The sequence below is a fragment of the Talpa occidentalis genome, unplaced genomic scaffold, assembly GCF_014898055.3.
Source record: "Talpa occidentalis isolate TD23 unplaced genomic scaffold, MPIMG_talOcc4v2.1 talOcc4.15, whole genome shotgun sequence".
In the NCBI taxonomy this organism is placed as follows: Eukaryota; Metazoa; Chordata; class Mammalia; order Eulipotyphla; family Talpidae; genus Talpa; species Talpa occidentalis.
In genome coordinates this window covers 76,254,213-76,398,391 of record NW_023601543.1, presented here as the reverse complement: position 1 = coordinate 76,398,391, position 144,179 = coordinate 76,254,213, and the positions used below count along the sequence as shown (strand labels likewise).

The 144,179-nt window shown below is 41.0% G+C and overlaps 5 protein-coding genes across 10 annotated transcripts; 3 read left to right on the top strand and 2 right to left on the bottom strand.

Moving 5' to 3' along the window:
• Window positions 1-6,963: 6,963 nt before the first annotated feature.
• On the bottom strand, window positions 6,964-7,371 carry LOC119246775 (acyl-CoA-binding protein). The gene has a single exon (XM_037513114.2). It carries the CDS (start codon window positions 7,331-7,333, stop codon window positions 7,070-7,072), a length of 264 nt encoding a protein of 87 aa, XP_037369011.1. The 5' UTR covers window positions 7,334-7,371; the 3' UTR covers window positions 6,964-7,069.
• A 1,094-nt stretch (window positions 7,372-8,465) lies between these two features.
• Window positions 8,466-8,555, top strand: LOC129145893 (uncharacterized). The gene has a single exon (XM_054695813.1). It carries the CDS (start codon window positions 8,466-8,468, stop codon window positions 8,553-8,555), a length of 90 nt encoding a protein of 29 aa, XP_054551788.1.
• SAT1 (spermidine/spermine N1-acetyltransferase 1) lies at window positions 8,540-11,357 on the top strand. The gene is made up of 6 exons (XM_037512608.2): window positions 8,540-8,605; window positions 8,843-8,894; window positions 8,985-9,068; window positions 10,488-10,589; window positions 10,676-10,716; window positions 10,837-11,357. Exons 1-6 carry the CDS (start codon window positions 8,540-8,542, stop codon window positions 11,005-11,007), a joined length of 516 nt encoding a protein of 171 aa, XP_037368505.1. The 3' UTR covers window positions 11,008-11,357.
• A 34,690-nt stretch (window positions 11,358-46,047) lies between these two features.
• APOO (apolipoprotein O) lies at window positions 46,048-97,603 on the bottom strand. Of its 2 annotated transcripts, none has more exons than XM_037512606.2 (9): window positions 97,374-97,603; window positions 74,529-74,636; window positions 72,939-73,058; window positions 70,330-70,384; window positions 67,369-67,464; window positions 61,593-61,684; window positions 59,718-59,798; window positions 49,285-49,350; window positions 46,048-46,298 (listed from the first exon to the last, which is right to left on the bottom strand). In XM_037512606.2, exons 1-8 carry the CDS (start codon window positions 97,380-97,382, stop codon window positions 49,315-49,317), a joined length of 597 nt encoding a protein of 198 aa, XP_037368503.1. In that variant the 5' UTR covers window positions 97,383-97,603; the 3' UTR covers window positions 46,048-46,298; window positions 49,285-49,314. The 2 variants fall into 2 exon arrangements, with proteins under 2 accessions (XP_037368503.1, XP_037368502.1); XM_037512605.2 differs by lacking the exon at window positions 97,374-97,603 and adding an exon at window positions 94,359-94,534.
• Window positions 97,182-121,410, top strand: CUNHXorf58 (chromosome unknown CXorf58 homolog). Of its 5 annotated transcripts, none has more exons than XM_037512603.2 (9): window positions 97,192-97,312; window positions 100,346-100,481; window positions 101,861-101,960; window positions 104,532-104,626; window positions 105,341-105,452; window positions 111,749-111,880; window positions 118,052-118,281; window positions 120,424-120,595; window positions 121,119-121,410. In XM_037512603.2, exons 1-9 carry the CDS (start codon window positions 97,219-97,221, stop codon window positions 121,257-121,259), a joined length of 1,212 nt encoding a protein of 403 aa, XP_037368500.1. In that variant the 5' UTR covers window positions 97,192-97,218; the 3' UTR covers window positions 121,260-121,410. The 5 variants fall into 5 exon arrangements, with proteins under 5 accessions (XP_054551785.1, XP_037368500.1, XP_054551786.1 ...); XM_054695811.1 differs by lacking the exon at window positions 97,192-97,312 and adding an exon at window positions 97,838-97,890; XM_054695812.1 differs by lacking the exon at window positions 97,192-97,312 and adding an exon at window positions 98,461-98,518.
• Window positions 121,411-144,179: the final 22,769 nt, after the last annotated feature.

Genomic DNA, 144,179 nt, shown 5'->3' with positions numbered 1-144,179 from the left:
TGGTTTTGCCAGATAAAGAAGTTCTAGAGCTCTGTTACACAACAATATGCACAGAGTTAAACAACTAACTGTTCTGTACACTTAATACGGTTAAGATGGCAAATGTTATCTAATGAGTTTTTTCACATTAAAGAAAGAATCCCTTAGGATTCTGGTGGCCTAAGGGTTAAGTCTCAGCACTATCACAGCCAAGTCCTGAGTTCGATCCCTGGCCAGAGAGGTGACCCACATGGCGCAGCAGACTCCCCCCAGCCGCCCTGTCTCGCCTGCTGCTCCCCTCAGCAGTATATTTCAGTAGATCCGCCGGCTCTGCTCCCCACTCTGTCTCTGGTGAATCTTCTCACCCCTGTACCTCTGGCCTACAGCTCAGTTCTTCTATGCAAAAGTAAATAAAAATTTTTTAAAAAGATTAGCTTATACACCACTCTAAAGACTCTTCTTGCTGGCTTGATGAAGTAACCAGCCATACTGGGTAAGCACTGCAGGCAGCCTCCACCAACAGTCAGCCAGAAGCCAAGGCCCTCAGTCTAGGAAATGAATTTTGCCAACAACCCCCTGACAACTTGAGCGAGCTTGCAAGTGGACTCTTCCTTGACCAGGCGCCCACATGAGAATGCAACCTGGCTGACCCCTCGAGCAGAGGAGCCATCCCAGCCATGCCTGGATCCCATCCTGCAGAAGCTGCAATAATAAATGTGTGTAATTTAAGCCACTAAGTTTGTGGCAGTTTGTTCATGACAATAAATAATACAAATGGAACAGCACAGAACAACTTGTTTTCAAACCACTGCCTTGCTGTTGTGAAACCTCAAAATAAAAACAGTTCTATGGCCCTTGGTCCAGGAAGAACAGTCTTAAGTCACAGACATTCAGAGGCGCAGAATATGTCCACGTGTTTGCCTAAAAAATCACTCAGTCACTATGTCTGGTTTCCAGAGGGGAATCGCTACAGGTTTAGGACAACTGCCAGTGTGTTCCCAAAGAGCTCTAGATGGGAAGGAAAGAGACATGATCACAGCTCTGAAATTTCAGTCAGAGGATGTCTATGGTCTCTTGCACCATAAATGTGTATGATTCTGAGTAAGAGTCCCGTGGAATACTAGCCTGGGAGAGCAAATAGGGTTCATCTTAGAAATAGACTGAATGGCTTGGAACGACTCCTTATAACCAGGGAATGCCTCTGCCCCAGTCACCTGAACAACCTTTCATTCTTACATTTGTTGCAGGCATTCTTTGCACTCAGGTTCAGAGATGAGAACAGCTGGGCACGTCCACGGGAATTTAAACACAATCACCCCAATTCCTGCATATTGCCAAACAGTGTTTATGCCCCCAGCCTCCCTCCCTGACCAAGAAGCCTCTTACCCACGTTCTGTGATGAGTAGAGACTTTCCAACCACTTGTTCCCTTTCTCCTCATGAGCGCGGGCCGAGGGGTGTGTGACACGGTCTGAAGTAGGCCGAGTGGTGATGGGAAGAAATCGGGCCATCCCAGCTGTGGCTGTGCAGAGCAGGAAACTCAAATGTGGTCCGTGTTCTCCGGCAGGTCAAAGTCATTGTCTCAGATCTGCACATCTCCCTCGGCAGGCCAGCAGAGAGCAGGGGATTTTCTTAAGGCCAATGAGAAGGACTCCGGCTCGGAGGGCTTGGGTCATAATATTGAGCAAGGAGGTGGCAGGCTCAGTTTGGCAACCCTCTCCCCTCAAGAGAACCATCTAATTGGGGGTAGGGGGGGAAATAATTTTTCTAAAACAGAAAATACTGTTCTGGGAGACAAATCACTGTCCTTTACAAGCACTGACGTTTTCTCTCATTCAATATGTACTTCAGACCATATCACAAGCTCCTGGGTCCTGTGGTATTGTGCTTCCTGCGGCGAGCAGTCAACTCCCCTATTGCCAAAGTTCGTTACAGCTGGATACCTTCATGTCCAAATGAAAATCCTCATTAATACCTTATTCATTACTCACCAGTCCCTTTTAATTGCAATAATGTAATACATTTATAAAGACACATCTTAGATTTCTGATGGTCCACCCCTAGAAAGGAAAAGGCTTTCTATTTCCTAAAGCATAATTTCTCAAAAAAAAAAAAAAAATCTTGGCCCAAACCAAGTTGTGCATTCTCAATGGGGTTGTCACCCACGTGTAGCAAGAAAAGCACACTCTGAGAAAGACCCAAGTTCTAATCCATGCCAAGAATTACAACCTGTGGAACACACATGTTATCAAAATTTAGATAACTCAAGAGAGAGTGAGCACATCTGGAGAGTCATCCCAAATCTACACTTTCCGGGCCTCCCTGGTGGCACAAGGGGTTAAGCACCACACTATGAAGCAATCCGCAGCCTCTGCAGCACAAGTTCGATCCCCAGCAGGGTAGGAAGAAATTCACATGGCGCAGCAGACCCCTCCTGTCTTGCCCGCTGCTCCCCTCAGCAGTGTATTTCGGTCAGTCTGCCCCCACTCTGTTCCCCACTCTGTCTCTGGTGAATCCTCTCACCCCCCGCATCTCGGGCCTGTACCCCAGCTCTTGTATGCATAAATAAATAAATCTTTTTAGGGGAGCGGGAGGGGAGGGATTGGGGTCAGAATGGGGGGGATTGCAATTGTATGGGGAATATAAAAATAAAATTTATTAATTAAAAAAAAATCTACACTTTTCTATAATGAGGACCGGAGTTTAGAGTGTTTCCCTGGCTCCAGGTTAACAATGATGTCTCAGGGGCCTTCCTGGTGGCCTTCCAGGGTTAAGTCTCAGCTCCATCCTGAGTAGCCTGAGTTTGATTTGCAGCCAGGGAGGTGACCCACATGGCACCGCAGACCTCTCCTGACTTGCCTGCTGCTCCCCTCAGCAGTCTATTTTAGTGGATGTGCCTGTTCTTCTCCCCACTCTGTTTCTGCTGAATCCTCTCATCCCCACCTCTGGCCTACACCCCAGTTCTTGTATGCATAAATAAATAGTTACCACAATGATGTCTAGTGGCTTCACTTCTAGGAGAAACAGCCCAAAACTTGGGTGGAAAAATGTTGATTAAAGCATTATTTATCACTGAACAAAACCTAAATCTTTAACAAGTGAAGGGTAAATACGCTGCACATACGAGAACTGTAAGGAACCATTTTTTAAAATTTCCGTTTACTTAATGACCCTGGAAAAAAGACTAATGTTAATAGTAAAAATGCTAAGAATCACACCAGATCCTGTGTTGAGCACTTTATATTCCCTCATTTAGTCCTCACAATTAACCATATGAAAGGCATTATTAATATTTCCTCATTACAGATGAAGAAAGGATGACTTAGTGAGGTTAAGTAATTTGACAGTTACATACATGGTGGATGTCTAATTTCAACTGTAGTAATAAGAAGCCACGACACCTTATTGCAGCATACAACTTATAGATATGACATGATACCGATTTGTTATTACACACATACACACACATGCTATTTAAAATATTTCAAAACAGGTACAACAAAGCACAGAAGCGTCAGAATGGAGACTACAACCCATCAGAATGGAAACCAGATATAAACAACCAAAACGGCCATCTGATTTCAGTTAGCTCTTGCTGTGTAACAAACTACCCTCAAATTTAGTGGCTTAAAACAACCGTTTTATTGGTTCATGATTCTGAGGCTTGGTAATATGGGCTGGGATCAGCTAAGAGGTTCTTCACCTGGTCTTACCAAGGGTCACTGGTGTTGCTGTGAACACTTGTCAGCTGGATGGGACTGGATAGTCCAAGATGTTCTCACCATCCTGGCTGTCATCTGCACTCCCTCCTCAGGAGGACTTTCATTCTCCAGGAGGTCAGCTCTAGCCTCTTCACATGGGGACAGCAGAGCTCAAAGAGGGCATTAGCAGAAGCCTGGGGTCCCATGAGGTCTTGCCCAGAAACTGTACACCACCACTTCCACTATATTCTATTGATCAAGGCAAGTCACAAAGCCGATCCAGGTTCAGGATGTGAGGAACAGATTCTACCTTTTGAAGGTAGGAGCTGTAAAGACTTTGCGGCCATTTTAATCCACTACACTGTATATACCAACAGCCCCACATAGATGGGGACATTTAAAAAGACTGGAAGGAAACCAACCCATTAACAGAGATTATTTTTATTATCTTTTCATATTTCTGCATTTCTCCAAATCCCTAAGCAGTATGCATTCCTTTTATAAAGAGAAAAAAACCAACTATAACCACTTCCATAAGTTTAACAGGGCAGGTAGGACAGCTTCACTCTGGCACAGAATTCCTTCTTTTCTAACTCTACCACTTCCTAGCTTTGACAACTTTGTGACCCCGCCGAGACTCCTTTTCTGGTTGTAAAGACGAAGCTAACATTAACTCTTTCACAAGACAGTTTCAAGGATCAAATGAGACAATGAATGTAAAACACCCACAGTCTATCCCCACCACCTCCTCACCGCCCCCCCCCCCCAGGCCAGACCTCCTCAGTCACAGGAATTCTCTTTCTCACAATTTACTAAATTCTGGTTTAGGACATGTCATATACGTCTCTAAAAGTAAGCTGTATGCCCTGAGGGCTGGATTCAAACTTTAGTCATTCTAAAGGATTATAAATAACTTCCAAGTATCAAGGACAAGATTCAGTAAGTACTTGTTGATTTACTGACTCATCAGCTACATAAAAGCTTTTTTCAAAAGCTAGGCAATTAATCCCCTTTTTATGCAGTTTTATATGTAATTCCAGTATCAAGAGGGGGGAATGTCGTCATCCACTGCATCCATTTATTCACCACAGTGGAAAAGCCTAATGTGATTCACCGCCACGAAGAAAACTCAAATTTCTTAGACTTAACCATTCACACACGCACAAACACCACTCCTATCCGGCTTGTTTTACAATTGGCTCTCATGATGGCCAAATAAAGCATCAGAGCACAAAACTTAAGCTGGAAAAAGACAAGAGTGAAAATGTATGCTGCATCTGTGTTGAAACAATCATTATTCTAAAAAGCTCAACCCAAATTGAAAATGGCCTTGTTTTTTTTTAAAAAGATTTATTTATTTACGCATACAAGAACTGGGGTATAGGCGAGAGGTGTGGGGGGTGAGAGGATCCACCAGAGACAGAGTGGGGAGCAGAACAGGCAGATTGACTGAAATACACTGCTGAGGGGAACAGTGGGTGAGACAGGAGAGGTCTGCTGTGCCATGTGGGTAGCTCCCTGACTGGGGATCAAACCCTTGCTGCAGTGGCTGCGGACAGCTTCCTAGGTTGCATCTTAACCCCTTGCGCCACCAGGGAGGCCCAGAAAATGGCCCTGTTTTTGCTTCAACAGGACGGCTGGCATGGGTGCTTAGTCATGAAGGTCTAATTTACGGTTATCAGTAAATTGGTAACTAGGTTTCCTAAGTCCTTGGTCTGCTAGACAGAAGCAGGGGACATAAGGGCGTGTCAATGGCCATTTATGCGCCGTAGTGTCAGGAGAGACACTACCTGCAGCAGCTTAGGCAGATGAGAAGCAATGCTTCTTAAAAAGATCTTTGAGAAAGGCATTTCATAAACTCCCACAGTGACTCACCCTGCATGACATCCCCAGAGGGTGGGAAGGGCCAGAGAACCTACTTTTGCTTTCTTTTGCACACACGGGATATTGCTAAGGCAGAGAATCCCTCCTTGGATGGCAGAGCATCATCTGTGGATGGTCCAGCCTCTCCCTTTACAGCCTGAGAGGGCCACAGGCCCCTTTTATGCTTTTTCTTTTTTTTTTTTAAGGGGAAATATTCTTTTTTTTTTAATTAATTAATTTATTTATTTATACAAGCACTGGGTACAGTCAGAAGCGCGGGAGGGTAAGAGAATTCACTAGAGCCAGAGCGGGGAGCAGAGCAGGCAGAAGGACCGAAGTACACTGCTGAGGGGAGCAGTGGGCGGGTACAGTCAAAAGCGTGGGAGGGTGAGAGAATTCACAAGAGCTAGAGCGGAGAGCAGAACAGGCAGAAGGAGTACACTGCTGAGGGGAGCAGCGGGAGGCAGGAGAGGTCTGCACACCATGTGGGACCCTTACCCGGCGGCCGGGGATCAAACCGGCACTGCAGAGGCTGCGGGCAGCTTCACAACCCAGCGCTCAACCGCTGCGCCACCGGGGAGGCCCCCCTTTTTTGCTTTTTCTAAGACTCATCGGGGAACCCAGGCAGGGCAGTTGAAGCAGACCCATCGGGAGGGTTCCTGGGGGAAGAAGAGGTATCAAAAAACCCTGTATGTCCCAAAGGCTTGAATACTTGGTCCAGGGGGCAGTGTCCAGGGTACAATTCTGGAACAACAATCCCTAATCTAACTGCTGGGAAACATTCTGCTCTCAGAACATTTAAAAATTACTGAAGAATCCAAAAAGTTTACCTTTGAAAACTCTAAAAAACCTAAGAATGCACAAGAACACTGCTTGAGTGACCAGAACAATGATGGCATCACACATACTATAAACTTCTAATTATTTCAAAATTAAAAGTTTGGAAAAAGGGGGGGGGGAAGCAGCACAGAAAATGGAGCAAGCATAGACCACAACTTTCAACAGCAATGAAGCCAGAGGGTAGATATTCTCAACACACTGAAAGGACATAACTTACACCCTCCAATTCTATAAGAAGTGAAATAAATCCTTCAAGAATTTTAAGTAACCTACATTGAGATTTCACATACACAAAGGTTTTTTTTTTTTCCTCCAGAGCCTGAGGAATTCATCCAAACTGCTTCACGTTTTAAAAATGTTTTAAGAATCATGTTTTTAAAAATACATTTATGAAGTGTTTTTGACAGTAAAGAAAGAGTATATAAGGAATGTAATCATAGTATCTTACTTTGAATGTTGAGTGTATTTATTTACTACAGATATACCTTGCTGTATAAAGCAACATGTGCAAAAACGAATGACTATAATAAAAGTTCATTGTTAAAATGAGAATTTTAAAATTAATTTAGAGACCTATTTTATTTATTCATTTATTTTTTCATTATTTCACTTTATCCACAGTATTAGAAAAGCAAGGCATTGTAAAAGTTTAGGTGAAATGTGTGGCTGGCAGCCCAATCAAGTCCCTTATATTCCATATTTTCCCTTCAGTTCTTCTACTTTGGCGATGTAAGCTTTCATGGCATTGTCCTTGGAAGTCCCTTTCAGTCCATTCCAGGCATCCCACTTGGCTTTGCCTTTGAAGTCCATCATTCCAGGCCGTTCTGTATTTACATCGCCCACAGTTGCTTGTTTGTAGTGGCTATAGATAAATAGCATCTCTTCATCTGTTGGCTTGGTCTTGAGGTTCTTAACTTCCTCAGCAGCTTTCTCAAACTCAGCCTGAGACATGCCGGCTGGATTGCAACAATTCCAGGAGACCTGCGCGGGGGCCTATTTTAGACAAGCCAAACAAAATTTTACAAATGGAGATCCTCACGAAAGAAAATGATGAAGTGTGTACCTCAGACAGAAGGAAAGTGTTTCCACAAGAAAGGTCAGAGGATTAGACAGGATTAGAATTTAAAGGGGGGGCGGGGAGAGGAAGGATTAGGGTCCAAATAAGGGGGGGTGCAATTGTGTGGGGAATATAACCAAAATGAAAATGCATACATTGTGCAAAAATGAAGAATGATGTAAGAATTATATAAAATAAAATATTAAAAATAAAATAAAATTGTAAGATAATGAAAAAAAAGAATTTAAGGAGGTAGAACGAAAATATGTTAACACCACAAATTACAATGGGGGTGGGAGTATTGAGGAACCCAAATATCGATAGCTTACCTTAGGAAATTCTAGCAAACACAAGACCCTGTAAGCTCACGTTCCTTTAGTCATCAGAGGGATGATTTCATTACACATCTGCTCGCCTCTGGAAAAATCCAGCAACAGTGAGAAAGGAAAATGACGTCTTACTATTATTAGGAAAGTAGTTTTGACACAGACTCCCTGAAAGAATCATTGAGAGTCCCAGAGCCCCAGGGACCACACTTTGAAAACCGCTGCTCTCTAACCCTTCTTCCCCTTCACCCAAGACCAGGTCTTCTTAGTGTCCTGTCCAGCTGGGCCGAGAAAGAAACGGCCGCTTCTCTGGCCAGGGTCCCCGGGGGAACTCTTTTCCCTTTTTGGCAAAAGCAGGGAGTCCACGGAGGGGCCTCGGGACGGTGCGGCCGGGCGCCGCTAGGGGGCGCCGCTAGAGAACGCAGCCGCGAGCCGCGCCGCCCACGCCCCGGAGAGCCGGGTTCTCACGGACTCCCGGAAGAGGGGGCGGCACCCGGAAGAGGGCGAGGTCGCGCCTGATTGGACGAAGTGCTGCGCTTCACGGACGGGGCGGGGCTTCTTCACGCTAAAAGCAGAGCCCGGCAGTCCCCGGCTCACGCAGCCCTAGTGGCCAGGTCCGCGGAAGCTTTCCAGTTGCACGCCGAGGTTCGCTAGGTCATGGTGCCAGCCTGACTGAGAAGAGGACGCTCCCGGGAGACGAATGAGGAACCACCTCCTCCTACTGTTCAAGTACAGGGGCCTGGTCCGCAAAGGGAAGAGAAGCAAAAGACGAAAATGGCTAAATTCGTGATCCGCCCGGCCACCGCTGGCGACTGCAGTGACATCCTGCGCCTGATCAAGGTAGCCGGAGGCCCGGGCTCCTCCTGGAGCAGGGGGGGGGGGGTGCGACTCCGTCTCCCAGAGCGTTCGGGTCTCGGGCAAGTTCGTCTTTCTCCGCCCGCCGCCCCCAGCCTTGGCCGGGCCGGGACCCCGCGAAGGCATCGCCACCCCGCCCCGCCTACCCCGTTCCCTCTGGGTGGGCCTGGGCCTCACTCCGTTTTCTGCTTCTCTCCCTCTCTTCTATGTGCGTCGCCCCAGGAACTGGCTAAATATGAATACATGGAAGAGCGAGTACTATTAACAGAAAAAGGTAACGCAACGGTGGGGGGCTGGGGGATGAGCGGCCGGTGCCTGTCGCCTTCACCCAGGCCAACACTGTCCCTGCTGCCCCTTCTTGCAGATCTGCTAGAGGATGGTTTTGGAGAGCACCCCTGCTACCACTGCCTGGTTGCAGAAGTACCCAAGGAACATCGGGCTGCGGAAGGTAACCGCCCTCTTCCAGAAGCCAGAGACCGAGTGTTGTGCAAAACGTAGTGGCCGCTGTGTAGAACACTGACACACAGGCCCAAGTTACTTACTGAGCAGATGGCCAGAAATAAGAGCCAGCCAGTGTCCAAACAACTGAGGGGGAAAAATAGATATGCTGCAGTTACTAGGGCAGGTTAAAAGAGCCCTTTAAATAAGGGGCAGAGTGCTGTGGAGACCTGGAAGAATGTAAGCTGTTTAAGTGGCAGAGTGCTATGGAGACCCGGAAGCTAGGTATAATGTCATTGATTGTAAATCAGTTTCATAAATGGTTTTTGTTTGACACTAACGTAACCTTTTTTGTAATTGTGTTAAATCACATTTTTTTCTTTAATTTGTCCCAATCTTCAGGTTACAGTCTCTAGCTTCGCCATGTACATGGCCCTTCCGTGTACATGGATGGGCGGGGAGGTAACTAAAAGATCCTTTACACAATAAAGTAGATGATCATGATAAATGAGGTAAGGTCCTATTATCACACACTTAAAACACGGTAGATCAGAAACTCCATTGTACTCGCTTCCTGTCTGTTTGCAAAGGAATATAAAATGGCTCAAAAGTTTAATTTGAAACCTCTGCCTCCATTTGGAATTAATAGACTCCCCATAGGTGGGAGTCAGATGCTCTTTTTCTCCCTTTTTTGCTGGTCCCCGTTGAATGGTCAGAAGACAGAGTAAAAAGGGGAAGTTTGGGTGGTTGTTTAAGGTTTTTTCTAAAGTCTGTTCCCCAAGATGGAGGCAACGAGTGGAAAACATAAGGGATGAAAGGCTTTTTAGAGGCATGTGGTGGTTACATAATATCTTTGGGTACCTCTGCTTCTTCTGACTTAAAAACTGGGGAGAGTAAATTGAGAATGTATGAATTGGAAGGCAAGTTCTGAAATTAAACGCTGCATTTTTGGCCTCATATTCTGACCTTAAGGAAGCAAAGTTTCTAAACTAAAAATATTTACTATTCTGAACTGCCGTGTCAACCTTATTCCCAAATCACCATACCAGCCTATGAATAGGATGTAAATAATGTGTGTGTTTAGTTTAAGACCATACCCGTTTTCGCTGTGGCAAGTAATGAAAGCATCCTCACCTCCCAAGTGTGAGATCCAGCAGATTGCAGAGTGGCCAGTCCACAGTTTTAGCCTGGCTTCAGCTATCTCTAATGTGTGCTTTTTTGCAAATACATGTTCTGAGAACAGCAAGGTCGTGCAACAGCGGCCTAGACTGCACTGGCATAAAAGTGGAGAGACAGTCGTTCACTGGCTACTTATTTCTTTAACACATGCATGTACATTTTAAAAAACCTAAGATAGTCTTCTGATTTTGCAGCTACAACTTTTATGGACTGGTTTTCATCCATAGCTCATGTGATACTCTTTTTACAGGACACAGCATTGTTGGTTTTGCCATGTACTACTTTACCTACGATCCGTGGATTGGCAAACTGTTGTATCTTGAGGACTTCTTCGTGATGAGTGATTATAGAGGTTTGTTGAGTTCAGGGGGGACAGCCCTAAATCAGCACTTCAATTCCTTCAAATGACTTTTTAATTGGTGCTTTTCTTTCTTTTAGGCTTTGGCATAGGATCAGAAATTCTGAAGAACCTAAGCCAGGTATGTCTTAGATTTTGACTTCTGAACTTGCAAAAGTCACTGGATTATTTTAATGAGTGCTTCAAGTTTGGGTCCTGGAAAGCAGGTGAAATGTTCACTGCTTACTCTCCCTTATAACAGGTGGCCATGAAGTGTCGATGCAGCAGAATGCACTTCTTGGTAGCAGAATGGAATGAATCATCAATCAACTTCTATAAAAGAAGAGGGGCTTCTGATCTGTCCAGTGAGGAGGGATGGAGACTCTTCAAGATCGACAAGGAATACTTGATAAAAATGGCAGCAGAGGAGTGAGGAGTGCTGGTGTAGACATGACAGCTTCCATTCTATTTTAAAATAAATTCTCAACTTATCTTGCTTTCTATCCTATTTGTAGTGAAATAATAGAATGAGCACCCATTCCAAAGCTTTATTACCAGTGGCGTTGTTGCATGTTTGAAATGGGATCTGTTAAAGGTAGTAATCTCGAGTGTGGTTTGGAGTCAGATTTCTCCTTGAACATCTTTTGATAAACAAGGTGGTGTGATCTCAATCTATATGAAAAAAACTTCATTCTTGTGAGTCATTTAAATGTGTACAATGTACACACTGGTACTTAGAGTTGCTGTTTTGATTCTTTTTTAATAAACTACCCTTTGATTTAATTGTTTCGTGTAAGCATTTTTATTGATCTTTTATTCCTTAGGCATTTTTCCTGCTGTTTGTGAATTAAAATGGCCAAGAAACATAACTTGATAACTTGACAACTGTTCAAAAACAGTTGTTAACCCAATATAAAGTATTTTTAGGGTTGTTAGCTGTGCTGTGCTAAGGCCCATTCTCAAAATCTGGAAAGAAGTCTGTTGAATTCCAAGGTGTTATACATAGCAACATGTTAAATAGGACATTACACTGATGACACTACATTTAATCTTACAATTTTCAACTCATTAAACCAAAAACCAGAATGAGTAAACTTTGTTATCAAGTAAAAGGTGGGATTCTAAAACTTTGGAAATTGAACAGGGGGGAGACAACAATAACCTCCTCTCACACAAAATAGTATTCAGAAAGGAAAGTGACACTTTCCTAATTTGGCAGGAGCAAAAGCCCCACCTTTTTTAGAGAAAATAAGCAAACAAAAGAGGCTGGAGTTGGACATAGGTACCAAGGGAAGCTAACATCCTGCTAATTAGCATCCAAGTTAGCATTTAGGAGTATGTGATTATTATGTTAACATAATGAACTTCTATAAAGAAACAATATGAGTGCTTAAAAATATGGGGTGGGGAAAGCCAGAAGTAAACAAAAGGACAGGGTACCACCACAGGGCTTTGGTGGAGGGTGAGTGAAGCATGTGCACATCAGGAGGTATGACGTTTGCCTCTAAAATTAGTTATGTCAGTGATTGGCAAATCAATAAGTAATTTGAGTAAAAAGGGAAGTAAACAAAAGGTTTCTTTTGCACTAAAAATAAAGCTCAGGAGAGGTATAAGGAAGCAATAGTTTTAGCTGTGAGAACTCCTTTCATCACTCACTACATTGACCTAAATTCCTAAGCCCACTAATTCCCTTGACAATGAAAACAGTAGTTGACAATAACCACTGTAGTGATCTCCAAGAATAATGTTTTCCAAAAGTCATCGGATACCAACTATACTCCATATCTTCTGTGTTCTCCAGGAAATAAGTCCTGGGCTCCTTAGTCAAGGGGATTTTCCCCTACAGCCTTTTGTTTCAGTGTCTGTTAAGGTGTCCTACATGAGTAGAAAGCCATATAAATAATTGTGATTCGGTATTGTATTTAGTACAAGTGAGCATTGGATTTACTGGTGGTGCAGAGAGCATGCCATGAAAACAGGCTTACAGCATCCTGCTCAGATGGCAAGTGATTTCTACAAAAGAAAGGCTGGCAAACATAAAAAGGGTTAACTAAACACAAGGAGTCTTGTGGGGAAAGAAGACATTTTGAAAACTGTGTTTTGGAAAGAGCCTCTTTGAGGAAAACAATGACATGCTGACTGTGGTTAAATATGTGAATAATTAGAAGAACCAAGCAAGTTACACTATAACGCTTTGTTTTCTCATCCTCCTTAGAGCTTACTTAGCCCTAAAGGCCCATTGTTGTCACCACACAAGTTTTTATGAAGTGTTTGAATCCACTTAAAGAAGTCCCTTAAGTTTAAAATTTAGAAGCTGAAACACCACAGCAGCAGCCCACTGAATGTTCAACTCAATTACAAAGACACCACTTTAAAAAGTGAACTGTAGAAGAAATTTGCAAAAGATGAAATCAACGAGCAAGTAAGAAAACATGTTATAGGGAAATTCTGTGGAAGGAAATAATAAACGATGATAAATCTGGAAAAGAAAAAAATCCATGTAATCAGCACCTCTGTGAAGATAAGTTTAAAACGACTCTTATTAAAATATTATACCTGACATAACCACTTGGGAAGAACAGTATTTCCGGCCTAAGGATCTGCCAATTATCACATAAGCATATTTTGGGGATTTCCCTGTATGGTTTAAAAATAACATGTTTGCTAAGATTATGTCCCTTGAAAGACTTATAAAATCAGTATTTTTTATACTATTAAAATAGGAAGTAGCTGGGTTTGTCCACATGCAGGTTTATAACATCCTGCTACATATCTGATTACTGGCCCATGGTAGTGCTGAGATCCATGAGTGCCCAAAGCAGAGCCCCAGATCATTCTACAGGGCAGGTTTTCCAGGGCAAGAAAGTAGAGGATTTTTGCAGAAATGTAGAAGCAACAATCTAGAAGGCACCCAATGATTTATTAATGCTCTGGAACCATCTACCCCATTCTGTGAGTCACCTCTCCACTGGGTCCCTCAATAGGAGGGCCTCAATAGGACAGCACCTATCATGGTCTGGTGACAGTTCCTTGTGGCAAGTGGCTGTTCGCCAGCAACTGCCAGACCTGGCCACGCTCTGGGAATCCCATCTCCCTGCCTGGCAGGCTTAGCTTCCGCTGAAAGTCCACAGGTGGCCATGTCTGCTCCTAGAATTCTGTTTGCTTCACTGGCCTCATCTTTGTTTTCTTGCTTCATCCTATCTTCCTGAGAATTATCACCTTAAGGTGAACCTGTGCTTGAGTCTCATCCCTCCTCTTTGTGTTGCCAATCTGGGCTTCAAGCCAGTCAGCTGTTACCCACAGCTCTGACAGACAGACCCACACCCTTTTTTGAGCCCCCCCCTCCCCGCACCCAGCAAGGCCCTCCCACTGTAAGGTTTAGTAAGTAGTTACCTGGAACTAGGCATTACCTGCAAGGCTTTGCACACGTTATTATCTAATTCTCACAAACACCCTATGAGGTAGGACCATTATTAGTTTCTCTTTATAACGAGGAATGAAAACTCAGAGAGGTTAAGTGGCCAAGGCTGCACAAGTAGCTCTGGGCATCGAACTCCCATCAAATTTCTCAAACCCCAGGGGGTGGGGGGGCTCACTACCATATTTTCTATAGGAATGAATGAATTTGGCATTTCTTTTTGATTATACTCCAAAGAAGTATTTTCTGGCTCATCAAAATCCATAGTTCCCAGTACAGGCTACACATTAGAATCACCTAGAAAGCTTTTAAGAAATACTAATGCCGAGCCCTGACTCCTAATCTAATTATATTTTAATGTGCATTCCAAAATGAAGCCAGGGTTGAGAGCCACTGATCTACATAAACACCTTGTAACTGAATCCCAGTTGCAACTGTGAGTACAACCATTTCTGTGTGTTTGTGTTGCTCACCTTGGCACCATGTCGTCAACAGTGAGCTCTTGCCAAGCAAAGCCATATCACACTGCATGAAGGAGAACCTTCTGGAGAGTTCGCAGAGAAAAATGGGAGAGAACTGTGTCATCCCACTGTCCTGCAGTGCTGAAAACAAAACCAAACAGGAGTTAGTACAGAGTTTCTTTGCAAACAGCAGCTTCATTTCAGCAAGACATCTCCCCTCACATTAAATCAGTGTTGTTGATTTAAATTTGTTAAGTTTGGTAGTTTTGTTTGTATTTGATTTGCAAATATATATTGGTTTCACAGTTGTATAGCAGCTGTGAAAGTAAAATGCTCACATCTGGTTATATGTCTATAATGAGTAATGTAAGAATAATTTCAATCCCCGCTTAGTACCTGTGAGAATTGATTCCTTTAAGAGGGATCCATACTTGCTTCAGAATCAAATCCTACCTGGCTTCTCCCTGACTGCATGATCACAGGCACTGAGCATCATCTCTCAGCCTTATTTTATTTGTAAAAAAAAAGGAGGGGGGCAAGGGGAAAGACTGCCAATTGAAAGACATTTTTAAAATACTGAAATAAGGGGCCTCCCTGGTGGCACAAGGGGTTAAGATGCAACCTATGAAGCTCTCCACAACCACTGCAGCATGAGTTCGATCCCCGGGCAAGGAGCTACCCATATGGTGCAGCAGACCTCTCCTGACTCGCCTGCTGCTCCCCTCAGCAGTGTATTTCAGTCAGTCTGCCTGTTCTGTTCCCCGCTCTGTCTCTGGTGAATCCTCTCATCCCACATACCTCTGGCCTGTACCCCAGTTCCTGTATGCATTAATAAATAAATCTTTAAAAAATAAAAATATTGAAATGAGGAAAATGTAGATGGAAATGTAGATGGAAACTTATGTAGGGCCTCCCCTGGTGGTGCAGGCGGTTGAGCGCAGCACTGTGAAGCTGCCCGCAGCCTCTGCAGTGGCGGCTCGATCCCAGCCGGCTGGTGAGGGTCCCACATGGCATGGCAGACCCCCTCCTGTCGCGCCCGCTGCTCCCCTCAGGAGTGCTTTCGGTCTGTCTGCCTGTTCTGTTCCCCGCTCTGTCTCCGGTGAATCCTCTCACCCTCCCGCGCATCTGGCCTGTACCCCGGTTCTTGTACAAATAAATAAATCTTAAAAAAAAAAAAAAGGAAATATGTAGTAAGCATCAATAAATATTGGTTTAGGTAAAAAAAATAAATAAATAGTAAATAAAAGAGATCCAAGCTACGCAACTTTGAGAAATGCTGCATGATCCTAATGCAGCACTGCCTGCATTTGGTTGATTTAAAAAAAGGGCCAAAGGTATCAGCACTAAAACTTCATGGGCTGGGCTCCAATGTGATCGGGTTTAAGTCTGATTCTTTTCAGCAAGAATATTTCATTGATGATTTTTTTCCATCAAGAGGCATAGCACGTCTGCTCATCTCTTTCGTGACATTAGCAGCCGTGAGTATCACCACCTAGGTCCACAGATTCATTAGGAGTTACAAAATGGTGATGTTCTATTTCTATCATTCCTTCTTCATTTATCAGCTAAAACACTTGTATAAAGAGAACTTTCCTGGGGCCTCCCCGGTGGCACAAGGGGTTAAGTCTCAGCACTATGAAGCTATCCACAGCCATTGCAGCACGAGCTCCATCCCCAGCCTGGGAGTTGACCCACAGGCCACAGCAGACCTCTCCTGTCTCCCCGCTGCTGCCCTCAGCAGTGTATTTCAATCAGTCTGCCTATTCTGCTCCCCACTCTGTCTCTGGTGAGTCCTCTCACCCCCCGCAAGAGTACCCCAGCTCTTGTATGCATAAATAAATCTTTTTAAAAAATAAAAATAATATAGAGAACTTTTCCCCACTCATGTTTCATTACCCTGAAGTACATTTCATCCAGCAAAGGCAGGATAAATGCTTGGATCGTGCTTGATTTACTAGTTTTCAAAAGAATGAATTGGCTTCCCCACATCTTTCAATTAAGTTTTTTTTCTCCCAGAGTATTATTATGAAGTCATGGACTTTAAACATTTCCTTTTGTGTTAATTTTCTTCCCTCACCTTTCTTATTGAAGCTCAGATCGCTCTAATTGTCTAGTGAGGGCTTCTTCAAGTTGATTTCAGAGTCCTTTGGACAAGACCTCAGAAGCCTTTGTTAGCTTCCTTGCTTTTAAGACGTCCCAGGTTCATCTTGTACATTTTCTACCCTAAACCAAGCATCAATGGCTAGGTAATTCTGAACTTCAGAGGTTCCCAGGGAAGCAACATTTATTGGGCACAAGCAGTACCCCCAGCTCTCAGCCCTCTGCTCTGATAATGACACAGGCCCAGCAAGAAGAGCCTTTTAAACAGGCTTCCAGCTTAGCCCAGGGACAGTTCCACCAGCTGTGGGCAGGACCGTCTACTTCCTCCTCACTGCTTATACTGCTCTTTTTCACCCAGCAAATCAATAACAACAACATAAAAGTTGGTTTCAAAACAGCTGACTCCAAAATGACAATGATCTTTGTTTGCAGAGGAACAGGGTCCAGCGGCAGCTTGGGTCTGATGGGAAGAAGTTATTTCCACTTAGAGTCAAGGGAAACAGTTAACTCCTGACTCTTCTTCACTGATGGGGATAAAAATAGACTTCATGGTTGTAGTGAAAAGTAAACTACCCCAGAGCTGCCAGGAGGACTAAGCGAGGTGCCAAGTACGCATGCGCAGGATGTACACTGCACCTGCATCCTGGGAGAGCAACCGTGTTGAAGAGCTACTATGTGCCACGTGCTGTGATTTTGCTCTTTCTTATGTCTTTGGAACAACAGTGGAGGGTATCTGAAGGGTGGCAGGATACACCACCGTCAAATATGCCATTTTTCCATAAGGATTATTTTAAGCCATAGCCATTTGAAAAACAGATACAAGAGCATTTTCTTCCTTGAAAACTCCCTTATGAAAAGATGCCCTTCCTGTACCTGGAGAAAAGAAATATTCTTCACAAGGAGTCAAAGCAGAGAGAATCCTGTACAAACAGAACTTGTTAAAATAATCTTTCTTTCTTGAGCCTCCCCACATATTTTAATTTCCCATATCTGCCTCTCTTTGTTCACCAAGAGGGCAGAGGTGACATTTTGTCTCCCCCACATAATCCAGGGGTGTGCTGGTAAATCCAGCCAGGGGTGGAAGTAGTCTTGATTTGTAGAAATTGCAGATAAACATGGTGTAAATACTTCCACCCAAGCTGATCTCAAGCTTTCCCATTGCAAAATTTCTGAATATTTAGCAATAGACTGTCCCAAGCAAGTAGCGGCCAGCTTCAGCACACCCCAGAATTAGGCCCATTTTGAAGATGAGGAAACAGAGGTGGAGAGAGGTTAAGCAATTTGAATTCACTGTGTGTGTGTGTGTGTGTGTGTGTGTGTGCACGCGCGCGCGCGCGCGCATGTGCACGTGCATACACACAGGTCTGGGCTGTCAACCTGGTCTGAGCCTCCACAAAGGTCTCTCCCATACCTCTGGCCTTTCTCAAGCAGTTAGCCACACTATTTGCCCTCGAATTGACTTCTTTATTTATGCTTCTGGCATAACAGAAATGTTGACCTCCTTAACTACCAATATCCTGGGATCATGTCCCTCTGTCTTTATACCCTCAGGCTTTGTTCCATGCATGGCACACAGTGGGCACTTAATAAATATTCATTAAATAAATGGAATAAACCAGCCTCCAATTTCGGGGGTCACTGACTCAACTCTAATGTTTTTCTTTTACCTGTAACAGGAACCCAGTTGGAGAGTCAGACTTTAATTGCAAAAAGAAAAGAAAGCTAATAATTATAGAGCACTTTCTACATTTCACTTGTTACACATGGATTATGTCACTTAAATCCTTATGTATGAGGGAGGTAGGGTGTAAGGGGTGAAGCAACTTATTGCATATTATACAACCAGAAGGCAGTGGAACTGAGATTTGATTTGAGCAGCCAGGCTCCAGATCCACCTCACAAGCCACAGCTCATTGTCTAGTTTAAGTCACCATGGTGGCCTTCAGTCATTAACACTGGTGATGCTTTGGGATGAAGGCTGTTCCTTTGTCACCTGGCAAAGGTCTTTCCTGGGCTTAGGGAAGGTGTTCAGAACAGCCCCCCCCCCAAGACGTGCCACTTTCGCATGTAGATTTTTTTTAAAGATTTATTTATTTATTTACACAAGAACTGGGGTACAGGCCAGAGGAGGCATGGGAGGGTGAGAGAATTCACCAGAGACATCTGGGAGCAGAACAGGCAGACAGACCAAAGACACTGCTGAGGAGAGCAGTGGGTGCAACAGGAGAGGTCTACTACGCCATGTGGGTATCTCCCTGGCCAGCCGGGAATCGAACCCACGCTGCAGAGGCTGTGGACAGCTTCATAGCACTGCGCTCAACCCGCTGCACCACCGGGGAGGCCTAGATTTTTTTTTAAAAAATTCATGTAACACTGGTTTGTAATGTATAGGTATCAGGTAACATGGATTATTTTAAGTCAAAGGCACTGGAGACTCTGCAGACTGGAGAGAAACTTGCCTCTTCCTTAACTACTGAGGATTTAGATGGGGGAGGAAGTCTGCTCATAATGAGAGTTATTTCCAGAAATAACTTTTTATGACTCATCTGTATGACAGGGAGAACATCTAATTACCAAACATCTGTTCTTATCGTCCTGTGACTTGCCCTCAACCCCTGGGGACCCTACCCCTTTCCTTAGCTTCACAACAGCATCATGTCTCAGTTTACCTTTGTCTTTGAACCTCTCATGCATGTGGGGCTCCCAGCACACAATGATATTAAACTTGGGTTTTTTTCTCCTGTTCACAGTTCTTATGTCAACTTACCCACTGAAAGGACCTTAAGGGTAGATGGAAGAACTTTTCCTTCCCAACATCAGGTTGGATGTGGAGGAACCAGGGGAGACAGGCTTCCTAGCAGCTGCCCCAACGCTTCTCAGCCAGCTCTGCAAGAACATTTCACTTTCCACAGCAGACCAGGTTCAAGTCCAAGCAGGTTCAGGTTCAAGTCTATTAGACCAGGTTCAAGTCCCACTTTGCTTTCTCATCCCTAAATTATATATGAATTATGTTACCAGAAATAAACAAAAAAATGGTCTAAATTTTCTACACGGGCCTCCAAGGAGTTAAGAAACAAAAATCATTTTCCAGTTTCCCTGGCTTCAAGCCCAATTCCAGGACGTGATCCAACACTAATCACCATCCAAATGCCTGTCAGCGAGACGGTCGCTATGTACTCTGGCATATAGTACTGAGGCAGTCTTGTGCAATGTTGTTAAAGCATTATGTTATAATTATACCCCGGCCTTGTTTCCTGCACATCTCGCAGATGCTTATCCACCAACGGGGTGTTAGCTGACAATCACTCTAAACAAGCCTGGACAAAAGAAATAATAGCGGTAACCCTGAGGAACTTCTGAAAAACTATCCAGCTGATGTTCGAATGTTCGGCCCATTCAATAGTCTCTTACAGGATCCCTTAGAGCAGCATTGTTACCTTTCCCTCTTCTGCCTTTGATCTTTGTGCTTTCTGGTCTTGTCCAGAACAATGTCACTTAATTCTCCTTTATCTTAAAGCATGTAGCCATAAAACAAGAAACCAACAGGGGGAAATTCCCCCACCCCAATATCACCCACCTCCCAGAGGGGCTCAAAGAGTGGTATAAGCAAGCTGTGTATGAGAAGGGCTAAGGAGGGGCTGCCCACTGTCCTCTCCTGTGGGAGGGGAAAGCAAGCTTTGTGCCAAAGACACCCAGGGTATGGACACTGTGGCCTCCAGCCAGAGCAGATGGAACTTTGGGGAAATGTTCCCACAGAAATCCAGGGAAGTGCTGTGGAGAAAGCTCCTGAGGGAAGGATCTAGGTGGTGGTGTGAATGTAGTTTACATTCCAGTCTGTGTTTTAAGAAGTTTCCAAGCAGGTTTTAATTAACCTCAGCTGAAACTTGCTAAACAAGTTTTGCAACCCAGGTTATTGTGTTAGTATTTTTCCCGGTGTATTGTCCTAGGTTTGAATTTCATGAAGTTTATTATTCTTTCAAAACACAACTCAATGGGGGAAAAGCAAAGTGTAAGTTTTAAAACCTAGGTATTTCCTGGTAATGACTTGCAGGAAAGAATGAGACCTTCACAAGATGTGGGCCAGGAAAGGAAGTAAAAAAATTTAAGTTGACATTTATAAGTGATAAGACAAAACCAAAAGTTTTTTCTTAATGTGCCTTTCTACACAATCTTTTGATTCAAATGGTAATTATTTTAGGCTTAGCTTTAAAAACCAACGCTGAGGTTTTAAATGCTCCAACCCCGAAGGGGACAAATCCAGAATAGTTTGTTTCTCTCTAGTCTACTTCATCAAGATTATCAGAGACTAAAGTACAACACGCCCCTTCGGCGACAAGCACCACTGAATAATAGTCACTCTGTTTTGGAAGGAGCCACTAAAAGCAAGCTTCGAGGAAACTTGAAAAGATGAAGGATGCCATTCCCGGGCCCTCTGTCCAAGAGCCCTTTGAATAATGCCTCGGTGTGAACTGTGAAGTCACTCTGTAGTCATTCTTCCCCAAGCATAGAGGAGTCATCTAGGCCAAGGATTTCAAACTGGGAACACATGTTGCTTGAGATAAATAATAACTTTCCAGGGAACTGAGTTTTAGGAACTTGGTTTCCAAATCTCAAATTCCATAAATACTCTCTGGAAATACTCTGCCTGACAATGTTCCTGAGGTCAAGAGGTCAGACTCACTTCCCCTGGCCCATCTTCCTCTATTTGCCCTTCTCCCACTTGACTAAAAAAAAAAAAAAAGTGTATTTTTCTTCCACCCTGAATCTTAGCAGGGTGTGCTACCTCAAAGGGTAAAATAAGAGCCTCTGGACCTCAAACCAAAGCATGATTCAGGAGTCCGCAGCTCCTGAGGGAAGAGTTCCTGGTTAAGCCAGGATCGGCAGGAAAAATAATTTTCCTCTACCCTTCTAGGTTCTTAGCTGCGACTCCTGTATAGTAAAGGACAGATTAACAGGAGAAAAACAAATAAGTTTAATAGCATGTATACTTCCTGTGTATATGGAAGAGTCCCAGGGAAACTGGCTACTCCTGGAATTGGCCCACGTCACCACTTTAAATACCATCTCCAGTGAAAGACAGAAGATACTGTTGGGGAGTCAGTTAAGGGAGCTTTTCATGCAAAGCACTATGAACAAGGCTAGGGTGTTTAAGCAGATTTAAATTCAAACCTTTTCCATTGCAAGAGTTTCCAGAGATTTAGTCATTCTCTTCTTCCTAGTAGAGAGGGAGACATCCAATTAGAGGTTTAAACGTGTCTCTTAGAAAGGGTAACTTCTCCTGTGTCTGCTTTATATTTTTTATTTTAGAAGTTGATGCATTGGATTTTTTAAAAAAGGCTATTTAAAATAACCAGCATCAAGATAATCCTTATGCCAAAAAGGCAGTTTAAGGGGGTAGCATATTACTTCTCAGATTACTGAGAAGCACAAGGCAAGATTTTATTTCAAACTCCATAAAGGAGGAGGCTCCTGAGTTTCTCTCTTGGTGAAGATGTTGGTGGTATAATAAAGGAATTACTGGTTAAAGAGTGTTAGCAGTGGAGGGGTGGGGGGTGGGGAGAGGGGCAACCCTAACTTCCACAAAGAGATTGTCTAAGCATTCTATCAGGATTACAGATTACCTCTCAGACTGCTAGTTATATCAGCCATGAAAGTTCTACCCCAGACTAGATTTGGGACAATTTTCTCTCTCAAGACCTGGAAAAAACAGAGCTTCACACAAGACACTGTGGTGACGGGTCACAGGTGATATGGGGGTGAGAGAGTTATGGGAACTATACCTGCGGGGAGAAGTCAAATATCATACAAAAATGAAAAATAATGTAAGAAAATAAGTTAAAAATTGAAAAAAAAAATAGAGCTTCAGTTACAAGACAGACAGATAGGTAGACAGGAATAGGTAACTTATTTTATCCAGGTGATAAGCTGCTTTATCTAAGCATTAGAAGTAGATGTGCAATAATTTCACATCTGCTGGAAGGGAAAAATGAAGTAAAATTTTTCTCTGAAGATTTCCATTCCCCTAATTAACTCCTACTCTTCCCCAGCTCTCAGCTAAAATATCATCTCCATCCAGGAAGCCCTCCCAGACTACCCATTCACCTGTTATTATACCTTCCACTAACACTGCCTTCATTGCACTCATCCCAGATATGACTTGCTGTTTATTTGTGACATTCTGTAAGAGTTGTCTCTCCCTCTACAGCTCAAGTTCCGTGAGGGCAAGCATAATGTCAGTTTTTAGTCACCACCGTTTGGTGAGCAGGAATAAAGCACAATTCTTTGAAAGTAAGTTTGATTTGGCCGATTTTTTTTAGGGAACATTACAACACTGTATGAGTTTCAGGTGTACAATTTCTCATCTCAGCAACAGTATATATTCTCCCACATCCACCAGCCAAATCCAGTCATCCTCCACCACCAACCTCTTCCTTTTCCCTTCTACCCCTCTGATAACCACCATTGTGTTTTCGTCTAAAGGCTTGTTTTTGTTTTGTTTGCTTACTAGCTCTTTTTTTTTTCTTTCTGTTCCACAAATGAGTGAGTCATACAGTGACTGGCTGGTTGATTTGACAGTGAGCACTGCATTTGCCATAAGGTTCTAGAACAGGTACTTTCCATGGACTGAAAGAGCTAAATGAGTTGCACCGAGATTGTGAAGCAATACAAATAGAGTTCAAGTATGTGCATAATATATACAAATCAGAAATCAGCCTCGTTGCAATGACTTAACCTATAAGTTTACAAATATAACACGTCAACCTGAAGCATATGAGGAACATTTAAGAAATTAAAATGGGCCAGGAAAAAATAAAGTAGGTGAGGTGGTACACTTAGTCAAAATCCTTTTAGGATACATGTAAGAGAAAATGTTTGCTCTAAACTGAAATAGTACATTCCCTGCATCAGTGCAGGATGCCCCCTCCTACTGTTCCTGGGCAGGCATCGGCCAGCACCTGCTCGAACACATTCAGTGTCCAGGAAACCGCTACCTGAGTGGTGGCTCAAAGCGCTATTGGAAATGCTACTAATGAGAAAGTTCAGCTCGCTGGGATTTGGAAACTGTCTCTGGTGGCTCCTTCACCCAACTGTAGCCTTCATCCCGTCACTGCAGCTGAGCTAGCCTTGCCCTCACTGAGCAGGCTTCTGATCACTCCAGGTCAGACACATCAGCTCTCCAGTCCTTCAACCACCCCTTACTCCATATACTCGGTGCCATCCTTCTTCAAAGGTCTCCATTCCCCTTCACCCATTTCCTATTCGTTCTCAGCAATCAGCTTAGCATCCCTTCCAGCACCTCCAAGCAATGTGTCCATTTTCCACACAAAGAAAGGGGGACAGCAGAGGGTAAAACATAAAGCCTGCCTTCCTATAGTTTGGCCTTTTTTCTTTTTTAAATTCTGAAGGAAGTCATCTCCAGGCACTTCCACATATTTCATTGGCTGGCATACACCGTTAGCAACCCTTAGCAGGGAGGGAGCCAGGCAATTCTATTTTGCTTTCCAGCTACTCCAGTAGAGAAAGGCATGGGTGTAAGGTCAGCTAAGTGAGAAAGAGGATCCTGCAAGAACTACAAGCTATAATTTTAAAAAGTAATTTGGAAGACTATGAGGTAAAGTCAGATAACAAAGTAGTTATTTTAAAAAAGAAACTTGGGCCTCCCCAGTGGCGCAGCAGGTTGAGCACAGCGCTGTGAAGCTGTCCGCAGCCTCTGCAGCCTCAATTCCCGGCCAGCCAGGGAGATTCCCACATGGCGCAGCAGACCTCTTCTGCCTCGCCCACTGCTCCCCTCAGCAGTGCTTTCGGTCTGTCTGCTTGTTCTGCTCCCCACTCTGTCTCTAGTGAATCCTCTCACCCTCCCGCCCCTCTAGCATGTACCCCAGTTATTGTACAAATAAAAAAAAATGCATAAATCTTTAAAAAATAAAAAAATAAACTTGTGGGCATCTCTGGTGGCACATGGGGTTAAGCACAGCACTATGAAGCCATCTGCAGCCTCTGCAGTATAAGTTCAACACCTGGCTGGCCAGGGAGCAACCCACATGGCACAACAGACCTTTCCTTCATCACCCGCTGTTCCCTCAGCAGTGTATTTTGGTCAGTCTGCCTGTTTTGTTCCCCACTCTGTCTCTGGTGAATCCTCTCACTCCCAACACCTCTGGCCTGTACCCCAGTTCTTATATGCATAAATAAATAAATCTTTTTTTTTAGATTTAGAGGGGAGCAGCAGGCGATTCAGGAGAGGTCTGCTGTGCCATGTGGGTTGCTCCCTGGTCGGCAGGGGATCAACTCATGCTGCAGAGGCTGCAGACAGCTTCATAGGTTGTGTCTTAATCTTAACCCCTTGCGCCACCAGGGAGGCCCCAATAAATATTTAAAAAATCATAAAAATAAACTTTTGATACTGTGTAAAGCTAGACAATTTTCTCATTGGGTTAAAGCAAAATTATAAGCAGTTTGCCAGAAAAATGGAGGCTCTCAAAACCCAAAAAGCAGTGGGTATATATATAGAGACTAACATGCTTTGTTCTTCAAATTTCCCAGTGGCTTCTCCTCCACTTCCAACTCTAACCACCCTGTCTCCAGTGTTAGATGGTTGTGACTCTCATGTTGTCTAATCAGCACTTAAGTCAGAAATCCTTCAAATACATTTTTAAATTGTAGATCACAGCAGTACGTGGCTTCCTTTATAAAACAATTTGATTTTTTAAGGTAACGTAATTTTAAAAACATACACAAGTGATCAGCTGACTACACTTAAGGCCATTTTCTCCTGGTGAATCAGCACGATTTCTTCATCAAGTTACAGACGTTGTCTGCTTTGTGGAATACTAGCAGTTTCATTTCCTGTTAAGAAAACAGTATCTTCAGAATTCAGAAAAGCCTTTGCCTTTACTATTTTTTACCCAAAATAAAGAAATACAAACCACATTTCTGCATAGTTGGGGGAGAGTTATCAAATATGATTTCAGGATTATTTAAATATTAGTTGTTTTGACTGGGAAAAAATAATCATTTTTGATAGTTTTTATGTGAAAGTTCTATTTTTGAAGCTGTTCTAGCTGATGCTATTGAATTCGTGCCTAACTTCTTTATGTAAAACACAGTCACACCATCATCTCCATCTACACACTTCCATGTGGACCCTCCAGAGTGCAGTCTGGTGGAGGTGCAGGGGTAAAAGCCCCAGTTCTCCAGGGTACCTTGCACACAACATCCTAACGTTTAGGAAAGATTTTTTTTTTAAAGATTCATACCCCATGCATACAAGAACAGGGTACAGGCCAGAGGTGTGTGGGGGTGAGAGGATTCACCAGAGAGTGTGGGGAGCAGAACAGGCAGATCTACTGAAATACACTGCTGAGGGGAGCAGCAGGCGAGTCAGGAGAGGTCTGCTGCGCCATGTGGGTTGCTCCCTGGCCAGCTGGGGATGGAACTTTTGCTGCAGAGGCTGCCGACAGCCCCATAGGCTGCGTCCCAACCCCCACCCTCATGCCCCCACCCCCGTGCCACTAGGGAGGCCCAGGAAAAAGATTTTCATTGTTAGTGTTTTGTTATAGGTAAAGTACAAAAGAGGGTGTGGTGAAGAGTCTAAAGGATAAGGACAAGGAGGAGAAAGAGAAAATACTTAAAAATTGAATGCCATGATTTGTAAGCAAGGGCAGAAAGGGGGTGTATGAGAGAGAAGTTGCTGAGTAAATGTGCTGCGTGGTGGGGAAGAAGGGGAAGCAACAGATTGGCCAGTTTTTGAAGTGTCAGTATGCCAGTGACGCTATAGATAGAGCAGGGGACTACATATAGGAAGGTTTGGTTTCCTTATTTTTATGGAACTGTCCAGATTTTTCGTTTTCTGTCTAGAAAGCAAAAAATCAGAATGCCAACTATTGCGGCCTGTAGTGGCTCTAGCCCTTGCCCGGCCCACTCAACCTGTTGCCTTCTTTTGTTCTTTTGCAGCAATCCTCTTCCACCTACATGTTCCTGGCATCCTGATAAGATTATCAGTCCTGATGCCCTGCCCTCCCAACCTCCTCCACCCAGGAGTTGGCTCAGGGCTGGGTGCCCCAGGTTTCACAGTTCCCACTATTTCCAGAGAGTTCACACGCTGCGCACTGTAGCCCAGGGCTGTTGGCTGCCATCTTCCTGTCCTCGGGGAAGCACCTGCTGCAAAACCTAGCTAAGGCCTGTGGGAAGCTGAGCCAAGCAGTGAGGTCAGGGCACAGGCATGGAGGTGTGAGATGTTCCTCCTTCCTGGAATTCCTCCTCATTCTCTGTCCTTGTCCTTGAACTCCCAGCTCAAACACCACCCCAGTCCAAGGGGATCCATCTCCCCTCACACTGCAGCCCCTGCTCAGAGACTGCCTCGTATTACCAACTATATCACATGGGGGAGGTCTTCCCTCACCTCGCTGAACAGCGTGGTAGCAAGCTATGTGACGGCCATTTCTCTGCACAGGCCCAGCATGTAGTACGATAACAAGTAAGACCTATGAAATTCAACTCCTTTCTGAGGATGGAACATATACTAAAACCAGAACACTTTTCGAATAAGTGATCACACGAGTTAACTTCTTACAAACAACTTTTATTTTATACAACTACAATCTCACATCTAATCAGCACAACCAACCTGTGAGGTGGATGTTCAAGTTTATGACTTTGGAATTTTGAACTGAGTTATAAATTGCAAAGAACACAAGTACCTCTAACTTCAAATTCTGCCAAGAAAATGAACTGCCATAACACCTCCACTTCATCCCCTCCCGCCAAGCAGCAAGCCAACTCGCACCATATCATTATGCCTAGTACCTCAGGGTTAAAGGACATTCAAGGACAAGGACTTACATGCTGAATAAGCAGGGACAAATGGTCCACTTGAGTTTCATCAAATACACTTCCCAAGCAACAGAATATGTGATTCAGCATAGGAAAAAAAAAAAAAACAACTACCACTCACACAGATAACACATTTGTTGAGCCTGTGGCCAACTGTAATAACTCTACTTAGGCATGAAAGGTCTCCATGGGGGGGGGGAGGAGACAAGCTAGTTGTTGGATTGGGACCTTCCAGAACTACAGCTCTGTGGCCCTTACCCTGGGCCTTTCATTTGCTTTGACTTCATTTATGCATTCAATTCCAGAGTTGCAAATAACAGGAAATGAACCACAGCACTAGCTAGTTAACATCAAAGGTAGAAGGAGACCAGGAGACAGACTGTGAAAAAAGAATTAAAAGGATAAACATTCCAGTGAGTCACAAGCATCGAATATTCACTAGAACCACAAGAAGTGAATTGTGTGGGAACTGACAAGTGGAAAAGTAAAGACCTGGAGCTCTTTGAAAAGCGTGAAAGTCACACAACTGAGAGACTAATACAGAAACATGATTTTGTAATGGAATTAATTTGGGGATATACTGACTTTCTGTACATATCTTATCCATTTGTTCTTTCTTGACTCCTTGAGTCAAGACCTGCTCTTATATTTATCAGACGATAAATATCCCAGATTAGGTGGCACTTGAACTTTGATATGAAAACTTGTGTGTTATTTTTTAGTTAAAAATGGTAAATAAATCTATGGATCCTGATGCTGAGGGGCGGGAGGGCGGTAAGCAGTAGCAAACTGCTCTGTCTCTTGGCAGTCGTTGGCAGCCTAGGGAAGTTGTGCAAAAATACTGGTGCCTGGGTCCCAACGCCCAGAGATTCGGATGCCATTGGCCTGAGTGTCTGGAGAGGGAAACGTTTTAAATCGCCCCACATGATTTAAACATGTGGTTAAAGGGCCACAACCATTGTCTTCAGAGCTGCTTAGAAAGCAAGGGAATTTCTTGAAGTAGGTGGAGTTCTCAGTCCTGATTCCATTCCCTTATTTAGCACATTCCACCCCAGGATGTGTCCTCAGTTTCTACACCAGAAATCTGGGCATTGAGTAATACCTTTAACCTTCCACCCTTTAGCTGTTGGGGAGGAAAAGTATAAAGGCAAACCTCCATGGATGACATCTGTCATGTTGGTTTTTGCTCACCTTTATCACTTAGGCTGAGTTTGGGTAAGACATTGTTCAAAATTAGACTGTTTAAGAAATGAGGCCGTGTATGTGTATGTGTGAGTGTGTGTGTGTGTTCTGACAACAAGCAGAGTAATTTAGTATAAAGCTATAACACTGCATAGCAGTGCTTGACATTAAACTTATTACAAGCACCATCTGAACAAAGCACATTAGCAGTACAAATATTTACATAATGGTATATGTGCAAGACCTGGGAATTCTGTACAATTGTATTTCAGCTGTCTAGGAGAAAAAGAAAGTTAGATCTCTAACCCCTTTTTATCTTTTGTCTGAGAATTCAATCTAGTAGGGCCTCTCAGGTGGCTCAGGGGTTAAAGTCTCAGCGCTATCAAGATATCGCCAGCTACTGCTGAGTGAGTTTGATCCCCAGCCAAGGAGCTGACCCACATATGGCACAGCAGACCTATCTTGTCTTGCCCACTGCTCCCCTCAGCAGGTTATTTCAGCAGATTCACCTGTTCTGCTCCCCACTCTGTCTCTGGTGAATCCTCTCATTGCCCCCCCACCCTGCACTCTGGCCTACACCCCTGTTCTTGGATGTATAAATAAATAAAAGTAAATCTTTAAAAGAAATAAAGAATTCAATCTAGTAAAGGAAATTGAGAGTGAGAAGCCAAAAATAGTATGAAGAAGTAGAAATCAGACTGAAAATGAATATAAAGTTTCAAGAGTCCAATATCAAAATGAAAGGCTCCCCTGCTATGATTTTGCTGTAAATTCATTTCGGTGATTTCAACTTGATATAAATTCTCTCCACCCTTTCTCAATGCCTGCCAAAAACACTGGTGTTCCTTGATGGGCACTTCTGATTTTGTAAAGAGATTAAGATTTACTTATGTCTGGGTTAAAACTGAAAGAGGGAAACAGTATGGAGTTTCCTCAAAAAGTTAAAAGTAGAATTACCACATGATCCAGCAGTCCCACTTCTGGGTATTTATCCAAAAGAATTGAAAGCTGGGTCTCAAAGAGCAATCCACGTTGCTTTGTTCAGAGTAGCACTAGTCTCAATAGCCAAGCCCATATGTCCACAGGTGGATGAATGGATACAGTCGCTGGAATGCTCTTCAGTCTTAAAAAGGAAATCTCACCTTACGCTTAACCTCAAGGACATTAAACTAAGTGAAAACAGTCGGTTGCAAAAGACAAACCTCACACAAACTGCATTTATGTGAGTTATTGAGAGAAGTCAAATTCATATGAAAAGAAAGTAGCAAGGTAGATTCCAGGAGCTGCAGGGAAGGTGAGCTGTTGTTTAATAGGCAGGTAGAAAACTTTAATTTTACAAGATGAAGAATTCTGGAGATTTCTTCACATCAATGTGACTATATTTAACACTACTGAGCTTAAAAAAATGGTTAAGAAGGTACATTTTATGTTTTCTTTTTTTTACCAAAATTTAAAACATATATCTTGATTTCAAACATCAGAAACAGAATCTGGGTAGCTTTGTTTTTTTTTTTTTTTTTGGGCATCCGGGTAACTTAAAGGAAGAAAAGTCTGGAAGACAATTTGATTGTTCACAGAATCCCTGGGAAGGCTGGAGATATAAACTTAGCCGATAAGAACAAGAGGACTGGGAACCAGGAAACTGGGTGTTCCTTTGACGTGGGAGTTTTTCGTATTCCCATGGCTGGGAAGCATCCAGTCATAAATCTCAGGTTTGCAAACATCGTTAAAAACAAAAACAAAAACAAAACACGAATGGAGGAAGGCTGAGCTAAAGGAAGTCAACGTGTTTAGGCAGCAGGTGCACTTGCTTCTAAATTAGGACGGGAACAATCATGCAATTGCAGCTATGGGACAATGAAAGCAGAGGACCCAACATACTCCAGAAAGATATTCCATTGTGATGTAAGCATTCTGATCTGAGTCTGTTCTCTTGTATTAAAAAAAAAAAAGTCTCTCTTCGGTGGGAACTAAAAACAAAATCTGATTCATATTGCATTTTTTTCTCCAACAGTTACACAAAGGGAATTAATAATGCCTACTGTGAGAATTGAAGTGGAAATCAGATCTCAGCCCAACCAGAACCACCGATGGGGACAATAGACAATAACTATGACTCTAATGAAATTCATTTCTCAGCTCAAGGCACCGCGCCGACGTTTCGCTTGCTCTATTCTTAGTACTAAATCAAACTTTTTCCCTTTCGGGGAAACAGCTCTCCTCAGTTTGGAACAATAGATATTCACACGGCATTCCACATTTTCTGGGTTCTCAGTGTTGCCTCAAATGTCATGACCTCTCTTCTCCCACAAGATGTGACTGAGATTTCCCCTACTGCAAGGGTCACAGCGGTTCGCCAAGCATGAGTGTGTAGACTGGTGAGTGGCCTAAATCTGCAGCAGGAGGCTGATAAGCGAGGGAAGCCTCGAGAGCAGTCTTACTCATCTTTTTGTCTCCAGCGCTAAGCTTGTCATTTACTGGCATTCAGGAACTGTTTGTTGAATGAAGAGTGCAAATAAATTTGGTATTTTTATAGACAACATACCAAAAGGAGCTAAAAGTTTTTCAAATAAAAGTGGGTGTTGTATTAGGACTGCTCAATAAATGCTAAGGGAATGTGTGGTTGAATAAAGTGCATTTCCTAGTGACCGTGCCTGCTATTAACCCTTTAGACTGTCGTGGTGCAGACTCTAGCTGCCCGCTAAATATCTGTGTTCCAGTTCACTCTCAAATTAAAAAAAAAAAAGTTTTCCACTAGGCTCATTGTTTCCTATCTACAAGACAACTATTTCCAGACCACATGGCAGCTAGGTCAAGTTATAGTCAACAAGTAAACTAAAGTATCGGGTGCGCGGATGTTCTGGGAAGTCTTGGAAAGGAGGTAGCATATGCTTCCTCTCCCTTCCCATTCTGCTGCTCAGAACTAGGATGTGATGACTGGAGCTCCAGCAGCTATCTTAGACCATAATGATGAGGGCCAGTGCCCAAGCATAACAGAGTAGAAAACAGAAGGCAGCCAGGGTTCCTTCTGGACTTATATCAGTCCTGGACTGCTTGCATCTATACTTCTTTTATTTAAGAAATAAACATGTGTTTTTACAGAAACATCAATTCCAAAGAACACCTGCACCCCTATGTTTATAGCAGCACTGTTTACAATAGCTAAGCTTTGGAAACAACCCAAATGCCCAAAAATAGATGACTGGATCAAGAAGATGTGGTACATATACACCATGGAATATTACTCAGCATTCAAAAAAGATAAACACATGCAGTTTGCAGCAACATGGATGGCGCTGGAAGGGATCATGCTCAGCGAAATAAGCCAAAAAGAAAAAGAAAAATACCGGATGGTCTCACTCATAGCAGGAATCTAGAAAACTTAAATAAGGGACCAGGAAAATGAATAACTATAAGAAAGTGAAAATCAAAATCAACAAAAAACTATGAACCAGAGACACTTTTAGGGGGGCAGGGGCGGGAGGGAGGGATTGGGGTCAGAATGGGGGGGGGCTGCAATTGTATGGGAATATAACAATAAAATTTATTATCTAATAAAAAAAAATAAACTTATATGTGGACTACAGAGAAACTGAAATAAAGGCCAGGAAAATGAAAAAAAAAAAAAGAAATAAACATGTGTTTTTAGCCATTATTTGTAGGGTCTCTCTGACTCACAACAGAACCCATTCTTAATGGATACAATTATGATCTCAGAAAATACAGAACTAGGGCAGAGGTCTCAGACCCTCTGCCCCCTCTCACCCTCCCCTCCTCGGACATCAAACTCAGCCTAGGAAGGGTACCACTTAGCACAGTATCACCAAGGTTTAGTTAGCCACGGTTCCCCACAAGGCTTCCCAAGTGATATTGCTTCCATGATATATATCTGCCAAGGTAGTTTCACTTGACTGGCAATCTCTCCTGACTGCTCCCAGAAGCCAGGACAATGCATGGCACTCACCAGCTGCCCCATGCCCTTACCCCTGATCCCTTCCCTTGCCCTTACTCTTCCCTCACTCCTGATGTCTTCTAGGCCTTCTGTCTCCAGATGGTACAATTATCCAACAGCCGCTTGCAATCTGGTTAAGCCAATTCACAACGAGAGAATGAAGAACCAATAGTCTTCATTTGCGGAGGGTAAGAGGTGCATATCCTACAAGAGCATCATTCAGAAGGTTATTTCAGGTGGGGTGAGAGCGGAACATGGCTGTAAAATGACTTGCACAGGTCACACAGGCTGTAAGGCACACACCCAGGACTTAAACCCAGGCCTTCTAGCTCCTGCTTCAGCTTTCTTTTCCTGAAGCCATGGGGGTCAGGCACATTGGGCACTCCACTTCAGAATCGGTGTTAGCAAGCCCAGCTCTGATGTTTACAAAACAAACCAGCCCAAACATCATCCAGGGTCACCACTCTACAAAGACCTGTAGAGGCTGAGTGTGCACCTGATGAGCTCTGCCAAGCTGGCATCCACTGGCAGGGCTGAAGTCACAGGAAGCCACAGGCACAGGAAGCACGTGAGGAGGGTCACAATGAAGATGGAGGTGTCTGGACTGCTGACCTCAATGGCCGGGTTGAAATTCATGGATTGGAAAGAGGGGTTCCAATTATGGTGGCTGCAAAACAAATAATTCCCAAACTTAGAGGTGTCAAAGCAACTATTTGTTATGCTGGTAGATTCTGTGAGTCCTAGATTCGATCAGAGCACAACAGGGACAGATTGTCGTTCCTCCACTATACCTCAGCTAGAAGACTTGAGAGCCTGTTCAGCCACAAGTCTTTGACAGTCATGTTGGCCATTCTTCAAGATGGTAGCTGGAACTCTCAGCAGAACACTCACGTGGGCTCTTCCTGTCACTGGGGCTTCCTCACAGCATGGTGGCTGGGCTCTGAGGGTGAGCATAGCAGGACAACCCGATGGAAGTCACATCACCTATAATGACCTAATGTCCAAAGTCATGTAGTGTCACTTCTGATGCAACCAATAAGGAAGAAGTCACTAAAGTTGGTCCATGTTCAAAAGGAGAATTAGACTCCACCTTTTGGTGGGAAGTGATGGCCAGGTTCTACAAGAACATTTTGTAACAGGGTGGTCCCCAGGAAAGGGGGAGGTTCCCTGCCCCTCCCAAGGGAGGGTGGAGCTGAGCAGGAAGAGGAGAAGCTGAAGAAGAGACTGAGGAAGGAGGCAGGATGGAACCTAGAGACACGTGAAGAAGCTGCGCTTGTCTTTTGGTCGTGGACAGGGTGACACAGATGTGGGTGAGACCCATGGGGAGGTGACAATGGCAGCTTTTATTTTGATGTTGATTTTGCTCTTTTCCTTCCGGGCTTGTCTGGTAGTTTCTGACCCTTTTCTGTGGGTCCCCACTGGAAGATGCTTTAGACTTGTGGCAGGCTTTGGGGCCTTGCTCTGGGCCAATCCCATATGGATGGACTTTTACCCACGAGGGGACGGGTAACTTTGGGTGCTTCATTTAGAAACTAGACTCTTTGCCTTACCTGTATTGTTTCCTAGTTTTATTAAAGTTCCTTCCCATTAAAGTCTCCTATGTTTTGTGTTGATGCGGCGGATGGCAGAACCCATTTAGAATAGGCAGGTTTGCGGGGCTTGGGCTGCCCCTCTCCCTGTCCTATAACAATTTGGAACCAGAACTACAGTTGTGGCCATATTTGATCATGGCAGATTTGGTGCTACATGCCTGAGGCTGGAATCACCTTGGTGTAGGGACTCCATTTGGGGCAATAGCTGAGACCACTAGTATTAATCAGCTATATGAATATAAAGAGTCTAGTTCTGAATCTGTTATAGGACAGGGAGAGGGGCAGCCCAAACCCCGCAAACCTGCCTATTCTAAATGGGTTCTGCCATCCGCCGCATCAACACAAAACATAGGAGACTTTAATGGGAAGGAACTTTAATAAAAACTAGGAAACAATACAGGTAAGGCAAAGAGTCTAGTTTCTAAATGAAGCACCCAAAGTTACCCATCCCCTCGTGGGTAAAACTCCATCTATATGGGGTCGGCCCAGAGCAAGGCCCCAAAGCCTGCCACAAGTCTAAAACATCTTCCAGTGGGGACCCACAGAAAAGGGTCACAAACAACCGGACAAGCCCGGAAGGAAAAGAGCAAAATCAACATCCAGATAAAGCTGCCATTGTCACCTCCCCACGGGTCTCACCCACATCTGTGTCACCCAGTCCACGACCAAAAGACAAGCGCAGTTTCTTCACATGTCTCTAGGCTCCATGCGCCTCCTCCAGGTCTCCTGGCTCCATCCTGCTTCCTTCCTCAGTCTCTTCTTCAGCTTCTCCCCTTCCTGCTCAGCTCCACCCTCCCTTGGGTGGGGCAGGGAACCTCCCCCTTTCCTGGGGACCACCCTGTTGCAGGTCAACAATCCAGTCCTTGTAATGACTAATTTCAGTAGTGACCAGGAGGTAATAGTTCATCTGTCTCATTTAGGACTGACCCATTCAGACCAAGTAAACTCTTGGGGTTCCTGAATACAATTGGGTGGAGGGGCTGAAGAGAGAGAGTGGAACACTGGACTGCCTATTAAAATGGGTATGTGGGTGTTTGAGCAATTAATTTGATTACAGGGAAGTGACACTTGTACCTCCAAGCTGGTGAAAAGGTCAAACCTGCTATAACTTTCACATGCTAATTAGTGAGCCTATCTGACCCCTCACATCAGATTAGAAATTCCAAGGACAGGCCCTTCAAAGGATTTAACATGAGAAAACAAGCCAGTTGATTGCTTGGTTAAAGCTTGGCCTTTGGAATCACACAATCCTTGATTTTAATCTCAACTCTGCCACTTCATTGTTGTGTGTGCTTAGAGAAGTTATTTGCTTGTGCCAGACTGGAGTGCCCTCATCTCAGAATTATTAAAAGAATTAAATGAGATTATTTTGCCCTGTACCTAGAGGATCCCAACAAATGTTAATTCCTTTCTTTCCTACTCAAAATTGGTGATTGACCAGGTACACTGGGACTCCCCTACACTACCCTTCTATTTCAATTTTTTATTTCCCATAAGTCCTTCTCTTCCACTCCAATTTCGAGTGCTCTACACTTCCCCCAAGCTCAGCAGGCCTGCTTCCCACAAGGGATGCCCTGAGGAGTTGGGGAGGCAAGAGGCGAGGGGCCTCAGGACTGAAAGAGAAAGGAGCTGGGATACCATGGGGAGCAAAGGAGGCCGAGTTACTAGACTTAAGTTAAAAACTTTTCATTCACTCATGAAGCAAATAGTGATTGCACCTCACATTAAACAATTCCCCTTCCCTCCAGCACCGGGCAAGCACAATTCTATGTCTTCGGATTTCACTGTTTAGATACGGTGTATAAGTGGAATCATAGTTACTTGTCCCTTTGCGACTGACTTATTTCACATAGCATAATGTCCTCAACCTTCATCCATGTTGTAATATGTAACAGAATTTCCTTCCTTTAAAACAACCTTTTTGTTTTGGATTTCCTTCCTTTTTAAGACTGAGTAATATTTAATTGCATGGATGTATCACAGTTCCTTCATCCATTCAACAGTCAATGAACATTAGGGTTGCTCCCACCTTCTGGCCATTGTAAATCGTGCTGCTATGGACAGGATGGTGCAAACACATTTTAATAAACATCTTTATTGGGATGTAATTCACATGCCATACAACTCACCCATTTAAAGCAGACAATTTAAGTTTTCGTATATTCAGAGTTGTGCAACCAACACCACAATCAATTTTAGAAGATTTTCATCATCCCAAGAAGAAACCCATTAGCAGTCACCTGTCAGGTGACAGTTCTATGTGTTCAACTTGGCTAGACTACAGTCCCTAGGTGTTCAATCAAACATTGATCTAGGTGTTGCTGTTAAGGTTAATTTGTTGATGTGATTAAAGTCACATATTTCATAATCAGTTGACTTTAATCCAAGCAGACCTGATTCAGTCAGTCGAAAGGCCTTATGAATAGAACTAAGCTCCCCACCCCACCCCCACCACCCAAAGAAATTCTGCTTGTAGGCTGCACCTTAGCTGCTCCTGAGTTGCAGCCTACCCTTCAGATTTTGGACTTGCCTAGCTAATCCCCACAATCACCTAAGCCAACTCCTTGCAATAAACCTCTTGCTACATTCTCTCTCGTTTTCTCTAGTTGAACCCTGATTGATACACTCTGTTCCACCTCCAACCCTCTTTTCTGTCTCTATGAATTGCCTCTTCTGGACATTTTATATCTTTTAAAGATTTATTTATTTATGCATACAAGAACAGTGGTACAGCAGAGGTGCAGGGGGTGAGAGGATTCACCAGAGACAGAGTGGGGAGCAGAACAGGTGGAGTGACTAAAACACACTGCTGAGGGGAGCAGCAGTGGGCGAGACAGGAGAGGTCTGCTATGGATAGCTTCATAGTGCTGAGACTTAATCCCTTGCGCCACCAGGGAGGCCCCCTCTTCTGGACATTTTAAGTAACTCTTTATCCTACAATATGTGGTCTTCTGTAATTGGCTTCTTTCACTTAGCAGAATATTTTCCAAGTGTCACTGATGTAATATGTATCAGTACTGCATCCCTTTTTATTGCTGATAATCCCCTTACCTGGAAATACATTCTGTTTATCGATTCATCTGCTAATGACTTTAGGTGTTTCTACTATTTGGCTGCTGTGAATAATGATGTCATGGACATTTGTGTACAAGCTTTTGCATGGACATGTTTAATTCCTGGGTTGTATAATTTATGCTTAACATTTTGAGGAACTGCCAGACTGTTTTCTCCACACCCTCATCAACACTTGCTGTCTTTTTTATTCTGGTCATCCTAGTACATGTGAAGTAGTGTTTCACTGTGGTTTTACTTGCATTGCCCTGGTGACTAATGATTTTGAACATCTCCGCATGTGTTTATTGGTCCTGTGTATATATATTTCCTTCGAAAATGTTTGTTCCAATGCTTTGTCCAGTTTTAATTGGTCATTTTTTATTATTGAGTTCTAAAAGTTCTTTTGTTATCTGGATACAATCTTTTATCAGGTATATGACTTGCAAACATCTTTCCACACTCAGTGGGTTGTCTTTTTCATTTTCCTGTATCATTTACAGCACAAAAGATTTTAGATTTTGAGGTAGTCCAATCTGTCTACTCTGCTGCAAGCGTTCTCGGTATTCCATTTGGGAAACCACTAACACAAGGTTGCAATTACCCCTTTACCAAGATTTACTGCTATGTTGTCTTCTGAGAGTTTTAGAATACTAGTTCTTGCACTTAGGTCTATGGGCCCACATAATCTTTTAGAAGTCTTACCTATTTGGGGTCTCCCGGGTGGTGCGGCGGGTTAAGCGCAGTGCTGGAAGCTGTCCGCAGCCTCTGCAGCACGGGTTGGATTCCCGGCCAGCCAAGGAGATACCTACATGGCACGGCAGACCTCTCTTGTCCCACCCACTGCTGCCTGAGCAGTGCTTTCAGTCTGTCTGCCTGTTCTGCTCCCTGCTCTGTCTGTGGTGAGTCGTCTCACCCACCGGCGCCTCTGGCCTGTACCCCAGCTCTTGTATAAATAAAATAAATTTAAAAAAAAAAGAACTCTTACCTATTTGGTAGAGTTTTCCCAGGAAAATATTTATGGCACCATCAAAAAACAAACACACTATTGTGTTTAAAACAGAATGTGCGATGTGTGCTCTTTGGCATTCTGATCTAGGCTGAGAACAATATTTTAAATGAGCCAGTGCTCTCTCTGTAGGACAAATAAATGCTTTCATAAGGACATCACTTTTGAATGGAGTGCAGTTTATGACCTATTTACTTATAAACCAGCCCAAACAGCCTGCTTCCATAGCGTGAAGGAAGAAAGAAAGACTCTATTGTGGGAATCAGAAAAAAAATCCAATCACTAATTTGGTCTAAACAAGGAAGCTTAGAGTTTTCTGTGGTTTTCAAAAACTACTTTCTCTTAGCTTGAGGAAGATGAACAAATGGTTTTTAATGTCTTGTGACCTGGAAATACTTAACGTAAATATAATAGTCCTTTTATAATATTCCTCTAAAGCAGAGGGGAAGACGCTATAACATAAATAAAACAAATACCACTGCAACATGCTGTGTGTGTGTGGGGGGGTGTCTCTAAGATCACCCACAAGTTCAGTTATTTGTGAAAATGACTCAGAGGATTCAGCATCTAGCAGCATTTAGTTGTACTCAAGGCTTGGATTTATTACAGCAAAGGGTACACAACAGGACCAGCAAGGGAAAAAGGCAGGGGTGGAATCTAGAGAAATCCACACACATGCCTCTTACACTCTCTTGCTCCCAGGCTGGGAGGGGACACAAGGAGCATGTTCCTATCGCCAGCAGAGACTCAGCACCCCAGGTTTTTACTGAGAGCTGCTCCTGAAGGCTAACATGCCTAGCAACTACCGAAATGCCCGAGTCCCAGCACCAGGTGTTTGCTATAAGTCACGTCGTTTGCACAATATATGTGACCTGCAGACCAAGGCCTGGTGCCTTGACCTTTATCATCTTGGGGAAATTTAAAGAGGCTGAGTTTCCTTGCAGGGCCAACCCTGCAAGCAGGCCTTCCTGGGGTCTGCACATATGTGCCCAGAGGCAATGGCACTCATCAAGCTCTAACTTGAAGTTAAGGATACTTTCAAATTTGGTATATTCTGAATTTGTCAACATTTCAGTGAGTTGAAGACTATCCTATGAATTATAGAGAATAAATATATTATAACACAAAATATAACATTGTTGCATGTTAAAGCTGCTAAGAGGTTTTTAAAGGTCAGTGGCAGAACTCCTATGCAAACGGATTCTAATTTTAAATTAAAAATATCTATTCAGGGCATCCCCAGTGGCACAGTGGTTGAGTAGAGCGCTGTGAAGCTGTCTGCAGCCTCTGCAGTGCAGGTTCGATTCCTGGCCAGCCAGGGACATACCCACATGGCACAGCAGACCTCTGCTGACTCGCCTATTGCTCCCCTCAGCAGTGTTTTCAGTCTATCTGCCTGTTCTGTTCCCTTCTCTGTCTCTGGTGAATTTTCTCACCCTCTCACACCAGGGGTCTGTACCCCAATTCTTGTATAAATAAATAAATAAAATAAATCTTTTAAAAAATAAACACCTATTCATTAAAGTAGGATCTTCAAGATCTCCACTGGCAATACTCTTAGACAGATGTTTACATTCCTATTCATATGTGAATGTAATAAGATATTAAATCTTGTCAACATCAAGGAATGAGCTAGAGGGATGCATCAAGGGTGCTCTAAAAGCCCAATGTTGAGCTAAGCCTTGCTGGACATGCTGGGGACAGAAGGTGTTCCCGGGGGAAGCAATGGTCACTCAAAGAGCAGGAGTGAGATCCTAACCCAGTAACATCATCAATCAATAGCCAGTGTCCCCTGTTGTATGAGTCCCTCTGATTCCCTCCTTCCTTCTCCAAAAAAGGTAGCACATAGTAAAAAAGAAAAACCAATGCCCGGATACATTACATTCATCTTTAAGACAATATCCTTGGGTGCTTTATTGCTAAGACCAAATATACAGAACCCTATCATATATTTATTTATTTATCACAAAGATTTATTTATTTATTTATACAAGCACTGGGTACAGTCAGAGGTGTGGGAGGGTGAGAGAATTCACCAGAGCCATAGTGGGGAACAGAACAGGCAGACTGACGAAATACACTGCTGAGGGGGGCAGCGGGTGAGACAAGAGAGGTCTGCCGCATCATGTGGGACCCTCACTGGTGCCCGGGGATCGAATCAGCGCTGCAGAGACTGTGGGCAGCTTCGCAGCCCAGTGCTCAACTGCTGCGCCACCAGGAGATGCCCCCATCAGATATTTAATCTGTACAGTGTGATGACACTATCCCGTGATGACTTCGATGGTGTCCTGGACTTGTTTAATCTTTGCATCTGAATCATAAACTGCTATTTTCCCTCTGTCTGCCATAACAGACTATCCAGACCATGTACTCAATGGGAATTTAACAAATCCATGGCAGGAAAACTCACAAAGGTTGAGGCCTTTAGAGAGTCCCTTCCTCCATTTGCTGTTTTAACATTTGGAAGTCAGAGACACATGCTCTCAGGTGGGTGGCAATCAAGCAAATCACTGCCTGTGAGTACCTTCAAAGGCTCCCCATTGAAGCCAAATCATCATGCAACTTTGAACTTGAAAGAATTTCCTCAGCATCCATTTTCAGTGTATGTCAGATCAGCACTGTGGGAACACTGAGAAGAAAGATACTTGGCCCGGCCTCAAGGAGGTTAAAGTCTAATAGAGATAATGTGTGAACTAATGAGATCAGAACATGCATGAGATCATAAGAAATCTAGAAAGTGTTCTGGGAGTTCAGACAGAAAAGGTTTTCATGGGCCTCCCTGGTGGCGCAAGAGGTTAAGATTCAACCTATGAAGCTATCCGCAGCCACTGCAGCACGAGTTCAATCCCCGGCCAGCCAGGGAGCTACCCACATGGTGCAGCAGACCTCTCCTGTCTTGCCTGCTGCTCCCCTCAGCAGTGTATTTCAGTCGATCCGCCTGTTCTGTTCCCCATTCTGTCTCTGGTGAATCCTCTCACCCCCCCACACACACACCTCTGGCCTGTACCCCAGTTCTTGTATGCATGAATAAATAAATCTTTAAAAAAAAAAGAAAACGTTTTCATGTCTAGAAATTCAGTTCTCCAGAAATCTAAGAGTGATGGTGAATTCTATAGGAATACAAAGACATTGAAAAGCTTTTGCAATGGTGCAAGCTTTTCTAGAATTCAGTAACAAAAGAAGAGGTCCTGGTGTCCCAAGGAGGAAAAGCAATCACACCAACAAACTTACTAATGTCTCTTCAGGTTAGTGGGACCAAAAGGTGCAGCAGCACAAAGTGGGGAGGGGAAAACAATGCTTCGATTGCTTAAGAGGACAGAATGGAGGTATGGAAAGGAGCCACATTCTCAGCTTCACCCTCATTAAGAGGAGGCAAATGGGGTGCATGAAGCAGGGGAGATCCTCTGGTTCTGAAGAGCCTCGGTCAAGCTAATGATACACTAGGTGGTCTCTGCTTTTACCCTCATGAAATGATGGTAAAATGATGCCCCCAAACAGATGACAGCCTCCCTCTTGAGCAAGGTGGTAATTGAGGGCTTTGTTCCTGGTGAGGGGTTCAGAAAACAAATCAGAGACATGACCCACCAAAGTTGTGATACAAAGACACACCCACCATGACCTAAAACTTTTCAGAGTGGGGAGAAATCTAACACATTGCATTTATTACAGGAACACCCTGCTGGATAAATGAGATTTTTGATATTAAGTTCCCTGCTTAGAACTTGCTTTCCAATGTTTTTGCTATTTTTGCATCAATGTTAGGCGGGCCTGAGTCAAACAGTTCTGACAAGTCTGGTGGAAAAACACAACCCATTGTCTCCCTCTCCCCATCCTTTCTTTGTACACGAAATTCATCTTAAAAATTCCTTTCCTCTTATCTTCTTGGAGCGCAGGGGCAAGTAGTTTATGTATTCAGACACTACCATTATCTGAAGGCCATTCTCTAATTAAGAAGGATATGGAAGATAAATTAGATGACTGATATTTAAGAGCTGACATCTTCCCTGTAATGAACAAAAGCATACTCAAATCGGGGGCCACTGGGGCCTCCCTGGTGGCACAAGGGGTTAATACACTGCACTATGAAGCTATCTGCAGCCACTGCAGCACAAGTTTGATCCCCGGCCTTGGAGGTGATCCACATGGCGCAGCAGACCTCTCCTGTCTCGCCCGCTGCTCCCCTCAGCAGTGTATTTCAGTAGATCTGCCTGTTCTGCTCCCCACTGTCTCTAGTGAGTCCTCTCACCTCCCGCATCTCTGGCCTGCACCCCAGCTCTTTTATGCATAAAGAAAAATAAATCTTAAAAAAAAAAACAAATCTGGGGTCACTAACAAATCCTAATATTGAGTCATGTAACACTGGAAGGGCTCACTATGACATTACTTTTGAGTGTGGGAAGTAGTCTCTGAATCCTACATTTGTCTCCATCTTTGCCTTTTGCCCCGTTCTTCCGCCTGCCCCCCTACCCTCCCAAGACAGGACAGCACGAAGGGCAAGTCTCCCAAGGTATACCCGAGAGGAGAGTTTACAAATTTTACAAACATCCAGTCTGATGGCTATTTCACGGGTGGGCAGGGAGAAGAGTCATTTCCTTTCCTATTCTTTTGCCTTCAGACTCCCAGCTGAAGTCTAACAACAAAGCTCAAAATAAGGGGGGTGCAATTGTATGGGCAATATAAAAAAAATAAAAAGTAAATAAATTTAAAAAAAAAGAAGATAAAAGCCCCCAAAAATAAAAATAAATAAATAAATAAATAAATAAAAGAAGATAAAAGCCCCTAAGTGTGAAATACAGGTGACTCACTCAGTACGGCTAAGTCAACAAAATGTGGAGTAGTGAAACCCTTGCTTATGAAAACGTATTTTTTTCTCTACTCAGATAGTGACTTGGCTTTCATTTCATAAACATAAATAAGGCTGAACTTTGGTCATGTCTGGAGTTTGACCTAATTGTACCTTTAGCACTATGTGCTAGCTAATTATTGACTTGAAATTTGAACCTATCAGAAGGGAAACAAAACATCACACAGGATGTACAGGGTGAAAATGAAAACCTCAAACAAGTTTCTTTCAACTGCTGGTGAATGAAACCAGTATTTCAAATATTTACCTTTAATTAAAATTAAGCCTTAGATGACAGTTTAGTCCCAAACATATACTGCTGGTGCCTCTGACAAAAGTTTTTGGATTAGAGTAGGTGGGTGTATTGAATTAAAAAGAGAAAACTTTTACATTCATGATAAACCACTCACCTTAATATAGTAAGATGGAATACTGCTGGTCACAAAGAAAACTGTTGTGCTAATCACCGAGCCTTTCCCAAAGGATGAGTGCAAAGCGCATTCATTAAGACAGGACAATGAGAATTGTGTCCCTATTTTCTGTCCTATCATTTTTTTCTTTTGCTGAATTCAAGGGTTTTGAATTTCATCTTTACACTAATAAAAATCAGCAACACTCACTAAATGGCCTAATTTGAACTGTCAAACAAGCCACATTTTTCCATCTGTATATGTGAGCATGAGTATTTTGCGTATATTTTGAATTTTTCTAGGTCATTTGGATAGAATGTCATTGATCCCTTAGGGAAAGTGTTCTGCATCCCACAGACCACTTGTGGGCTGGCATCAGCACTGCACTTAGCACAAAAGCTGCTGAACCAGCGGCCCAGACGCTGGCTTCCCCATCGCCCTGGTGGGTGGTTGCTCAGCTGGCCCTGCTCATCTACTACGATCATTTTGATTTTGCCCCAAGGGGTGAGAAACACAAGTTTGATGAAGGCATTTGTGAGTGCACATGTCACTTTTTCCCCCTTGAAGACTAACCCTTATTTTTGATAAAGCAGTCCTTCTTAGGGATCTGTGAAATTATCACAGGACAGAGCAGAGCAGAGGAGCTTAAATCGCTGTCAGGTAGACAATGTTTCCTCCAAAGTCCCTAAAATTATTCATATAGAAGTATGCTAGTTAAATTACAGATCAATTGGATTGAGGTTCATAGTTCTATTAAAAGAAGACATGGCCATAAGAAACAGAATAAATAGTGTAAGTAGAGTATTACTTTAGGATAGAGAAAAACAGTACGAATGTACTGAGATCAGGAAAAAGGAGGGAAAGACAGAAGTTAGCACTTTGAAACGTATAAAGAGCTAGAGAATGCAAAATATTTAAATACATGAATTTGTTATTGGTTATAGTTCAGGATTCATAGGGAACACGAAGAATATGTTAAATATAAAGAGAAGGCAGCACTGGATACGAACAACCATCAAAAGAAAGATCACAATTGTCTTTTTTTTTAACTGAATCATTTCCTTATTAAAATGGTGTAATTCATCCCCAAATACTTTGACTTTCAATATAAAGTGATCCCCTTAAAGAACAATACAATAATGATAGCTTAATATTTAAAATACTTTCTTAAAATTATCTAATAAACACTTTTTAGTCAAATTTCTCTAATAGTCCCCCAGATGTATTTTCTCTCAGGAAGAGGTCAGCCATCAAGCAACAGTGTGGCATTTCACTGAATTATTACGTCTCTTAAACATGGAAAAGATCATAATTTAAAGGGCCAGTGAGTTATCCTAGTTGGGAGGTGAGTCTCCTGCTGTCTCAAATATTACCAGGAGCTGGAGCTATGACAGCCACTCCCACCTCCCCCAAGGAACTTACGAGGTTTTAAAGCAATGTTTCAACACTGACCAAAGGGTTAAAAATGGGAAGTAACACCTTACAGTTAGCAGGCACTCAAATACCTTTAGAGTAGTGATCTCTAGGGAATGCTGTGCTATGGGCCATTTCTTCAATTTCTCTAGATTAAGCAATTTCAATGATGAACTTGTAGAATCTCTATTTTCTGGAGGTGACGTAGGGAACGAAGCCAAACGAAAAGCCTGAAATAACAAGAGTATATTTATAATGAAATATTATAATTCAGGCACAGCTTTAATATATTTGGGTAATTGGTGCAGTAGCACAAAAGTATTTCAACATAAAAGGAAATAAGACTTCTGGATGACTTGGGGGATTATAAATTTGTCTCAGTTCTAACTCCTGCAACAATGCTGGCACCCTTCCTGCCTTTTGGGTTCGATCAAATGCATTTAACATTCACGGGTACTGTTCCATTTGTGTATTGCCGTCTCACCAGCTGCTATCAATTCTGGAGGTCAACCACTAGAAATTAAATTTATGCTACAAGAATTCAAAGAGGACTTTTAATTCCAAATCGGATTGAAATTTGGAAATTCTTAGTTCTCTTTGACATACTGTTCTCCCACCACCCGTGCTGGCTGGTTGACAAGTCAAAAGAGGCTCCAGCTATCTCCACCAGCACTGGATTTATGGCGTTCAATGAGCTGTGCTTCCAGGGGTAAAAGAGAACACAAAGCCTGCATACAGAGAACCAACACACACACACACAACCATACACCATTCCTCCATTATGCAGCTCCCATCAACATTCAAGAACCAGATGTGTACAAACTGGGAGGCAACACCACACAAGAAGGGATCACAGCTACTGTTTTCTCCCGCATGCCTTTTAATCACTGTTAGGCAAATTATCACTTAAAAGGTTTGTTCTTTGTGCTGGCTATCAAAGCATCTCCTCTCAGAGCAATTATTTTTGACTTTGCTGTGGGGTTTAGACTCTGAAGTATGCCAGCTCATTCTGCCTTAAGAAGCAAATGGTTTTCTTGAACACATGCATGTACACACGCACACAAACACACGCACACCCAGAGACACACACCGTAATTACTTACCACACACATAGGCACCAGAAATGCTTAAAATCTCACTCCATAATATCAAAATAGAAATATCTTTTTTGATAATATCAAAAAAGAAAGCAGGACAACTTTTTTTGTTAACTTAGAATTTTAATTATGTACATAAACAGCGACATGAGAACGAGAAGTTCTAAGGCTTGTACATTATCTTTAGGTGAAAGGATTTCAGGTTAGTCCGCTTGTAGTATGGCATACTTCAAGTTAACAAAGAGGCCTAGTGTAGATTTTCCTGAAGAAAGCCAATTTGCTACATTCAATAATGACTTCTCTGCCATTTTTTTCTGCAGAAATAGTGGTTTACTTTATGGAGTTTCCAATGTTTACCTGTAACTAAAGGAAAGAAAAGAAAAACATAAGCTGTCCTGGAAAAAAACAAAAATGACTCTAAAATTTTGCTTTTAGAAAATCATTTAGGATTTAATAGAAAAACCATGTTAAATATTTACATTAAATGACCATGAGCATCAGAGTGAGTCAGAGAAAGGTGTAATTCTTTCCATCTTACAGATGGGTAAATGAAAACTCACAAAGGCTTTGTGTCCTATCAGTACTACATTCAGATTCTCAACTGGCTAAGAATCTGGCTATCACTAAATACACAGATGATGTCCATACTAGGAAATAATTAAGTAGCTAAAGGCGCAATGAGAAGCCCATAAGTCCTGACAGGGAAAGATGTATACAGTATATTAAGTGAAAAAAGCTAGTTCATTCACTCAGTCAATATAGCACTATGAAGTATTCTTATAAGAAAACTGAACCTAAATCTGAGTAAGTCTTCAGCTCCAACTATCAATTTACGGAAATGCATATAAGAGAGGAGGCAAGAGATAAACAGAATGACACTAGATGGGCATGCTCAACCACAACCCAAACAGGCAAATTTCTAAAGTGCAAATAAATGGCAAGAGAAAAATGATGAAGAGGGGACTGTTAGAGTTTAAAAGGGACTTAAGAGACCTACCAGTCAAGTGCAATGGGCAGATCTTGTTTGGATCCTGATTTAAACAAACCAACTATAAAAAGTTATTAGTAAGCCAATCAGGGAAACCTGCATACTGTCAGATATTAAGAAATTAGTGTTAATTTCTTTAGGTGTGATATTAAAACTGCAATATATGCCCTCATGGAGCTTGCAGTATATCTGTAAAAGAACACGAGAAAAATGATCTCACTCTGTCAAAAGCCAAAAGCACGAATGTATGTATATATGCATATATATTTAAACATAGAAAGAAATCTGGAAACTATTAATAGAATAAAACCTAAGTTGTGATGCGGAAAGATGAACTCTGACCTGAATAGTTTTGAAAAATGAAACAGCTATTTATATAGTTTCACTTTATTCCACGTCCCATTTTCCCTGTAGCAAAATTCAACCATATTGACTGTAAAGCCCCTGCTTTTAGACTGCTCACCCTCTAGTCTCTCTTCTTAATAGCTCATTGGGCCCCACTCTGTCAATTCTGGGGTGGTATGTAGGCTTTTGCCTTTAAATAAACTCCCCAGGTAATTTGTTTGTATAACAAAATCTGAGCACTGTGGACTTGGGGATATGGAAGAGGAACTGGGTTTGCTTTCTGTGACTCCCAAGGCAGGATCAGGACCACTGCGTAGGAGTTACACAGAGACCCATTTTTGCTTAGTAGAAAGAAACCACTTCTTCAAAATATGAACTGTCTAAAGATAGCTGCCCTGTGGGGTAAGTGGCCTATTAGTAGAGGTGAGAAGTGAGAACACACCAGGCTTCAAGAGATTTATGCTTGAGGCTGGGGGTTGGGCCAGATGACTCCTCTCAAATGAAAGATAATAGGATTTTCCAGGTCTCCAAAAACGTGGAGATGACTTGAGAAAGAAAGACCCTCAAAATTAGAACTTTCATGAATTTTAAATAGCATCCATGATGTACAGTGAATCTAACACTGATTCTTTTTTTTTTAAAAAGATTTATTTATTTATTTACACAAGCACTGGGTACAGTCAGAAGCGCGGGAGGGTGAGAGAAGTCACCAGAGCCAGAGCGGGGAGCAGAGCAGGCAGAAGGACTGAAGTACACTGCTTAGGGGAGCAGCGGGCGGCAGGAGAGGTCTGCGTGCCATGTGGGACCCTCCTCCAGTGGCCGGGGAGCAGCCAGGGATAGAACCGGCGTTGCAGAGGCTGCGGGCAGCTTCGCAACCCAGCGCTCAACCGCTGCGCCACCGGGGAGGCCCTAACACTGATTCTTAAAAATGTCTTATTATAAGAGACAATTCACATTTAATAAGAAAACCCTGAAAGTTATAAAGATGAAAAATATTAAAATCATCCATAATCCTACCACCTCAAGATATAAATTTAAATTTTTGTTTTATTTCTTGGTCTTTTTTCCCTCTAAAAATGTATCGTACTACCCTTTTAAAAATTGTAATAACCTGAGAGGAGAAAGCATACATTGTACAAAAATGAAGAATGATATAAAATATATATTTAAAAAATATAAAAAAGGAAAATTTTTTTAAAAAAATAAAAAATTTAATAATAATTTTGCACATGCTCCCATGCAATTAAATATTGAAACATAACATTCTTCTTTATAGATCTACCAAAAATAAGCCATGTTCCTATAGTTCAATGCTTAGATTATTTTCAAATTCAAGATAATCTTCTAATTACCAGGAAATCACAAGTGATAATTTTTCATATCTACACAAATATTAATACAATAGTATTTTGTACTTAGCAGCTACTCAAACAAGTAATATTGAACAAATGAATGAAGATAAATGGTCAACTGAGTATGAGAACAGAAGAACTCTCAATGATTTTCTGACTTCCTCTGATATCCTCAATTCCTCTAGCCTCAGGTTATTCAAATCTTTAATTACACCTATGAATTCCCTATGTCGTTTATTATCTCCTCTATATAATTTTCATATATACAGTCCTACATTCCATAAATGTCCATTGAATGATTATTAGATGAATACAAGTGTGCTTACAAGAAAGGGGTGTTTGTAAAAAAAAAAAAAAAAAAACCCAACCCTAAGAAACAATGGCACCTTTTGTTTGAAAAAAAAAAAAATGGTGGACAAATCCCAACTGTCCAGCTCTAGCGTGTGAAAAAAACCCCAGGTATTTCTCAGGAACAAATGCAACTAAATAAGTCATGGCACTGAAGCCCACAAGTTCAAGAGGGAATGAAATATCATCCTAACCCTTATGTTTCCAAATCAAATTGAAATGGCCATAATTCATTCAATTAAATCAATCAAAGATGAGTCAGTTCAATTGGAGCTAACAATGTTGAAAAAACCAGAGTTTTTTTCTCATTCTTTACCTGATTAAAACGGGCATTGTATGGAGTATTCTACTTATTTCCGGATGAGTTCTTCACATTTCCTGGCTTGTAAAACAAAGTAAGATTATTAGTGCAGTTGGAAAAGTAGAGCGTCTCAATTCAGTATTTGACTGAATGCAAACATTATTACAATGCAAAGTGACCCACTTTCCCCTAAGCTGAAGGAATTACTAGGGGTCACAGCAGGAAATAAAACTCTATTAATTCTCATTATGCAGATTCGGCCAAACAGCAATTATAAAAAATCAAATCAAGAGCAAAAAGATTTTTCCTACTCCATGCCACTGCCACTGTTACTGACGGTATAGCTCCAAGAAGCTTCCTGTAGGCACTCCGCTCTGTGACCATCCACCATAGGGGCCAATTCACAAAACATGTTTACTCTAAAAGAGGATAATCAGACCACACCCATTCTGTCTGGCTGTCATCTGGGAACATATAATTAGGTCATGTCATCCATGAGAAGTTATGTAGGAAAGTTTCTAGTGGGAAAAGTCCATGTGCTAAATGTTTAAGGCCTTACTTTCTTTCCTACATGTTGTAAGACTTTAATTTTGAAAACATGCTAATAAAACCTGGCTTAAGTCAAGGGTCTGAGTGCTCATGAGGTGGCACTCTGAAAAACACTAGGCTGCAGCTGAGCAGACAATGGGGTTGTGATTCTGTGGTCTTAGTTGAGAACTGGTCTCTAAGCACAGTGATGATACAATCCCAGCTTGCCCAAGTTATCTTGGTTTATACCCATTGTCCCAGCATAATTAATAGTGTGTCTCCTTCACTCTCAAGAATATCCTTGAATGTCAACATAAATTACATGGTCACCCTATCTACACACCACATCTTGACAATGGAGTAGTGGGAAACAAGGTCATATAAGGTGACCACCCAGGGGTCTACTTGTCACACACCACCCAGATCTACTTGTCAACCACCCAGGGGTCTACTTGTCATTCTGACAGAGTTCTACAGGACTCAGAGGGGGTACACCTTATCCTCCTCCTCACAGTCACACACATAGGCATTGTCAAGGCCCAGAGGCCTTGCTGCTGCTACAAATTGCCACACACCTTCAGGGATAAGACCTTTGCAAAATGTATCCCTTGACCTAGACTGGTCAATCCCCAGTTCTAGACACATGCTGTTCATCCTTTGGATCAAGGCTTTCCTCTGTCCCCCGCACTTCAGCTTAGATGAGGACCCTTTATTCACATTCATAGCACCCGTGCACGTCCTGATTTGTGTAATTCCTTCTTTCACCTTTGACTCCTTCACTAATTTGCAAGGTTCCCAAGGGCACAATATGCTAAGTTCATAGTATTATATATTTGTTGAATAAATAAATAGAATGAGGTAAAACCTAGAACTACGATGAGTGTAAGAAAAAAATGCTACAAAAAAAAGGCTCATGAAGGAGATATAACCACATCGAACAACTGGATGTGGCATAAAAACCCTGTGGATCTCTACCTAGTTTAGATATAGTGTAGATCTGAGTGACCCTAACATGCCGCTTGCCTAGTCATTTTAGTGCAATTCTTGTCTATTCTATCTATACTCACCAGCATCTCAATCTCAAAAGTAAAAGATGTTAAATTCATAAGCTTTTTAATCTTCTGGAAAATTAAGAAAATGAGCACAAAAAAACATTCTTCTGGTTGGGGAAAACAAGTCTGTTGCTAGGAAAATTTTCTTATCTGGTTACGTATCACTTATAGTATAACAAAACCTAACAGTCGAATAGCTCACTAAAGAAATATTGAGGGCCTCCCCTGGTGGCACAGCAGTTGAGTGCCGGGCTGTGAAGCTGCCCACAGCCTCTGCAGTGCTGGTTCGATCCCTGGCCACCGGTGAGGGTCCCACATGGCGCACAGACCTCTCCTGTTGCGCCCACTGCTCCCCTCAGCAGTGTATTTCGTCACTCTGCCTGTTCTGTTCCCCGCTCTGGCTCTGGTGAATCCTCTCACCCTCCCGCGCTTCTGACTGTACCCAGTGCTTGTATAAATAAATAAATAAATAAATAAATCTTTAAAAAAAAAAAAAAGAAAGAAATATTGAACCCATGCACAGTATTACAAATCAGATCTCTCTTGGTAGGAACTACCATGAGCTCAGAAAAAAACAACATTCTGACTTCAAAAGGCAGTTCACAATTTACCATAAGCCAGAAAATCCTTTTTATTTTCATATAGTTATATTTAATATTTTGTGAATCATTTATCCCACAATCTAATTTTAACAAGTATCTGATTGTTTAGTAATATATTTTATCAAACTCAACATCTAAAATATCAACTATCATTTCAACATATGGTCTGTAGAAAACGCAATCAATATAAAAACGAGAGCACTTACATTCTTTTTATTTGTAGCTTGTCTTCTAAATCTGGTATGAATTTATACTAAGAGAATACCTGAATTCAGACTAACTACATTTCAAGTACTCAAAAGCAAATGGCTATGGTATTGGACAGCACAGGACTAGAGAAATAAGCTATACAATTCTGATGGTTAGTTTTCTGTGTCAATTTGGCTACGCATTGTAGAAAATTTATTTTCTAACCATGCCCACAAACATGAATGATAATTTCTATTAGAAAATAGATGCATTTATTTTAATCATAATAATAATAGAACCTGCCTTACAGACTCTTCCTGAGCAGAGTTTAGCTCCAGGGTCATGCTCACAGTAAGCGCTTGTTAAATATTACCTGTCCTACGTAGCAGGACACTTAACTTTTTTGAAGTGGAAATAAAAGGTAAGGAAAAGTGACCTGTTAAAGACCCCAGTGAAATTCAGTTTACTAGATGTGGTAGGCAGGATAATGCCTGCCCGCCTCCCTCCCCCCAAGATGTCTGCATCCTAGACCCAGAACCTGTGATTATATTACCTTACATGGACAAGGCAAGAATTAAAGTTGCTATCAGCTGACCTTACAATAGGGATTAGCTGGATGGGTGCAAACAAATCACATTGGTTTCTACAGTCTAAGAGGGTGGCAAAAGACAGGATTAGAGAAATGGGACATGAAAAGGACTTGACCTACATTGAAGATAGAGGAAGAATACTCTGAGCCAAGGAATGCTGCAGCCTCTAGAAGCTGGGAACAGTCCTGGCTGACAGCCAGCAAAATAGACCTTGTTCCTGCAACTGCAAGGAGCTGGATTCTGTCAACAACTGGAATGAGCAGGACCAGTATTCTTCCCTGGAGCCTCCAGAAAGGAATGCAGCCCTGCTGACACCTTGATTTAGTACCAGACTTCTGACCTACAGAGGCTAAGATAATAAATTTGTATGGCTTTGCCAGTAAATTTGTGGTCATGTGTTAAGGCAGCAGCAGGAAACTAAGAAACACATAGGAGGTCTCTTGACTAATGGCTGCAAAGCCTCTGGCTCCACGTTCTATTATCAGGAGACTGCATCTGCTCAGGCAGAAGTGAAAATGTACAGTATCACATGACAGCTGTCGTGGTGATCACGTGTTAGAGTCTGTCCATTTTTTAAAAAGATTTATTTATTTATGCATACAAGAACTAGGGTATAGGCCAGAGTGTGTGGGGTGAGAGGATTCACCAGAGACAGAGTGAGGAACAGAACAGGCAAGTTGACTGAAACACACTGCTGAGGGGAGCAGCGGGAGAGTCAGGAGAGGTCTGCTGCACCATGTGTGTAGCTCCCTGGCTGGGGATCGAACTCGTACTGCAGTGGCTGTGGATAGCTTCATAGGTTGTGTCTTAACCCCCTGCTCCACCAGGGAGGCCCTAGGTCTGTGTATTTTGTGTTCCTCACCTGGCTAAACTCACTCAATCCTCAAAACAGCCCCATGAGGCACTACCCCCGTTTCGCAGAGGGCCACAGCAATCTCCCCAGGTATTCAGGCTAGCTGGAGGCCAGGCTTTGCTCCGGCTCCAAGTCTACCTTATGCCACCATGCCAAGGTATCCTGCCCAGTCCATTTTTTCTGATACCAAGTATATCCTTTTCAAAAAAGGAGATGATCAGTCCATACCTCCTCCCCCCACACCCCATTTTCTAACTTTTTATTTTGCTAAGTAATGATGCTTACAAAAAAAGAAAAATCATCACCCGGTATCTTTCTATCTTAGAATTTTAAATGGCAAACTAGAAAGGACACAAATTCAGAACAAATTTTTCTTTCTGGAAAACCCACCACATTACCCTTAATTTTATTTTACTGTGGTAAGAATACTTAACATGAGATTTATCCTCTTGACAACTTTTAAAGGTAAGGTTTGTTGTTGACTGTGGGCACTATGTCACCCCCACAGATCTCTAGAACTCATTCATCTTGTATAACTGAGACTCTTTGCCCACTATAAACACCAGCTCCCCATTTCTGCCTCCCCCAGCCCTTGGCCACCATCATTCTACTCTCTGTCATTATGAATTGGACTATTTTACTTTAGATAGTGGGAGTAAAATCACACAGTATTTGTCCTTCTGGGACCAACTTATTTCAAAGACAATCATTTTCAAGTCACATAACTTAACAGTTAAACTTGAATGTGTTTAGAAAGCTGAGGAATTTCGCATGAAGAAAGAGAGAGCAGGGCATATTTACTCAGGGTGGTGGCTGCTGCTTCCCTTTCATTTTCCTGCTGAGCCAGCAAGGGCCTGAATACAACTATTAACAGCTCAGCTCAGTTCTACTCAGTTTTCACGTTACTAATAGGTTTCTATTTCTTTATGTATTTTCCTGCCTTTAAAGAATTACTAATTTTTTTTTCTTTTTGGCTGTTACTGTCCTTTAACAGGCATTCTACAATTCCTTGATAGTAACCTGTTACTTTTTTTTAGATTTATTTATTTATTCATACAGGAACTGGGGTAAAGGCCACAGGTGTGGGGGTGAGAGGATTCACCAGAGACAGAGTGGGGAGCAGAACAGGCAGACTGAGTGAAATACACTGCTGAGGGGAGCAGTGGGCGAGACAGGAGAGGTTGCTGCGCCATGTGGGTAGCTCCCTGGTCGGGATTGAACTCGTGCTGCAGTGGCTGCAGATAGCTTCATAGGTTGCATCTTAACCCCTTGCACCACCAGGGAGGTCCCTGTTACTTTTTTTTTTAACTAGTGAAAAACATGACAATTAGTGGGGCACACTGCTGGGTTTAGGTAATAAGACTACCCCAAAAGAGTGGTGGCCTGGCACCCATATCTGGCCCCCATCCCTTTATTTAGGCTGGGACTATTCTGAAAGGATTTCAAGTTAACAATGGACAATCAATCAATAGTTTCATGCTTTCAGTAAAGCTCCTAGCGTCACACTGTGAAACCCACAATGGAGAAGATAGACAAATCAAGCACATTAAGAACTTATGACAGTCAAAACACACCCAAAGTGAAAAGACAAGCCTCAAACTGAAACAGCTGAAAATATGTAACCCCAAATATTAGTGTCTAGGGAAAAAAAATAAAGAACCCTTATAAATCACTAACTAAGGGGCAAATTCCCCATACACATGGCAAAAAGACAAGAATAGGCATTTCAGGAAGAAGAAAACAATCAACAGTGAAAAGATGTGGCACCTCATAGTACTCAAGGAAATATAAATTAAAATCATAAAGAGAAATCCTGACGTGCCAGATAGCAGGGAAGATATCCAGACTACCTTGGTCATGTCAAAGAGCATCAGAGCCAACTTCACAACGGGACAATCTGAACTTTAACAAGGGTAAGAATCACAAAGCATTCAAGCACATGAAGAATGTTTACATCTACACATTCATAATATTTAAAAAAAAAATTGGTGACCCTATGAGAATGAGAAGCAATTCATTATTTTGAAAGCCAGATAAATAAGAAAAAAAAACTTAAGCATTTATGCTATTTTTTCTATATAATTAGGTAAACTAAACAGCAATGAGGAGAAATGGCTCCTTATTAAGGTATTCCAGCTCACAGGTGAAAAGGAAATGACAGAAGTGGAATATCACCATTTTCCAACCCCCAGTGGTCAATGGGTCTAGACACTCAGCAACGACAGCGACTAACACCAACACTGCAACGTAAAGACCAGACTTTCGTGCCCGTTTAGACGCACAGCCTTGCCAGAGGGATCGCACAGTAACCTGACTAAGCAGCCTCTGGGTCCAGCTGCCAATCCACAAAAAGAAAGAGAGGGAAGCAATATGTTCAATGCTATCATAATTACACGTGCAATCTGAACACTTGGGAACTTCTGCAGGGTCACAGCAGGTTAACATATAAATTGTAAGGAAAATAAAAGGATGAAAGGGGATCCTGTAGATTAAGTCTTAAAAGGCAAAAAAAAAAAAAAGATATGAAGTAGATAATGGACAAGACTAAAATGACAAGAATATGTAGGAAGGAAAGCCATAGAGAAAGACAAGGAAGTTATAAAAGTCAGGGAAGTACATATTTTTGGAGAGAGAATGGACTGGTACTGGGGTGGGCTACATGAAAAGTAGTTGGCAAAGTTCTACTTTTTGTCCTAGAACATGTTTACAAGAGTGTTTGCCTTAAAATAATTCACTGAGTTGAAGGGAAGCACATTATTGGGGCAACTGGGGACACTTGAATATGGACTGTGCATTATGCAATATTTATGTAAATGATGAAATATTAACTTTCCTGAGTATGATTATGGTATTGTAATTATATAAGCAAATGTCCATGTTCTTTGGAAATACTTGCTGAATTAAATATGGGTGGAAAACACAATGATACCTACAACATTCAAATGGTTTAGAAAAATGAAACACTTGTGTGATAGCATCTGTGCATGTGTTAAGACAGACAATGCAAATGCTGCAAAATGTTAATCAGTGAGGGCCTCACGGGTGGCGCAGCGGTTGAGCGCTGGGCTGAGAAACTGTCCACAGCTTCTGCAGCACTGGTTGGATCCCCGGCTGGCCAGCCAGGGTCCCACATGGTGTGCAGACCTCTCTTGCCGCGCCCGCTGCTCCCCTCAGCAGTGTATTTAGTCAGTCTGCCTGCTCTGCTCCCCACTCTGGCTCTGGTGGATTCTCCACCCTCCCGCACTTCTGACTGTACCCAGTGCTCGTATAAAATAAATAAATAAATCTTTAAAAAAAAAAGATATCTCACAGAGACATCTTTATTTAAAAAAAAAGTTAATCAGTGAATCTAAGCGAAGGTATATTTGTTATACTATTCCTACAACTGTTCAGTACTGTTCACATTCATTCAAAATAAAAATTGGGCAATAAAGTGAAACCACACACACATCACAATGATAAAAATATTTTAAAGCCGGGCCTCCCAAGTGGTGCAGCGGGTTGAGCGCAGCGCTGTGAAGCTGTCCGCAGCCTCGGCAGCACAGGTTCGATTCCCAGCCAGCCAAGGAGATTCCCACATGGCTTGGCAGACTGCTCCCCTCAGCAGTGTATTTCAGTCATCTGCCTGTTCTGCTCCCCGCTCTGTCTCTGGTGAATCCTCTCACCCTCCCGCACCTCTGGCCTGTACCCCAGCTCTCGTATTAAAAGAAATAAATCTTAAAAAATATATATTTTAAAATTACCATGCTGGCAAAAAATGGAAACCACCACTTTGGAAAACAACTTGACATTATCTAATAAAACTGATGTACAGATCCCATGAATTAGGAATCTTGGCCTAGAAAAACTCTTCATAAACCATGACACATGTACAAAAATGCTTACAACTGTGTGTGTAAAAGCAATAGACTGCAAACCACCCAATTAGCGATTAACATGGGTAATTTCGCACAAAGAAATATTCTGCAGCAGTGAAACAAACTACAGCTACATATGGGCCATTAAAAACAATACTTTGGGACCTAAACAAGTGGCAGAATAATATATAGGTCATCTGTATCAACTTTATATATTTATTTGTATTTTATATGTTTATGTTATGAAGGCAAAAAGCAGCAAACTCAACTATGGTGTCTTAGAACATATACATAGGTAATTAAACTAGAAGAGAGGTTTAAAGAAAAATAAAGGGAATGAAAAACACAAGATTCCAGGTAGGGTTCCCTCTGGGGCAACAGAGAGACCAATGGAGAACTCTAAAGGTAAATGGTTGGCTGGTATACGTGTGGTCATTATACTGTTGGATTTTAAACAGTACACATTAATATAACAAATACGTATGCATATAATCTTTCATCTAAAAAAAAATCAAACCCTAGACCACTCTATGATGACCATATTTGTGGACACACTCATCTTTGCTTCACAGTTCTGACAAAGAGTTCAGTTTAGCTGAAACACATGAATTCCTTTGAACTGCCCAATGGCAGAACTAAAAGACCATGTCATCTAAACTTTACTAGTACTAGACTCAGTGAGAACATTGAGAAATTTATTCCTAAAAGGAATGTGGCACAGCAGCAAAATGCCACTGACTTACTTAGAGTCTTTGAGAATAATATAGCCCCATGAGAAACTATATAATTGAGAACTGAACCATCATTTATACCATTTAAAATTCCAGGGCCCTGTTTTAAATATAATGTCCACAAAATTTCTTTGACTATATACAATCAAAAAGCATGTACATCTCTTACATCATTATATATAATTATGAATTATATTGTACCTAATTGAGGCTGGTAATTAAAGACTAACTTGAAAACTAATTTCCAAACAAGCTAAGAAACAAAAATCTCTTTCCCGAAGTATCACCCAATTCCCTTGAAAGGACCGTTTTGGGGTTCTGAAAGGTTACTGTTCCCGGGTAGCTTACACTGAAATCCAAAAAATGCAACAAGAGGGAGGCAGGGCACTCAAACAATGACACTTTGCTATCAAATAATTCCTGCGATCTAAGTATATCAAATCTTGAATTAATAGGGCTTTCTACTATTTTTCATTTAAAATTTGTGCTAAATGCTTAAGTAGTCAACATCAATTTTATTGCCTTCTATTGACAACTGACAATTGTTAGGAAAATTATGCTTTGACAACAAATGAAAGAATAAGAAGTTCTCAATAATTCTGAAGAAGGCAAGGGCACAGAAGGAAATGCAGACATCTTTACCATGTCATTCCCCAAAGATCTGCATATAAATTTGAGTAGTTTTAATATCTAATGTTTTCAAATAACCACAAAACGCAGGCCTGTTGAGCCTGCATTCCAACCACAGTCCTGGTGCTTCTGCACTGGGCAGAATTCTCAGAACAGAGAAAACTATTTCTAAATGAGAAGCTCAGTGGGGGGACCCCCCGCTGGCTCTGGTGTGGCTGTGTCTGCCCAACACCACAAGGCACAGCCAGCCCTCAGAGGTCCCAGGGGATCCCCCATAGGCAGTAACACCAGTCAGCACACTCAGTGCTGAGGCTGAGTTTCATTTCCCCTTTCCTCTCCAGGCTGTTGAGGCTGTGTATCACTGTCCTGACATTCTCTTTCCTTTCCCTTATAAAATTCAGTGTGGACTTAATGGAATTTTTTAAACAGGAAAGAAAGCTTCCAAAGAAAATGTCAGAGAAATGAAAAGAAAAGTATGAGTGTTTATTCTTTAAAAGGGATTGCCAAAGGGCACCTGATATTAATATAGAACTTTCTACTCAAGAGTTAGTTTAAACAGGCTCAACAGAGACGAGTTCCTTTAGAAACTACCAGTACAAAATTAGGCAATATTTCACTGGAAGACTGTTGATGTAAACAGTGTGGAGAGCTTATAATTTATTCTATAATGTTATTTCCAAATTCCAGTGCAAAAATTCTGGAAAGAGTAATTTCACTTGAAATGACCATAGTCAAAATGAACTTCCTTCAATCTACGATATAGAAGGTATGTTGATATAAAACCTTAACTATTCCTTAGTGAGCTGTGCCTCTCTGAGTGCTTGAAAGAGATATGGTGCCTTGTTCTGCATTCTTCCTTATCAGGGAAAAGAGAATGTTCCAGCAAACATGCAGCATTCAATTAGCTATGTGGCTGCTAGAAGATGGAAGATGACACATCCTTGCAATTATACAACCTCCTCCCTCTGCTGCTGGTGGCTGGGCGTCCCTGAATGGGCCAAGAACTGATACAGCACTGAAGGAGCGAACGGAGCCTACGATAAGTGCAACAGCAAGACCAGGAGTCCTGGCTGTCTTTTCTCTAGGAGCAGAGTATGTTCCCTTTGAATTCAGTTTTGATAAAACTTTCAAGTAATATGCGACACTTTGAGCAAATTATAAATATAGTACAGTGGAAGTTATGGTCTAAGACTGCTGCGGAATGCATTTTATGGTCACACTTATTTAGCCCTGCTGATATTAACCAAATGCACATAAGTTCTATTGTTCCTCTAACGCCCATGGGAGAATCGGAGCCAGAGGCACAACTAAAAACAAAGAGAAAAGCCATGATCACGCAATAGGTTATCAAAAACAAACCCTAGAGAAAATACATATCTAAACCAAAGGAAAGATAATGAAAGTGATCTTTCTCACCTTTTGAAAGTTCTCCTTCCACAAATCTTCTACGACTATGTAGCCATGTAAACCCCAATCATATAATTTCTCTCCACTGACCTTGAAATAAAATATAAAAGAACTATTGCTACTCCATATATGACTGGTAAGGAGAATTTTCTGCTTTCTTATATCCAAAATAACTGTATTTACACATTTTATGACCACAGAAGTTTTGAGACATACACATTTAAACTGTAATATAAGTAAATGAAAAAATAGTAAAGAATGTTAGAATAAGAAGAAAAATGTTTGTTGTATAGAGTATTTTTAAAAATAATTTGTCATAAATTACAGGTGTATATCTTTCACAATTTTAAGGGGAAAAATGTAGATCACTGCTGATGCTTAATTATTTGTACAATCTAGGGCAGGCAGATGTGATTCACTGTTCTGAGCTGGGGCTGAAGCAGGCACAGAAACACATTAACTATCTGACTCTAGGACTGCTATAAACAGTGTCAAGCCCGTGCCAGAAAGATCTTACTGGCTGTTGTGGCCAAAGTCACTGATTTCCCACAGCTGGAGCCACAAAACTCCCACCATGACTGCAGGCCGCTGCAGGAATCTAGACCCAATCCTTCCACAGGGAATGCAAGGAACTAGAGCCCCACTCTGCTGACTGCAGTGCTGCTCCTCCTAGGACCAAGTCCCCTGGGGTACGGCAGTTCTGGGACCTGGGTCCTTGTCTCCATAAGCTTCCCAGGACTTAGAACCTCGAGTCTCAAATCCAGACATCACTGCCGGAGGAAGTCTAGTCTACATTAATGGTTCTCAAACATCGTAGGCATTAAAATCCCCTGGAGGGCTGGCTGAAACACAGATTGCTGGCCATCACCCTGAGTGTCTGAGTCAGTAGGTCTGGGTCAAAGCCTGAGAACTTGCATTTCTAACAAATTCCCAGGAGATCACACTTTGAGAACTGCTAGTGCAGCTATTATGGACTAAACTGTACTCCCAAAACTCATCTATTAAAAGCTCAAACCCATAATGTGACTGTATTTGGAGATAGGGCCTTTAAAGAGGTAATTTAGGGTTACATGAGGCCATAAGGGTGGTGCTCTAATCCAATATGACTGGTGTCCTTATACGATGAGAACGAGACATCAGGGGTGTGTGTGCACCATGAAAAGGCCTCGTGAGGACAAGGCAACAAGGCAGCCCTCTGTAAATCATGGAGCGAGGCTTCAAGAGAAACCAATGTGCCAATACCTTAATCTTGCACTTCCAGCCTCTAGAACTGTGAGAACATACATTTCTGCTGTTTAAGCCCCTAGTCTGTGGTACTTTGTGACAGCAGCTGGAGCAGAATAAGACAACAGCTGTATCCATGTTGCCTGCCACTGTCAAGCTGAGACCTGAAAGCTCAGCCAACTGAGAGCCCCAAGAAGGGCATTCCTAGTACAGCAGAGGGGGCTGCATTTCCCAAAGTCCCCAGCAAGGAAAGGAAGGCTAGCACCAGGACAAGCGAGAAGGCCAGGAGGGCCATGTAACAGCCAGTGCGTGCAGCTCCAAGGAGGGCGGGTTGTGATCAGATCTTCACACACTGACAAAGATTCATAATATCAGCTTTGGGGTTGAGTCTCTAGACTTCATTGTAAACATACTCAAAAAGGCATCTTATTTTTTTAATATTCAAATTCACATGCATTCTCTGAACGCTGACATTATGGAAGGAAGGCCAGAACTGAGGTACATAGTGTAGAAAAACAATTGAATTTGCTGTAGTTCATCAACATGTGCAAAGGAATTTTAGTCTGGTATTACAGAATCTGCCAACTAAATTTAAGCAGTAAACCTCATACCTACATAATGAAGAATGAGGAACATTTTAGCTCACCGGGTCTAACTTACCTGGAGAAATACGATGGCTTGTTGTGGATAATAAATAGAGGCAGCTAATCCCATGAAACTAGGTGGATACACCAGCTTCTTTATTTTTGAACCTATTAAATAAAGGGTTGTAGAGACCGTCAGATGATTCATTATCCTCACCATCACAATTACCTTGTACATTTAACACTGAATAAGACTTGTTCAGTCCTAGATTGACAGAGAATGTCCGTGATATGATATCCTAGCACCAGAAAGATCCACCACTTTTTCATAGCTTTACTGACACATAATTCACACAACTCACCCATTTAAATTATACAATGGCTGTTAGTGCACTCACAAGAGCTGTGCAACCACCACCACAATCCATTTTAGAATGTTTTCATTACTCAAAAAGAAAGTCCATTTCATTAGCAGTCACCCCCACTTCCCTCACCCCCAGCCTAGGGAAGCACCAAGCTGCCTTCTATCTCTATGGGTCTTCCTTCTGGGACAGTTTGTGTCATGAAATTACGTCATGTGGGCTTGGTGACTGGCTTGGTGCAGCAGCACAATTTTTTTTTTAAAGATTTATGTATTTATTTATTTATACAAGCACTGTTTATTTATACAAGCACTGGGTACAGTCAGAAGCGCGGGAGGGTGAAAGAATTCACCAGAGCCAGAGCGGGGAGCAGAATAGGAAGACTGATGAAGTACACTGCTGAGGGGAGCAGCAGGCGCAGCAGGAGAGGTCTGCGTGCCATGTGGGACCCTCGCCGGCAGCCGGGATCAAACCAGCGCTGCAGAGGATGTGGGCAGCTTCGCAGCCCAGCATTCAACCGCTGCACCACTGGGGAGGCCCAGCACAATGTTTTTAAGAGAACCACCATTTCTAAGGGAGGAGGAAAACAGATGTTTTGAAGGAAAACCACACATTATTTTGATTTCTAAGGCTTATGTCCTTTTATTGTAAACTGGCTTCTTATTTAAATATTGAGCACAAGCATTCCCCTCTTCTTCCTAATACCCCATGAAGAGAATAAAATATAGATAATAAACCCCTGATGAAGGAAAAATGTGTGGAGGGAGTACTGGCACGGAGAAGTGTCAACCAATTTTCAGAAAAGGGAGAGCGGATGCAAGCAAGAGGACACACAGCCTTGAACTCTTGAGGGAGTAGAATGTTCTCAAGCAGTGCAGGGATGGCAAGTGCTGTGGAGGATTAAGAGAACAACCTGGAAGTAAGACGGGACACACCAAGTCCCGTGTGTGGACCAGGTGACCCTCTCCTTCCCCCATGCCATCCCAGTGCAAAACTGCCAGTGGCCAGGCAATGTCTCTGGGCCAAATTTTAAGAGCAGGGGGAAGAGTAGGGGGTAGATTATGCAAAACTGCCAGTGGCCAGGCAATGTCTCTGGGCCAAATTTTAAGAGCAGGGGGAAGAGTAGGGGGTAGATTATTTGTAAAGAAAAGCCATAGATTGTCTGAGAACCAAAGACAGCATTATTAGCACATGCATGTCAGTGCCTAAGAGTACAGCCACCTCACACAGGCACTGGGTACAGCCACCCCCACGAGGTAGGCTCCTGTCAGGCTCACCTGAAGTAGAACCAACCTGTCAACAAGCCTCACCTATGCATAAAAAGTTCTTTCCAGCAATCAACTGCCTCTTCCTGAAATGTGCCTGGACAACCAAGGTTCAGCAGGCATTTGAGAATAGTCTGTCATATAAGATCAAGATAAGCCAGGAAGAAAGAAATGACCCCAGAGGAATCAGAAGTTCAACATAAAATGCATCATCTATTAAATTCAAGAGGTTGCCACACTAAAAGAAGAAAAAAAGAGTCCAATGAAAAAGGAACATTCAGAGAACAAGGAAGAGCTTTAAAGTAAAAAAAATTCAAAAGGCATATAAAATAATATAATTAAGAAAATATAAAGGAGATGGTCAGTTTAAATGACTCAATTGTTAACTGATTGAGAAAGGAAAAATTTTCAAAGAAATACAAAATCGATATCTTCCTATAGCTGAAAGCCGTAGGTCACTAAAATGCCCAAGCAAAGAATGAAACATCTACATGTAGTCACAGCACCATGAAAATACTCCACTGAAGACTGGGACAGTCCCCCACAACACGGTGGCTACAGCTAAGCCTGCTGCATGAGCTATAGAAAGGCTGTTAAGTGAGTACTTCTAAGAGTTTTTCCTTTTCTCTTTTATTGTATCTACATGAGACGATGGATGTTAGCGGAAGCCACTGTAGTCATTATTTCACATTTACATGAATCAAACCACCATGCTATACACCTTAAACCTGTATGATGATGTATGTCAAGTGGCTCTCAATAAAACTGGGGGAAAGACAATTCTCAGAGTTTCCAGAAAGAAAAAAAAAAGACATTTCAGAAAGAACAAGCATCCATACACCTACAACACCGGATGCTAGAAGACACAGCCTTCAGACTGCTGAGTGAAAACCAACCACACGCCTATCACTTAGTGTCAGGCAGAAAGTCATTTTCAGACTGGCAGGGACTTGGAAAGTTTACCTCCAACATAGGCTTTTTATGAAAGTGACTTAAACATGAAGTTCAACAACATGGCAAAGCAAACTAAGGAAATGACATAGGACTTGGAAAAGGGGACTCCAAACCAAAAGAGCCACATTCCAATCCAACAGCTGTGTGAGTCTCAGTCCAGACCGTGAGCAGATATAGCTCTGGGGGAAAGGGGACCCGACAGAAGAGACAGCAGGTGGAACGCCAGGAGAAACCTGAGAATGAGGTCAAGAAAGCTGGTAGAGTGAAACAGGAGAATACGCTAGAAATGCACTTGATGCTAGAAATAGTCTCCACAGGGTTTTGGACGTGGACCCGCATAGATGCCAACAGAATGCGTGTTACTAACACTTCCATGGTTAAAATAAAGGAACTGCTGTTTATTGGCTTAAACTTTAAACAGATGAATCCCCAAAGATGGGATGGGGGGGGGTGGAGAAGAGACTACAAATGTTACCTTAGACTCTTAATAAATTAATGTTTCTCTCCCTGTCCTACTGCCTTGATTGAAAGGCTATAACTATTCTAGAAAAGCAGGTTATACCCCTGGCTCCCCTCTGTACACTTGAAGCTTCAAGCACCTGGGCAGCTCACACAGGTAGAGGACCAGTTAAAGAGCAGCAAACCTGCCAAGCAGCCTTTCCCACTCCTCCAGGGAAAGCTGGTAAGCAGGAGCTCTTGGGCCTTCAGCTTTTACTGGTTCATGTAATGAGCTAGGGACCCCAGAACTTCAGGAAGGAAATGTGATGCCCCCCTCCCAAGAAGCTAGTGGAGTGGATTCCCTCAATACTGCCAGAGGAGTTAGTGGACAGCAAACACCTGCCACCCTTGAGCAGCAGGGCTCAGCCTACTTCCTCTGAGTGGTCATCCACTCACCTCCCTGGAAGTCTCTTGTCACCACCACAGTTGTGGCCATCCTCATCAACTAGGGTGGACCACCTTAGCAGATATGCTCAAGAAAACCTATCAGATGTCCCAGAATCCCACTTCTGGGTACAGACCCAAAGGCAATTAAATCAGTGTCTGGAAATACAGCTGCACACTCATGCTCATCACAGAATTATTCACAGCAGCAAAGACATGGAAACAACATCCACATGCACCAATGGGTAAACGGGTAAAGAAACGGAGATGTCCATATACCATGGAATATTATTCAACCATAAAGGAGACCCTGCCATTTGCAACAACATGAACTGGCAAGACATTCATGCTAAGTGAAACAAGCCAGACACAAAATGAAAAAATACTGCAGGATCTCACTGATATGTGGAATTTTAAAAAGTCAAATACACTGGAGCAGAGAATACAACAGTGCTTACCAGGAGTGGGGAGGTGGGGAAACGGGAGATGTTGGTCAAAGGGTACAAAGCTGCAGTGACCCAGGATGAGCAAGTGTACAGATCTAATGTACAGTATGATGACCAGAGTTAATAATATTATATTGAATACTGGAAATTTATTAAGAGTAGATTTCAGGTGCTCTCATCATAAAAAAAGTAACTATGTGAGAAGGTATGTTAATTAGCTCAAGCACTATGGTCATTTCGTGATGTAGAGTAAATCATCATGCTGCATACCTTAGATGTCTACAATTTTCATTATTAAAAAAATTAAATGTTAGATTAAAAAAGAAGAAACCCCATCAGGAGGGACCTTCTAGCCCATTCTGCTGCTGCCAGCAGCAGGGAGACCATCTCTACCTACCTACCGTATCAAGTATTTTGCCTTGTGATTCCTGGATGTTTACCTCGGCCCCTTTCACCCCAGCGCCCGTGAGAAAAGACTTGTTGAGTATGGGCTCATGAGTGTGTGTGCTTGTCCTTTTTTGAAAAAGAATTAAAGTTTTAAATTATTTTAACCTACTGAGCACTCCCAGGAAAAGGAAATAGAGAGGAATGAATTAACAAGCAAACAAAAACATGAGAACGGGACCCTCCTCGACGGGCACGCCAGTGGACGTGCAGGAGGGATAAACGTATCTGCTCTACCGATGTGTGTACCTATGCACTGACACAGGGAGCTTTCTTTAGGGCTGCAAGATAACCCCACATGGTCTAACCACGGACAGGGAGGGGAGAAGCTTATTTGATTCCACATTCCTGGCTCCTAACACTAGCCAAGATTCCAACACCTTGGCTTGGGGATCTTCATGAATTCCGAACACTATCTAAATAAGACAGAAACACTTTTCTGAAGAGCTTTGCATTAAAAGAAGGGAGAAGTTGGGGCGGCGGTGGAGGGAGGTGGTTCAACTATCTGCAAGTGGATTAGTAAAAATGAACTCAATTTAATTCTTATGCACTATGACAGGAGGCAGGCACTGAGACTATGGCAGGAGTTCATTCAGTTAGGGGAGAGGCAGTGTTTCTCCAGGTTTTTAAATAATGGTTAAGGCAAGTATAGAAAAGGTTTTGAAAACTGGGGGTACCAACTAGTCTCTGTAGTTCTCTTTTATGGGGGTCTGAGTACAGGGTTCATAAACTATTTTAGGAATTTTTGTAAAGTCTGAATTTCATAACGTAAACATTTATTTTATAATCAGGGAAACTTCAAGAAGTACACAAGTTCATTATATTGAAGTATTTTATCATCCTTTCTTGTCTTTACATTTTAAAAGGACAGGTTTATTAGGAAAAGGAAAGAAGACGACGCTTACACAGATAAAAGAGCTGCGGCTGCTGCTTTGCAAAGGGAAAAAAGGTTTGTGAAAAGACCATCCTTTATTTTATAAATATTTTGTAATCTATAAGTATAGCATATTAATATTTTTAGGTTGACACTCATTAGCTTTCAAGTAATTTTAAAGTTTTTATATCATCACTGACTGGAGCCAGGATACCTCAAGAATAAACTCTCTATGCTAGCACTGTTCTATTTACTCTAACAGTCTGATCTCAATGAAACATTTAGAAACAATTTCTCAGGTGTGATAGACTTTGGTTAACAAAAATTCACTATTCTGTACCAAAGAGTGACAGAGATTTATTTGATCAAGTAAATGTACCTATAAAGAACAACTAATTTCTTCCATCTAACCAGGAGTCTAAAATGTCATTATTTTTCTTTTTATAATTTCTACTTATGCCTAAAATCAAATATACTGGAGAAAACAACCATCTCAAGTATACATTAAAAGGCCATAGCCAGGAAATAAGTCATTATTCTGAAAACTGGTAAATGAAAAGAGCAAAAAATATATATTATCTCTCCTTTATGAACTATTTAAAAGACCCCACAAAATAGTACCTACCTCTAGCCAAAAGGAGTCCAACAAGGCCAGAAAAACCAATAACACCTAGTCTTGGAAAAAATCCAGGAGGTGAATTTTGGAGATAATCATAGCTGTCTGCAACAGAATTAGATTGGAAAACAGCTCCATAAATTGCTCATTAAAAAAGCAAAATTATATATATATATATATATAACGTGTATATGTAGTATTACATGCTTTTCAAATATGCTTCTGCTAATATGCTTCTTTGCTTTCTGCTAATATGCTTCTTTTCAACATTCTTTTCATGTGATATATAAACATGATTTATCATTCACATAGCAGGTATCCAATTTTCAAACACTTTTGGTCAACAATCTACTGGCAATAACTATTCACATGGGAAAAATACAAATATGGGGATCTCTTGCTATCCAAATTATTGTTCCCCGAACACAGAAAAAGAATAGATATGGATAAATCTCTTGAAGCTTTGCTACTTGCGCTATGAAACTTGGGAATCAAATGCATTAGACTCAGGGGCTGAGGGGAAGTACCTTTGCCACCTGAACTCATTATTTGAACTCATAAACAGAATAAATCTGGATAATGAAAAAAACTTGCAATGCAAATATATGCCAGAAATAGTCATTGTTGATGGTGATAAAAATATATAAAAATAAATGCAACACATGAGCTTATTTGCTATGCCTGAATGCGCCTTATGACCTCATTCGAGTGATGACTCGCTCTCCTCTCTGCTGAGTCAATTCTACCAAATATGTACCAGTTCAAGCCTTAGGTCCTCAGAAAGGCCTTTCTTATGTTAATCAGACCAGATATCTCTTCCTCCTCCCATCTCATCATATTTACTTCCTGTACCTTCATTTGGTACCCAATTCTATAGCACCTTGTGTTTAATTATTCAGGGGTGTATTTATGTCTCAAGGAGACCAGAAGCTCCTTAAGGGTGAACTGCCTGGAATTCTACATTATTTTCACTCAGTGGTAACAGTGGATATGTTCACCCAATGGATATTTATTAACAACACTGCTAGGAGCTGTCAGCTAGGACATGACTTAAAAAGCCTTCACATCTCTCTCTGTCTCTCTGTCTCTCTCTCTCTCATCTTCAGGGTACCCAATCTACATACCCAATATGCACCCAATCCATAATACTAAGTCACCTCCTCTAACACTTGATCATGTTCTGTGCCCTGTGTAGAATGGCGCCCAAGTCTTGACCCCATGTTTTGGTATAACTCTGTTCCTTCAAGAGTCATCTTTGAATGACTTCTCTGACTGCTCCCATCTCCCCAATCTCTACTGAATTAGTCTCCTTCCTCTGTACCTTCAATGAGTGGTCTGTGTCTATCTTTGTGTTGTGCTAGTGTTTAATAATCAACAGTGCCCAGCATGATCAATGCCTTAACAAATGTAGATGGAACTGAACTAATTGGAAAACCTGTAATTCTCCCCAAACCCCAACAATACTAGACACATGCCAGTTTTGTTCTCCCTTCTTTGGGTTCTTTGGGGAAAATGGTAATCATTTAAAATACCACTCTAGGGCTTGCATTGCTGGCACTAATTCCTGACTGGCCTGTTATTTATTTTGCCTTTAACCCCGTTTTTTACTTCCTATCCTCTGTCTGTGACCTTGGAGGTGATTTCCTATTTTCCTTTACTTTGCTGCCAACATGGTGTTTTCAACTCTAGATATGTACACAGAACAGTTGATAGATGGATACCCGGTTGCCTCGGTGAGCTGAGCTGAAGTGGGTAAATCACAAAGAAATGGGAAAGAAGATAAGTTGTAAGACTGCACTGCAGCTAAAGCTCAGTTTCTGGTAACATGCTTTGGCTGTGACTGCTGGGAAATGGACTGATTGCCCTGGCAAACGACACAACTCATAATGGAATGTTCCTTCTTAAGAGGCTTTATAATAGCCACAAGTCCAAGAAAATAAAAAACACTTATACTGCATATAATGCCTACTGTTATGAAGCAATGGGAAATGAAGGAGGTGACAATAAAGATAACCCTCAGTCACACATGTGCAGATAAAAGATCAGGAATTCTTTAGATTCTTCAGAGAAAAAGTGAAGGTGTAAATTTCTTAAATTGTTAGGGGTATTATAAAAATTACTATATTAATATTTTTGGCACACAGACTACCTGACACAGTGTTTATGAAATTAATAAAATGTACATGTTACTTACTAACATCTATGCACAATTCAAAGAACTGGTAGGCTATCAATATATCATCAAATGAAAAATTTATCTGTTAGTCTCAGGGGTATCAGTGTATCAACACAATATGATCATATTTGCAAAGAAATAAACTGAACTCATATTTATTCTAGTCCATCATGGAAACAAACATTTGTAAAAATAAGATTTTGATTTGCTGAAATGCCCATGAAGGGGAATGAAATATGATCAATGTCTATCAATACACCAGTTCCTGAGATCAATGTCTATCAATTCTGGTTTATGAGTGTATGTGATAAGGGCATGTGAAAAACAATCAAAGACAATAAAAGCCAAATGGAGAAAAAAAAGTAAGAACACTACTAATTATGCAATTAAGACCATTCGCAGGCACACAGATCCAGTCCCATCCTGCCTTTGAACTTCTGTAACATGTATTCATAACTGTGCAAATGAGCTATCCTGATTCTGAAACCTACTGGTCAGTTGGGGTTAGGGACACTGTACCTGGAGACAGAAAAAAAGTTAAAATCCAGTGTATCTGCAATTGTTAGCCCAGCAATGTTAATGTTCTTGCAGGGATATACCCCACTACGGGAGCATACTAGTCCTTTGCAACCTGAAATCATTAGCTCCTCATTCCAGAAAATTCACAGAGCTCTGAAATTCTGCATGCAATTTTAAGGAACTCACAAATCTCCTAAGGCCCATCTACAACACCCTAGTTAAAGAGTTTACTGTTAACAAAGAAACCAAATACGTCCAGTTAAAAATCAACTTACCTAAGCCCAATTGAAACAAACTTTGCATCTTGGGTTTAGTTTGGGAGTACATTTCCTGAAAAAAAAGGACAAGAAAATGAATGAGTAGGGATTTGCTGATTGGAAAGGTTAAACAAAGACATAGTCGACCCTTGGACAACACAGGTTTGAACTGTGTGGGTCCACTTACATGCAGATATTTTTTTTAATAAATACAATATAGTATTGTGTTTTCTTGTCCTTATGACTTTCTTAATAACATTTTTTCAGTAGCTTCCTTTAAAATTATAGTATATAAAACACATAACATACAAAGTATATGTCAACTGACTATCCCTGTTATCAATACTTAAGTAGTTTAAGTTCTTGTGGAGTCAAAAGTTTTATATGAGGATTTCTGACTGCATATGGGGGGGTCAGGTGCCCTTATCCCCCATGTTGTTCAAGTGTCAACTATATTTGTCCCTACTGAATAAATTCTCAAGTAATGAACACTTTTTGAGCAAAGGGATCAACTGTCTATATGGTTTTTTTTTTCCTTTGTAATTTTCCCTTCACTGCAAACTGCTCAGCAGACAGCTTACCATTGCCACAGGAAACACAGATTTCAAGTAGTGTGGTATCAATGACCAAGCCTTTTCATTCTTCTATTAAAAATCAAAGACAATAGACTACAAAACCAATCCCCTTAACAGTGAAAGTGACAACCTTTTCCCTATGAATTTAAGTCTGTCATTCATAGTCAGTAAGTCTATTTCCTGCCTAGCCATGATTATAGAGCCTCTGTTTGAAAACTTCCCAGTTGAAGTAAGAACAACCAGCTTTAATGAGATAGGAGTCTATATTCATTTGAAGAGCCTCATACCCCAATGCTGAAGCAAATGAAATGTTAGCATTCTCTTAACAATAATAAAAAGGCCTTGTACATGAATACCAGGAGATCCTAGAGGAAACAAGGAACCAGCTAGGAGGTACCCACCTTCAAAAAGTTGACAGTGGAAATGGGAAGAGACCCTTGGGTAGCAGAAGGGAGCAGAATCAGTTGCCACTTGGAAAGGGTTTTGTTCTACTGAATTCAGCTCAAGCCAGACTAGAAGTTTTAAGTGGCCCCAAATAATAAATGCTGAATTTGGGAGAGCACATAAACAACATTAAAAAACTAAACACTACTTCATGAAAATCCATTGAGGTTTTCTCTGTCCACAAAAAAAAAAAAAAAAAAAAAAAAAAAGAAAAGAAAAACTATAGTTCAATGTCTAGAGTGACTACTCTTTTTTTTGCTAGCATAATCTTTTCACTGTGAAGAAAAATAAATTCATTCTTAAAGAAAGGGGCTAGAAACTGCTAGTCTGAGAAAGGAGGCAGGAATCAGAACTATTTCCACTCATGAAAAGTCACTCTAGGAAAATAAAAACACTGTAATCACAAGAAAGCCTTTTCATTTAGAATACTACAAATAAACATGTTGATAATGATTCTTTCATCTAGAGAAGCATTACACTGAGCATTATGCACCAAAGAAAAATTGTGAAAAAATAAAAACAACCTTAGGTTGAAAGTTAAAAGTCAAAATACTTTTATAACCAAAAAAAAAAAAAAAAGGGAAAATAACAGAAGACATGCTTACATGAGACAAAAATATTTGGACAATTGCTGACCTTATCTTAACCACCAGAGGATGGTTTGAAAATCTTCTAGAACAAGAGGATAAATTCTAAGCATTTTAGAACACATTATGTATAAAGTCTTTAGGTATTTCATAATTCAATAATATTATTATGATACTGAAGTATAATAGCCCAGTCTTACTACTTTATTCCTACAATGGTGAATAAAAGTCAGCAATGGGATAAATGGTGGAAACGAAAACTTTAAAACAAGTTCCAGATGTAAACTGAATTTGGAAATGTCAATCAAAGTAAATCGAAACCATAGTTACATTATTTTTCACTAATTTTTCATCAATTTTCAAAATCAAGATCAAGTATGGCAAATTTATGTATCAAAGCCCATAAAATCACTCTATAGATTGTAAACCTCAGCTTTAGATGTTAAAAATCACAGAAATGCTATCAAGAAAATGCCTGCTCTAAAATCTGAGCAGTGACAGAAGCCAATCTGTCTATGTAGTTGTTTGGTCATTGACACAAATAGCTCAGTGCTCAAATACGTAATTCCACCCTTCTCTTAGTGTCCACCCTCCTAGTATAGCAACATTCAAATGCTCTCTATCCATTCCTGTTTGCAATGATACTGATTTGTTGAATCTCTGGAGGGAGAAAAACTCCCCCAAATCTCATATGAATGTTTACATTGTGTTCTCCTTCTACTAAAGTTTCTGCCCCATCTCCATGCCCAAGTAGACAATAATGCTCCTATCGCCATGACCAATGAGATATTCACCAGCCTTTTGTGCTCTAGTCAAGTGCCACACACTGCCCAATGGGAAGGGCATTGCCAACAGCTGCCATGCAGAAGCTAGGGTTCTCTCACCAACCCCCCATTCCCCAGAAATGGCACTGATGAACACTCTAAGTCAGGCACTCTTAAGTTGTCTCCTTTGGCATGCCTTTTTCTGAACACATGTGCCCATTAGAGAATTCTCACTACTGACTGTAAAACATCTATACCTGACACCAACTTGTATATGGCTCGCAATAATGTCGGAAATGTGAGATGCTTTCTTCAAGTTGGGTCCTTGGCTCCTCCACATATTTAGATTGACCCTCGGGAACAGTGTAGAGTGAAAGCTGCACACATTAAAAAACAAAACAAAGAAATTCAGAAGTGCATACATAATGAGGCAATGTAATCAACCACCGAAATTGTAAGCATCGTATTACTAGCAATTCACAAACTGCAGTGTTGTAAAGGGTTACTTGTGCCCTGAACCCTGCTTCAGAGGATCCCTGCCCCTTACTTATTTCCTTAATCACTAAGGGCAAGGCCAAGAGGGCAGGGCTATTAATGGCCTCCCTTCCCCATGTTTCGTCTGGGAGCAGACAAAGCAGCCCCCCTTTATGACTTTGTATACCAATATTTGGTATTTCATCTTAAATTTAGTTTGGAAAAAAGGATTCGATTTCTTTAAAGGGTGGGTGGGAAGGGGACAAATAACAAAAATCTTGAGAATAACTGAAGAGCATATTACTTAGTTCAAATGATTAGTCTGCTGCTAATCAAAGCAGGACAGCAGGTTTGTTCCCCACCCAGAGAAGAAACTTTTCCCAGCCACTGGTGGCTGCCTTCTCCACCCTCAAAAATGCCACTGTCCCAAGGCCTGAGAAGAGAGTAAAGCACAAAAGATAAGCTAATTAGGAGCCTCCCTGGTGGCTCAGGGGTTAAAGTCTCAGCTATAAAGCTATCACTAGCCACTAAGGCATGAGTTTGATTCCCCGGCCAGGGAGCTGACCCACATGGCGCCCTGTCTCACCTGCTGTTGCCCTCAGCAGTGTATTTCAGTCTATCTGCCTATTCTGCTCCCCACTCTGTCTCTGGTGAATCCCCTCACCCGCCCCCCCTCAACTCCGCACCTCTGGCCTATACCCCAGTTCTTGTATGCATAGATAAATAAAAAAAAGAAATTAGAATATTTACAAAAATAATAAGCTAATTAGTTTTATGTAAACACAGTTCAAGTAAACCTGCCCACAACTGAAGGTAGATCTCTTTATGTCACTTTACTCAAAGTCAACAGAAACCAAATATTCAAAATAATCAGTGGGGAGTAGGGCTAGAAAAGAATGTAAACAATGGGAAGAAGATTCCTTGCTTTATTTATTTGGTATTTATTAAACCCTACTTATGAGTCTCTATTCCAGCCAAGAAACAAAATGAACCAGGCTTTTATTTTCTTAGAGGGAAAATGCAAATGTTTTCTTTGCTTGAGAAGCAGTCTAGAATCAGGCATATCACTTACAAAGGAGTTGAGCTTACAACTTACTGGGACATAGCAGACCCCCCTCTAAAAATCTAGAAAATATTCCTTAATTACGCCCTTAGCTAGATTCCATTAAATTGTTGAAAAAGTCACCCTTTAGTGGTTTCCCACTCCAAAACCCCCAAAACTATATGGAAATATATTTTCTCCTTTCAAGTATCTTCTAAACTGTCATATCTTCCTGATACATAACTTGTATATCAGGCTATATGATTTGCATACTTCCTATAGTAACTAATTAAGACATTTAAAATATATCACAATATGAACAGCATGTTACCTCATCAATCTTCACAGACATTTTAGGAGGTGGATCCTTTTTTGAGGCTGCATAGACTTTGAAGGTGAGCAGACTCAGGCTGGCTGGCCCCATGGACCTCTGAATTACCTGGAACACAGAAGCAACCTTAAGCCTTCTCTCCATGCTACAAACTGAATGTGTACAACGTGAGCAAATTCATTACCTCAGCCACTCCTGCGCCAAAAGGCTTACATGGCTTTATGAGAAATAAATGTGTTCTTGAAGTTCTGATGCTGTCAGAACCTACAAACATATTCTCATGAACTTAAAATTTCAGGTCACCTTAATTTTAATTTCCAACAGGAAGGTCCTAAGTTTTTGCACTTACCTGTTCCAATAAGATAAAAATACATAGATGCTTTTATAAACACCAGAGAAAATACTACGGAATAAATCTGAAATTATAAAATATTCTCTCTCTCTCTCTCTCTCTCTCTCTCTCTCACACACACACACACACACACACCCTACCACCACCACCATCACCAAGGTAAGGAGTTTTTACTCATCTCACCAGAGTGAAGATTATTTCTGTAGATCTGAAATCTTTCTATCCTTATTTGAGATCCTTCAGTATTTATTACCTGGGACTTTCATGTGGGTCAAGCAAGCCCATTATGATGTGACCCCCAACTACCTGTAACTTCATCTGTTACTGTCTTCTCCCACAGACCCCACACTTGCTATGTATCCCTCCATGCTCCTTAGCTTTGAGGGTTGGTACATGCTAATTCCTCTACCTAGAATGTCCAATACTTGATTTGTTGTTTCTACTACTAAGAGCAGGCAGATCCATTGCTTTTTTTATTTAATCATTTATTTATGTCTATCAAGTTCTCTCTACCAGGCTGCAAGTCCGTTTAGGATGAGGCTGAGTCTTACTCTGCTCTCCTGGTGCCCATGGCTTGTGCCTAGCACATAAAAATATACTCATTAACTATTCATTGCCTACATGAATGGACAGAAGAGAGGTGAAAATAAATGAGTGGGTGACCTTGTTCTAATTATGTACACATGATTTAGCATCACAGAAATCATATGACTGAGATCTGCAGTGCCTGTAATATGACAGACCAGGCTATTCTATAATACCCACCAACTATCAAATATCAAACAAAACATTAAAACGTCGGTTGAATTGTATGCCTGGAGTCACACACAAAAAGGAAATCTTGCATTTTAGAAGCAAATAAAGAACTACTAGCTATATGAAAAAAAAAAAAAGACTGGTTTCTACTTTAACTAGTTTAAAAACAACACACCCTGGAGAATTAGTGTTCTTCTTCAAAAGTCTTAATTTTGAGGCTGCTCCCCTCAGCAGTGTATTTCTGTTCCCCGCTCTCTCTGGTGAATTCTCTCACCCTCCCACACCTCTGGCCTGTACCCTGGTTCTTGTATGCATGGATGAATGAATCTTTAAAAAAAAAAAAAGGGGGGGGTTCTATTTTTTTTTAAAAAAAAAAAAAAGAAAGAACTGCGCCGACAAAGGAAGAGGTTGATTTTTTTTTTAAATTCAGTCAAAATGAACAAATCTGTAGTTCTTGCTCCCCACCCCCATAGCTCTTTGAAAGAGGCCGGGCCATCTGAGGCTTGTGTCATCCAAGAGTTTGTGGCAGTTCCCACAAGGGAGTCTCCTCCCTCAGCCCCGAGAGAGCAGATTAGGCTTCTGGTATCTAGAGGTGCAAACTCAGTGCTCACTGCCCTCTGGGTCTGTCTGTGACCTACTGACAACACTGCACGAACTGGGGACTTTCCACTGAGGCCAGCTGGCCCTGCCTGGACTTTGTTTCAGACTCCCGCCCTTGTTTGCAACAGCCCATGCTCCACCCCTTCCCCACTCCCCTTTAGTACTGGAGCTTCCAAGCATTAGGGGTTCATAGTGTTCCCTATCTTCATCCTCCCCTGATATACTGCCTCCGGTTGACCTTTTCATTTTTCATTCCCATTTTCAATCCTTACTCCTATCTATTTTTAACACATTTCGTTTTTCATCTCATGGCCTTCTGTCACTTTAGATTTCCACTTTTATGTTCTTAATGATTATTCTCATCCATGTTTATCTTCTATTTTCAATCTCAACTTGTTTACTTTTTAAATCTTAAATGCTACTGGATTCTTGGCTTTTTTTTTTTTTTACATTTTAAAAGGGCAGGTTTATTAGAAAAAGGATAAAGAAAAAAGACACCAGCATAGACACAGGTGGACAGGAGAGCAGCCTTAACTACTTTATTTTTCCCTCTTATTCACTTTTCCAGTTCTAATATTACGCTAAGCCTGCCCCAGCTTTTGCCTAAGTTCTTCTTCCTCTTCTGCTGGTCTTCTCCCCCATGCCCACCCTCACTCCCATTCCACAGCAGTAACCATGGTCAAAAGGATAGTAGCACCCAAAGCCCTTTCCTGCAAGCTGCCCATTCAGTTTCCTGCCAGCTCTCAGCAAGGAAACAAAAAGCAAACCTCATCCCAGAAGACTTCCAGGGCCACAATACCCTCTGCGGAGAGCACCCGCTTTACTTCAGTGCTATTGATATTTGGGTGGGATCATTCTTTGTTGGGGACTGCCTCCTGTTCACTGTAGGAGGATGAGTGGCACCCGGGCTTCTACCCACTAGATGCCAGTAGCACCCTCTCCCACTCACGAGTCAAAGATGTCTCCAAACCTGTCAAAGGTTTGGATCTTCAGGGGGATCTCACCCTCATTAAGAAGCACTGATTTACTTGAATATTATTTGCTGACATCTCTGGTGAAAGATGTCCGGATTTCAAGAAAATCTGTATGTTTTACAATGAACTACAAGAAAGAGGAATTAATAAAACACCACCATTTATAATCGTACCTTAAAGGATGAAAACTTGGGAGTAAACTTAACAAAGGAAATGAAGAACCTACACATTGAAAGCTGTAAGATACTGTCAAAGGAAATGTGAGAGGACAAAAACAAGTGGAAAGAGATACGGTACTCATGGGCTGGAAGAATAAACATTGTTAAAATGGCCATATTACCTAAAGCAATCAACAGAGTCAGAAAAATGCTAATCAAAATCCCAAAGACACTTTCCAAGGAACAGAACAAGCAAGTCTAAAATTTGTATGGAACCACATAAACCCCCAATAGCCAAAGCACTCCTGAGAGAAAAAGAAGAAAAATGAAGGCATCATACTCCTTGGCTTCAAACTGTGTTCTACACAGCGATAGTAATCAAAACAGTTTGGTGCTGGAACAAAACAGAAAACACAGACCAATGGAATAGAACAGAGAACCCAGAAGTAAACCCATACAAGTAAAGACGGTTAATCTTTGACAAAGGAGTAATGACAAGACAATCGAGACGAAAAGCCTCTTCAACAGGTGGTGCTGGGAAAACTAGATAGCTACGTGGGGAAAAAAGAAACTAGATCATTAACTCCACGCAAGCAAAAATTAATTCAAAATGTATTAAAGACTTGGATATAAGACCTGAAACCATAGAATATATAAAGGAAAATATAGGGGAAACATTCCTGGACATCAGCCACAGAGGTATATTTAGGAACACAACTCCAGCAAAGGAAACAAAGGCAAAATTAAGCAAATGGGACTATATCCAACTAAAAAGCTTTGTACTCTGAACAAAGAGGCAACCTGTATACTAGGAGATGATATTTGCTTATCACACATCTGACAAGGGGCTAATTTCCAAAAAATAAAAAGAACTCCTACAACTCAACAAGAAAAAAAAAACAAACAATTCAGTCAAAAACTGGGAAAAAGTCTTAAAAGACACATCTCCAAAGAAGACATTCAGATGGCCTACAGGCACATGAGAAAATGTTCAACCTCACTTATTATAAGGGAAATGCAAATCAAAACCACCATGAGATAGCACCTCACCCCTGTGAGAATGGCCCATATCAACAAGATGGGGAGAAGGAACACGCAGCCTCCGTTGGTGGGAATGTCATTTAGTACAACTTTTATGGAAACCAGTATGAGATTACTAAAACAAAAACAAAAACCCACAAAACCTAAAATGGAAATACCATGTGCTCCAACACTACCACTGCTAGGTATTTACCCGGAAATATGAAAACCCTAATAAGAAAAGACGTGTGCACGCCTATGTTCACAGCAGCACCGTTCACATGGCCGCATCACGGAACCACCTAAATGCCCAACAGAGGACTTGATAGGGAAACTGTGGAATATATACTCATCGGAATACTACTCAGCTATTTAAAAAGATGAAGGGCCTCCCTGGTGGCACAGTGGTTGAGCGCTGGGCTGCAAAGCTGCCCGCAGCCTCTGCAGCGCCAGTTCGATCCCCGGCCGCCGGCGAGGGTCCCACATGGCACGCAGACCTCTCCTGACTCTCCCGCTGCTCCCCTCAGCAGTGTGCTTCATCGGTCTGCCTGTTCTGCTCCCCACTCTGGCTCTGGTGAATTCTCACCCTCCCGCACTTCTGACTGTACCCAGTGCTTGTATAAATTTTTTTTTAATTAAAAAAAATAAAAAGATGAAATACCTTCTGTGACAAAATGGAAGGATCTTGAGGTGACTATGCTAAGAGAAACAAGTCAGAAAGTGAAAGACAAATCCCAGATGGCTTCACTCATTTGTAGAATATAAATAGACAAAGAAAACAAACTGGCAAAACACAACAAAAATAATTCTTAGACTGTGACAAATATAGTAGTTGCTAGAGGGTGGGCGAGAGAGGAGGGTGTAGGGGGTGGGAAGTGACAGGATATTGGTATGGGAACTTTGGTGGCAGGCAAGTGAAGCATGTGCATATGCAGGGAGGTAAAGTTATACTCTCAAAATTATATAGTTACATAAATGATGGCAAATTAATAAAATCTGAGAAAAGAAATTCTGTATGTTTTCAAATCCATGGACTTAAACCTAATACATAGAGATAGAAATCAGAATAGTCACTACCCAGAGGTGAAGTGGGGGTGAGGGCATAGACGTACTAAGAAGAGACATGGGTAAAATTTCAGAAATGATAGAGATGAACTAATTATATCTTGGGATTGGGGTAGGGGTTATAGAAGATGTATACTTTAGTCAAAATACCAATTGTTATAAGATCTGTACAACTTAGGGCTTCCCTGGTGGCGCAAGGGGTTAAGACGCAACCTATGAAGCTAACCGCAGCCTCTGCACCATGAGTTCGATCCCTGGCTGGCCAGGGAGCAACCCACATGGCACAGCAGACCTCTCCTGACTCGCCCGCTGCTCCCCTTAGCAGTGTGTTTCGGTCAATCTGCCTGTTCTGTTCCCCACTCTGTCTCTGGTGAATCCTCTCGACCCCCCCCCAACACACACCTCTGGCCTGTACCCCAGCCCTTATATGCATAAATAAATAAATCTTTTTAAAAAATCTATACAACTTAAAATCTGTGCATCTCACTGTATGTAATAACAGCTTTTTAAAAATCCATGCACAATAAACTATGCCAAGTTCATGCTAAAATATAGATGGGAGTGGCAGGCCAAGAGTCCTACCTAAGAAGTCAGCCATACACCTGATGGCAATGAGGAACTAGGCAGTGCTGATCAGGTGATGCAAACCTGTGGGAAGTACCTGGGTAAGGTCCATGGGCAAACAGCCCTGACGCTGACACCCTGCCCAACATCTGGGTGGCTCACTTCCTTTCTTGACATCAAAGGGTGTTCCTATGGATGGGTGGCTACCCCAGATATCGTTACAAATGGGGATTCTGAACACAGGACCCGTGCTGGGTGGCTATCACAATCTGCCAGGACTCATCCTGAGTATTCAGGCCAATTCATTCATCATCAGAATTTAAGAAGGGAAAGGCTGTGAAAACAGGCAGAGATCACCCCCAGGAAAGTGAGAAAGCATGAAGAAGGGGTGAAAAATTACCTTCTTCAATCTTTTGTCTTCCCCCAAAAGAGAAAGAACCCTGATCTGCAGGTTAGATGTCCTGAAAGATTAAACCAATTTCAAGGGTCTGAATCAGAGCTACTAAAGCTCTGGCTCTGTTGCCTTTTCCTCCATCAGTACACCCGATGGGTTGCCTCGTGAGACATAAAGACAAAGTCCTCTCTTCACAAGGGGTACTGATCCATTTGGTACAACCAGACGGGAAATAGCTCCTGAGGAATGAGAGCTCCCCTGGACCTTTTCTGATGAGGGCCTGGTAGCTCTAGCCTGTGTGTGCCCAAGGCCTGAGCACTCACTGCCCCCAGTGATAGTCCTTGAGAATCCCTGCTTGCCAGGCTCACTTCCCACCCATAGCAGCTGGCTTGGCTCAGAAAGTGGGGACATATATATGCACCTGCCCAGAGCTGATTAGACATGCTCTACTTTGGCTCAAAAGGGTTTGGCTTGCTAGATCAACATCAAGTTCACTCTGTTAACAGTTACTTTTTCAATGAGTACAAAGCTGCATCTAAAAACTAACTACATGCAAAGGCTGCTTCTCTTTAGATCCAGCCATCCTCTGGAGTGTACATTTCAGTTATTAGATTACTCTCCTAGAATTCGGCTAGTTGGGGGCCTCAAAGGGCTCCAATGTGTTGGCTTGTCTGAGGTTTTGAATACAGCTGTCAGAGACCACAGTCATAGGGAAGATTAAAGTTTGGCTTAGAAAGGGTAAATTGGTCACCTTTGAAGCTTTGCACACTTCAGGGGGAATGTCAGTGACTTTTGTCATGTGGCTAAGCAAGATACGTTATCCCCGTCAACATAGATTCTTCATCTTGGACCTTTGAACTCTGTTTTACAGAGTCCACAGAGGACTTAATCACCAATGGCAACTGAGCACCAGGACTGGCATTGGGTTGAATGGGGCCCTAACAAGATGTAAAGAGGTAGGTCCCTACTATCTTAAAGGCACACTGTGGGGGGGATGGGGTAGAAGGGCTGGGGAGAGGAAGGACTAGGGTCAAAATGGGGAGGGGGTGCAATTGTATGGGGAATATAACCAAAATGAAAATTCATACATTGTGCAAAAATGAAAAATGATATAAGAATTTGAAGTTCACCAAGGACCCATGGAAGCAAACCAATCTTGGCCAGGTAAGCAGGGTTATACATGATATAACCATTAGAAGAGGTCAACTAGAATTTTATTTGAAAAACATTTATTGCACACCTACTCCGGGTCAGGCACAGTGACAACCAGGAAACAATACTCAAGCAGGTATCATCTCTGGCCTTACAGAGTTTCCAGGAAACTTTTCAGTTTACTCAAAAAGTCTCAGGTCACAATTTGAAAAATGAATATATATTTTTTAAAAAGACGCAGGTATAAGTTTGGATTTTGACTTCAGCTCCAACAGCAAGGGCTGGTTCTCAGACACAGCCAACGCAGATATGAATCTGGTGAGGTTATAAACACCTAGATCATAATGGGTACCCAGAAGGCTAAACTGTACTTGATTTGCAAATAAAAGTGCACTGCCCAGAATTCTGTAGTTCTGGAACCACTTTCTGTTTGTGTCCCAGTAAAACTGCTCGAAAGACAAACAAAAACCTCAAGCTAAATAAGCCATCCCCAGAATTCACTCAAGGACTTTCATGAATAGCAGCACTCAAATCCCCAAAACTTGCTTTCTTTTTCAACTCTATGCAGAATCCAGTACATAGCCTCTCCCACTTTTAAGAAGGGTGGTCCTTCAGTCTCCCACAAATTAGATATTTATTATCTTATTAGGCCTTCTATTTAAAATACATAGCAGTTTCCTTTATAATGAAATACAAATCTTACTTTGCAAGCCTTTGTAGACAAAAGGTTTCAGATTCACGAGGGGACTTTTCTAGAAACACAGATTCCAACACTCTCTCCACAGAATGTCAGATTTAGTAAACCTAAGAGGAGCCCAATAATCTATTACCACCATCAGTCAAGTTTAGAAACTTGACTCAAACAGATACTTGGGAAACAGCACTAGACACTCAAATGCAGTTGCTTACATTTGAAAGAATGAAATGAAAATGACCCTAAATATAAAAACTGAAAAGAAGGAAAAAAATAAAGAAACACTGACTGGCCCCCAGAGAAACTATGGGATTTATTTACACTGGAAAAAACTCTTTCCCATCTTAAAAATAACCAATACAGGCCTCCCCTGGTGGCGCAGGTGGTTGAGCACTGCGCTGTGAAGCTGTCTGCAGCCTCTGCAACGCCGGTTCGATCCCGGCGGGCCAGGAAGGGTCTCACACGGTGCGGCAGACCTCTCCTGTGGCTCCTGCTGCTCCCCTCAGGAGTGTATTTTGTCAGTCTGTCTGTTCTGTTCCCTGCTCTGTATCTGGTGAATCCTCTCACCCTCCCATGTATCTGGCCTGTACCCCAGTTCTTGTGTAAATGAATAAATCTTTAAAAAAAAAAACCCAATACCCTTCACCCCAATTCCCTTTCTAATGACCACCCTATCCTTCTATCTCCTTTCATTTCTGTCCACTGACAAACAAATTAAAAACAGGCTATAGCCAGAAGGCAGAATAGTGGATACCCTTAGAGAGCTGGGGTGTAAGCAGAAGGGCCATGAGGACTTGTAGAGTATAGATGTACTACACATTCAGTTTGAAAAGTTCACTTAAGATCCATGCACTTTTCTGTATATTTGTTAGGTTTCACACAAAGTTAGAAAGACAGAGTCTGTTTTCTCTACTTCATTCCCCTCTCCCTCCACTACTCAAAATACCTAAAACCATTCTTCCCAAGGCCACCAATGGCCTTCCAGTCACTAAACTCAACAGACATCTGCCATCTTGGATGTACGTGAAGGCGTGAAAGTGGTGACTACTATCTTCAAACACTCTTCCAAGATTCTAATCTAGCTCCATTCTACAAGCAGTGTAGACACTCTTCACTCTCCTTTTGGGCCTTCTCTTCAAGGCTGAGGAGTCCAGAGCCTCTCCTCTCCTCACTCTAGAGCACTTTCACTGAAATAGTAGTCTTTAACTCCCTCCCCAAGCTACTGATGCCCATCTTAGTACTTCCAGCACTGGCCTCTCCCTGGGCCCCCGGGATATGTCTAATTCCCTTTGGTCATTTTCACCAGGTTTTTTGATTGCTACCTCAAAATGAATTCTCTTTCTCCAAAAGCTTGTTTTTCTCCATTTCCCTACCTCGTTTAATGGCCCTACAAACCACATAGTCAAAGGACAACATCAAAGCAACTCTTTAATGAAACAATGAAAATAGACTTCAAAGACAATAAAATGTGATCCCTGCCCCCACAGTCTAATAAAGCAGATAAATAAATAATTACACCACCACCTGTGATAAGTACACTAACAAACAAGGGATAGAAGTAAACACAGACAAGGGAATAATGTGCCACAACTGGAAAATTCTGGGAAACAACTGCAGAAAAAGAAGATTGAATCAACAATCCGAAAGTTAATGCATTTCTTTCTTTCTCTAGCAGAGTCACACAGCAGATTGATGTAAAGAATCAGTGTTACTAGGGAACAGCCTCAGTAAAGAGCAGTAACAAAAGAAACCAAAGAGGGCCTCCCTGGTGGCGCAAGGGCTTAAGCACTGCACTATGAAGCAATCTGCAGCCTCTGCAGCAGGAGTTCGATCCCCGGCCGGCCAGGGAGCAACCCACATGGCACAGCAGACCTCTTCTGCTCAGCAGTGTACTTTGGTCAATTTGCCTGTTCTGTTCCCCAGTCTGTCTCCGGTGAATCCTCTCATCGCCCCCCGACCCCGCATCTCTGGCCTGTACCCCAGCCCTTGTATGAATAAATAAATAAATCTTTAAAAAAGAAACCAAAGATTTGGAACATAAGGATGATTTCTGACACTTCACAATCTTTTCAGCTACATCCATGAGTAGATACAATCTTAATATGAAGCAAATATCAAAAACATTCTGAACTAAGTTCCTTTTTAATGAGATGGGGTTTCCATGATAACATACTCAAAATAATAAACAAAAACTGCATAAATGTAATGCTTTACTGCATTTTAGCTATTTACATAACTATCATCTAATCTATACATTAAAATGTGCAGTTGTTTCCAAAGCTTTTGTACACAATGACTTTTATATTTATCATTGTGGAAAATAAATGCATTTGGGCACATTTTAAAAGTTAATGCCATTTAAAATTAGATGTTCTCCTATTTACAGGAAATGAAGCACAATTATACTTTTCCCCCCAAATATTACACTAGTTCTTTGATCCTCAATCAACCTCTTCTGCAATAATTTCCATTTGAAAGCATTTTTTCATTTAAAAACAAGATGGTTTTAATCTGGTTTGTCTCAATTGTTTAAGAGGTAAAAATCTGAAATGGATTTTTTTAAAAAACAGTCTATGAAAACTGACAATGCTTTTGAGGTATTCTTGTCCCAAGTAACTAACATGAAACAAACAATAACGTATATAAGAGAATTTAGGGTAAAACAAAATGATGAAAACAATCAATAATACTCCCAAATCAGGCTATACTGCTGTCCTTAGTAATGTGTCACTAAATTGAATTAAAAATGAAGAGAAACTAGATGAGTCCATTTCTTCAGACAGCAGAAGAATATGCCCCTGACCAATGAGCATTCAATATAGTAACTACATTTTCATACAGCAATCCTTTCTAATCTGAAGGGTCCACACACCAACAGCTAACAGGCTTTCCCTGAAAAGAAGGTTAGAGGGAAGCAGACAATGGGAACCTGATAATTATCTAAACTACTACACATTTTGACTTTTTACAAGGAAAGGCATTTTTTTAAATATATGCAATTTTTTAAAAAAGTATTTTCTTACCTCACACTGCTTAAGACAGTCACTATTAAGAAAAAACACAACAGATGGTGGTGAGGATGTAGAGAAACTGGAACCCTTGTACGCTGTTGGTAGGATTGTAAAATAGTGCAACCAGTAATGAAAACAGTATGGAGGATCCTCAAAAAATTAAAAACAAAATTACTATATAACCCAGCAATTCCACTTCTGGGTAATTGTCCAAAAGAACTGAAAATAGGGTCTTAAAGGACATATTTGCACACCCATGTTCACAGACAGCAATATTTAAAATGCCAAAACATAGAAACAACCCAAGTGCCCATCAACAGATGAATAAGCAAAATGTAGTCTGTCCATGCAATGGGATAGAACCTCCCGGACCTTATGTTAAGTGCAAAAGGTCAGCCACAAAAGACAAATATTGCATGATTTCATTTTATGAGATTTCTAAAGTAGTGAAATTCATAGAAACAGAAAGTACAACAGCGTTTTCTGGGGGGATGGGGTGGAGAGGAAGAAATAGGAGTTGTCATTTAATGGGCATAGAGTTTCAGTTTTGCAAGATGAAAAAATTATGGAGATATTTTTCACAACAATGTGAATATATTTAACACTACTGAAGTGCCTACTTAAAAATGGTTAAGATGATAAATTTTGTATTATGTATTCTTGCCACAATTTAAAAAAACATGGAAATTAGAAAATGGTTAATAAAAAAAATCAATGCAGTCAGAAAGACTAGAGTACGACTCCTGAAAAGAAGTATTTTTTCTCCAAAGTAGTATAGACCATATACTGACTCAGTATTTACTGCAACCATTTATATAACAAATTAATAAAAGTGATTTACTGTAAATATTTGATCCTATAGTTTCCATTTCTAATTACCTTTTGATTGAAATTTAAGCTTATTAGGAAATTAGTCTGAATATATTTGAAATAAAAATGGAAAAAACAGATTAGAAAACTGCATTTTTTTCTTTAAAAGGGAGGGAAGAGGGCCTCCCCGGTGGCACAGCGGTTGAGGGCTGGGTTGCGAAGCTGCCCAGCCGCTCCGGCCACGGGAGGAGGGTCCCGCATGGCGCGCAGACCTCTCCTGCCGCCCGCTGCTCCCCTCAGCAGTGTACTTCAGTCCTTCTGCCTGCTCTGCTCCCCGCTCTGGCTCTGGTGAATCCTCTCACCCTCCCGCGCTTCTGACTGTACCCAGTGCTTGTATAAATAAATAAATAAATAAATAAATAAATAAATCTTAAAAAAAAAAAAAAAACAACTAAACCAATAACCAACCCTAGAGATCTGACTATAGAACTGAGGCAAGGGGGGCGGGGGAGCAAAGTAGGGAGGGAGAAATGGACTTTGGTGGGGGCCTCCCTGGTGGCGCAAGGGGTTAAGCACCGCACTATGAAGCAATCTGCAACCTCTGCAGCAGTTGGATCCCTGGCCTGCTAGGGAGCAACCCACATGGCGCAGCAGACCTCTCCTGTCTTGCCCACTGCTCCCCTCAGCAGTGTATTTCAGTCAGTCTGCCTGTTCTGTGCCCCACTCTGTCTCTGGTGAATCCTCTCACCCCCCACATCTCTGGCCTGTACCCCAGCTCTTGTATGCATAAATAAATAAATCTTTAAAAATTTGGACTACGGAGGTAGGTGTAGCGTGGTAACAACACCTAAAGGGAGGTGATCCTATACCTCTAAATCATGTACAGGGTTGCAAACCAATGGTACATCAATTAAAAAGAAACAAGAATTTACCACAAAGTACAAAGATGACTCCAAGTGAAGAGGGGCAAAAATGTTTTGTTCGGTGACAATATTTTAGGAATAAATATACTGACCAGTGACAGCATGCTGAAAGAAAAATAATGACAGAATAATTAAATCTGTCCTCTCAAAACAACTGTTCGCACGGTCCTCATCTGGATACATAAGTTTGGGAGTACTTCAACAACATGAGAAACCACAATCGTTTCATCTGATTCATAGTGAAGGAGATTATAAAGCCAATATTTTCAGAGTTCAGACTTCAACTCGCAAGAAGAAAAACTGTCTTCCAACTATGACAAACACAGAACTATTTTATGAGAAACTTTCCAGCTTTCAATTGTGATATTTGTACTATGTATTGCTATTTCCAAGTTCTTCTTTAGAGTGTAATCTAAAAAGATAAGTAAAGGAAAACAAAGAAGTATTCAAGACTAACATTATCTTTTTCTCACAGAAAACCAAGTTCTGTTTTATCTTTGACTGGCAGAATACGCAAAATTAGGTCAGCAAAACAAAGAAAATATGTTTCATCTGCTATTGTTTCATTTCCTACTCTTTAAAAATAGTTACCAGATCTTGTTACATTCAAGCAAAAAAAAATAATAAACTTATCTGATAAACAGGAAGGAAACTTCAGGGCCAAAAAGTGAGATAATTGTTCCTTCAGGCAGGTTTTGAGTCATCTGGGCTGTACTGGTTTCAAAGACTTGGAACACAAATGACATATAATTTGCCATGTTCCAAATTTATTTTGAACTTCCTCATCCAGACAGAAATTTACACTGGCTTGCCTGAAACCCACATGTATCTATTTCTTTCTGGAATGGCATCCTAAGAGCTATTCGGCCTTTTCTGAGTTAAGGGAATAGAGGCAGGGATCAATCACAACTGCTTCAAGACTTGCTTTTCAGATGCTTCCCTATTTTTGACCAACTGAAAAATCTACCTCTTCTAAGAGGAAAAGCTATTCTGTCACGGTAGACGCATCTAGACGCAGCTTTCATTTCCCAATCGACCACTGTGTGCACAGCGAAGGCGGAACTCACTGACCACAATTGCCTTCAACCTCATCACAGTTGTTCACGTGCTTCTTCTTCAAGGAAAAGAAAACTGAAATTCTTTTGGGGGAAAAAAAAAATCATGTGCAAGGTTCAACTCAGCTGATGATAATCTGGATTTATAATGAACATCTCTGCAAAAATAAGGAACAAAGACAAGAAAAGTCAATATTTGGACTCTACGCAGCAACTTCTACAGAGCTCCCAAAAGATGGGACTCTACAAACAGGCTCCGAGTCAATATTTGCCTAGTGAGGTACGCCATCAACAGACAACTTAGGAAACTTGTCAGTCTTCGTATCGCTTTTCCGTTCTTACTCACCAGTTCACCCCATGTCATAATATGACACATGAATCAGCACCTCTAATAAAAGAGAAGATTCATTTCAGCAAGCATAAAGAAAACAGGCTGTTATTTCACAAGGACTGATGTTTGTGGGATGGGGATAAAAAGAAAAATGAACCTTTATTATTTTCATATATCCTATTTAAAGAGACTGATCAAAGGAATGAATAGCTGTATCTGAAAAGAGAAACTACTGGGTATCCCTCAACTAAAGCAATGAACACGCACTTGTGAATCTATCTCCCACAGACGGCTCCTCATCCTCACAGAACTAAACAAAGACTCCTTAAGCCGGAGCCAGTGTTGGCTTTGAGTAGAACACACTGCCTGGCTTCAAAGAGTCAGAAAGAGACAAGGAAAATAAAGGACGGCTGTATTTAAAGCGCTCTTAGAACAGTATTCATTCAAAATACAACTGCACTATCTATAATTCTGTTATCATGAAAATACAGCTGAATATTCGAAGGTATAGACCTTCAGCATATTGAAAACTCCACAACCCTTGCTCTAAATTCTTGCTTCCACAAGTTTTAGTATACAATGAACACAAGTTTAAAAACCCACTATATTAAGAAACTGGCACTGTTGAAGTTTTCTAATAAAACTGGGATGAAGCCATGCAAAAGTGAGGGAAAACTCAGCAAAATAAAGCACAAAAAACCTCCAAATCCTAAAATAAACCTTTAGACCGAGGTTTGTTTTCCCTGAAGATATCCACACTAAGCTTCGTGCTGTATGCACCAAGCATACAATCCCACTCAAGCATTACTGGGAAAAATGAGCAACTGATACAAACTCTTTTAGTTCCTGTATTTTACAACTCTCTGCATACTGTCAACTCTCGAGTTTTTGCAAGACAGGTATCTTTACTACAGAGATTTCTTATGCATCTAATTACTTGCAATAATTTTAAATGTACCATATGAACAAATATCAAAAGTTCATTTCCCAGCCTCTAAGAAATTCCACTATAGCCTAGAAAGGACACGGTTATGGAGTGCATATACATATATATGATAAATTAAACCTTGATATCATAAAATGCAGAGGGCCTCATGTGGTGATAAATTCATTTATATAAAAGTGTCTAAAACATTATCTACTTTTCTCCTCTATTTTGTCTTGCTCCCTATCCTTTCAAGATATAATTCATCTACTTCTTCCTTCTCTTCCAGAGTTAGAGACAGCTTTTAGCACCTATTTGCACCTTGGAAGTAGATGGGCAGAGTGTTACAATGTCCTGAGCAGAATTCACTCCCAGATGACAGGTGAAGCTATCCAAACTTGATCTCCTTTTCAGAGTCCTAGCTCCACAGTGCTAACCCGCCACTCTGGGTCCCTTTAGTGGACAGATGTGATGCTGGAAATACCTCATGTTCACATACGGCACTGTAGTCGACAGTTCTTTTCACGTAGGTTATCACATTTGAACATCCCTACAATCCTGTGCAATTTGCAGGGGCATATTTCTATCCCCACAGGACTGCGATAAGGGACCTCTAAGAGATTAAGAAACCTTGTTATGGCCAATCAGCCAGAAACCGTAGACGCTGTGACCAGAAGCAGAGCCTGTGCTTTTTTGGTGAGGCCAGAGGTGTGCAGAGCAACTTTTTCTTCTTTGTAATCACCCACCTTCTCTGAAGCACATGAGAGGGGAAAATCCAATCAATTTGACACCTAATTAGGTATACATACAAATAAAAACGTATTTCCTAGAATCCCTCAAGGAGAATTTCCTTGAAGATACCTAAATTGTAAGCGGGCAGATTTTTTTATTATCTTTCAAGATGGGTGGTATTTAAAACAATATTCAAGTAAAATAAGTCACAGTACTTCTTTTCCAGTTTATGGATCATTTTCCTTTTCCATTTAGCAGTGTAATTCTCCCACTAATAACATACTAATAACATACTATTCACGGTAAGAAAATTAACTTCAGAAAGACCGGTGGGCCTCCCCAGTAGCGCAGTGGGTTGAGCACAGCGCTGTGAAGCTGTCCACAGCCTCTACAGCGCGGGTTCGATTCCTGGCTGGCCAGGGAGATTCCCACATGGCACAGCAGACCTCTCCGCTGCTCCCCAGCAGGCCTCTCCTGTCGCGCCCACTGCTCCCCTCAGCAGTGCTTTAGGTCCCTCTGCCTGTTCTGCTCCCCACTCTGTCTCTGGTGAATCCTCTCACCCTCCCGTGCCTCTGGCCTGTACCCCAGCTATTGTATAAGTAAAAAATAAATCTTTTTTAAAAAGTACATTAAATTTAAAAAAAAATTAAAAAAAAGAAAGAGTGGCAATAAAGCCATTACATCAAGACCAAACAGCCACACACACTATGCAAGGTAATAATGTCTAGAGCCATAGATACGGTCACCCCAGGCTCGGCCTAGCAGTGAGCTCAGTACTGTTCACATCTCTGCCCTTCAGGAAGGAAATGACTCAGGCAGATATCTTTCGCTAGATCACCTGTCTCGCCCTCACTACCCGATATTCCCCACTTCCAGCTCACATTTCTTGCGAAAACACCATGCCCTTGGGTTCCATGTCAGCTGATCACTAGGTTTTTTTAAAAAGATTTTTTATTTATTCATGCATACAAGAACTGGGATACAGGTCAGATGTGCAGGAGGGTAAGAGGATTCACCAGAGACAGAGTGGGGAACAGAACAGACAGACTGAGTGAAATGCACTGCTGAGGGGAGCAGCGGGTGAGACAGGAGAGGTCTGCTGCGCCATGTGGGATTCTCGCTGGCTGGCTGGGATGGAACTGGCGCTGCAGAGGCTGCAGGCAGCTTCACAGCACTGCGCGCAACCGCCTGCACCACCAGGGGAGGCCCTGATCACTAGTGCTTAATGTTGGGATACTTCAAAAAGTTCAATCAGTTCCAGATCAAATTATCACCAAAGTCAGCCTTCTTCCACTTCCCCATCAAAAAGAACAGTTCTAATAGCCACTCAATTTCCAAAGCCCAAAGTCTGGGCAGCATCCCTGAATCCTCTCTCCCCTGCCACATCGAACTGACCGCCAAGTTTTTTGTTGTTGTTTGTCTGGGGTTTTTAAAAAGATTTATTTATTTATGCATACAAGAACTGGGGTACAGGTCAGAGGTGTAGGGAGAACAGAACAGGCGGATTGACTGAAATACACTGCTGAGAAGAGCAGCAGGCAAGTCAGGAGAGGTCTGCTGCGCCATGTGGGTCACCTCCCACGAACTTGTGCATCGAACTTGTGCTGCAGCGACTGCGAATAGCTTCATAGGTTGCGTCTTAACCCACTGCACCACCAGGGAGGCTCCCCGACCACCAAGTTTTGAAATAAATACCTCTGGAAAGGCCCAAGACTGTGCACCACTGGCACATTCCCGTAGCAGCCGCCTACAAGGCCCCAGTCACTTTTACGGAGGGCTCACTGTGTACCGAGTGCTAAGCCTGGGGTCTGAGTTCACAGAGTCCACACGACCACCTGGGGGCTAGTGCTTAGAGTTATCCTTGTTTTACAGATAAGGGAGGACACAGCTACAGAAATCTTCAGTGTCTCACCCAAGGTGACCCAAGGTGAAGTCCAAGGTCTTAACATCGCACTCAACTCTCTCCTCTGTCTCCTTGAAGGCCCTTCCAACCTTGTGTGCCCAACAGCTTCAAAGGTCGATGCAAACATTTTCGGCTCTACAAAGGTCCCCGGACGCCCCCTGCTGGTACCAGTTCCTCTAAATCAGAAGTTCTCAACTTTGGCGACATGCTCTAAATACTGGCTGCCTGGATCCCAGCTCCAGAGCTTCTGAAGCCATTGGTCTGGGTCTGGTCTGGGCCTGGGGGACTTAAAAAGCTCCCCAGGTGATTCAAAAGTGCAAGAAAGGCTGAGACCCACTGCTCTATATTTCTCCAACCCTTTAACATCAGAGCACTTTATCTCACTGCATAGAAATGGAACGTTTATGTCTGTGCCACTAACGGCACTGTGGGCTTCCTGACACAGAAGTTTCACAGAGACCTTGGAGGCTTTTTCTACATTAGGAGTTCCTGGACCTTACTTAAAAACTAAATCTGATCCATGGGCAGGTTCCTGGATACTGTCTGTCTCTTGAATAATTCTAATTCGCAGTGAAATTTGAGGATTCTCTCCTAGGTAAGAATTGGGTCTTTTTATTTGCAGTCACCAGAATCCATCATAGCTAAACTATGATAAATATTTGTGTAATGAATGATCTCTATTCATGTGACTCTGGGAATTGGATGGATGTATTCAATATTTAAGCTTCCTGCAGCCGCACTCACAAAAGCTGCTTTCTGCAACGGAATGCAAATACAGGTCAGTTTTTCAAATGTGATTTTTAATCCACCAGTGCCCCCTACTGATCTTAAAGCTGAACAGCTAAACCAAACCGATTACAGTCAGTTAATTGTATATGCATGTAACTAGTCACACGGCGTACTTTGCTCACTCACACCTATACTAACAACTCCTTTGACTTCTGGTCCTACTTGACCCAAGGTTATAACTCCCAGAGCCACATCAACTCTCCCATTTGCTCTGTCCCCACTCCCAAGCTGCAATCATGCAGATGGGTATAGTTCTGCCATAGCAGCAGCCTCAGCAATGCCTTCTCTAAACCTCACACCTAATTTTTTTGCTCCGTGGCCAGTGCCTCTTCCAAATCCCATAACACACATAAAATCACTCACCTTGAAAACATAAGAAAGCATTTGTGTACTAATTTGTCTCAGTTCTTGCTATTCAAAGTATGATGAGGGACTAGCAGCATCTATATCATACAAGAGCTTGTTAGAATCTGCATTTTAACAAGAGGGTTGTGCACATCAAAGTTTGGGAAGCCATAGTTCTCAACTACTAGACCTAATACCACTATTGTATGACAAATATTTTTGCAAACCCAGAGAATTTCAAAAAGAAAAGAGATAGTGCCCCACCCAACCCCCACCGGTGGCCCAGCGGTTGAGCCCTAGGCTGCGAGGCTGCCCACAGCCTCTGCAGCGCCAATTTGATCCCTGGCCGCCGGCAAGGGTCCCACATGGCGCACAGACCCCTCCTGCCGACCGCTGCTCCCCTCAGCAGTGTATTTCTTCGTCACTCTGCCTGTTCTGTTCCCTGCTCTGGATCTGGTGAATTCTCTCACCCTCCCGCACTTCTGACTGTACCCAGTGCTTGTAAAAATAAATAAATAAATCTTTAAAAAAAAAAAAAGAGATAGTATAAGGATTTGACAGTAACATAAATGAGCACAAAAAAGGATTTATAATAAGAATTGTATTTCCATAAATAAATGTTAGACACAACTAAATTAAATATGTGAAGAACCTAAGTTTACAAAATGTAAAGTGGGTGGTACCATCCAGTTGAGAGCCACTGGCCTAATATCACCCACCCTTCTTTTCGTTCCATCTCACAGGAGGGGATGTCTCCTTTTAAAGTTGAGGGAGTCTCTCTAAAAGCACCTGCCCTACATTCCTTTCAAGGCCATAAACAACTTGAAATCTTATCTGTTGTAACAACCACAAAACTATGCTAGAATTTTGACCTAAATTCTCCCTCCAGTTATAATATTCTCTCTCTCTGTCCCTTGACAATCAAATTTATCAACCACTATGCATTCATTTACTCATCTCTCAGTCACCTCCACACATTAATTAAGTTTTTACTTCCATCAGTAAACCTATACATATAAAGAACACAAAAGTTTTCCAAATTGCCCAAGTCCATAAACACTTCTCCAAACTCATCTAACTCATCTTTCTGCAACGGACACTGTTGGTTGCTGTCTCCCTCCCCCCACTGTGTTCATGAACTCATTTCTCTCCTATGTGACTAAGGTAACGTGGCCTCACCCAAGCTGATCTTGTCTAGTCTAAGCCTATCAGAGCACGGCACTCCCCTGGCAATCCGGCACTCCCCTGGCAATCCGTACCAGGTCAGAGGTAGATACCTGACATCTGTTGGTCCATCTGGACTGAAGGAAGAATGCCATCCAAGCGTGGGAGTTTTGTCCTCATTCCCTTGCTTTAGTGAATGAGAAAGCATGTGTTACTGGTAGTTATCTTGCGACTAGACAGGGAATGAACCAGTCTTTTAATGGAAAGCCAAGAAAAGAGACCAAGCCCTTGATGACATCATTGGTCCACCAAAGTTTACTCTGCCTCTGGATTTTTGTGAGATAATTTTCATTACTATTTAAGCAATCGGGTTTCCCAGTTGAAAGCAAGATAATATAGCCGTCCTCCTTGAAACTTTCCTCCCTTGATTTGACTGCACTCTTTTGTGCTCCTAATTCTACTTATCAAAAGTTGTTTCTTTTGCCTCTGGCCTCTTCTCTTCCTCTGCTTACTCCTAATATTTTGGTGTTCTCTGAGGCTTCTTGTGATCTTTTCTATGCAAACTACATGTTTGAATAACTGCAGTTCACTGTTATCTTTCCCTTGACCCAGCAGAACTGAGCTCCTGGCACTTCCCCCAATGGAGTACTGTCTCTGATGTTCCCCAGCTCATCCACTGAAGAGTTATGACTTGTCTTTCAAACTAAATTTAAAGGTCTCCTCTGCCATGGACATCTTTGGCAGACTGGTGAGCCCTAATGATCCCTTCTCAAAATAAGGCTTCTAAATGCACAAAATACAAATTAGGTTGCCAGAGTTATAGAAATACTTTTAAAACACAGTATCTTATATAGTAATATGTGATACCTTATTCATTAAACATAAAGCTCTAACAGTGAGTCTTATAACAACTAATTTGAAGTAATGGTGACTATAAATGTATTTTGAGATCTGCAACAACAGTAATGTGATATGAAAATGTCTGTGACTTGCATTGGTTGGTTCTGTGATTTTTTTGTGTAAGATTTATTTATTTATACAAGAACCGGGGTATAGGCCAGATGCGCGGGAGGGTGAGAGGATTCACCAGAGAGCGCAGAACAGAACAGGCAGACTGACGAAATACACTGCTGAGGGGAGCAGTGGGTGAGACAGGAGAGGTCTGCAGCGCCATGCGGCTTTCTTCCCGGCTGGCCAGCCAGGATCGAACTCACACCGCAGAGGCTGCGGACAGCTTCACAGCGCTGCACTCAACCCACTGTGCCACCAGGGAGGCCCTGGTTCTGTGACTTTTATTGGTGGCAGGTACTGCTAATACCATTGTGGTTTACTGCTCTAGTAACTTATTAATAGCTCCCAATGAACCCCACCTCCTAAATCTATGCTCTTGTGTAGTGCCCCACCATATGGATTCTGGGCTAGGCCATGTGACTTGTTTTGACATCAGCAAACTTGACACAAGCAGATAAGTGTTGACCTATTGGGACTTGCCCTCTTGGAACTCAGCAGCCATATGAGGAAGATCAAGTTAACCCCCCAGACACAGGCATAAGGCCACCTGGTAGTCCAGCCACTAGCTGAAATCAGTTGCTAGGGAATGCCAACAGAACTACCCAGGCAACCCACAGAAGGTAAGAAAAGAAATAGTAATTCATAGTTTTTTTTAAGGCACTGGTTTGCAGCAGTTTGTTATCTAGCAACAGATAACTGAAACTATTTCCTACATTCATAAAGGAAGAAAACTGTTCAATTTCGGTTGGAGATTGGTGAAAATATTCTCTTTTTTTTTTTTTTTCTCTCATCAGAATTCAGACGGCCCCTGAATTCTATCTGCAGATCCTTTGAGGAAGTTGAAGACCAGAAGTTAAAGACCTCTTGGCTCTCCTTTTTACTGCCACAGTACCTTGTCGATACCCATATCACAGCATATCATTTGTTGACACAGCTCTAAAACTGAGCTAAGCTACTTGCTCACAATAGGTGTTAGGCATAAATATATCAAACGAATGAAAGTTCATATAGGAGGTGTCTTACTGACGAAACTGTATGCTATCTGAAAAGAAAAGCAAATACTTAGGGAGCATTTCCATGTGCCACGGCCTCATCCAAGTGCTTTACACATAATAACATATTTATTCCTTTTAAAAGCCCTATGAGGTAGAGTCTTCCCCCAATTCCCAAAATGGGTAAACAGCTACAGAGAGATTAAGTGACTTGCCCAAGGTGACACAGCTAGAAGTGGTAATACCAGGAGGGAAGGTAGAATCCATGCTAGAGTTTTATAGCCTACACTAATGTACCCAAAACACATTGCAGGAACTCAATAAAAATTGTAAATTATACTACTCAAGTACAAATTTGAGATTTCCTTAACACAATGAATGCCATGCTTCTTTAAGACTCAATTGAGTACACTAATTTGTGGTAGCTTATTTGTTCTTCATGATAGAAAGCATTTACTTTTTAATTTTTTTTTTACATTTACTTTTTTTAAATGTAGACTGGCTTAGTGTCAAAACGCAGATTTTTGACACAAAGTCTTCACTACAAAAGTCGGTTTCTTTCAAAGGACTCAAGTTCATAACATGTAAGGGGATAGAGACTTGTTCTTACTAAGTAATGTTCTCCGGGCAGGGGAGGAAAGCTAGAATGTCCCCCTCTCCTAGCCATTCCCAGGTCAGCCTACCCGCCTCGCAGCAGCTTCTCCAAAGGTGACCCTCCCTCATCCACACACCAGGTTCTGAAACCTGACCCTGCCAGCCAACCAAAACCGGACCCGCAGTGCCCAGAGCTGGACTCATCCTGCCTACGAACCCAAGAGGGTACTAGCGGGGATATAGGGGGTAGATACTTGGGGGTCCTTTAACTTTTCAAAGTGTTTCATTCACGAGAGCACGACACAAAGGCCCCACCCACCTAGCCCCGGGTGTCACGCCTCCGCCCAGATGCAGCTCGCTCAGAGCCGACGAGTGAATGAAGCGCGCGACCAAGAAGCACCATGCCCGGAGGAGGGGAAAACCCCGTGGCGATCCGGGCCAGGCCCCCAAAGATGCCGATGGGACCAAGGGTAGGGCTCCGGGCGGCCGGGAGGGGATGGTGACAGCTGTGACCCGGCTCCACGCTCTCACCTTGAACATGTCGCTGGCAGCGGCGGCTCCGGCGGGGTCACCCCGGCCTTGGGCCCGCCCACTACGAAGAGGCGGCTACGGCGGCCCGGTTGGGTCCTGATTCCTCACCGCAAGCGGAGCGCGGTGCGGAAGCCCGCGGTATAGTCAGTTCGATCCCGCGAGGTCTTAATTCGGAAAATTGGGCTGGAAGCAGCGTGGCAGAGCCGCAGGGCGTCGCGCCGGGGGCGGCGAGCAAGCGCAAGCCCCGCCTCCCCGGTGGCGCCCCTCCGGCGGTTGCTAGGCGGCGGGAAAGCGCCAGCTCAATGTGGGCGGCCCTTGCGGCGCGGGGAGGGAGGAGCCGAGCGCGGCGCCGCCGGCGCTGGGAACCCGCCTTCGCCGCCGTGATTGGGCGGCGGGAGGCTGGGAATCCTGTGCTCCGAGGCCGCCGGGCGGGGGCGCTCGACCGGCCTCCGGAGGCGTCGATCGCCTCGCGGCCGGAAGCCGCGGGTGTCGGGAGCCTAGAATTACCTCACAAAAGGTCTTCTCATTTTAATCTCGGGCTGCACGGTTCTGAGCTTTGCATTTAAACTCATTGGCCACGTCCTTTAGTCTCGAAAGGCCCGGGCTGTCCCCAGACTTCCCCCCCTCTTTAATATACATTAGTGTGTAGCCTCACTTGAGGATGTAATGTCCCTTAATACTGATAGAAATAAATTGTAACAACAATAATTATTTGATTAACAAGAACAACAAGCTCTAACACAGCGTTTACTCTGTCCCCAGCTACGATCTAAACACCTTCTGCAGGTCCACCTAATCTTTCCAAACACCAAGTAGCTGAGCACGATTATTATTCCCAATCTAATAGATAAGGAAACTGAGGCACAGAGACATAATGTGTACAAGGTCACACAGAAGGAAAGTAGGAAGCCAGGATCCAAACCCAGGTATCTGGCCTTTAGGGCCTGTTCGCTCCCCGCCTAAGCCATTGTTTCCTAATTCGTTATGCATTTTACGACCTAACCCAGTAGATGGCATAAATCCCATTTGGGGGACTTGTGCGGTGGTGTGTCACTGCCCTCCAGTGAAAGATCACTAGGAACTCCTCTGTAGTGGAAGAAGTTGAGTTTATTTCTCCTTGCTGTGAAGAACTGTGGGGCATCTCAGTAAGTGGTTGTTAGGAAGATTTATTATAGAAGTCAGGCTTCAGTTGGGTAATTTTCGGGGGAGTTCAAGGAAGCAGGACTTTCTTTTGGATTGGGTGTCTTAAAGAAGCAGGATAATTCCAAAGCCCAGCTGTGAAGGCCAGGCCTGCTCCCAGATGTTAAAGGCTACTTTTCTCTTTCTCAAGAGAGTTGTATATTCTTCCCCAACCCCATCCCATCCCCATCCCTAAGGAGAAATATTGAGTAGACTGAAGGTTCTGCATTAGTAAAAGAATGTCATATATATACATATACATATATATCTGTGTGTGTATACATTTATGAAGTATAACGGTAAGCGGAGGCAGGAGTTCTTAATTCAGGGCCTATGTAAACTTGGATGGGGAAAGAAACTACCACTTTATATTTACTAACCTCTAACTGAACTTGAACTTTTCTTTCATTTATACCATATGCAACAAACCACATTGGTAACAGCAGTAACTGTGACTTGGTCATCAATACAAAGCACAGATACTTTCCTATTACATTACAGTCATGGCAGGTTTCTTGAAATATGACTTCTGTTCATTATTACTTCAAAAGTACAGTAGTTATTACAACTCTCATTTAATGATAAGTCTTTTCTAGAATGTTTGGTTTTGAAAAGATTTTGATGATTCAAGTATAACTTTAGTTCTTTGTAATACTAAATATTTTGTACACGTTAATAAAACATAATTCTTTGAAGGGGTCTGTTCACAAGGGTATATGGCCCCAAAAGAAAAAGTAGAGAGTCCCTGGTTTAGTAGAAGAGACTAAATAGTGACTAAGAATTTGGAAACTGCATCCAAATTAGAATAATTCTTCAAAGGATGGAAAATTAGAGATGGAATAAGATCATTTCATACATACCTCCTCATGTTACCAAGGAGGAAGTGAGCTACTGAAAGGTTAAGGGACTTATCCAAAGTATCACAGCCGTTCCATGATAAAACTGGATTGGAAAGTTTTCAGACATGCAGGTAAAAGACTTCTACCCTGCTTGGCTCTTCCATGATTAATAAGACGTCTCCTGCCCTCAAGGAGCTTGTTGGGGTGACAGCCAGAAAACAAATTACAAAGCAATATGAGAAGTACTATAAAAGAAAAACATACACAGTATGATGACCCGTTGGAGACAGGAGTGCTCAGTTCTATTTTAAAAAAAAGAGAAAGTGGAAGACTTCAGAGAAGAGGTATCAATTAGCTGGGTTTTGAAAGATGAATTGATGTTGGCTGGTGGTAAGGAGGTCATTCCAGGTAGAGGAAAGGGCATGGTCAGAGGCACAGAGTTGTAAATCGTTGACTTTGGCAAGAAGTTCTTGTCCTCACAAAATATAGAGGAATGCTGGTGAGAGTTGGTATTTTGAGATTTGAAAGAGAGAGTAGAACTAGAAGGTGAAAAAACTTGAATGCCATTCTAAGGAGTCTGGACTTCAACTTGAAGAAAATGAGGTGTCCTGAAAGATTTTTTTCAGTTGGGGAATGATGAAGTTAGATTACTGCTCTAAAAAATTAACTCCCATTGCAATGTGGAGGATGAATAGGAGGAGAAGAGACTGGAGACAGGGGACTAGTTACAAGGATGTGGATGATCAACTTGTCTTTCCCATATACCTCATAATATTTTTAGTACACAAAGGATGTAAACTGTAAGCAACATTGAGAGATCCACCTTGCCCCCCTTTTTAAGGGGTTCTGGAATAAATGCAATAATCATATGGCACTGAAGTCTTGTCCAAACAGTGAAATAATAGTGTAATAATACAGATTATGACTTCAAATGCTTAATTTATGTACTTTCAGGGTACTTCACTGTAAGTAAAATGAACCCCATCGCAAAGACATCCCCTTCTAGTATTCCAGAATCAGATACTCTGCGTTTAGTAAGCGAACATAAAGTAGACTCATCAAGCTCTGTCAATTCAAATCCTGATAAACAGTAAGTAACCATCTTGCGCCTTGTATCATTATCCACAACTGGTATTTTCCATCTATTTACCCAGCTGACAGCAAACACTTCTTTTGTAAATGAGAGGGTTTTTTGTGTGTTTTAAAATGACTTTTGAATTGAATAATAATTATTATAATTATGGTATTTCATAATTTACAAAGCATGTTAACACATATCTCTTTGATCCTGACACAACTTTGTGAAGCAGTCTTTTTTTTTTTTTTTTTTTTTTTTTTTTTTTTTTTTATAGAGGCATGCTTTATTTATTTGTTTGCTGGTTTGTTTGTTTGTTTTGTTTATACATGCACTGGGTACAGTCAGAAGCGCGGGAGGGCGAGAGAATTCACCAGAGCCAGAGCGGGGAGCAGAGCAGGCAGAAGGACCGAAGTACACTGCTGAGGGGAGCAGCGGGCGGCAGGAGAGGTCTGCGCGCCATGTGGGACCCTCCTCTGGTGGCCGGGGAGCAGCCGGGGATCGAACCGGCGCCGCAGAGGCCGCGCGCAGCTTCGCAACCCAGCGCTCAACCGCTGCGCCACCGGGGAGGCCCTGTGAAGCAGTCTTAATACATTTTTTAAGTGAAGAAGCAGCAACTGGGTGAAGTGGGCAAGTGATTTGCTGAGGGTTAAACAGCTGATAAATGCCATCAGCTAGGAGTCAAAGGTTTGTTTCCATACTACAGGTCTTTTCTACGCTACATCTCATAGTCTGCATTTTGCCAGCCAATGGTGACATTATACAGAAGTAGTTCTCTTTGCCTGTAGCCCTGTGAGGGGTAGTGATGGAGTGGGGTGGTCTTGGAGAGGGAGACCCCAACACTGTGCCAATACTGAGACATGATCAAAAGTAGAATTATTCTCTAGCTTGGCTGTGATTGATGAGCCTAGTTCAAGCAAAGATCAGAGAAAGGAGTTTCATTTTTAGGCCATAGTCATCTGCTTTGAGAAGAGAATTTAGGCCTACTGTTACTTCAACTATTCCACATTCTATTATCAGAACACTTGAAGTGGTTGGGCTACTTTTTAGGAAGTAACTATAACAATCATTTTCAGTCATGGATATTTGTGAAGAGTAAGTGTTTCTCCTCACACATTTTATTTATAATATATATGCCTTTTAATGATGAAGTTTTTAGGCAGAATGTGGTTTTAATCTCTAGGGAAATCTTCTCAAGTACTTCAAATCCTTATTCTGACTAGATTCTGCAAATGACCAGTTCCAATTACCACATCCAAATGTTCCTCGTTAAGTCAGTTTTTGGATGGGGGCTGAGGGCGTACAGGAAGAGGTAGTACAAGTTCAGAGTTCCTCAAGATTTTAGGAGTGAAAAGTACATCACAAGTCATAACCTCTTTTTTTTTTCCTTTCAGACCTGCTAGAGATAGAGCAGCTAAAATAATACAGAAAGCTTGGTTATGTTATTCGGACAAAGTGATATTTCAGCTTCTAAAGCATACAGTCTGTGCAGCGGTATGTATTTTTTGTTTTTGTTTTCTCTGACAAATGTAATGCTTATTAAGCTAAAAATTCTGTTAATGAAAGATAAAATATATAACCTTTTTATCTCTTCTATTTAAATTCTTTCTATAACATGGGGTTCTGGCATGGCTTCTTGAGTTAGCCCTAAATTAATATTTCTAGATTTATTTTTAATTATGGGTGCTATTATTTCTTTTTTGACAATATGATGGTTTTTTTTAAAAAATTCAGTTTCTTATTTAAAGATGTGAGAGAATGATCTTCCAACAATAAAAATATCTTTATTAAAAGTGCCCTTACCTTCCACTTCCATCAATTTCACTTCTAGGAATCCATTCTGTAATATATGTACAATTTCATTGTAGTATTGTTTATAGTAGCAAAGAAAGTAAACCGTATATGGGAGTGTTGGTAACTTATCCAAAGGCATACAGTTAGTAAGTGGGGAAACCAGTATTCAAACTTACATTTGTTTGACTCTAAAGCCTCCACTCTTACCTATGATGCTGCTTAAACTAAATGCCTCTAACAGTTACATAAAAGTGTGCACTAAAAGACTTTCAAAATGACAAGGCAGGGCCTCCCTGGTGGTGCAAGGGATTAAGCACCGCACTATGAAGCACTCCGCAGCCTTGGCAGCACGAAAGAGTTCGATCCCAGGGAGCAACCCATATGGCGCAGCAGACCTCTCCTGACTCGTCCGCTGCTCCCCTCAGCAGTGAATTTCAGTCAATCTGCCTGTTCTGTCCCCCACTCTGTCTCTGATGAATCCTCTCACCCCCGCATCTCTGGCCTGTACCCCAGCTCTTGCATGCAAAAATAAATAAATCTTAATAAAAAAAAAAACAAGCAGTTACCAAAAAAAACAAATAAATAAAATGACAAAGCATTATTAATGTAAAGTAATAACTTGTAGCATTAGGATAACAGTTTTTTAAAAAGAATGTCCTTTCTGTTACTAAAAGAGTAAAATTAGAAAAACACTGATAATTAATAATTATTATTTATTCGTTAATTAAAAAAACTGATAATTAAATACAAGTTTCATGTGTGAAGATAATAAAGGACCTGAAATGGCACAAGTTTACCTGGATGGATTTTCTCTGAAGCATTCTGTTTTTACTAATATCAAAAATGGGTCTAGGGGTCAGATGGCGAAGAAGTGGACACACTGCTTAGACTTCATGATTTTTCAGAACAGGTAAAATTCCCTTAATGTGACTATTACTAATTATAGACTAATTATAATCATGGATGATTTTACTAGGAGAATACTCGGTACCATCTATAGCAGGTTTACTACTCTGCCAGGGTTGCCAGAGTTATCATTCTGGGGTGTGGGAGCAATTGTATCTGCTTTGTGTTTTGTTTTTAACTCAAATAGGACCATATCATTCATACCATTCTGCCCTTGTCTTTTTCATTAATGAGATATTCTAGCTGTTTTCCTATTGCTGAATCATATCAACAGCTGGAAGGTTAACTAGTGTATCCATCTATCAATGGACATAACCCCTAGAAAGGGGTTATGCGGTGCTTAACACCTTGCGCCACCAGGGAGGCCCTGCTTTGTCATTTTAAAAGTCCGTTAGTGCATAGTTTTATGTAACTGCTAGAGGCATTAAGTTCAGGCTGCATCATAGGTAAGAGTGGAGGCTTTAGAGTCAAACAAATGTAAGTTTGAATCCTGGTTTCCCCACTTACTAACTGTATGCCTTTGGGTAAGTTACTGACACTCCCAGAACCTCAGCAGCTTGTTTGTAAAATGGGAATGATAATATTCTAATAATAATACTGAGTTGGAAGGATTAAATGAGGCTGTGTGTATAAGTCACCTAATGTATTATGTGGTTTGTAAAACATGATTAAGAACTAGTAGCTTAGGGCCTCCCCGGTGGCGCAGCGGTTGAGCGCTGGGTTGCGAAGCTGCCCACAGCCTCCACAGCACTGGTTCGATCCCCGCCTCACCAGGCGAGGGTCCTACGTGGCGTGCAGACCTCTTCTGCCACGCCCTCTGCTCCCTCCCCTCAGCAGTGTATTTCATCAGTCTGCCTATGCTGTTCCCAGCTCTGGCTCTGGTGAATTCTCTCGCCCTCCCGCGCTTCTGACTGTACCCAGTGCTTGTATAAATAAATCTTAAAAAAAAAAAAAAAAGAACTAGTAGCTTATATTTACAACCATCTCATTTTACAGTGATTTATTTAATATGAAATATTTGTTAAGCATCTACTGTATTCCAGGCACTGTACTAGATCTAAGTTATATAGAAGTAAAGAAGGAAGATACTACCCCTACCTTCATGCAGTTACAGTTCACTAAGAGATACAGATGAGTTTGTATGTAGTCACAATACATTGTGAAAAGTGTTGTCATGAGTGAAGAACAGTGCTTAGGATCTCAAGGAGGGGCACATACCTAAACTTGCAGGGAAAAATATGAAATAACTCCCTTGAGGCTATGCACATGATGTAACCAGAACTCCATGCTGTGTCTTGTTATTTTCAGCAAATTGCTGCTGGGTAGAATGCCACTTTTCATTGATAGCTTTATCATCTATTTCAGGAATTTTATGCAACACATGAAATTCTGAAGAAAGTAAGCCCCTCGGAGGCTGAGCTTATTAAAGATCCTAGCATGAAACACAAAATTCGATTCAGGTAATATTTCTATGCTGGTTTATTTCAAGAAATGCTTAGTTAATATGAAGAAATCTTCAAATTTAGTTTTTTAATTCCTCATTACTTCTTAGGATGTAAATACAAAGTAAATGTTGTGTCTCTTATTGACATTTATTTATTTTTGAAGATTTATTTTTATTTATTTGTGCATACAAGAGCTGTAGGCCAGGGGGTGGGGTGCAGTGGTGAGAGGATTCACGAGAGACAGAGTAGGGAGCACAGCAGGCAGATCTATTGAAATCCACTGTTGAGGGGAGCATAAGGCGAGACAGGAGAGGTCTGCTGCACCATCTGGGTCAGCTCTCTGGCTGGGGATCGAACTCAGGCCACAGTGGCTGGTGATATCTTGATAGCGCTGAGACTTGAACCCCTGCTCCACCAGGGAGGCCCCTATTTACATTTATTATATGAAGAAACTGAGGCATGACTCTTGAGCCAAAAGTTGCCTTGAGAGTGTCCCTCATCTCTGTGACATGTCCAGTCTGACTAAGGTATGAGAACAGTTGTGAGCCCGCACACCTAAGTGTGCGTCTTTTGTCCTCTGTGACCCCTTTCATTCTCAGTGCTCTCTTGCCAGGCACAGCCTTTACCCCACATATGGGGAACTATGTGAACCACATTAAGTACCAGTGGGAAGAATAAGTGACCCCCAAACCTGGTGCCAAATGGCTAATTTTTTGGTATTTATTTCAGATTTAGTGGCGAAAAATTTCCACCTTACATTGTGTTTAAAATTTTTCTTCATACCGAAGGCCGTGGTTACAAGTATTTCAGTGGAAAAAATTTATTGAAGTCATCAATTGAGGTGATGTTTCATGATGTATATTTTATGTTAATTTAGCTTCTTAACATCTATGTAGTTTCTGAATTGCAGTCACAGCGCACAGCCTTATTTCACCATTAAACAGCCTAGCAGGCAGGTGGTATTTTTTTTAGCATCATGTTTCAAAATATCTTTGTTTATTAGCTAAAAAAATATTGATATGAATGCCTTATGTAAAGCCCTAGAAAATGCCCGTCACTTTTCTTTGTATTAAAATTTTGGTTTATACCTACAATTTGACTGAGAATTGAGGCTATCAGAGGGATAGGGTGTGGGAGGGGAGTAAACTGGGGTGCCGGGGGACAATGGACTATGGTGGAGAACCATGGGTACCTTGGTGGTGGGCATGATGTGGTCACACATCTGAAGAGGTGTGGTCCTGTGCCTCTGAATCCTAAATAAACATTACCTCAATACAACAAAAAATATATGATAAAAAATTAAATTTTGCTTTATAAATGATGGGTGAAAGTGGCCTATTGACCAGGACTTTTAAATTATGCAGAATGTTTGATGCAATTTTATTTGTTTTGTTTTTTTCTTGCTTTTCAATAAATGTTACTGAACATTGGTTTATATAATTTTACTTGTTTTCATATTTTATTATAGTTTCTTTGATTCTGGTAGCAGATTTTTGAATGGTGTGCTAGACTATGGAAGATGAACCTTTAAAATATTTGTTCTTTTTTTACATGTGTTCTCATGCTTTCATGTTTCATGAATATTCTCCATAATTGTGTCTATAGCATAGGAAGCACCTGAGGATTTTGTTAAAAATGCAGTTTCTGGCTCAGGAGATTTGAAGAGGGCCAGAGCTGTTTGCTTTTCTAACCAGCTTGTGGGTGCTGCTGCCACTACTGCAGTCCATGCATAGCTCACTGCTTTTACTCTGAAAATGACTATAGTTGAGTTTTTAAAAACGTGTATATTTTCATATTTCACCTTTTATAAACCATCCATCAAAGGTTATTTTTCTGTAGCCTTCTGGAAACATTTTACACAGAAAGCACAGCCTACTTAAAATCATCTCTAATGGCCTGTGTTCAGCATAGAAGACCACACAGCCTGGCAGTTGCTGATCAGATTCGGCATGTGCACCATCGATTCGCTAATGAATATTGGAAAAGGAAAACAGACTGCTTTTCAGGGTGTTCTCAGGCCATAGCAGAGAATATTTAACTCAGTTCCAGGAATGCTTCAAATGAACTGTGTTCTTTCATATGGAATAGGGTGTTTCAGAAGCATTAATATTTGTTCACTTATAAAATAATTTTACTTCAAATGTGAAAGTAGATATTTACCCTACAATCAAGGCATAAATTCATGCCATATTTATCTACAGAATAAGCTTATAATTATCCCTGTAAAAAATCATCAGTTGTTTCTTTACTGAGGTTATATAATGAGGCTTTTCCAGGAACTGAAATTCTCCCGGGTCCACTGCTGCTGGCCCCTACTGTCCCTAGGCTGAAGCAAATGAGAATCTTAGAAGCCTTGACCGGAAAGTACTGTGTGCTTATTCAAACTCATTAAAATGCTCTATAGTAAGATAAATTTTTATTTAAATTACAAAGTAACTGTTGGGAAAATGAAACTAGCCTAGAGATTTTATTTTTAAAAAAGATTTATTTATTTATGCATACAAGAGCTGGGGTACAGGCCAGAGGTGGGGGGGAGGTGGTGAGAGGATTCACCAGAGACAGAGTGGGGAACAGAACAGGCAGACTGACTGAAATACACTGCTGAGGGGAGCAGCGAGCGGGACAGGAGAGGTCTGCTGTGCCATGTGGGTAACTCCCCCTGGGGATCGAACTCGTGCTGCAGAGGCTGCAGACAGCTTCATAGGCTGTGTCTTAACCCCTTGCACCACCAGGGAGGCCCAGCCTAGAGATTTTGAAGAGGAAAAAAAGAAAAATATGCCTGGATGTCTTTCTCCTCTATACTGCAACTTTCATTCTCCTGATCATTGTTATAATTTGTTGTGTATCCTTCATTTCTCCCATGAAAATATATACACAAATATATTTTAATATTGTGTTTATTCTTATTATAAAAATGTGGTCATACTATTCAGCTTGAGTTTTTCACTAAACATTATAATGGATTTAAGTGATCAGTGAACAGTTTAGGAGTCCTCTTTCCCTTTAGTGCAACTTGAAAACAAACTCTGATAACACTTGGATTCATGGTTGATAGGAAACTTGCAGAAGTGGAATTTTTCTCACATAAGTTTACTCAACTCCAAGAAATTGTATCTTTTTCAAATGGCACCATCTCTCCTAAATTTACTTAATATGCAAAAAATGAGTCAGTTTTTGTCCATTCGGATGTTTAATCTAAGTTCACTGATAAAGGAGGGTAGCGTCACAGACTGTTGCTGTTGCTGTTCCATCTTTTCCCTCGTTCTTATTTCCATTTCTGATTCATTTCCTTATCATTTTCTTCATTTCTTATGTATTCCCTTCACACACACAAAGTGAAAGGATGTAGAATAGCCTAAACAATTTGAAGAATAAAGTTAGAAGATTTGCACGATCCGACTTCAAGAATTAAAAATCTGCAGCCATCCCAGCAGTGTGGTGATGGTGTCAACCTAGACCTGTAGACCCATGGGGTAGAATAGAGTTCAGAAATAGACCCATGCATTGATAAGGTGCCAAGACAGTTCAGATGGTGCTAGAACAATTGGATAGCCATGTGTACAAAAAGAGATCTTGTTTCAGTTACCTACTTCAATGATCTATTTTCAGAGCTATACTTACTTACAGAGGGTTGTCACTATAGTTATTCCAAGAACTATATTTAGAATATTTTAAAACCCTGCTACTCAAAGTGTGGTCGGCCGACCCACAGAGCTTATTAGAAATGCAGACTCTCAGCTTCCACCCACTGATTCAGCATCTGCATTTTTTCAAGACCCCCAGGTGATCCTGGGCATAATATTTATTTGACAAGGATGTCTTAGAGGTTTTCCTTCATGACCATGGTCTGAACACCTCTTGGTAATTGATATTCTTAAACGTTAACGTCCGTCCAGCAACTGTTACTCTAAGTTGAAGATCCCTGTTCTTTTTGAGGCTTGGACATTGATGTAAAAAGGAAAAACATTATTATCATAGCCGCCCTTATTGAGCACCATCAAGTGGGATGTTACATATTTTGCATGCATTTAACTCTTTTAAACTCTAGAATGTAGATTCTGTCATTAGCTCTGTTTACAAAAGACTTAGTAACTTGCGTGAGGTGAGGTCTCCCAACTAGAACGTGAAGGAGCTGAGTCTGTGAGTCTGGCTCCAGAACCCTAACCACTCTCATCCACTCCTGCGTCAGGAAGCCTACTAAACGCTGCCATTCCTGTACACCCCTCCACTGTGAGGAGGGACATGTGATTCCCATTTTGCCTATGAGGAAGCTGGAACTTGGAGAGGGCTGTCAGGAGCGGAACTGAGACTTGAACACTTCTCTGCATTTCTGCTGTACTGTGCACATTTGGAGGTTGAAACCACACCAGCAGTTACAGTGCTTTTATTAATTCTGAGCCTGTACCTAATTGAACTCTTCCAAACCCAGAGGCGCTGTTCCCATGACAGGGATACCAGTTATTACTACCTTCATGAGTGAGAATTTCCAGCCGGGTGGGGAAGTGACTTGAGATATAAGAGTAACTCGACCAGCCCAAGTAGGAATGTAGGCCAGCAAGTAGCTGCAGGATTTGTGGGGGCTTCTGGGCCACGGTGATGCCTGGTGTCAGGGGAGGTATCGGATTCAGAGAGGGCCCCCTCTGACCCTTTGAGTCACCCACTAAGAATGGAACCTGCCTCTTGAATCCCAGCCTGATTGGCTGCTCTCCTGGAATCCTTGCCTAGTTTTTGCCTTTCCCTTTCTCTTGGGGCTGGCCTCTTCTTTCCCATCCCTTCCTCTCCAGGACTTGCCTGAATCTGGCCTTAAACGGCAGATGTCTGAGAAAGAACATCTTGGCCATTGGAGAGCAAACTTTTTTCAAACCCCTGTCACAAATGGGCAGCGAGCCTGTCCTCTCCTGCCAGGCATGGGGTTTTTTTGGCTGCAAGACTGGGACGGGCCTGACACAGCTGAGCCACACAGCTGAGGCACTGTACAAATAAGGAAACTCGGCTGGGAGAGGTTGCTGGTGGTGGCTGAGTGGAGTAGAGTGGGGAGGAACTGACAGGAAATACCTTTTCTAAGTAACTTGAGCTAAAGTAAAATGTGTTATATCTAAAGAAATTCTCAAAGCAGAAATTATATGCTTTTCAGACCTGTTCAGTATACAACTACTTAGTTTTACCTTTAGTGTCACTGAGCGGCTGGTTAATTAAAAACCACAGGAAATTAACTGCAAGGAAGCGTAATGGAGATAATGTGCCAATACTGCCTTTTTATTTAGGTGCATAGTGTATAAAGAAACTAATGAAATGGAAAACAAAAAACTATCTGCCTAATGGCAGGCTCCGTCACATTTTTAGTAAACGGTTTCTGTCCCTTCAATTTAATGCATGAAGAGTAAAATTGTAATCCTGTAGACATTTTCTTTCATTTTCCATACATGTTGTGGTCTAAGCTTGGAAGTTAAAGAAAGAAATTTAAAAGGAATATTATGGATAATGAAAGTGAGAATTGTGATGAAATGCTTCAAGATTCACGTAATACACAGACGTATTGTGTGTTAACTAAAAAGAACAGGGATTCTGAGTTTTGATCCTGACTCAACCACTCTACTATGGCCTCATCTCAGCATTTTAACATGGAGTACCCATATTTTCACAAATACCACATTCTGAGATACATTTGGATATGGACGCAAAAGAGAATTGAATCTTTATCTACACCAGCCACTCTTCGCACCAGCCTACCCTTTGTGGCCAAGTCCACAGATCTGTAATATAAATATATGTTACAGGAGTCAGTGCAAATGATGGGGGGGTGAGAAGGAGGGTGGGGAGTACTTGCACCCCTACTCATAGTCTGTACATAGCTCTTAGCACACAGATAGGTATAGGTGGAAGAGCATGGTGTGAACAGAACCAGAGGATTTGAACCTCTGTATTTTCTGTGATTCTCTGCCCTCTCAGGTGCTTAAGTACAAAATATTGCCATTTACGGGGCCTCCTTGGTGGCACAGGGGTTAAGACGCACCCTATGAAGCTGTCCGCAGCCTCTTCAGCACGAATTCGATCCCTCGCCCGCTGCTCCCCTCAGCAGTGTGTTTCAGTCAGTCTGCCTGTTCTGCTCCCCACTCTGTCTCTGGTGAATCCTCTCTCCCCCTCCTGCACCTCTGGCCAGTTGTTGTATGTATAAATAAATAAATCTTTTTAAAAAAATATTGCCATTTAGGAGAGAAAAAACCATCCTCTACTCTCTAGCTACCGAGAGTGAAGTGTGAAAGAGAGGAAGGTCTTAAGCAATGCAAAAAGTACATGTTTCTATAGATTTCTAGGGTTTGCTTTAGTTTAATTTTGACTGTTCCTTTGTTTTGCTTCTCCACATTTCACATGTGAGTGAAATCAGGTATTTGTCTTTTTCTTTCGGATTTATGTTGTTTTGCATAATCCCCTCCAATTCCATCCATGTTATTGCAGATTTCATTTTTTCTTGTAGCTGAGCACTATTCCATTGTGTATATATATTGAAGCTGCCAGAGAGGGAGGGAGAGGGTAACAAAGATGGCCCCATGGACTGTGCCTCTGTTGGTGGTGAGTGTGGTGTGACCCTCTGCCCCCAAATCACGAGCAATGGTGTGAAACATTGTTGCCTCAATGAAAAATAATACAACAAGAAATATTAAACCAATAAAGCAGGTTTTTAACAATAAAAAAAGAGTACATATTTCCATTGGAGGGCTGTGTGCTAACTAACACAGTGAAGAGTTACAGTTTCTAGGGCAACCTACTTAATAACCAGATAGGGGTTTTCTGCATTGACAACACAAATGAGGTTACTGGTTTGTTTTGTCTTTTAAGGGAAAAATGTTTTTTGAGGAAGGAAAACAGATTTTTAAAAAACTGATCCTCAGAGCACTGTAGCTACTCATCTAGTTGCATTTTAAGACTGTGTAGATGTGATTATGGAAACAAATCTTAAGTGGTTTAAAAATCCCTCTATAATCTTTTCTGGTAAATAACAGTCTTTCTATTGACTGGCAAGCTGCTAGGAGAAAGGGACAATATTTGATGTATTTGTCACAAAAAATATGTAAAGTTAATGCTGATAATTATCGCTATTATACTATTTTGAAGGTCTGTTTCTTCCTCTCTTTATAGGCAGCATCTGATATTTATAGATTGGTAGGGAAAAAGAAATTTTACAACCAAATTATGAAAGATGAACATCTTAACCAGAGGTTTAAAATATCTGAGGAAATAGATGTTATCACCGTTCGAGATTACATGCAGGTAAGGAATTAAGATTTAGGCATTGAAAACAAAGAAACAAAAGTTTTCCTGAATTTATCCCTCCAAGAAGAAAGAATCATGCTTTTTTGTGTGGCAAAATATACCTAATAGAGGGCCTCCCTGGAGGCACAAGAGGTTAAGCACCGCATTATGAAGCAATCACAGCCTGTTTAGCACGAGTTCGATCCCCGGCTGGCCAGGGAGAAACCCACATGGCTCAGCAGACCTCTCCTGACTTGCCCGCTGTTCCCCTCAGCAGTGTATTTCAGTCAGTCTGCCTGTTCTGTTCCCCACTCTGTCTCTGGTGAGTCCTCTCACCCCCCACACCTCTGCCCTGTACCCCAGCTCTTGTATGCATAAATAAATAAATCTTTAAAAATACATAATAGCAATTTTGCCATTTTAACCACTTTAGAGTGTACAATTCCATGGCATTAAACTAAATTGCACAATGTTTCAGAGATATTAAAAATCACCACTGTGTCATTCCAGAAATATTTCTTGTCACACCAGAAGGAACCATCACATTAAGCCATCATCGCCCCACACTCCTTTATCACTCCAGCCCCTGTCAACCACTAACTTGCTTTCTTTATCTCTGAATTTGCCTATTCTGGACATTTCAAATTAATGGAATCGTATAATATGTCACTTTTTCTTTCTAGGAAGTGATAGTTAAGGGATGTGGGACTTCTTTTGGGCTGATAGAAATGTTTTAGAATTACATAGTGGTGCTATGTAGTGTGAATTAACTAGAAAACCACTGAATTATACACCTTAAAATGGTGTGTTATATATTATGTGAACTTTATCTCAACTAAGAGAGGGCATAACAGGGATGTGATGGAATAAGGAAGAGTTCTACTACCGTTTGGATGTTTTCTGCCACAAGTAGCAGAATATTCCCATACACAAGAGCTTAAGCAGGAAGTCCCTAGGTAGATGGATGCAGGGCTAGCTAATGCAGCTGCCCAAGGGCGTCAGAGTTCTGGGTCAGCCTCTCCACAGCTTCTTTCACATGGTAACAAGATGTCTATTACATTCTCAACCACATTCAATGGCAGGAGGAAGTGGACTCCTAGAATCTTACTATCCCAAGAAAATAAAATCTTTCCCAGAAGTCCCCAAAAGATTCCCAGCAGATTCCATTGGTCAGATATGCTCCCCCTAAACCAGTTACTAATCAAGGGAAAGGGGATGGTTTCCCATGATTTTCTTAAAACAACCCTGGTTCCCAGGGCATGTTGCTGCCCTATATCTCAAACAACCAGGGGCCCACGAGCAAGGGAGAAATGTGAAATGGTTGCGGGACAGGGAGTCAGTGTGTTAGTCTCAGAGTGGGACTCAGTAGGTAGCATCCCCCAAGCCAAGGCTCTGTGGCAGGACAAGCTCCAGGGCCTAAAAGCAGGTCTGTAGGGCTGGAGAAGAGAGAGCAGGAAGGGTGTGGTAAGCAGTCAGCCTGAGAGGCTGGTAAGGAATCATCGTGAGGGGCTTTATACCATAGTAACGTTTGTTTGATTTTGATTTTGTGTACAAGGAGAAACTGGAACATTGTTTTAAGCAATGAGGTGATCTAATCTAATGAGTGAAAATATCCATCTGACTGTGTAGAAAGTAGATTAGAGGAAAGCAAAATCTTTCTCCTAATTTGGAGGTTCCTGGAGTGTTTTAGGAAAGATGGTGGTATCTTGGTGTAGGGCTGTGAGGCTGGAGATGAAAGAGATAATTAGAGAATAAAAGCTGTGGACCTTGGTAACAGACCAGGATGAAGGGCTGGGGTTGTTGAGCTAAGGGAAGGTGTCCAGCGTGGCGCCTAGGTTTCAGGTTTGCATAACTGAATGGACAGCAATGCTCAATCAGGGAACTTAAACTAGATACCTGAATAGTAAAAGCAAATGCCAACATAATACCAATTCCTTTTATTCTCTTGGAAGTTCTAAGAGATAAGATCATTATTACCCCCATTTTATGATTTTAAAGACACAAGGGATCCCAGAATACTCGCTTCTAATATATGGCCTTCACTATTCACGCAATTGCTTCAATGGGAAGCATGAAAGTAATGCAGTGCCTTAGAGATTCCCAATTATGTTTTTTTCATTTGGCGCCTTAACCTAGATGATTAGGGAATTTGACAAGGAATTAAGTAGAGCTTGGGGATGCCAACTAGCTTTACTAAAGACATAGGTCACATATTGCAGATAACGACTATGCCAAGGGTTGGAGACGTAGAGCGGGGTCCCCTCATAGACATACTGGGAGAGATACAATTATTACTGACATTTATGGAAACTATATAGACATAAGACTCTTTTAAATTCTTTGTCAAATTGAGATCTAATTGATGTCTTAGTTCTTTTGGGCATATTATTTCCTTTAGTTTTCAAATCTGTAAATTGAGACTCCTTTTAACAATGAGATAAATGGTGTGAAATGAGATTTTTTAAAACTCGCCCAAGCTTCCCAAATGGACAATGGTGGAGGACTATGGATGTCCTCCATGGTGGTGGGTGTGGTGTGGGAACATGCATCTGAAGAGATGTGAACCTGTACCTCTGAATCATATGCAGTGTTGTAAACTAATTTTACCTCAATTTTAGAAATACAATTAAAAAAATAACTTGCCCAAGATCATGCAGCTGAGTGCAGAGCAAATCATTGACAGTTTGAGATGTTTTACCATTTTACTGTTGCTCTCTCAGGAGATAAAATATGAAGGCAGTCTTCACTGCACAGCAGTTCAGGGCCATGAAACTAACTATGCAAGCTGAAACCGTACAAAACAAACTTAACAGTCAATGGAAATCGTGATCGTTCCATGACCTTTAAAATTTTTTCTCAAAATGTTAAGAACTCCCTTACTGTATGATATAAATGTATAAGAATATGAAAAAAAGCAAAACATTTATTTAGTGCATTATAATTTAAACCATTAGGAACATTGAAACTTTCTTTGTCAAAAACATAGTAGTGAATATACTAAAAACCAATGAATTGTTCACTTCAAATGAGTGAATTGCAGATGAATCTCAATAAAGCTGTAGAAAAAGCAACTTATCAAGAGTAGTTTGAACAGTACTGGTCTTCTTGTTCTCATGTGACTTACAATACATATCTTCTCCATGCCTTGGTCAATTGTCATACTCTTGTCTAAGTTTGGATCACCCACCAACATTTTATGCTTTGCACTTTAAAGGTTGTAAAATAACTCACATTTCCTTTAATGTGAAATGTCCATCTGGGACAGCTTTATCCTTTTTGTCACAGCCACTTTTCTAATTTATGTTGATAAATTCATCTTCGCCATGTTCCTCCAGGTACCTATCTTCAGTCTTTTTTTTTTTTTTTTAAAGATTTATTTATTATTTATACAAGCACTGGGTACAGTTTTATTTATTTATTTATTTGTTTATTTATTTATACAAGCACTGGGTACAGTTAGACATGCAGGAGGGTGAGAGAATTCACCGAGCCAAAGCGGGGAGCAGAGCGGGCAGAAGGACCAAAGTACACTGCTGAGGGGAGCAGCAGGCGGCAGGAGAGGTCTGCGCGCCATGCGGGACCCTCCTCCAGTGGCCGGGGAGCAGCCGGGGATGGAACCGGTGCTGCAGAGGCTGCGGGCAGCTTCGCAACCCAGCACTCAACCACTGCGCCACCGGGGAGGCCCCATCTTCAGTCTCTTGAATGATGACCCTGTCAGTTTATCCAGTCACCTATTCCTTCTAGAACTACATTTACATCTGATTTGAATTTCATTTCCAACATTACCACTTTTTCTTTGTTGATCTATTCCCTTTTTTGATTATCAATTTTTCAAAAAATGTCACAGGGGGCTATAATCAGGAGACAGAGGCAACACCACTACATACTTTGCTGTCTGTGTGTGAGCTAAATAACAGTTCACAATGACTAATCACTGCCACACTGGAAAAAGTGACATTTTTGTCACTAATCCCCAAGCATATCTGTGATTTAGGTAGTGATCTGTGCACTAAGGAGCTAGCAACAGAGTTTATACGTTATGCAATTACTTAGTTATTACTATGGTAACTGAAATTTGAAGTATGATGTTGGAGGACTGGGATTATTCAATTAAATGGTGATAATGGAAATTCATGCATGCCTAAATGGTACAAAGGGAGGACTGCGCATGTGTGTGTGGGAGTGAGAGTTTGTATATGGAGATGGTATACTCTAATACCTAGCGGTTATTCCATTTCCTAGTATCTTAGCTTCTGTTGTCCTATTCCTATCTCTTAAACGAACATTTATAAAGTTGAATTGATGGGCCTCCCCGGTGGTGCAGCGGTTGAGCGCTGGGTTGCGAAGCTTCCCGCAGACTCTATGGCGCCGGTTCGATCCCCGGCTGCTCCCCGGCTACGGGAGGAGGGTCCCACATGGCGCGCAGACCTCTCCTGCCGCCCACTGCTCCCCTCAGCAGTGTACTTTGGTCCTTCTGCCTGTTCTGCTCCCCGCTCTGGCTCTGGTGAATTCTCTCACCCTCCTGCACTTCTGACTGTACCCAGTGCTTGTATAAATAAATAAATAAAAATAAATCTTAAATAAACAAATAAATAAAGTTGAATTGATTATATCTATTAAAGATATAAAATTGATTATGTCTACCACAGTTCTTGTATTATTACTTGCATTTTTTAATTCACAATTTGATCTTATAAATAAAAAGCGAGATTTCTACACATATTTTAAATTAAAATAGTGAAATCCACCACTTAGCACCAGAGAGGAACTTTTTGTGTCTAAAAAAGTTTGTATATGGGCCTCCTGGGTGGCGCAGCGGTTGAGCGCTGGGTTGCGAAACTGCCCGCGGCCTCGGCAGCACCGGTTCGATCCCCGGCTGCTCCCCGGCCACCAGAGGAGGGTCCCACATGGCGCGCAGACCTCTCCTGCCGCCCGCTGCTCCCCTCAGCAGTGTACTTGGTTCCTTCTGCCTGCTCTGCTCCCCGCTCTGGCTCTGGTGAATTCTCTCACCCTCCCGCGCTTCTGACTGTACCCAGTGCTTGTATAAATAAATAAAAAAAAAAATAAAAAATAAATAAATAAATAAATAAAAAAAAAGTAAAATCCTTTTAAAAAAAATAAAATAAAATAAAAAGTTTGTATATCCTGCAATAAAACCACATCCAGCTGCTTCCAAGGAACATTTCAAAGTGACTTAACTGAACATGCATGTTCCCCATTCCTAAGATTTGTAGTTTATAAACTTATTTTACTTATTTTGTTGGATGACTTAGTATCTATGTACATTTCTAAATATTAATTAAGTGTAATTATAAAGAATATATATTGAATCCAGGGATTACATTTTGAAATCATTATAATTGTTTTTTGCTGAAGTGCCTGATATGAAAGTATGTCATTAAAAAGACACATATTTTTGAAAACAGATTATACAAATGTCCTCTCAACCAAAGCATGTTATGAACCAGTACTACCACATATGCATATCACATAGCTATTATCAATTTTTAGGCTATCCTGAGTTTAATTTTTCTGAGTTATATTGGCCATTAAAATATTTGTGCATTAATAATATTTGACATCAGGAAGAGCTAAAGACAAGCCTGGATTTGAATAATGCAAAAAAAGTTTATGCATTAAATAAATGTTTAGGGAGCGTGGTACTATGAAAATAATACTGTGTGACAATGACCCTGCCTTCCATAAAGGAGCTAAAATGTACACAGAGGGAGCTAAAACATTGATCGTCGGTGATGAAATTCATAGAAGAGAGGTGCCAATAAAGTTCAGAGATGGGGCTTCCCTGGTGGTGCAAGGCGTTAAGCACAGCACTATGAAGCTGTCCGCAGCCACTGCAGCACAAGTTCCATCCCCGGCCGGCCAGGGAGCAACCCACCCGGCGCAGCAGACCTCTCCTTTCTCGCCCGTGGCTCCCCTCAGCAGTGTATTTCAGTCAGTCTGCCTGTTCTGTTCCCCGCTCTGTCTCTGGTGAATCCTCTCACCCTCTGCACCTCCAGACTGTACCCCAGTTCTTGTATGCATAAAAATAAATAAATCTTTAAAAACAAAAAGTTCAGAGATAGGCTTAAGGAATACCTTTTGAATGAGGGGTGACCCATGAGTGGAACCTTGGGAAATGGGTCTAGAAACTTCAAGACCAAACATTCATAATTGTTTTTTTCCATCTAGTATTCCAGCCTTCTCGATGAGATCCCCGCATCTTCTGGTGGTAGAAATAATTATTGGCGGAGATTAAACCTTGAAAACATTCCCAGGACCATGTTAATGTATGACATAGTTGATTTTGTGCAGTCTGGAATAATCTCAGCCCGTCTACAAAAAGTAATAAAGTATCTATCACGGAGACCAAAAACAGAAGAGATGCGTCAGCACCAGCTCCGGATTGTTTCTGAAGTTAGGTAAAAATGATTCTTCACTGGGGTTGCAAGGCTAGGGGTGTTTCTGAAAATGTTCACAATCTGCTGCATAGCTCACTAAAGATAATAATAGGACATGTGGGAAAACGAGAGTTGGGGAAGATTGCTCAAAGCTTATGCAATTTTGTCAACAGAGCACTAACTGAAAGGACAAGTGGCACCTGGGGAGACAGCTTATACCACCAGAAAGGCAGTTCGGGGTAGCTGGAAGTCATAGCAAATATACAAAATATACAGCAGTGCAGTAGAAATGCTGGTGACAGTTGAATGAGAACAGGTAGTGGGCAGTGACATGGTAAAGAGGAAAGTGGCGCCCTGAGCCACTGCAGACGCCTCTTAAGAGGACATATGAGGCAGCGCGACCTGCCAAGAACCAAGAACCACTCAACGAGAAAAGTGGGGTGAAGGGCAGTAGAGGTGGACTGTGAAATGGGGATGCCTCTCTGGGGAGAGGGCTGTAGGTGCAAGGGCTGTTTTGTTTAAATAAACAAGCCAAAAGGGCTCCTGTTATCCATGCCCCATGGAGCTGAAGATTGTAATTCTACTCTTGCTATGCTGGCTCCCCCGGGTGTGGATAAATTGCAAATAAATTACAGTGACATTATTCCCTTTTAACCAATAGCAAGTGAGCTGGTTCACAGTATAGAAACGCATGTCGTAGCAAAATACGCTGTATGATGATGTGAAACAAGATGGACAGAATATGACTGCTGCAATTCTATTCTTTTTTCTTTCCTGTTCCAAATCTCACTTAGACCGTCTCATTTACAAACTAAACTTTCTTTTTATTAAAGAAAGTGAAAAAGATAATAAGACTAAGAGGACCTATAGCTAGTCTATTTTCACACAGTCATATTTGAAATGAAAAATACTTGTTTTGTACATAAAGAAGACACTGTCAGACAAACAAGCTGAGTTTTTTTTCAGGAGTAAAGATGAGTGGTGCTGATCCAATATCATAATTTAGCCCATTTATTTTACGATCAAAGCTATACATTTGCTAGACAGATGGTCTGGTGTAGAGAACAGTTTGTCATCACGAAATAGATTTTCTCTAACTCATCCATATAAGCACCGAATATAGAACTTACCCCTATTACCACCAAGGTCAAAAAAATGATGTAATTTTCTCTGCCATCATACATAACCCTACACTCCCTGCTATTTGAACTCATACTACTGATTATCCAAGAATGAGTCACTTAAAGAGCCAAATCAGTAGCCAAATTCTAAATCAATTGAAATGGGGGGGGAATTACTTTCTTAAAGACTTCTTTGAACTCAGTCTTCATTTGGGATCACCCAGAAACAAATTCTGAGAGAAGGGTTTGAGTATGAGTAGTTTGTTTGGGAGGTGATCCCAGGAACTGCCGATGACAGAGGATAGAGAAGTGAAACGGAAGGGCGGACAGCCAAAACAATGTGTATTAGCAAGCAAGTTACCACTGTGGGTAACTGGAGCTTAATCCATCCTGGGAATGCCAAAGTCAGTATAACACATGCAACTCAGTGTTATCCTGCAGGGGGCCAGGGAGTTGGGATATTTATACACCAGCGCCCATCAGTCATCGGTTAAGAGTTGCTTAGGAGGGGAGGTATTCATTCTTGGGCACTTTCCCTGAACGTGGGCTCTTGTTTGCAAAGAAAGCTCTCAGGCCTGGTGAGGCCAATGCTGGTAGTTGGAAGTTGGGCCTATGTGCCAAGGGGACTCGGCATGGCACCAACTGTGTCTGACCCCAACACTGTTAAAAACAGGTTTTTTTCCCCCAAACATTATAAAATTTAATTCTTTTTGTATTAATGCATAGTATTTTTTAAAAAGATTCAAGTATTCACAATATTTTATGGAAAAGGCTGATTTTAAATTGATATCATGTTTTATAATTTTCATCATCATCTTGATGACCTCTTCAGTGTCAGCTATATACCTTTATAAGCGGCAGACAAAGAACTCTGCAATGTAACTCAAGCAGAAATAATAACTGGCCTAAAAAAAATTTCCATGCAATATTGCTCCTACTATTGAGGGCAATTATATATTTGCAGAGGATGCGGTAATAACATTTGGAACTTGCTTTACATTTAAATTTTATTTTATGCCATTTTTCCTGTCTATAATATAAGTCCTTTTAGGCAGTCTTCATCTCTTTCACGAGTCAAAACTTTGCGTTGTTCCCAAGAAGAAATTCAAGAAATTAAGCAACTGGGCAGTCCAACCAAGCAAGCTGAAATGAGAAGGGAAAAAATCAAAAAGGTCTATAACATGGCTAAAGGAAAAAATGCTCCTTCAGGGAATGTAAGTTTAACTTGTACTGAATTCATTGTTTTGGACAAGTAATTCTACTTCCATGAGTACAATTTTACTAATCTACAAGTTCAAAGCTGAATGCTTTGGTATATATCTCGCATAGTATAAAGCTGCATTCCTCCTGGTCATGCGCATTTCTTAAACAATATGAGTAGCTATTCTGATAAATACCAGCATGAGTTGGCAAAGAAACCCAACAACAAAAACTATTATCTCTGTATGTTAACAGTGTGATTCAGCACATCTCTAGCGCGGCTTTTCTCAAAATGGAAGTTATTTCTGTCTAAATTTATCAAAAGTCCTAATGTGCACAGTCTACTTCCATAGACTCCTGTATTGTGGGAATATTTACAATGAACATGTGTTCATATATTACTTTGTAATTTTTTTAAAATCTGCTCTACATTTTTTTTGAAATGTGGCTAAGTACAAAACAGTCAAATATAAAAAACAAAAAGTAGCAAACACCAAATGTAAAACATTTTCCATTCTTATTTGTAATTCTGCGTAGGAACAACAAAGGAACATACCAAAGACAAAAAAACAACGGAAGGTCGTCTTCTCCACTCCGTCTCTTGACAGTGTGAAAATTAATGAACTGGGTTCAGAAGATGAAATGGATAAAGAAGACGAGCCACTTTCCTGGCCTTAGAGCATTAGTGATTAATGATATTAATACACAGCTAATAGACAGAAAGCAAAGTTACTTAACAATCTGCTTGTCCGTCTATAAATGTTGAGTATGTGTATTAAAGAAAAGCAAAATACAAGCAAGCCCTCGGTGTACTCTTTTAAAAAAAAAGATTTATTTTATTTATTTAGGCATACAAGAACAGGGGTATAGGCCCACGGTGTGGGGGTGAGAGGATTCACCGGAGACAGTGTGGGGAGCAGAACAGGCAGATGTACTGAAATCCACTGCTAAGGGGAGCAGCAGGGGAGACAGGAAAGGTTTGCTGTGAGACAGAAGAGGTCTACCCATGTGGGTAGATCCCTGGCTGGGAGTGGAACTCAGGCCACAGTGGTTGGTGATACCTTGATAGCACTGAGACTTTAACCCCTGCGTCACCATGGAGGCCAATTGGTGTGCTCTTTTAACCAAATGGGTAGCAAGTTTTCGGTATTACATAGGTACAAATATTTTTTTACTGACAGAATTTTAATCTGAAAAAATTACTCAACTAGATGCCCTGGAACTAGCTATCTGAATTTTAGTCAAGAAATGATGAGAAAATTAGTTCCTGGAACTTTATTCAATTTTGATTTTCCTTCATTTAAAAGAACTATCTGAACATGCCGTACTTAGCATAAATATTAGAATTCACGGAATAAAGGGCTGCTCTTGAGTCAGCCTCTAGGGTTTTTTTCTTTTAGCAGCATCTTGTTTTTACAGAACAGCCTGTGATTGACCTATTCTGAATTATAATAATAATGCTAATGAGTTTGTTGCTACAGTAGCATCACATAGCATCCCCCTAATCTATTGAGCATCTAAGCACCTGGGACGGAATGTTGCAGCTGCCTTAATATTATACCTTGTATTTTTTTCAAGTATAAAGATTTTTTCCAGTGGAATTTATCAGTTTCCTTTAGAATTGATGAACTCTAATTCCTGATGCATTTCAAATTATTGATACTTTTGTGATCTAATCTATTGGATTAGATCAAACCTTACCGGAGACAAGCCTATATTTATTGAACTTTAAAAATACAATTTTTGATTTTGCTTAACATTTAAAAATGTGGAGGTTGGGTGCTGATTTTATTCAGGCAAAGCAGATTATAAATGGATCTCATCCTCAGCTAAAATATTCTCTTAAATGATAAAGAAAATTGCAGTAAATGTGTACGATTCCCACTAGAATATATTTATAAGTGTGCACTCTTTAATGTTAATACATCCTTATTTGATATCCAAAAATAGAATGGATAATCCTCTTGTTTTCAGAGCTTGTACTGGACACTGGTTGAATAGAAAAACATGTTTTTGTTCTCATGAGTCACATATTCTCATTCATTAAGTTGCAATCAAATGCATATTATATTCAGTCTACCCATAGTACATGCAATAACAAAGCTAAGGAAGATTTCAGGTAGCAAGATGAAGGAAAAAGACAAAGGAAGGACAGACTATGTTTAAGAGCATGCACTTCTCATATTTCATTAGCTATGACTTTGTCCCATTGTAATACCTAGTTACAAGGGAAGCTGGGACGTTCTCTTGTTTGGAGCGGTTATGTACCCACCTAAAATTCTATTGTTATAAAAGAAAAGGGTAACGGATAGTAAAGCATAACCAGCCTCAGCTGGCAGACAGAGATCATGTTTTCTATAGGTTCTTGTAACTCACATTAAACAATTGTAACCACATCACAGAAAATCCTTTTAAAAGTGGAATTATACATAATTCATCACCATAATATAATAACGTTTCATTTGTTTATATCTTTCTAATCTGTCTAAATGCACACATACTTTCATATAGTTGTAAAGGTAAGTAATACATAGATATACATTTTTTATTCACTTAACATTACATCTTAAATATAGTCCATTTAAAAAAAGAATTTGTAATGGCCACATGATAACCCAGTGGGATGATAACATAATTTACTTAACCATACCCATATCATTGTATATTCCAGTTATTCTTTTGTACATAATCAACACTAGAATGAACATTTTCATTTGTGGTTTTCTTTCTTTTGGTTGTCTTTCTATTATTATCTATTATTTATTTTTAACATAATTGCACTGTATTCAGAGTACATGATTTATATCATACTGATTCAGGGAAACTTGTTGAGAATGCCTTTATAATAGCCAAGTGCAAGGTCAGCTTTCATAAATGTTTCTTGTACTCTTAAGGCAAATGTACATTCTCTGTAGTTGGATATCAACCTTGATACATGTCCTTTTGATCAAGCTTGTTAATTGTATTCTATTTTCTATGTGCTACTTATTTTTTATCTATGTGACTTCAATGACTGAGAAAGGTGTATGTTATATCCCACTATGGTAAGATACTTGTCAATTTCTCTTCATAATTCTGTCATTTTTTGCTTTATGTTATTTGAGGATATCTTTATGTACCTATATATTTCAGAATTCAATTTCTGGTTGATCAAATTGTATGTACTATGTTTATTCCTAGTAGTTTATTTTGCTTTGAAGACTCTTGTATCCAATATGAACAGATCTGCTCTAGCTTTCTGCTGCTTAGCTCATGCTCTAGGCAAAGAACTCTAAGATGGTTGAACTAGGATTGAAGGACCCCAGATTCCTATGTTACTAATTGAAGGGGCCACAGCCAGAGCAGCAGGAAGCCTGACCTGGTGAACTGTGATGTGAACAAGAAAGAAATTTTGTTGTGTGAAACCCCACACAACAATCTTAGGGCATGTTTGTTATAGCAACTACTATTAATTATTGTGATATACCACGGCATCTTGTTTTAGGTTTTCTCTCTGACACAACAAATAACTGGATTTTTTCTGTTTCATTTTAATCCAATCTGAGGATATCTCTCTTTTTAACTGGTGAGTTTCAACACTTTATATTTTGTTGTGATTTTATTTCATTGTTAATATATGGAACTGTCTTTGCATATTATTTTGTGCTATCTGCCCTGCTTTTTCTATGTCTTTCTCCCCCTTTCCTGTTTTCTTTCAATGTGTTCTTTTAATTCCATTCCCCCTCTATTGTTTTTGAAGTTATACATTCTATTTCAATTCTTAGTGATTACTCTTAAATTTCAGTAAGTGTACTGAAAGTCTAAATCAATAGCTCTATCCCCCTGCTCAAGTATCCAAGGACTTTAAAATACTAATCACCTTCCTCTCACCTTAAGTTATTGTTATTGGATAATTTAACACCATCTTGTTTATAACCTCCAAATTAGCCATAATTGTTGTTTTATAAATCTAGAATAAATTTTCTTTACCCTGATGTATATTTGTAAAAGTTCCTTTAATGAACATCTATTGGTGGACTGTCTTTTCATTCTTACTCTTAAATACATACTTTAAGTAGGTATCAAATTCTACCTTGACAATTGTCTCTCAAATATATGAGGTTATTGTTCCTTTAGCTTCTGGCTATCACTGCCAGTCTAGTAGTTGCTTCTTTAATATGAGCTCTTTTTCCACTCTAGCAACTTTTAAGATTTTCTCTTCCTATTTTGTGCTCTTCACTTATATGGAAAAAGATTGACTCTCCCACATTCTTCTCTCGGTTCTATCTCCATGTCGTTTCACCTTACTGTCCTTTGGGAATCTGGCTTTATGCAGAGATCTCAGTTGCCAACTTCCTACCATCCCTGCACCCAAGATCTTGTATCTCACTCATATGAAGTCATTACAGCAAACATTGTTTAAAAATAAACAATGATGTAAAAAATATATAAATAAAAAAATAAAAATTAAAGTAAAAAAACCCTTCCGATTTGTTCCTCTCTGGTGGTGCAGGGGTTACAGTCTCAGCGTTATCAAACTATTGCCAGCCACTGCCCCATGAGTTCACTCACCAGCCAGAGAGATTCCCACATGGTGCAGCAGACCTCTCCTGTCTCACCCGCTGCTCCCCTCGGCAGTGTATTTCAGTAAATCCATCTGTTCTGCTCCCCCCTCTGTCTCTGGTGAATCCTCTCACCTCCCCCCCACCCCGCCACCTCTGGCCTATACCCTAGTTCTCGTATGCATTCCAAATAAATCTTTGGAAAAAAATAAATAAAAATAAAACTTGAGATTTAAGGTCCATGCTAATGACAAATTTGCTCAGGACATAAGTCACTTACCTTGTTAGTCTGTGGCTCCTCTTTATTTTTCATTCCTGAGCCATTTCTTACACACTCAACTGTGCCTTTTAAAAATTTGTCTTCACAAATATATTTTATCTAGAGTTTGTATGTTTTTTTCCAGTGGATGCTTTTTCTAATATTTGGTCTACCATTTTCTCAGAAATAAAAGTTCACTTTGTTACTTCTTAGAATAAAATCTTGAGAGTGGTACTTATTACTGCATCAGAGATTTTAAACATTTTTATAGCTGTTCATGTGTATTGTCAGAGTGCTTTCCACAGTTCTCTTTTTTTTTTTTTGTTCTTTTAAAGATTTATTTATTTATTTATACAAGCACAGGGTACAGTCAGAAGCGCGGGAGGGTGAGAGGATTCACCAGAGCCAGAGCAGGGAGCAGAGCAGGCAGAAGGACCGAAGCACACTGCTGAGGGGAGCAGTGGGCAGCAGGAGAGGTCTGCGCGCCATGTGGGACCCTCCTCTGGTGGCCGGGGAGCAGCCGGGGATCGAACCAGTGCCGCGGAGGCCGCGGGCAGCTTCGCAACCCAGCGCTCAACCGCTGCGCCACCGGGGAGGCCCTCCACAGTTCTCTTTTTGAGTGGCGAGTACAATATTAACAGTTGTTTATCTATTTCATGGCAACAGAATGGTGTAATGGAGTATGGGCTTTGAATCAGCCAAATTCTATTCTTTCTCTCCCTGCTTCATCTCTCTCTGTCCCTCCAATTTTCACATATGTAGAGATTAAAGAAATTCTTTCCCTTAAATGTTCTGTTGTGGTTCGAGATTCTACAGAATTAAGAAAGAAACTGCCATTTGTGAAGGAGAGAATAATAATACATATAATAGAACTGCCGGCTACACATGCTGGCTTTATTATCTGTTCTACCCTCAAGCCCACTAAAATAATAGTAAAGACATTTTTCCAGTTATACTGAATAATAACTGACATACATAACTGTATGTGTTTAAGATACACAGCATGATGGCTTGATTTTTATAGATTGTGAAATAATTATAATAGGTTCAGCTAACATGCATCATCTCATGTTGATACAGTGAAAAGAAAAATAAAAAAGAAAACATTTCTCATTGCAATGACAACTCTTAAGACTTACTCTCTTAACAACTTTCCTATAGATCATAAGCAATGCTAGCTATAGTCATTGTGTTGTGCATTATATTCCTCGAACTCATTTATCTTATAACTGGAAGTTTGCAAGTACCTTCCTCTATTCCCCTCTTCTCTTCGCCTAACTCTGGTAACCACCCATCTGATCTCTTTTTCTATGAGTTTGGTGTTTGTTTTTAAAAGATTGCACATATACGTGAGATCATACAGTATTTGTCTGTAAGAGATTTTCTTGAAGGCATTAACTTCTGGTGATAAATATTACAGAAATGTTACCTTCCATATGCCTTTTTTCAAGTAACTCTAGAAGACATAGTTTCACCAATTCATGACTTGAAACAAAGAGAAAAGGTAAACATGGCACCTAGGAAAGTGGAGATCCAACATGAGAGAGGTAAAAGCACAACCATGGATCATATACCTGGAGAAATAAGTCCTGGTTGAAGCAGGGTGGATGACTCTAGAAGAGACTTCTTAGGAAGATGAAATAGTACATATGGGCCTCCCTGGTGGCGTGGCGGTTGAGCGCTGGGTTGCGAAGCTGCCCACAGCCTCTGCAGCGCCGGTTCGATCCCCGGCTGCTCCCCGGCCACCGGAGGAGGGTCCCACATGGCGCGCAGACCTCTCCTGCCGCCCACTGCTCCCCTCAGCAGTGTACTTCGGTCCTTCTGCCTGCTCTGCTCCCCGCTCTGGCTCTGGTGAATTCTCTCACCCTCCCACATTCTGCCTGTACTCAGTGCTTGTATAAATAAATAAATAAATCTTTAAAAAAAAGAAAAAAAAAAAGAAATAGTACATCTAATGTGGTTGAATATTGAAAGAGATTTATTCAACTGAGAGACAGTCTAAGGATATATATTTAGGAAACCAAACAAATGAAAAAATAGGACAAATAATAACTTCAGGAAAAACCAAAATTTTATAAAGGAAATAAAAAGTAATCATAATATATTCTAGTATATATTCAAGCAGTAAATAACATTTACATTTATCTAACCAAAATTAAAATACGGGAAGCATGGAGGAATGGGAAATGTGTACGTGTGTCTTTGTCGGGGTAGATAAGGAATTAAAGAGTTTGCTCCTTATCTCCCACATTGGGAAACCAAGAGATGATGGCCAAAACTGAAAAATCAAGATGCATTTAATATAGATAGATGGAGGTAAATGCCAGTTAAAAGAATTGAAATGACTGCCTCTAAGGATCAGAAAATAGGGGAAAGAGAAGCAGAGTATAATGGCTTGTGTAACAATCATTGTAAAACTATTTGATTTGTAAAACTCCATGTAAGTATGCATGTATTAAAATTTTTTAGGAATAAAAGGAAGCATGGGAACTGTTAGCATGCAGACAATAGTGTGCTAAAGCAATTCATATGTAGCTTGCTCAAGCTACTTGTTAAGATTCCGGGAACTTCATGAGCTGGTTGTTAAATACAGCCATTATTAAAACTTAAATTGTATAAATTTACAACACAGGTAGTTAGTCAAAAATTATTGTTTCCTAATTATTTTACTATGATTCATTGTTACAGATACATCTCTGTGAAAGAGGGAGGAGCATTGAATAGGTACCATTGTCCCCATTCCCACTAATATTCAGGAACCTTGGATTACAACTCCCAGCAGGCCATGAATCAGACTTCCTGAATGGGGCAGGGGCGGGGTTGCTGGATCGGGGGAAAGGTAGCTGGGAAGGAATGAGGAGGGTATATAAAGGGAGGTGGAACAAAAGGACACATATGGGAAGAGACAGATGGAAGAGGGACATGGAGAGATACTTAGAAGAGACATGTGGGGAAGCTTCTCATGGTCCTTGGCAGAAACAATGGCAGCCATTATCTTTACCTCATGGTGGATTATGTGGTATATTTTGAATTTTAAGTCTCTCCTAACCTGCCTAACCCCTTTCTTGTGGTTCCCTACCAGAAGGTAACTTAGACATGTGGCAAGCTTTTGGGCCTCAGCAACCCTGCTTCAGGCCAAGCCTGTTCCACTGGGCATTTGCCCACAAGGACATAGGTAATTTGGGGAGTTTTACTGGGAAATTATTATTTGAAATCCTTTCCTCTCTCTATGCACACTAATTCTACTAAAAATCATCGCAGTAAGGGTTTTCTTCCTTTGCCTTTGTTCATGTAGATTGCTGGACCCCCTTTAAAAGTAGTTGCCCTTTAACAGTTTTGGGACCTGGTTACCCCTCTGTCATGCACTAACACTATGATCTTCATTTTTTTATGTAACTGTTATATCTGGTGGAAATGCTATGTAATGGTGTGCTTCTAGACATTTCTTTTTTTTTTTTTATAGAGGCATGTTTATTTATTTATTTGTTTGTTTGTTTGTTTTGTTTATACAAGCACTGGGTACAGTCAGAAGCGCGGGAGGGTGAGAGAATTCACCAGAGCCAGAGCGGGGAGCAGAGCAGGCAGAAGGACCGAAGTACACTGCTGAGGGGAGCAGCGGGCGGCAGGAGAGGTCTGCGCGCCATGTGGGACCGTCCTCCGGTGGCCGGGGAGCAGCCCAGGATCGAACTGGTGCCTCAGAGGCCGCGGGCAGCTTCACAACCCAGCGCTCAACCGCTGCGCCACCAGGGAGGCCCGACATTTCTTAATTCTGTTGTGGTATCATGTTCTTGAAAATATATGTATTTGTTTTATTAAATTTTTTTTTTGTTAAGTATAACACACCTATAAAAAAACATGTAAAGCAAACATTGTAAAGCAAGGAATTATTGTAAAGCAAGACACCTTTGTAACTATCATCCTTGTTAAAAAAAGTAACCACTCCAGAAGCTCTCCTGGTTCCCATCTCTTAAGAAAAACTATACTTGGGGCCTCCCTGGTGGCACAAACTATACTTGGGGCCTCCCTGGTTAAGCACTGCACTATGAATCAATCCATAACCTCTGCAGCACAAGTTTGATCCCCGGTCATCCGGCCAGGGAGCAACCCATGTAGCGCAGCAGACCTCTCCTGACTCGCCCGCTGCTCCCCTCAGCAGTGTATTTCAGTCAGTCTGCCTGTTCTGTTCCTCACCCTGTCTCTGGTGAGTCCTCTCACCTCCCCCACCCCCACATCTCTGGCCTGTACCCCAGCTCTTGTATGCATAAATAAATAAATCTTTAAAAAAAAAAGAAAAACTATACTTCTAACTTTTATGGTAATCCCTTCATTACTTTATAGTTTTATCACCAAAGCATGCATCCATAAACATTATGGTTTAATTTTGCCTATTATTTTTATATGATTTTACAACTTTTTAATCCATAGTTTCCCTGTCCAGCTCTCTCCCCATCCCCTTATAATTTGTTGTCAAAACTGGATCATTTGTCTGTAGCATTTCTCATGATCTGAATGTTGCTGATTGAGATCAGCTTAACATTTTCTTCTACTCTCTGAATTTCGTGTAAATTGGTAGGTGGCTCCAGAAACTCATTCAACTGACAGAATCTTCTTTTGAAGAACACATTTTTACAGTTCACTCAGTAGCATTAGTTTGATCACTAATTCAGAAGGAACCTCTGAAATTGTTAGACCTTATGTGTGAAATACATGTCAACTGACAAAGAGACTGCTGAAAATAGCATAGTAGTACAGGAATGCTTTCCTGAAGGAATTATTAACTGAATAAGCACTTGTATGAAAACCTTTGTCCATTTTTCAAGGAAGGTTTTAACAATGGTACCTTTAAGAAACACCACTGACAACGGTTGCAAATTTCGTAGGAATGGTTTGTAAGAACTCAGCAATAATGTATTTTTTTAAAAGACGAGGAGGGGGCCTCAATCCGCAGCCTCTGCAGCATGAGTTCGATCCCCGGCTGGCAGAGGAGCAACCCACATGGCGCAGCAGACCTTTCCTGTCTCACCCGCTGCTCCCCTCAGCAGTGTATTTCAGTCAATCTGCCTGTTCTGCTCCCCACTCTGTCTCTGGTGAATCCTCTCACCCCCCACTCCCCTGCATCTCTGGTCTGTACCCCAGTTCTTATATGCATAAATAAATAAATCTTAAAAAAATAAATAAAAATAAATAAAAGAAGAGAAGGAAATTTATTACCTATTACTAAATAATCAGAAACTTAAATTTTGAAAAAACACAGAATTCTTTAACTTGATGCTCTCTACAATGTTTTCCTTTGACAAACCAAAAATGTAGTCATCCTAACTAATAATAATTATGTATAGAATAGCATCAACAACTTGAATAAGTGTTGATTTGCTAAAATCAAACATCAAGGTTTCCTTACCGTGAATAGCACTTGGCTAAATTATTTTAAGTTTAGTTTTAGTTTTGTATACTAGTAAACATTTTATGTAATATGTACTATGTTTATAAAATTAAAGAAATTTTAGTAACAAGAATTTACTTCATCTCTACTAGTAAATCTTTGTTTGGAAAAAAGATGAGAGGCTCAGATTTGTGGACCAGGAGGATATGAAAGAAAAAAGACTGCCCAAACCCAAAAACGTTCAACCCTACTCTATAAATTTACAGTATAATATTCAGCTATGATTCATACAAATGACATTAAGTTTAAAATATTCATGTGTATCATTTTTAAACATTCTCTAAGAGTAAGTCATTTCCTTTTGTATTTTTGGAAAAGCGAATATTCATTTCTCTGTGGTAATATGAAATTATGACAATAATTGGCATTAAAATTAACCTGTCAAATTATATTCTTTGACATTTACAGATATGAGAACCTTTTAAAAGTAAAAATATCAAGGTACGGTGGTTATGGAGCAGACTGAAAAAAATAAACACCAAAAATTACACCATTCCATTATGGAATATTAAGAAAAAAAATCAAACACAACCTAAGCTTGTTTTGGATCAATAATTATTACGGGTTTCTATAAATAAAAAGCCTCCAATGTTAAAAGATGTTGGGTCAGCATTTCCGGAAATCTATGAGTAATGCCATTATACTATCTGTCCCAGGGAGTTTTATTATGACATCATCTTTTGAACAACTTTAAATATTAATCCATAGGTTATTCTCAGCATGCAATCCATTTCTTTTTTTTTTTTGTACTACAGTTCTTCTTTATTTTTTTTATTAAATAAATTTTATTTTTATATACCCCATACAATTGCAACCCCCTTATTTTGACCCCAATCCCTCCCCTCCCCGCCCCCCCCCCCCCCCATAGAGTGTCTCTGGTTCATAGTTTTTTGTTGATTTTGATTTTCACTTTCTTATAGTTATTCATTTTCCTGGTCCCTTATTTAAGTTTTCTAGATTCCTGCTATGAGCGAGACCAATCCATTTCTTTTTTTCCCTCATTCACAGTACTTTCTTGTTTAGCACAAATAAGCTAAAGTTAATTCTTCTTACATCTAAAGTAAATAGGATCAGATGACAGTAGTCAGATTTGCATTAATTTTAAGTGAATAAAAATGCTCTATGCAAAGACTGCATTACCAGTCCCTTTTAGCCTTCACAGATTATTTCTGAAGTCTCAGAATCACAGGAATGTTATTTTTTATTATGTTTATTGAAGTAATGTCGATTTTTACAACACTGTATATATTTCAGGGCTATAGGTTCACACTCCTACAAATGCATGTTCTCACACTGCGCCTACCACCAAAGCAAAGGAATATTATTTTTGACAAAAAATTTACAGTGTCACGCTGAGGAAATATATTTTTATAGTTTGAGTAATTTTGGCATAAATCAAATCATAATATTCATATTTTCCTTCTGAAGTCATACAAATATTTCCCTGAAAGGTAATTTCTCTCTCTGCCTCTGAAATATAACTCCCCGAGCCAGCTGAGGCTGGCTCCTTCGTGAGCACCTACATGCCCTACCTTTACCTCTTCAGTGCACGCAGCCCCCCTTCCAATTTACCAACCCCTGACCAACTTTGTTTTTTTTTTCTTATTCATAAGATTCTGTATTCATATTTAATGGTATCATTAAGCAGACTCTTGAATATACTAATGATAAGCAACTTTTATAATTTAAACCTGGGGAAAATGTGATTTTGGAAATTGGACAGAACCACAAAAAGTAGAGTAGATGAAGAGACAAATGCACAACCTGGAAAAGGAATAAACATTGGAAACAGAAGTCTAACTGTAACAAGGTGGTCCCCAGTAAAGGGGGAGGTTCCAGGTTCCTTGCCCCACCCAAGGGAGGGTGGAGCTGAGCAGGAAGAGAAGAAGCTGAAGAGGATACTGAGGCAGGAAGCAGGATGGAGCCAGAAGGAGACCTGGAGGAGGCACATGGGGCCTAGAGACACGTGAGGAAACTGCACTTGTCTTTTGATCATGGACTGGGTGGCACAGATGTGGGTGAGACCCGTGGGGAGGTGACAATGGCAGCTTTTATTTTGATTTTGATTTTGCTCTTTTCCTTCCGGGCTTGTCTGGTTGTTTCTGACCCTTTTCTGTGGGTCCCCACTGGAAGATGCTTTGGACTTGTGGCAGGCTTTGGGGCCTTGTTCTGGGCCAATCCCATTGGGATGGAGTTTTACCCACGAGGGGACTGGTAACTTTGGGTGCTTGATTTAGAAACTAGATTCTTTGCCTTTCCTGTATTGTTTTTGAGTTGTATTAAAGTTCCTTCCCATTAAAGTCTCATGTTTTGTGTTAATGCGGCAGATGGCAGAACCCTATATAGACTAGGCAGGTTTGCGGGGTTTGGGCTGCCCTTCTCCCTGCCCTATAACAGATTTGGTGCCCAACGTGATTTAGGACAGAGCCATCCATGGTTAGTCAGCCCCATGGGGAAATTGGGCTTCCCTATGGCACTGGCTACCATAAGTGCAAATGTGATTTTTGGTTTCTCTAGTGTGTTTGTTTCATGTGTCGATTTGCTGTAGAAAAACTGGCTTGGGCTTTGTGAAGATTCTGTGTGTTTGTGTGTAATTTGTTTGTAGTGACTTGCTAAGACATTTGATTTTGTGGAAATTGTTCTGTGCAACAGTTTTACTCAAAAAGATTACATAGTAGGTGGACCATGTGGCCAGATCAAAGATGGCGTCTGAGGCCACTTGGCGGGCTCTTGTAAAATTCAGAGGTTCTTGTTTGGCTGCCCCTCTCCCTGCCCTATAACATAACTGCTGTTGTTGTTGTTTGTTGTTTTTTTTTTTAAGATTTATTTTTATTTATTTATACAAGCACTGGGTACAGTCAGAAGCGCGGGAGGGTGAGAGAATTCACCAGAGCCAGAGCGGGGAGCAGAGCAGGCAGAAGGACCGAAGTACACTGCTGAGGGGAGCAGCGGGTGGCAGGAGAGGTATGTGCACCATGTGGGACCCTCCTCCGGTGGCCCAGAGCAGCCGGGGATCGAACCGGCGCTGCAGAGGCTGCGGGCAGCTTCGCAACCCAGCGCTCAACCGCTGCGCCACCGGGGAGGCCCTTGTCTGTTTTTGTTTTTAGTGAGCAGACCCACCTTTGCTTAGGGCATTCTGCTGCTGGAAATTTTAACAGCAGGCCAGAAGTGCCAGGGGATTAATGTGCCTCAGGCGTAGCTCTCACACAGCTTGGAAGAAGTTGGTGGATAACTATCCTAGCTCCTTTGGCCGTTAGTGGATTCTCTCTTCCTTCTTCTCTGTCTCTGTTTTACATTGTTTCTTAGAATTTCCACAGGACCATTAAGTCGTCACTCACAGTGATAACGGACTCAACACTACTGGATGCCTTGTTTTTTACTTTTTCCTTCCCCATTACCTTCCCCTTTCTCCTGCTGAGGTTTTTGTTTGGTTGTTGTTTTGGTTTTGCACCTTCCAAATTACCTGCAGTGGAATCCTTGCCTCAGAGTTAGCTTCTAGGGAAAAACCAACCTAAGATCCATCAACCCTTATTGCTTTGGTTCAGTCTTCCTCAACATTTGAATTCATTTGTCATTTCTGGTTTTATAGTGCAATGAAAACTGCAAATGTCTATTTTGTTAGGAAATGACTTTTCAGCTACTTCTGAATATACTGTCTTCTTTTTACTTTGTGTCAAGTGTAGTCATTTTATTCTTTGATAGTCCTCTAAGGCATAGAAATCTACATTTGAATTAGGCTACCTGGAGAGAAAAAAACAGTCAAAGCCCCAGGTCCATGATTTCAAGTGTGTCTCCTAGCTTTAAAAATCTGTGAGATTAGGCCACACCTCTGGCCTACACCCCAGCTCTTGTATGCATAAATAAACAAATCTTTAAAAAAAAATCTGTGAGATTATCACCAATTCTCAAGAAATTATTCCAGAAAATTGAAGAGGGAGGAATATTTCCCAACTCATTTTGAAGACAATATAATATCAAAACAGATAAAAGAAGTACAAGAAGGAAAACTACAGAATACCACTTGTGACCTTAGATGCAAAAATTCTCAAAAAAAAATCAGCAAATAGAATTCATTAATATATAAAAAGTGTACATTATAATCAAGTGGGATGTATTCCAAGATGTAATGGTTTAATATTAAAAAATCTATCATAATGTATCATATTAGAAGGCTAAAGTAGCATAATCACATGATTATATATATAATTGATACTGGAAACATCATTTAGCCACATTAAACACCCATCTATAATAAATACTCCAAGCAAATTAGGAATATGGGGGATTTCCTCAACTTGATAAAGAATATTTATTTTTTAAAAAAGGAAAAAAACACCTACAGCTTACATACTTAATGGCAAAAGACTGAATGCTTTCCTCCTAATATCAGAGACAAAGGAAGGATGTCCACATCACTCTATTCAACATAAGACTGGGAATCATAGTTGGTGCAATAAAGCAAGAAAAAGAAATAAGATGCATACAGATTTGAAAGAATGAAAACTTTCCTTATTTGCAAGTAACATTTTGTCTACATAGAAAATCCCAAGAGGTCTATGAAGAAACTCATAGAACTAATGAGTTCAGCAAGGTTGCAGAGTACAAAAATCAATCTATTCCTATATACTAGCAATAAATATGTGAAAACAAATTAAAAACATAGTAACACTGCCCAAAAAAATCTAGGTAGGAATCTAAGAAAACATGTAAAGGATCTGTATGCTGAAAAGTTTAATGTTGATGGGAAATACCAGAGACTTAAATAAATGGGGAGACATAACTATGTTCATGAATTGGCAGACTCAATTCAGGAAAAATGTCAGTTTTCCATGAATTGATATACACGTTTAACACAATTCCCACCAAAATCCATGCAAGTCTTTTTTTATAAATACAGACAACTTTATCCTAAAAGTTGTATGGAAAGGCAAAGAATCTAGCATAGTTAAAACAATTTTGAAAAAGAGGAATAAAGTGGGAATAATCTACCTGATGTTGACATACTATTCAATATATAACTACAGTAATCAAGACAGTTGGTATTGGGGGAGGAAGAGACACATAGATCAACAGAACAGAATATCAACAGAAATAGACCTAAACAAACACACCAAACTGATTTTTGACAAACATGTGAAAGAAATTCAGTGAAGGAAGAATAGTCTTTTCCACAAATGGAACTTGGACATTTGGACATCCAGACACAAACAAACAAAAATGTTACCTTGAACCTCACACAAGTGTTTCCCATACTTGGAGCTTGCCTCATGCTGATTAATTTTTCATATGCCATTATCATTGCTTCCAGTTATCTTTTCAGAAAGGAACACAACTCCTTAAATGTCTGAAAGCGTTTGCCTGTGCACATGAAGAATAGCTGGAGTGGGCTGAATTATAATCACATTTCTTATCTGACAGAACTTCATGTTTTCAATCATTTGGTTCCAGACCTGAAGCACCATTTTTAGTGAAATTAATAATACTTAATAGCATTTTGGTCAAATTGAGATGCAAGAGCAATAATGATAATGGACAAAGAGGTATGATAAAATGTTTTTAATTTAAGTTTTATTTTTTCTTATCTTTCATTTATTTCCTTCCTGAATTTACTAAAATGTTCCACATTTTAGCCAAATGTTGAAGTGCATTGATTGAAGAAGTTTAATCTGCAAGTCAAAAAACGAATAATTTTCAAAGAGGAGAAAAATAACTTAGCCTTTTCATCTCCATTTTTCTGCTTCTCATAACTGATAAATGGTAACCAAGCATGGCTGTGGTTATAATCTTCACACAGAAAAATGGGCCAGGGAAAAATATTCTTAATGCAGAATTTTAATTAAGTCATTTCCAACTGCTTTGACATTGAATAAATTTCACATCTTGGAAGGACATTTCGTAAGTTTTTTTTTTTAAAAGATTTATTTATTTATTTATACAAGCACTGGGTATAGTCAGAAGCGCGGGAGGGTGAGAGAATTCACCAGAGCCAGAGTGGGGAGCAGCGCAGGCAGACTGACGAAACACACTGCTGAGGGGAGCAGCGGGCAAGACAGGAGAGGTCTGTCACACCATGTGGGACCCTCGCCGGCTGGCCGGGATCGAACCGGCACTGCAGGCTGTGGACAGCTTCACAGCACGGCACTCAACCGCCTGCGCCACTAGGGGAGGCCCCTGGTAAGTTTTGACATATGCATATACGCATAAAACCATCACCATAACCAAAATAGTTAACATATCATTCCTCACCCACCTCAGTTTCCTCCCGGCCATTTTCAAGCAACCACCTATGTGCTTTCTACCAGTATAAATCGGTTGGCAATTCCTTTTTTGTTTGTTTTGAGTTGGTATTTTCTAGAGTTCTATATAAAGGGAATCAGTTAGCAAGTGTTTATTTTTTTGACTGACTTCTTTCACTCTCCATAATTGCTTTAAGATTTGTCCAGGTTGTTGTTTATATCACAGTTCAGGTGATTAGTGTTCCTTTGTGTGGAGAGCTCAGGACTTGTTTATCCATGCTGGGTAGTTAACCTGTTGATGGACATTTGAGTTGTATTCGGTTTTTGGCTGTTAAAAATGCAAGTACTTTGGAAATTTATATACAGTCTTGGTGTGGACATAGGTTTACATTTTCCTTGGGATCGTCTGTCCTTTCAATTCTAGCCATTCTGACAGGTGTGAAGTGATATTTCACTGTGGTTTAATATGCATTTCCTTAAGGACTAATGATGTTGAGCATTTTTTCATATGCCTATTTGCCATTCATATATTTTCTTTGGTGAAGTATCTAGTCAGCTCCTTTGTCTATATTTCTTTTGGGTTTTTGTTTTCTTTTTGGGTTTTTTTTTAATTTATTTATACATACATGAGCTGGGGTACAGGCCAGAGGTGCGGGAGGGTGAGAGGATTCACCGGTGACAAAGCAGGGAGCAGAGCAGGCAGATTGACTGAAATATACTGCTGAGGGGAGCAGCAGACGAGACAGGAGAGGTTTGCTGGGCCATGCGGGTATCTCCCTGGCCAGCCGGAGATCGAACTTGTGCTGCAGAGGCTGCGGATTGCTTCATAGTGCTGTGCTTAACCCCTTGCGCCACCAGGGAGGCCCAGGTTTTTGTTTTCCTAATGTTAGATACTGTGGATTCTGACATACTCTTTATCAGATAGATAGATCATTGCAAAGATTGTCTCACCATCTGTAGCTTGTGTTTTTATTCTCTCACAAATTTCTTTTGAAGAGCAGTGCTTAATTTTGTGAAGTCTTAATTTATCAGTTTTTAAAAATGGATAATGCTTTCATTGTCCTTATCTAAGAAATCTTTGTCTAACCCAAGGTCACCAAGATTTTTCTCCTAAGTTTTCTCTACAAGTTTTGTAATTCTAGGTTTTACATTTAGGTATGTGATCCAGTTTGAATTAATTTTGGTATCTGGCAAGTATATCGTATGAGGAATGAATCCAAGTTCATTTTTCTGGCATGTAGATATTATCCAATTATTGTGCTATTTGTTGACAAAGCAATACTTTCTCCACTGCATTGCCTTTGCAATCTTGTTAAAATACACTTACATGTAAAGTCCATGTACATGTAGATTTATTCTTAAACTCTATTCTGTTCCACTAATCTGTTTATCAAGTTTTTACGAAATAATCTGCTAAGACTTTGAGATTGTGCTAAATTTAGAGATTAATGAGCGTAGGGGGAAATTGAGATTTTAATATTGAGTCTTCCAAACTGAGAACTAGGTATATTCCAATTTATTTAGGTCTTCTTTATTCTAGCTCAGCAATATTTTGTAGTTTTCACTATACAGCTCTTTTACATCTTTTGATAGGCTTATTCCCAACTATTTCATATTTCTTATGCTATTGTAAATAAAATTGTTTTATAAAATTTCAATTTCTAACTATTCTTTGCAAATATGTAAAAATAAAATTGATGGGGGGCCTCCCCGGTGACGCAGTGGGTTGAGCACACCCTGTGAAGCTGTCCGCAGCCTCTGCAGCGCTGGTTCAATCCCCGGGCGGCCAGGGAGAAACCCACATGGCACGGCAGACCTCTCCTGTCTCGCCAGCTGCTCCCCTCAGCAGTGGATTTCAGTCAGTCTGCCTGTTCTGTTTCCCGCTCTGTCTCTGGTGAATCCTTTCACCCTCCACACCCCTGGCCTATACCCCAGTTTTTATATAAATAAATAAATCTTTAAAAATAAAATAAAATAAAATTGATGGTTCTATATTGTTCTTGTACCCCTATACCTTGCTAAACTCACTTATTAGTTCTAGCAGTTTTCTTGGTAGATGCCATCAGATTTTCTACATAAACGATCATGTACAAGACATTTTTACTCTCCAATCTGGAAGCATTAAAAAAAAAACAAAGTTTAACTGAGATTTAATTCCCATACTATGCAATTCACCCATTTAAAGTGTACACTTTGATGGTTATTGGTATATTCATGGGTTGTGCTATTATCACTGAAATCAATTTTAGAACATTTTCATATCACAACAGAAAATATCAAGACAACCTCCAATTTATTTTATGCCTTAAAGATTTGCCAATTCTGGACAATTCATTAAAAAGGAGTCACGTAAGATGTGGCCTTTTTGTGTCTGGCTTCTTTCATGTAGCACATTTTCAAGGCTCATTATGTTAAAGCATGTATCAGTCATTCATTCCTTTTCCCCCAATTTTTTAATTGTAACACACATAGAATAAATGTATCATACTAGCCATTTTGATGGTTAAGTACAGGTCAGTGGTATTAAGTACATTCATTATATTGTGCTACCTCCATCACCATCGTCTCCAGAACTCTCTTATCTTGTAAAACTAAAACTCTATACCCATGAAACAGTAACTCCCCTTGCTCCCCATGGCCCAGCCCATGGCATGGCCCAGCCCATGGCAACCACCATTTTATTTTCTGTCTCTCTGATTTTGGTTACTCTTAACTACTTCACGGGAGTGGAATCCTATAGTATTTGTCTGTGCCTGGCTTATTTCCCTTAGCATAATGTCCTCAGGGTTGTCCGAAAAGTGCTTGATTTTTTAAATTGCTGAATAATATTCCATCGTATGTATATACAAAGTTTTATTTGTCCATTCATCAGTTGACAGACATTTGGCTAGTTATCACGTTTGAGCTATTATAAATAATGCTGCTATGAATATCTGTCTGCAACCTTTACCCCCTCCCTTTGGAAACCATTGATTGCTAGTTTGTCTTTATGTTTTGCCTTTTTCCAGAATGTCGTATAAATGGAATCACACCACGTGTAGCTTGAGAGCCTGGCTTCTTTCGCTTGCCACAATACAGTGGAGCCTCTTCAGCACGTATCAGCACTTCCTTCCTGTTTCATGCTGAGTGTTAAGCCAAGCTAGCGATGCTCCGTGGTGTGTTTATCCATTCACACAGTGAAGAATATATGGATTGTTTCCAGTTTTTAGCAAATATTAACAAACTACCATATATTTCTGCATGCAGACTTTTGTCTAAACATATGTTTTCATTTCTCTTGGGTACATACATATCTAGGAGTGGGATTGCTGCGTGTTTTGGCAAATTCTATCAGGTTCCTATTACTGCTGTGACAAACTATCACAAACTTAGTGGCTTAAAATGATAAATTGATTCTCCTTACAGTTCTGGAAGTGAGAGATTCAACAGGAATCTTAAGGGGCTAGAATTGAAGTGTCAGTACAGTGATTCCTTCTGGAGGCTCTGAGGGGACAATTCATTTCCTTGCCTTTTCAGCTTCTAGTGGCCTTTGTATTCCTTCTTCAGATGGACAACAGGAGGATGGATGGAGGTTTCTTTTGTCTTCAAAGCTCACCATCACTCCAGTCTCTGCTTCTATCACCTTCTCAACATTTTCCTGTGTGTCCCTCTCATAAGGACCATCGTGATTACCTCAGATTCGCACCGTTAATCCGGAAAAATCCTCTCATCCAGGTATTAATTTAATCACCTATGCAATTTGTTCCTTTTCCCATATAAGGCAACTCTCATAAATTTTAGGGGTGGGGATGTGGGCATATTTGGGAGGCCATTATTCAGCCTATGCATGTTTGACTTTATAAGAAAATGCCAAACTGTTTTCCAAAGTGACTGTAAAAGTTTGCTTTCCTACCATATGAACATTCTAGTTATCCAATATCCTTGACTTGCACTAGATATTATCTATCAATCTTTAATCTCGGTCGTTCTAGAGGGAGTGGAGCAGTATTTCATTATGGTTTTAATTTGCTTTTCCCTACTGGCTAATGATGCCAGACAACTTTTTTGGTGCTTGTTTGTCATCCATTTGTCTTCTTTAGTGAACTGTTCAAATATTTTGATCATATTTTGGTTGGGTCGTTTGTATTCCATTATTGAGTTTTGACAATTCATTATGTATTCTGCTCATAATTCCTTTATCAGATATGTATTTTGCAAATATTTTCCCCAGACAATGTTTTGTCTTTTTCCTTTTCTTCAGTGTTTTTCAAAGAGCAGAAGTTCTTAACTTTGGTGAAGTCCAATTTATCAATTTTTAATGGATTGTCCTTGTAGTGTCAAAGATAAGAAATCTCTGTGTAATACAGGTCACAAAGATTTTCTTTTGCATTTTTGCTGGAATGTTTGTTGTTTTAACTTTTATGCCTATAACCCACGCTCAGCTCATTTGTGTACCTGATGTAAAGTATGCAATAAGATTCTTTTTTCTTTGTTTTGTATTTGAATGTTCAATGATTCCAGCAACAGTTGTTTAACAGATTATGTTTCTGTGTCTTTCTGTGTCAAAAATCAATTAACCATGTATGTGTGGGTCCAATTCTGGAATCTCTGCTGCATTCCATGGATCTATGAATCTATCCTTTTGCCAATATCACACTGTTTTAATTGTTCCAGCTTTATAGCACGTCTTGATAGCAGATACTGTGAGTTATCCAACTTTGTTCTTTTTCAAAACTCTTGACTATTCTAGTTCTGTTGTTTTACTATGTAAGTTTTAAAGTAAGCTTGAAAATGTCTACAAACCATCTTTCTGGGACTTTGGAATTGCATGGAGTCTATAGAACCATTTGGGGAAAAACTGACATTGTGTCATCTATTACTGAGTAACAAGTTAGTCCCAAATTAAGCAACCTATAACATCAAATATTTATCTCAGATTCTGTAGATCAGGAATGTGGCTGCAGCTTAGCTGGGTGCCTTTGCCTCAAGGTCTTTCACAAGGTTGAATCAAGCTGTCAGCCAGGGCTGAGTTGAAGGTTCAAATGGGGGAGGTTCTGTTTCCAAGCTTACTCATGTGGTTGTTGGCAAGATTCAGTTCTTTGCAAGCTGTTGGACTGAGTGCTTCAATTCCTTGCTGACTGTTGGCTGGAGGCCTTTCTTAGTTCCTTGACTTCTGGGCCTCTCTGTAGAGCAGCTTACAACATGTAACTTGCTTTCCTCAGAACAAGAGAGTGCTCAAAAAAAAAAAAGCGATTAAACTTTGCAATCTAATCTAAAAAGTGACATCATTTTTGCCATGTTCTATTCATTAGAAGTGGATGACTAGGTCTAACCCACACTCAAGGGAAGGAGGTTATATAAGGACATGAATCCAGAAGGCAGGGACCTTAGAAGCCATCTTAAAGGCTTCCTATCACAGATCTTTTAACAACGAGACTTCCAATTTATGAAGACAAAATATCATTATTTAGTGAATCTTCCTTTGATTTTATTCATCTTTTGTAAGAATCATACCTATGGACTTCACGATTCTGGTGCCCTTGTAAATGGTACTATTTTAAATTTTCAATAATTTATGGCAACTCTACAGAAATACAATTGATTTTTGTCTATTGACTTTATGTCCTATGATTATAATAAACTCACTAATTGACTCTAGTATTTTTTGGCAGACTCTGAGTGTGTTTTTTTTTTTGTTTTTTTTGTTTTTGTTTTTACCTATACAGGTTATCTGTCCACGGAAATTTGATTTCTTCTTTTCTGATATGTCTTTATTCCTTATTCTTGCCTTATTTCACTAAGATGTCCAGTACAATGTTAAATATTGTTCGTTACTCCTTTTTACAGCCCAGATGTTCATCCTAAAATCATTTCTATCCTTCTAGGATATGTTATTTAAAAGTTATTTTAATGAAAAAAAAAGTTATTTTAATGATGTCTGTTTATATCTGAAAATATCTTTCTTTCACCCTTATTCATTAAAGTTTAATTTCTGGGTATAAAGTTTTAGGCTGATAGTTATTTCTCTTGCTGCTTTGAAGATAATGTTTCCTAGTCATCTGGCTGTCATTATTGGAAAATCTTTTGCTAGTCTTTGGCACTCTGAAGTTTCATTACTACATGTCTAAATGAAAAATTATTTTTAATTATCCTGCTTAGAATTCTTGGGTTTCTGCATGTGAGAATGTTGGTGTCTTTTATAATTTCTGAAACATATCTCTTTATATATTGCTTTTTCCTCTTGTGTTGTTATTCTCTTCTTCTGGAACTCCACTGGGAACACGTATTAGACTTTCTCTCTCTCTCTACTTCATTTCTCTTAAAGTCTAATATTTTCCATCATTATCTTTTTGTCCTATATTGGTAATTTATTTAGATCTATCTTCTAATTCTCCAGTTCTCTGCTGTTTATAATATCCTTTGAGTTTTTCATTTAAATGATTAATTTTTAATTGTATAAACGATTATTTTCTTGCAAATCTATTCTAGTCAGTTTCAACATTCTCTCTGCCCTTCCTACCAACCTTATCTTTAATTTCTTATGCACACTAAACAATATTATTTTATACTCTGCATTTGAATGTCCCACTATCTATGGTTTGTGTGTGTGTGTGCGCACCTGACTATGAAATTTGATGTTTATGCTGACTCTCATGGATTGAGTGGTTTATTTTTTATTCTGATTTTGTAAATTTGTTGTATCTTTAAGGTCTGTGGATGTATTCCTCCAAGGAAAAATTTTCACTTTCTTCTTACAGTTTTCTGGGGGTACTACCAAGGACCACTTTGTGATTTTTTTTTTTTAAATGATAAGTCTGCATTTTTTTTTAGATTTATTTATTTATACAAGAACAGGGGTATAGGCCACAGGCACGGGAGGGTGAGGGGATTCACCAGAGACAGAGCAGGGAGCAGAACAGGCAGACGACCAAAAACACTGCTGAGGGGAGCAGTGGGTGAGGCCGGAGAGGTCTGCAGCGCCATGTGGGTATCTCCCTGGCCAGCCAGGAATCGAACCTGTGCTGCAGAGGCTGTGGACAACCTCAGAGTGCTGCACTCAACCCGCTGCACCACCAGGGAGGCCCCCCATGGAACCCTTTGAAGTCTAGCTACCGCATAGGGCTTATTTGGGGCTGCAGA

What these genes read in the sequence shown, in the direction of transcription:
- APOO (XM_037512605.2), bottom strand. Translation starts at nt 94,400, where the DNA reads ATGGCATTCTTCCTTCAGTCCAGATGGACCAACAGATGTCAG. An exon ending in GATGGACCAACAGATGTCAG is followed by an intron (nt 74,637 to 94,358) that starts GTATCTACCTCT and finishes TCTGTGTTCCAG; the next exon opens with GTAATTCAGAGGTCCATGGG. An exon ending in TGTCTGTGAAGATTGATGAG is followed by an intron (nt 73,059 to 74,528) that starts GTAACATGCTGT and finishes TAATGTGTGCAG; the next exon opens with CTTTCACTCTACACTGTTCC.
- CUNHXorf58 (XM_037512603.2), top strand. Translation starts at nt 97,219, where the DNA reads ATGAAGCGCGCGACCAAGAAGCACCATGCCCGGAGGAGGGGAAAACCC. An exon ending in CCGTTCGAGATTACATGCAG is followed by an intron (nt 111,881 to 118,051) that starts GTAAGGAATTAA and finishes TTTTCCATCTAG; the next exon opens with TATTCCAGCCTTCTCGATGA. An exon ending in CGGATTGTTTCTGAAGTTAG is followed by an intron (nt 118,282 to 120,423) that starts GTAAAAATGATT and finishes CTATAATATAAG; the next exon opens with TCCTTTTAGGCAGTCTTCAT.
- LOC129145893 (XM_054695813.1), top strand. Translation starts at nt 8,466, where the DNA reads ATGAGGAACCACCTCCTCCTACTGTTCAAGTACAGGGGCCTGGTCCGC.
- SAT1 (XM_037512608.2), top strand. Translation starts at nt 8,540, where the DNA reads ATGGCTAAATTCGTGATCCGCCCGGCCACCGCTGGCGACTGCAGTGAC. An exon ending in AGTACTATTAACAGAAAAAG is followed by an intron (nt 8,895 to 8,984) that starts GTAACGCAACGG and finishes CCCTTCTTGCAG; the next exon opens with ATCTGCTAGAGGATGGTTTT. An exon ending in TTCTGAAGAACCTAAGCCAG is followed by an intron (nt 10,717 to 10,836) that starts GTATGTCTTAGA and finishes CCCTTATAACAG; the next exon opens with GTGGCCATGAAGTGTCGATG.
- LOC119246775 (XM_037513114.2), bottom strand. Translation starts at nt 7,333, where the DNA reads ATGTCTCAGGCTGAGTTTGAGAAAGCTGCTGAGGAAGTTAAGAACCTC.